The 144,179-nt window shown below is 46.9% G+C and overlaps 1 protein-coding gene across 3 annotated transcripts; it reads right to left on the reverse strand.

Annotated features, from left to right (window-relative positions):
- Positions 1 to 1,817: 1,817 nt before the first annotated feature.
- Positions 1,818 to 117,110, reverse strand: LOC147604002 (Mitochondrial inner membrane translocase complex, subunit Tim44-related protein). 3 transcript variants are annotated; one of them, XM_086795202.1, is made up of 12 exons: positions 117,040 to 117,110; positions 116,850 to 116,967; positions 105,451 to 105,515; positions 103,184 to 103,264; positions 102,997 to 103,079; positions 32,037 to 32,088; positions 9,043 to 9,135; positions 5,407 to 5,475; positions 5,117 to 5,215; positions 4,639 to 4,707; positions 4,361 to 4,417; positions 1,818 to 2,948 (listed from the first exon to the last, which is right to left on the reverse strand). In XM_086795202.1, exons 2-12 carry the CDS (start codon positions 116,965 to 116,967, stop codon positions 2,862 to 2,864), a joined length of 873 nt encoding a protein of 290 aa, XP_086651328.1. In that variant the 5' UTR covers positions 117,040 to 117,110; the 3' UTR covers positions 1,818 to 2,861. The 3 variants fall into 3 exon arrangements, with proteins under 3 accessions (XP_086651328.1, XP_086651329.1, XP_086651327.1); XM_086795203.1 differs by having other exon boundaries at positions 103,184 to 103,342; positions 116,850 to 117,097; XM_086795201.1 differs by having other exon boundaries at positions 116,850 to 117,096.
- Between the last annotated feature and the right edge of the window lie 27,069 nt (positions 117,111 to 144,179).

Here is a 144,179-nt window from a genome sequence, read left to right on the forward strand (position 1 = left end):
GAGACCTTTAAACTACATCTCATCAAAACACATCAGTGTGCTTTGTTAAAATGCTTACGACTAACAAATGTTGTCATAGCTGCATTCCATGGGACAACGTCTCAAAATGGAAGTTGTCAAAGACTAGCTATGCTTTTGCAAGAAAGCCACATTTTGCATACATATCCATGAAAGTGATGCCAGCAAAGAAAGGTTACTTTCTAGAAAGGCTTGCTTTTCAATCTCAGCATGTAATTCTTGGCCCTTGTCCCAAGCTCCAATGTTGCCACAAGCTTTCAAGAGATACTTGGGGAGACACCTTCATGCTGCATTAATTCAAAGCATTTGATTGCCTTTTTACCATGCCACTTGTTCAGCATATCCAACAATCAATGCATTCCAAGAGACTACATTTTAAACTGGAAGGTTGTCAAAAGCCTCTTGTGATATCTCAAATGACCTAGCTCTAGCATACATCTCAACAAAGGTGATGCCATCTATTTCAAGCAATCCCATTCGTTCAATTTCAACATGCATTTCTTGCCCTTTTTCTGTGACTCCTCTCCCTCAAGCTTTCAGGCAACAAACACAGATCAGAACATCTACAGAGACACTCTTGATTTGCAACTATCCAAAACAATAAAGTGCTTGCCCACCCTGCCCTTGCCCTTGTCCAAATATATCCTACAATCAAGGTAGCCCATGAGACAATGTTCCGACTTGGTAGCCTATCAAACGCTTGATGTGCACTACTGCAAATTCTTGGCCCTTGTCCCAAGCTCCAATGCTACCACAAGCTTTCAAGAGATACTTGGGGAGACACCTTCATGCTGCATTAATTCAAAGCATTTGACTGTCTTGTCGCCATGCCCTTGTTCAACATATCCAACAATCAATGCATTCCAAGAGACTACATTTCAAACTGGAAGCTTGTCAAAAACTTCCTGTGATCTCTGAAATGTCCCACCTCTATCATGTGTATCAACCAAGGTGCTGCCAATAACTAGATCTGTTTCGAGCAGCCCTATTCGTTCAATTACCACATGCATTTCTTGCCCTTTTTCTACGACCCCTCCCACAAGCTTTCAGGCAACAAAGATATATCATGGCATCTACAGAGACGAGACAATGATCCAACTTGGTAGCCTATCAAGTGCTTGTTGTGCACTACCGCAAAGCTTGTGTTCTGCCTCAAAGGCTTTGTAGTATGTGCGAAGTTTAAAGATGGGGATAACCTTGGCTATGGAGAGGCCCTTTTTTGCAAACTTCTACTTAGTTTCTTTCTATTTGGGAGCCTTGCAATCGTCTATGAAGAGGCAAATATATTGTGAGGCACTAGGATTCATTATGTTTTGCTTGGGGACAACTTTGAATTGCTTTATTCTTACCTTGAGTAGTTGAGGGCTTTTTGATTTGCTTTATTTTAATTGTGTGTACTTGAGGGCTCTATATTGCTACCATGTGGGTAGCTCTACTTGCATGCTTTTGTGAAAGGGTCCTAGGCTACCCAAGGTAAAAATGTCCAGAACCACTTAAGACAATGTGTGCATTTAGCCATGCCTTTAAGGAGATAAACTCAAGACAATAACTTCTCAATGTGGAATGGCTCGTAATAGAGCTACCTTGCCATATCCACCTCCCGATATGGATGGTCTCTTCTCCACTTTCTCTACCTCTTTTGGAAAGCCATCATTACCAATTTGTTGTACTTGAACTTTGCGCTACCCCTAATTTACCTCAATTTCAATATTGTACTATCGACTCAATGATTATGTTTTATAATCCTAAACTATTGGTTACCACCAAAGACATTGTGGTTTACCGGATTAATCAACTCATTTGAAACAACCTTATTAGGCACATTAGAGTATGAGGTGAAACATAAACACCCATCATGACAACATTAGCAATCGCTTGAGGCGTACTGATGGTAGGTGTACTTCATTCTTGTCTCCACTTGCAATTTGTGCATGGCATATAATTATCACACATTTCAATACAAGCAAGCTCAATGGAAATGTGCTGCTCTCCAAAGTGAGCACCTCCCACATAGGCAATTTTGGCTTGACTTAATCAGCCAATTATGGAAAGCCCAAGAAACATGGTGCTACGCATGGTCCACATGGAACAGTTTAATAGGGCTGTGAAAAAAAAAAAAAAACACACTCAGAAAGTACTCAGTAATGTCCAGAGTGTATAGTAGTGTGCTTTAAAGAAAGCAAACATTGACAAAAAATGAAGCAGGAACTGGGCTTGCTGCCACTAAAATGACCTGTAAAACAAATGGTGGACACATTGACCGTAGTCTCCAGAGAATAAGAAAAGAAGTTAAGTGTTTGACAAGTAATAAAACCCTCATAAAGACAAAATCTTTGCCCAAAGTTCTCTTTGCGAAAGGTGCAAATTGCCTGATATCAACATCCTGAGAAAAAGACAGCACTTGGACCACTTATTTGTCTTCCTGAAATTCGCATGCCTCTAATGCTTTAAAGCATGTGTTTTTCTGACTCAATGGTGGGATATTAAAGCTGTGGGAGGTCCTCCCTACTCATATTGGAAAAACCACACATGCATTGGAACACAGCAGTAATTCATAAAGGTCTCCCACATTCAAAATGCTCTGTTATCAAGTTTGTTGTTGGCTATGACTAAGCACACTACACTAGAAGCACGAGCATCTTCCGCATGCATTCCTGCTATTCTGTTGACAGAGACTAATGAACCCAGACCCATAAAAAACTGCGCTTGTAATCCAAGTCTCATGTTGACATGAAAGAAAAAATATTTCCTTCAAAAGGGTCTAGAAGCCCTCTTTTCTGCAAGCAGACCAAAGATCTGTAAGGGATCCCAATATGTAAAGAAGCCTTGATCCTTTGTGCATCTTAGAGTGTAATACGTGCACACAGCCGCCATTTCTTATCAGGAAGACCGAGCATGGTTTCAAACACCCAGATGTCCTCAACCAAAATCTGAAAAGCAGAAAAGAAGAAAAGAAATTTCAATCACAATTTGTGTTGTTGACAACAAATCTTCACACACCCCCCATCCTGAAAAAGAAAACTTTTTTTATAGCTGAAAGAGAGAGGAGCCATTAGCCCCTAAATGGACTCTATTCGACCTCTACTCAGCTAGACCTTAATCCCCTTCTAAACAGAGGTGAGTGTGGGCAGTAATTAACCAGATGGAAGACATAGTATGTACATGATAGGTTTGAGTGCCTTCAATAGCCTTGCATGGTTTGCACAAGATAGTGCCCTCTTGTGATTGTTTGACAAGATTTGATCAATTTGGGCCAGTTTAACCAATTCTGAGCAGTTTTGTGACTAGACTTGACCGGTATGTGACTTGCATTGACCAGAGTTGACCAACCTTTGCCTTTCGTCGATGGACTATGGAAGAAGGATATATTAATGTTTAACAATCAAAAGCCTGCTTTTGATTACTTTTGGCCACAAACAAGACAAAAAAATGTGTTGGGGTGTGCACAAGTGAGCGTGGGTGACCACATTCTTTGTCACAGGAAACAATGTTAGGGTTGCTCTGATACCAACTGTGAAAAATCTTCCCTAAACACAGCTGAAAACCAAGGTTAGTGTTAAACCAAATCATGAGGTAGCAGACTAGCTCACCTCCCAACTGCAACCAACATCCACTGATCTCCCTCGAGCCAAGGCTAGGGCTTCCTACACAATCCCATAGGTCCGTGTCTAACTCCAGCGTCCCATACCACCGAAGCCAGCTTGAAAGCCTTGGACACACCAACATACGTACTCGCCATCTGCAAGGCATGAGCATGCTTGCTCTCCTGGTCCAAGCCAGACCATCAATGGTGCATCTACACAACTGTGTCTCATAATAACCCAAGCTCTCACTTATATAGTGATAACTACGCCATAAATAGCTAACTTGCCATAATAGGCCATTACGCTTGTTTTATCAATCCAAGAACCCTAGCCAAGTATCTGTTTGCTAATCCCTAATACCGGGGCCCTGACCCCGCCGGATTAGGTCCCTAATCCATAGATTAGTGTCCAGGTACATAACAGGATAGTGTCCAGGTACATAACAGGAAGCCCCCTCCATATCCATTGAGCCAACACTTCTATCCCCCCTCCTTTACTCCATCTTCATGGAAGGCCTCTTGCTATTGAAGTCCCACCGTCCATGTTCTCTCATTCACTGATCCTGAGGTAAAGAAAATTCTAACCCAAGACGTATACATAGGATGAAAGATGTGTGAAAAGTTTCAGAAAGGCACTCAGCAAATGTGTAAGATGGCCCACAGTTGCATTATTAATTGACTTCCTATACTGTCTAATTACAATTAGAGGACGCCTCAAACGGGTCAGTGAACACCAGAAGCAACATAAAACAAAGATACCTGTTTGTCAGGATCACCAGCTACCAGATTCCCATCTTTATCAAAAGCTCCGAATTTCTGTGCCAGTGAAGAACATCAGAAGACAAAAAAGCCAAAGATGAGTGGTCAAATGTTATACAACATGACGCAGGCAATGAAAAAAGCACACCTCCTTCAAGTGCACATTATAAGATGGCTATCCATGGAAGGCATGACTACCCATGGAAAAGATCACCTCACACTAAACCTTCTTTAAAAGCAAGTTACAGACCCCGCTAATCTTTCAACACCATACGTACTTGATTGCATCGTATCATCAATGTAAGCTGTATAAAAGCATTGTCAAGATTTTTTTTATCTGTTGCAGCCTGCAGAAAATGTAGAATTCAACACAAACCCATGCAAATTCTTTACATGAAAGCACACCCTGGAGCACACAATCTTCTACAAGATTTTGCATGAAATTTTCTAGCATACCAGTAAAAGTACAAACAGTGTGATGACTAGTCATATTAAGCAGATCAAATTTTATTATGAACCCCAAAATTTTGAGGTTTGTTTGTTTATATATACTTTGATGATAAAATATTAATAATTTGACTTGTAGTATTGATGGGGCCTATTTCATCATCAAGGAAGCATTGTGCACACATGCACAAATGTTAGGCTACCTGAAATAATAAAGGCATTTTATATGTATGTGTGTACATGCATGTGTTTTCAAAAATTTCGTTAAGTAAAACTATGAACATTTTGATGAATAAAGGTGGATCCAACCATTCGTCCTTGCAGGGTTTGTATCTTGAGTGGACCTATTGTCTCCCAATGGACACGTGCCCACACACCCTCCCTTTGCTTCAGTTCCTTTTTCAATATCTGAGAAAAAGCAAGAAATTTTACAAACCCACAGATGAAATTATGACTATTCTTGTGACTTGCTTTCACCAACAAAAAATAATAAGAATAAATTTATAGAGCAGATGGCCCTCCCATTCGGAGACTTGAACTAAAGCAAAACATGTTTCTTCATCTCAAAACAAAGCACTTGGTAATCAAGAAAGGCTCACGGAAAACATATTTTCTGTGACCAGCTGCCTCAGGATATTCCGATCTCCTTCAGCAATAGCATAATTTATCTGTCAACAATTGGAGTGTAAGAAAACAACAATTGAAGTGTTCAAACACATTAAGAGTATGTCTTCATGCAGAAGGCTATGCTCACACTGCACAACAACCGAGTCAAAATTGATTACTCTGCTTCTAAAATACTTTCTTTCAACAAATAGCTGCAACCCCTCATTGTGGCTCCAGGCTGAAGCCTAGATGGCCATGTGGAAAAAGTAAACGAGGTCAGTTTAGAGTTGAGAGAGGATGCACAGTTCATGTGAGGGTAACTTCTTACCAGTCACTCAGCCTGGTCCATCTATATGGGTTGTACCAGATTAGAAGGGCGGACCATCTATATGGGTTGTACCAGATTAGACTCCCAGACCCAAGGTGGCCTTGTCCACCCACCAAGCGCCCATGCTAGCAGCAAAGCTATCCAGCAAGGCTCCTCCCTGTGTCTCCCTAATGTCCATACTGCCTAGCCAAGTGCCCGACCACTCCATATTCACACCAGTTCCACATGTTCAATTTTTTCCCAAGAGATCATCCTTTCATTAGTTAAAGAAAAAGCCAGCAAGAATGGAAGAGTACAAGCACTACGAAAACGCAGTCAATATATACAAAAAAACATGAAACGGGTCCCTCCATGGCTGGCTGCTCTGGGAGGGAGGTTGCATCAGAGGGAGAGGGGGGAAAGCCACACTCGGGGCCTATAATGCCAGGAAACTCCTCCATCCTTCCTGGAAAAGGAAGGGTCCTGGGGTCCAAGCATGTGAAGGAACACCTCTTGTCTCTACTGCATGCCCTCTGACTCTGTGGTCAAGTGCTCGAAGCGCCCTCTTAAGTGTGGATGAGATCCACCCATATGGTTCGGGCGGTCTCCACACGTGTAGTCAAGTCCATCGATGGTCTCGCTGCAGCAAGCACGCCAGATGTGCCAAGCTGCCAATGAGCTCCCATCACTGGTTGGTGCCCATCCTCGGCTCCCATGGTCGAACTGAGGCAGTGGCCACTATAACCACGGAGATGTGGAGATGGCTGAGAACCAGTGCTAAGCCGCTCCCATCATCCTCATAAAGTAGGGTGTAGCCTGACCCTGCTATCTAGGTGACTGCACCCCACATGACTGCCTGTGTGGGCGACACTTGGATCAGATGTGGAGTCGAAGGATGCGCTGCGATACCTTCTCGGCCATGGGGCAACGCCATTGGCTCTCCTCGGGGGGGTGCCACCCTCTGGATATTGCTGCAAGGCTCCGCCAGATCAACCCATCGCCACTTTCCTGGGTCCCACTACACATGAACAAGAGGGCGGTCCTCCCTAAGCCATAGAGGCCAGCATGAGACGCCTCTGACCTCAAGCGGAGGAGGGTCTACAGACCACCTCCCTCCCTGGCGCCCAACAACTCCCATTCTCTGCCTGGGGGGAGACATCTCCAGGCTGCCATTCGGAGGGTAGTTGGCCCCCAGGCCAGCCGTGAAGGGGTGCTAATGATGCTACAATGGGAGAAACCAGGAGGAGGGGGGCGATCTGCTGCTCTGCAGAAATATCAAGGCCCACCTGGCAGCCCAAATAGCGTATTGCTGCACCAAATGGAATCCATCAGAACTCATCAACCAGATGCCAAGTCGAGCTAGGTGTACTCCTGCCAAGCAAAACTATTCTACTGCTGCCACAAATCAACGGAGGTTACCCTCCAAACCTGTCAAGTATGCAGCAGTGTCATTGACAAATTCTGCATCTAGAAATTCCTGCATGGTGCGAATAGGAAGGCGCAGCCCTTGAAGGCCAGTATCCTATGCCTGGAGGAGGAGCTCATGGCCTCGGCCATGAAAAGAAACAAGAAGGGGTCCAGCGGGCATCCCTGGCGCACTGAGCAGGAGATTGCACAGCACAATTGCCAAATCGGCAACATGCAAATTGAACATCTGGAGTCCGATCACCCTCTCGTCAGTCTCCGCCTCCAGCCTCACCTCACCACTCTGATGCACTCCACTCAGACAGGTTTTGTCCGGGATCGGAGTATCTTGGATAACATCTTTTCAGGCACAAATCACCCCCACTAAGAACATTAATGAAGATAGGAACCATACTCTTTATTATGAAGCAGATCAGATCTCATTGGCTACTTCTAGCTCATCCAAGAGACCAAGCCTTAACACCTCGAGAAGGGGTTCCGGCCAGGAGTCGTAGGTAAGTGCTGGTCTAATCTCAAGCTTGGGGAAGCTGCTGAGAGGAGCTATGGCTGGGAGGTTAGCAAGTCAATCCCCTCCTTAAATGGTACTGGATTCTTAACAGTGTTTGATAAATAGTTTGAAGGCTAAATCTTGTTGGTTTTTATCCTCACGATACACAGATGGTATTGATCATGTAACCTAATCCTCTAGTGCATGTTTCAGGACCTACTCTTGCTGATTTCTCAGTTGTGCTTTTCCCAAAGTTTGAAAGAGAGGCAGGACTCCTTACAAGCTTTCATACACTATCTGGCCTACCAACTTTTATCAACACATTCAGATCAAATTTTTTTTAAGTGTGCCAAACAAGCATGAGCCCAAGGTGTGTCCCATCCAATTCCCTTTTTTGAGCTGCTTGGAGCTCCTACTCTCTAAATCTCCTCTTGAACACCTGAAATGGTGAGGTCTTTCACATACAGATCAAGAACCAATCACACTAACTTACCAACGGCATATATGTTAGTACTACAAGTTCAAATTCACAGATTTGAAGGAGAATCCCCTCAATCCGTTAGCCGAGTCTATTTTAGCCTGTAAAGTGGTCTTTAGCCTGCACATCTAAGCACCTTGCATTCTAAATTGGGGGGGGGGGGGGGGGGGGGGGGGGTGTGGCTCTAAGCTATTGAAACAATAATGATAACAACACATCAATTTATTTATGGCGGCACATTATCTAGAATCATAATACCATTTGGTCAACTCAAGACATGGGAAAGTCACCTTTTCAAGTGCATGGTTGGCATACTCAACATGATGGTGGAAGACATCAAGCAAAACAACACGTTGGAACTTATATAGAAGAATGCTTTATGAACTTAAACAAAAGTAGCCTTTTCAGATCTAATATACCTTGAGCATTGGACATGAAGATTCATTCAAAGCTTGATACAAGCAGTTTGCTTAGTGCATGCCTGTGTGCATAGGCATGCGGAATAAGTGATACATTGCTAGAAAATGCAAAATCTTGTATCATAAACCACTCACTCAAAGCTCAATGTGAGCAGTTCTACTAAAGCATACACAATTAGCTCCAAATACAAATCTAATCTCAAAGTGTCTCAGTTTCCCTAATTGCTTTAAACTTTTGCAAAACATTCACAAATTCTATCAATAAGCCGTGCGATAAACATGCACCACCATAGGCACATAGGCACAGCACCAAATGCATGTTCTAAACCCATGTAAATATTTCTTATGGAAAAGTGGGAGAGTAAAAGGATCTTTGGTCTAGAAGAGTACAAGCCACCATAGGCACATAGGCACAGCATGTGCACACCATATGCATGCTCTAAACCCAGGTAAATATTTCTAATGTAAAAAAATGAAGGAAGAGTAAAAGGATCTTTGGCCCAGAAGAGCTACCTCTTTATAAAGAGTACAAGCCTCAGAATAAAACTTTTGCTTTGTATATCCCGCCTTTTGACGAAGCTTAGCTACTGCATATGCAGTCTTCAACTGCTCAAAAAAGACGGGTAGTTAAGTACCTATTAACACGAAGGCATCTTAGAAAATAAATGTGAAATCAAGTCTGAAAAAGCAAAGAAATGTTGCAGGAAAGGTTAAAAAAAAGTAGTTTTGAAATAAACCATTCTGATAGTATTAATTGTGAGAATGCCCCTTGGCCAATCATATGTTTCTATTTGTAGTTCCTCTTTTACTCGTCTCCTTAGCTCCACTTTCCAACTTTCTCAGCATTGTACCACAATAAGCTAGTCTTTAACTAATGATCTTTTGATATGAACACCTACCTTTTAAGAGAGCATTCTATCTTGTGCCAGAAAAAGTTGAGCCTCATAGACAAGTCTCCAAGACATGACTTACAAGGTTAAGCTGAACATACTCGAGACTGGTCTTAGGAAACACATGCCATTTCTTTTTCCCCGTAAAATGATCCTTATATTATTTATATGAAAAACCAGCCAGCAGGCTGAAGTACATGCTCAGAACCCTCAAGAGAGTAAAAAAACACTAGTGAGGGTAGTCCCCTCCATGGCTGGCCGCTCTTGGAGGGAACTACCTCATACAAGGGGAAAGAGGGGGGCGGGGGGGGGGGGGGGCGTGCAAGCCAAATTGGTGTTGGCCTGTAATGCCAAGTGAGGTCACCGGCACTGTCCAAGAGGAAGGAGCCCTACTGCCAGATGTGTAGAAAGGCCCCTCGATGTCTCTACATGTGGTAGGAATCTCCCTGTAGCTTCCCCTGCTGGCTGGGGAGCGTATTGAATGATATATTTGTCTATATGACACAGATGGCCTCCGCTATGTGTGCGCGCGCGCGCGAGAGGGGGGGGGTGTTAGGGGCAGGTTACCTCGATGGTCTCGCCAAACGTACTAAAGAGTCGGGGGTGGGGATAGCCTCTATCCTGCAATGGGTTAGCCTGAGGGCCTGACCATCTGATGTCTCCTCATAGTGGAGGGCGGGTCCTTACTCTAACACCCCCCAAGTGATGATGTGGGAAGTATAGGGTTCAGTGCTGAGCTTAGCTATGGAGGCTTAAAGAAGTGCGCAGACATGGCTGAGGAGCGGACAATGAGAGAAAGAAAGAAAGTTGTATTAACATCTTCAAAAGGCCAAAATGAACTATGAGACCAAAAGGTTACATCATATCCATGAGGTACATCCTCCTGGGTACAAAATAGTAATAAAGAAAGATAACAAAAATCTAGAACTATAAAATCTGATCTAGGTACATGAGCAGAGAGCTCTCATATCACCCTAATACATCTCTCATGGTTTGCTGTGAAATGGTGCTCAAGGTGGTAAAACTGAGCCGGCACGAGAAGGTCCTGCGATGATGGGAGATGATGACCCGGATCCTCTTGTGGTGACGTGGCCGTGGCGAGGGCCATGGGGTCTGGGGCGTCGAGCTTTGCATAACTCAGTGGCTCTCTCGAGGGTGGGTGGATCGGCCCTCAGAGCGCTGGTCTAGAAGAAGTCGATGAGAGCTCTCTATGCTGGTCCTCGAGCAAGTACAACTGATTTGGATCTCGCTAAGGACTCCCTGTGTCTACGGAGCTCTAGAAGAAAAAGTCCCAGGCATCTCTGATCTAAGAAGTCCATGATCCTAGCAAGTGGTCCGAACCCAGCTTGGAAGAGAGAGTGGAACCTCCCCCGAATCTCATAGTATACAAGGCATCGGCATATGTAATGATCCTCTGTTTCAGGCTCTGTGTGACAGAGCTAGCATATCCTATCCTCTGGTGCAGCAGCCCTAGGCCCATACCTGGCAGTCTCCACTCTTAGCTGGTGGGACGAGGTGCGGATCTGGCCGATCGCACATCTCACCCCAAAAGATAGGTGTGTGTCCATGTAGCGTGGGCAGATGATGAAGCCATCCTCTGTCAGGCATAGGAGGTGATCTCTGTAGAAGGCCATCTTCGTCCCCAGTGGACGACTATGTGAACTCCCATGTCCTCTGAATATCTAGTCTGACAATATCCTTCTTGATAACCCTATTTCGCTGTGTGCGGCTGAGAGCAAAAGATAGGGCCTCTATGCTGTACTAGAATGGGGGGACTGCCTCCATCTGCATGCCATGCATCCAAACCAAGTGCCTAGCTATGCATACCAACACGTTGTATCACCCCGGGTGTCAACTGTCTCGAGGACTCCAGGGCTAGCCGGGGGTATCTATCTAGCGGAAGCTCCCATAGCCTGTGCTAGTATGTCATTGTTTGGAATAGAGCCTCTGTCTGTTACGACCTTGTGTTTTTCCCTCTGGACAACAAGCAGGTGGGCACGGGCACGGACACAAGATGGACAATGTGAACAGACATCAGTTTGGATATAAAAAGGAAACCCATATATGGTGGCCAGCCCAAGTGTGAAAGGGGACAAAAGGGATTTTTAAAGTTTATAAGGTTTAATAACCTTTCATGACTTAAAAATATTATTATTGGAGGCATGCGTTTTTTTTCTTTGCTTTTGGCTTTTTGAGAAAAACGATTTGAATCGCATGTTTATAAAAAGGCGAGGGTTGGCCATGTGACGGGAGGTGGTCGCCGTGTGGTCAGCGGCATAGCAGCCAGGTACGGGACGGGACGTATAATACGGCAAAGTATAATACGCGTATTATACGTCTTTTTTACGGGGCCAAAATAAAAAACGCCGTTTTTTTTTTTAAATAAAAAACACTAGTTTAATTACATTTGGTCGAGAGAGAGAGAGAGAGAGAGAGAGAGAGAGAGAGAGAGAGAGAGAGAGAGAGAGAGAATGTAAGAGTCAAGACTTAAGACAGAGAGAATCTTCAATCGAGAGAGAGAGAGAGTTATCTTGTTGCCTTGGGGGCCTGAGCAAGGGTGGGAGAGAGGGGGAGCGGCGAGCAGGGGCGAACGAGCAGAGATGAGAGAGAGAGAGAGAGAGAGAGAGAGAGAGAGAGAGAGAGAGAGAGTACAAGGGGGGCGACCAGCACAACGAGGAAGCGAACGAAGGGGGAGAGGGGGAGCGGCGAGCAGGGGCGCAGAGATGAGAGAGAGAGTACCGTACCGTGTGAGGTTGGAACTTGGGCGTCAGGTTCGGGAAGCAGCAGAGCGCACGCGGATCCCAAAAAAGCCCAGGCATAACGTTAAACGTTAGCCTGGCAAATTTTTTAATAAAAAAAAAACCTCACGGTTTTTTTCAAAAGGATGTTTTTTATCCAAAAAAAACGTCCCGTCGAGTATTTTTTATAAAAAACGCGTTTTATAGCTGCTATGGTCAGCGGCGAGTGCCGGTTGGTGGTCATCGTTGGGCAGGTCGCCGTATGGAGTCGGCGCTGCTACGCACACGTGTGGAAGACCAGGGTGCTGCTGCGCACATGGGCTACAGCCAGGCGGGCTACAGTCAGCTACGGGCGCTAGGTGGGCTGCAGCCAGTCAGGGCAACCAGGCGGGTGTCAGGTGGGAAGCTCTCTACGCCAGGTGGTTGCACGAATGGGCACGTATGGGCTTCAGCTAGCAACAGGCGCAAGGCGGGAGACTCTCTACAACCAGGAGGACTGCAGGCGGCCACAGAGGCACAAGGGCTGAACAGCACGACTCTATCTCTCTCTTGGAAGGAGGCAAGCCGAAGGAGGCGCCGAGGGGCTAATAGCCAAGGGGTTTTCTCTCTCTCTCTCTTTGCGAGCAGGTGGGGTTGCAGGAAATACACAGCTGAGTGACCTTTCTGCCCGCTGTGCTCGCACTGTGCACCCTGCCCGCTGTGGACCATACTAGCACGGCATGGGAGACGTCCAGTCAGAGTACTCACCATTGAGGACATTGAGGATATCCGCCATCGACCGATGAGAGACATCTTTGGATAGTGATGTGTATGATGCTTACCTTTGTTGCTGGAGTTTTCCTCCCAGATGTTATCCATTAGGAGCTAGTACCGTACTTTTCCTCATAGTTGTTTCTGTTTCAGTTTCAGTTAGTTGTTTAGTTGTTTTTAGCTTTTCTTACACAGACATTGTATCAGATCCACCAATTGTTGTAACCTTTTTGGTCTCATAGGTCATTTTGGCCTTCTGAAGACGTTAATATATCATTTCATTTCTCTCTCTCTCTCTCTCTCTCTCTCTCTCTCTCTCTCTCTCTCTCTCTCTCTCTCTCTCTGGGTTTTTTTCATTTTCTGGGTTTTTTTATCCAGACATTGTATCAGATCCACCATGATGTAACTTTTGGTCTCATAGGTCATTATGGCCTTTTGAAGACGTTAATATAACATTTCATTTCATTTCATTTCTCTCTCAAAAGGACTCGGTCATCTCTCTCTCTCCTCGTAGCCCCCTCCCACCACTCTCTCTGCCCGCTCTCTCTGTTCGTATCCACCTGCCTACCCGCTAGTCCCTTCACCTCACTAATCCCACCCACCCACCCCTGGCAGCGCTGCTCTGCTCTGCTCTGCTGCACTCACGCTGTGCACCCTGCCCGCTAGTCCCTTCGCCTCACCCACCCCACCCACCCCACCCCACCCTTCGTCCCACCCATCCACCCACCAACCCACCAACCCTTCCTTCGTCAGGCCCCCAAGGCAGCAACATAACTCTCTCTCTCTCTCTCTCTCTCTCTCTCTCTCTCTCTCTCTCTCTCTCTCTCAGATGCGCACATCCTCACACCAACTAGAGATTGAGACTGGCAGATTCAGAGGAGTACCAGCTGAGGCCAGGATTTGTCAGCTATGCCAGATGGAGCCAGAGACAGAGTTACATTACATATGTCACTGTCCAGTATATTATGAGATACGAGGCCGTTTTCACTGCCTGTTTAGAGAGGGTTTCGGACCACTTTCTAGAGTCATGAGATACCAGGATCAGAGATGCCTCGGATTATACTTGCTGGAGCTTCGTAGACATAGAGAGGGTCTCTTGAGAGGGAGGGGATCAGAGAGGGAGAGACACCTAGCAGATTACAGACTTCTTTCGACCAGAGATTGCGCAGTCAGGCCAGCAGGCATTGCAAATAGCCCCAGAGTATAGCCGCACCAGAGGTACACTGATTGATCGGGCTATAGAGCTAGGGCGGTCCAGGCGCCCCAAGATGAGAGGCCCATCTCGACATCGGCAGAGACTACAACAAAGGATCAGGACCATACTAGCACGGCATGGGAGACGTCCAGTCAGAGTACTCACCATGGAGGACATTGAGGATATCCGCCATCGACCGATGAGAGACATCTTTGGATAGTGATGTGTATGATGCTTACCTTTGTTGCTGGAGTTTTCCTCCTAGATGTTATCCATTAGGAGCTCCTAGTACCGTACTTTTCCTCATAGTTGTTTCAGTTTCAGTTAGTTGTTTAGTTGTTTTTAGCTTTTCTTACACAGACATTGTATCAGATCCACCAATTGTTGTAACCTTTTTGGTCTCATAGGTCATTTTGGCCTTCTGAAGACGTTAATATATCATTTCATTCTCTCTCTCTCTCTCTCTCTCTCTCTCTCTCTCTCTCTCTCTCTCTCCTCCCTGCCTGTGGGAAGCGCTGCAGAGTAATCTCGAGGAATGGCTCCGAGTCTCCAAGAGAAGCTCGAGGCTCTCGAGACGGCAATGAAGGCACTAATCAAGGAGAACAAGAAGACATCCGATTCCAACCTCAATGAGGTGGAGAACAAATTACACCGGCACATCATGGCCCTCGAAGCACGGGTCACGGACCTTGAACAAGAGAACACGGCACTCAAGGAGGAGGTGAGTGCATTGAAAGTGGAACTGGTAGCCGTCAAGAACACCGAGAAGGAAGAAGGGGAGATCAATGACAACACTCACGGCCATCAAAGAAGAGATCTCCAAGGAGATCACAAAGGGCATGGAGGGAAAACTCGAAGCCAAGCAATCAGGATGGGTTGAAGTGGTGAAGAAGAACATCCGTAAAGAAGTGAGAAAGAACACCAAATCATTCACACTACCATTGAGGAGGAGAAGATGAGGCATGCCCACCGCCTCAACATTCGAGTCACAGGTATAGCCGAGACACCCGACTCCACTCCCGAGAAAGATGGACAGCTTCTATGCATGAAGCTCGGCTACAGGGAAGAGGACCCTCTCCCCTTCACCAAAGCATGGAGAGCCGGGAAAGACTCAACACGCAAGCGAGCCCTCATCCTACAGTTTGTAGGAGAGACGGAGAGGGTCACCTTCATGAGGAAGAGGATGATTCTACGAGGATTACAAGGAGATCCCATCTATTTGGATGACGACCTTACAAGGATGCAGATAGAACACAGGAAAACATGCATGCCGAGAGTCCTACAGGCCCGGAAAGAGGGCAAGAGAGCATTCTATCGCGATGGCCGTGTCATCATCGATGGCAAGGCCACCGATTAGCACCAGGCGGCCTATGGGACATCACCTATGGAGGATCCAAATTCACAGATACACATAGCAATTTGGAACTGCAATGGAGCACTTTGGACACATCCTGGGAGGATGGAGGAGGCCATGGAGAGACGGGACATCATACTACTTACAAAGACGCACAAGAGCCTAGAGAGGGGGCTACCCAAAGTAGAGGGCTATCAGTGGGAGTTTACATACAGGGGGACCACACGGCATAGCACATCGAGAGGATCTGGAGATACAGCGGTACTCTTCAAGCGAGAGCTACAGGAGCGCCTACAGGTGGTAGCACGTGACCAGGAGGCTAGATACATGTGGATTAGACTGCAGCTCTCAACAGATAGGGTGTTATACATTACTCTATGCTACTTCTCTCCTAGAGGATTGAGATATGCCATGATAGCAGAGGAGGAGAGTAGAGGGGAGGAGAAGGACACAGGGCCATTGGGAGAGTCACCATATGTAGCCCTTTCAGATGAGATCATACACTACAACATGGGGGAAGTCCTCCTTATGGGGGACTTCAATGCACGGACACAGAGCCGACAGTGTGACATTTATGATTTCGAGCACCCCGAGGTGATGCACACACTAGAGGTGGAGGACACAGGAGCTTGCAGGGTGTCAGAGGACATGGGGCCGGATAACACCAGATATGGTCATCACTTACTTGAGCTAGGAGCGCGACACCATCTCGTTATTTATAACGGGATGAGACAGTGGCAAGATTCAGGAGCACTGACATGCTTTCCACGATCAGGGGGGGGTAGCACAGTGGACTACATCATGGGGTCCATGGAGACCACACAGGCAGTGACATCTTTCACCATCCCCCCCTGTCCTATTGGTGCAAATCACACGTACCTCTTACTGTCACTCACGAGCTCCACACCAGCACCCACACAGCCCACACAGGCATCGCATACAACTTTCTACTTCACCCATGACTTGGCAGACATATATGAGCATCATGTATATGACGGGCTATTCCAGATGGATCCCCTATCACCTCTAGACACACTCACCACCCGGCCGTCATCTCTACTACATACGGCCGCCACCCGCAGCTTCCCCCATCATACACACATTGCACACACAGATAGATATGGGAGCATGCCCTAGAATCGGTGGTATGATGATGAGTGCAGAGAGCTATATAGACACCTTCGTGCCCAGAGAGCACTGGGGACCATTACACAGAGACAAGCGAGCCGACAGATGAGGACCCTCACACGCCGTAAGAGGCGTGCATATGAGGAGGCACAGTATTGGGATATATACCACCGAAGCAGCACATTATCAAGATGGGAGACGACTTGTAGACAGGAGGCCCGTTCGACGCATGGTGGTCGCGGATCTGGAGGAGTTGCCGTTCTTTTTAGAGAGGAGCTTCAGCCACGCATCCATGTTATGCGCCGTGATGAGAGCGCGAGGTACATGTGGGTCAGTGTGAGGGCAGATGAGGGTAGACCCCTATACATTGCTATATGTTACTTTCCACCCAGCACATCTCATTATGCAGCACCCAAGGGGCAATCTCCATATATGATTCTAGATGAGGACATATGGGAGTTCTCCAGGGAGGGAGACGTTATCATACGTGGGGACTTTAATGCTCAAACGGCTCAGTACCAGACCTCCTTCTTTGACACTTCGGAGGAGATGTTGAGAGAGATAGCTGTGGAGGAGATGTGTTTGACCCAGAGATCACAGGATGAGGTGGAGTGTACTGAGTATGGGAGATAACTCTTGGAGATGGGGACTGCACATGGGGTGGCCATTTTAAATGGCCTAGAGACTTGCCAGTGGCTTTACTTGCTTTCCACACAGACATGGGGCCAACACAGTGGATTATGTTTTAGCCTTGCCAGCCTTCATCCCGAGTATCCAGGATTTTGCGATTGGCCCCAGGCCCATCGGAGTTACGGTGGATCATGCACTTCTCTCCTTTACGGTGGATTTCCACTACAGTACCTGCCAGGTTGGGCAGTCCTATCACCCAAGATATACCTTCTGTAGAGAGACTGATGGAGTATACACTGCAGAGATCTACAGCTTGTTGAGTGCAGAGGATCCACAGAGGCCATTAGCAGAGCTCACACAGATCCTGACAGAGGCTTTACATACAGCTGCAGCGACGGCCTTCCCACACACGCAGCCCACAGTACGACCACGTCCTGGGAGCATGCCCCAGAATAGTTGGTATGATGATGACTGTAGGGAGCTCAGAGCCCGGCTACAGAGAGAGGTGACCACAGGTGTTACTACATATAGACAGTCACGCATCATCTTCCGATGCCTCATTCGACGAAAGAAGAGAGCATTCTTAGCTCAGTTGGAGAGAGACATGTATCAGCTGTTTTTGAGTCAAGATTTTGGGGAGGCTTAGAGAGCACCCCCCGCCTCCAGCCATTACCTCTCCAGATACATGGGGCGAGTATGCAGCCTCCCTCTACACAGTACCAGAGCAGCCACCACTACCGAACCCTCCAGAGCCCTGTCCACCCACTTCTACCTTCTTCACAGCAGAGATGGTGAGGAGGGCCATCAACAGATTGCATACAGGGAGGGCACAGAATCATGAGGGCATTGTAGCCGAGCATTTCATACATGCTAGAGATATGATTGCAAACTTGCTAGCTCTCATGTTTAATAGAGCCATGTGTGAGGGGTTTCCTAGGACTTGGAGTACTTCCACGATTGTGCCGGTACTCAAGTCTGGAGATCCGAGCCTACCGACTAACTACCGCACCATTATGATTGGTCACTCGCTGGCCAAGCTATATGCCTCTATTCTTGAGCAGGAGTTGAGCAGATGGGCAGAGAGAAGGGGTCCGAGCTCAGGGACAGGTTGGTTTTAGAAGGAGATTCTCTACGTTGGATCATATCTTTACCCTCAGGGCTATCATTGAGGAGGGCAGAGCACATGGGAGGAGGATCTACTATGGCTTTGTGGATTTCCGCAAGGCCTTTGACATAGTGCCCAGAGCTAGACTGATGCGCAGGCTGCAAGACTTGGGGGTTCCATGTGAGCTCATTTGGGGTATTATGGCACTTTATGAGACAGAAGTTGGGCAGGTGCGGACTTCAGAGGGTCTCTCCCAGCCAGTACACTCCACTATAGGGGTGAAACAGGGCTGCCCGCTCTCTCCGACTCTGTTTTTTTTTTTTTCACAAAGAGACTTCTATTAAGTATGAGAAAAACATACAACAATCACAACTATAAGCCGGAAGAGAATAGAATCACCCCAATATGTAAGGTGATTTCAACCACTGAGGAGCATCATGATGCCATGTAAGACCTGTGGTACTAGAGGAAAAGAAGATGCCATGGTCCCATTCCCGCATAAATATCACACGCTTTGCCTGCGCAGAACAAGAGGGCCCCTGAATGCGAGCCCAAGTAGCCATAAGAGTGTAATTGATATCACCCCATATAGTACTAATGCATTGAGACCCAAAAATCTGGACACCCTCAATAGCCTCAGTGCATCTAGCTCTCCAGATTTGCCACGCTGTAATACTGGCAATAATCTCCCAACTGGTGTCAATCCTCTGTCTAGGGGGTGTATAATCAGAGTGAGGAACATCCTGCAATAAACCATGCTGGGCAATACCTCTACGAATGAAAAAAACAGAATCTGTACCACTCCCCTCATAAAAAAGTTGCGGACCGGACTAGGAGAGCCAAGCAACTGCCCCCCAAGTCACATACATGGCTCGGCCACTCAATTTGCCCATAAGTTGGGCTACAGGACCCCAAATCTGCTGTGCAATGCTGCATCCCCATAGACAATGTTGTACGGACTCAGAATTCATCTATGACAAGAAGGTGCTACACCGAAAACTGATCTCCATTTGATTGGTGGGGAGACCACCATGTAAGAATAACCAAAAGAAATGAGAGATCTGGCTCCTTCTGTATGAGTGCCAAAGTCTGCCAATATCTGCGTTGTATCACTGGAGAAATATCATAGCTCTCCCAATGAGGCCTGAGAGTAGGGATCCTCCTCCAATGAGTGTTTGGACTATACATTGATGAGATCTCTGATTATATTGGGACACGAGGGGACAGAGGAGCCCAGTTGGCTGGCAGTTGGATACCTCTGCTCTTATATGCTGATGATATTGTGCTTAAAGCAGACTCACCAGAGGGTATGCAGAGGCACTTGGATACTTTACATGCTTATGCACACGATAGTGGGCTCTCAGTTAACCTTGGTAAGACCAAGGTTATGGTGTTTAATACTACAGCTCCGTGGATCTGCAGCGCCTATTTTCACATATGGGCAGGAGACAGCAGAGTATGTTGACTCATACACATATCTTTGGGTGTTCACTGGGCCCACATTTTCCATGAGGGGGGCAGCAGAGGCCAGACTGACTAGAGGATATGCAGCACTAGGAGGTCTAGAGAGGATGTGCTCACAAGTACAGTTTCAAGAGCCATGCACTAAGCTATGGCTTTTTGACACGTTGGTCACATCGGGGATGCTATATGGAGTACAGATCTGGGGGCCTAGCCTAGATCGTCACAGTCGATCAGGACGCACATACGATGGATGGAGATCGATGGAGAGACCACTTGTGTCCATGATCTCCAGGATGATTCGGGCTAAGGCCTCGGTACCCCATGAGATTATTAGAGCCGAGATGGGAGCACCACCGATCGTAGTCGAGGCTCTTGCCAGGTCAGTGTCCTTCATTCATAGCACCTAGGAGCTTCCCCGGCACCGGTATGCACGACTTGCTTTAGAGTCCTCTCATCAGCTAGCCATTAGGGAAACACTTCATGTTGGTATGCGCAAATAGCATCTTGGTTTGAGCTCCATGGGTTCACTTTAGACAGACTTCCACCCTTCCGGTACTCTCTGGAGGCACCCTCTCTCACCATGACACATTCTGAGATTAGTAGAGTCATCAGACAGGACCTCATTCAGTTGGACACTAGGAGGACATGGCTAGAGCCCTCACAGGAGTTGGGGACGAAGATGGCTTTCTATAGAGACCGTCTTCTCCGCACCACTGAGGATGGCTTTATACTTAGACCGAGCTACATGGATACCCATCTGTCTCATGGATTGAGGTGCGCCATTGGGCAGATCCGCACCTCTTCACATCAGTTAGAGACGCACAGATTTAGAGGCATACCTCTCCAGAGGGGACAGGATTTGTCAGATTTGTTGGATAGAGCCAAAGACGGAGGAGCACTACATCTGTCGCTGCACAGCATATTATGAGATTCAAGAGCGCTACCATTGCCTTTTCAGAGAGGGATTCGGACCACTGGCTAGAGTCATTAGCTCCTAGGATGATTACCACTCCAGCCATATACTGTTGTACTCACTATCACTTTTGTACTCCCCCATATTCATGTATTCATGTATCCATGTACTCATCTACCCCATTTTGACTAATAGCATTAGCTTCCCACTCTCCCTAGTTGCTGCTTCCGGATGCTACCTACTGATGTATTGTAGGGCTAGATACTTACCTTCAGTTCTTTCTTTTCTTTTCCAAACAGTGTATCAGATGTCACATGGTTGTAACTTTGGTCTCATAGGTCACTTTGGCCTTTTGAAGACGTCAATATAACATTTCATTTCATTTCATTTCTCATCGTGGATTGCAAGCCTTGTTTTACGAGATTGGGATACAGAGGATCAAGCTAAGATGCACAGGATGATGTTCTTGGAAGAGATGTATTGTTTCTCTTCGTCTTGGACTTATGTGTATTCAGGGATTGCTTGACACGTCCACTATTTTTCTCTCTCTGGATTTTGGCAACCGTGCTTGGATGGTATATCTATCATGGAAACAGGACATTGGTTTTCGAGAGGAAACAAGACGTTGGTTTCGAGGAAACAGGCCTATGGTTTATGGATACAGGTCTATGGTTTATCAGATACAGGTCTTTGGTTTCATGTGGGAAACATGTCTTTGGGGGGAACCAGGGTGGAGTATGCATCTCAGTCAGCGAGCAGCTTCTATCCAAGGTTGTGGATTCTGGCACTCTGGTTCAGGGTCGAGCGCAGTGGATCATCCTTCGGGTTGGGGAAGACCGCATTGGCTTCCTCAACTTCTACGCCCCTAATGGGGCGACCGGGAGAGCTGAGTTCTGGAGCACCATTAGGCAGTCCCTCCCCATGGCAGACCATTGGTGCCTAGGGGGGGATTGCAACATGCTGGAGGATGCAGAGGACAGGATGGGGGGCAGCCAGCAGACCATTCATGGGCCGGAGCTCGCTGCCTGGGAGGAGCTAGTGCTGCAGGTGAGGCCAGGATCCGTGGACTCTCTTGGAGTTTGGCAGGATGCAGGGGAGTTTATCTTTCTCGCGCTCGGATGGACGGGCCACAGGAGTTAACCTTTCCTGCATCGACAGGTTTTACATTGATGAGTGGGCTTGCGATAGAGGTGGCACTGTGGGTATACTTGCAGGCTCTTCTTTTTCAGACCACTTTCCAATGCTTCTCCAGATCGAGGACCCTACGAGAGGAGAGCGAGGCCAGAGCGTCCGGATTCCAGATTATCTCATAGAGGATCCCGAGATTGCGACCAGAGTTGAGCAGGTCTGGCAGGAGCTTCAGTTCAGGAGAGGATCGGCAGCCAGCGATCTTGACAGGGGTTTGCAGGAGATCAGTAGGATGCTCAGACAGGCTGCCCTGGACCGTCTGGAGGCTTTCAGAGAGCAGGAGAGGAGCCTGCGGAGGAGTCTAGCTTCCTTTCAGAGACTTCAGGAGAGGGATCCTACGAGCCCTTGGATTTCAGAGCAGATGGAGTCAGCTCGCACAGAGATCAGATCCATCGAGGAGAGGAGGGTGGAGTTCCGATTCCATGCTCGGGCATCTTTTTGGACACAGGCTGGAGACAGAGTGACTCGGGATTTCTTTGAGGTGATAGGGCCTCGCTTCAGACGAGAGGGTCTCAGGCGTCTTCGGCAGGCTGATGGCCAGGTAGTGGTGGATCCCCCCAGGGTTCGGGCGATCGCCACAGATTTTTACAAGGATCTGCTCTCTGCTGAGCCAGCAGATGACAGGGTGAGAAAGGCTCGGGAGGCAGTCTGGAGCTTCACGAGACCGATTGTGCTGGCCCATTTGCAACACTCTCTTCTCTCCCCCTTCTCGGATGCGGAACTAGAGGCGGCTCTTCAGGCACTTCCTCGGGGCAAATGCCCAGGAGAGGACGGTCTCTCAGTGGCTTTCTTCTAGAGGTATTGGGATCTCTTGCATAGGGGTTTCAGATTGGCATTCCAGGAGATCATGGAGTCGGGAGACATGCCGGACAGCATGGCAGAGGGGTTGATTCACTTGATCCCCAAAGAGGGAGGAGACAGACTGGAGATTAGACAGTGGAGACCGATCACCTTGCTAGGCACGGCCTACAAGGTCCTAGCTAAGGCGATCAGCAGGCGGCTTTAGCCTCACCTTCCGGACATCATCCACTCCACGCAGACAGGCTTCATCCAGGATAGGAGCATCCTGGATAACATCTTCTCTTTCTGGGAGGCTACGGCTTTGGCTAGATTTCGGCAGGAGGATCTGGCAGTGCTCCTTCTCGACTTCAAGAAGGCATATGATCGGGTGGACTGGGCCTTCTTGGAAGGCTTCCCTCCTCAGTGGATCCGTGGGGTCTCTGCACTCTACACATCGGCTCATAGCCAGCTGCTGATACAGGGCGTGCACGGAGAGAGGTTCCAGCTCTCGCGCTCGGTGCGGCAGGGGTGCCCCTTGGCGCCCTTTCTTTTTCTTTTTGTGGCGGAGGCCATGAGCACTTTCTTGACGGCACAGGATACAGGTTTGCGGGCCTCCAGCTCCCCATTCGCACCTCGGAGGAGCTCCTAGACTCGGAGTTTGCGGATGACACTGCTGTCTATCTTCAGGGAGGGGAGAACCTCCGCCGCTTCGCCTTAGCCATGGACAGGTTTTGCAGAGCTTCGGGCGCTTTGATCAACTGGCACAAGTCGTGTGGGTTGTGGGTCAGTTCTGTGCCCCCCCCCGACTTGGAGGCCAATTGATGGGTTTCAGTGGCTCGCCCCCGGCACTACAGTGCGCTATTTGGGATGCTATGTGGGCATTGACGTATCTCCGGAGCAGCAGATAGCCCCCTTCTTCTGAGCATTCGGAAGAAGCTTCTGTATTGGAGTACCGCTCGTTTATCTTTGGCTGGCCGAGTGGTTGTGGCCAACCAGGTTCTGCTTGCTACCACGTGGTACATCACTTCTTGCTGGGCCTTCTCTCGGGCGTGCATTGGCCAGGTGCAGAGGCTCATCAGGAACTTTCTTTGGTCCGGTGGCGACGGGCGGCCCGCCAGGGCCAAGGTGGCATGGGCTGTGATCACTCAGCCGAGGGAGAGAGGCGGCCTGGGCATAGTTGATCCTATTTGTCAGAGCCGAGCTTTGCTTGGCAAGTTGGTGGTTCGTGGCCTCCTACCAGGCGCTGAGCCGTGGAAGGAGTTTCTGGTTTCCAGGATTCTCAGCCGCACTCCTTCTCTTAGCGGCCCCTGGACCCCCAGCATCAGGTGGATCTTTACAGAGCAGCGATCCAGAGGAGTGGGCCTTGGTTTCGAGGAGCGTTTTGCAGCTAGCCTTCTGAGGGCCTGGGAGCATCTAGTCTCCCCCAGGCACCGATGAGGAGCGCCTGAGGCAGCCATTGATCTGGAACCCCTTGATCCGACTTCCCAGTGGTCATATGGTTGGATCGCGATCTCATGTGTCATGGGGCCCGTTGAGCTCCGGCCCAGCCCAGTCCTTAGACGACTGGATATGTTTTCAGCAGCTGCCTCTAGAGGTTCAGGAGAGGAGACTCAGCGGGATGAGGGGCAGAGAGTTGATGAGGCAGGACATTGAGGCGGCCATCCCCCGGGAGTGGCGGACTCCAGTACAGGACCCTCCACCTCCACAGTGGATGGGCGTCTTTACTCGGCATGAGATCCTTCTAGCGGTCTGCGGCTCAGCAGAGAGAGTCGCCCCACTCACCTTCGAGGTGGGAGAGGGAGGCCAGCTTCAGAGGACCCGACTAGATTTGGATGAGTTCCAGGGTTGTATCTTTCAGAGGGTGCGGGTGGTCGGCTTTCATCAGAGACAGTGGCATGTAGACCCCTCACCGGCCTCGATAGGGGAGGACTATTCTTGGAGATTATGGGCTTGGGACAGCAGGCCTCTTATTCGCCTTCAGTGGGATCCAGGCGTGTGGCTTTGGCGAGATCCCTATTCGGCCCCTACCAGCCCAGGCACCCCCTTTTTTCAGTACACAGCGAGGCTGGGGCGGCGGATCCAGATGCACAAGATAGCGGGCACCCCGAGCATTGGCGGCGACAGGGGCTCTCCCCTGCCTTCCTTAGGGGCTTCTGGCAGCGCCTTTGGGACAGCTTCCGGCCCCGGAAGGTGACGCTTTTTCTCTGGCTTACAGCACATAGAGGACTGGCTGTGGGGGCTTGGCTAGCTTTTGGCAGACACCCAACGTCCTGCCCTCGGTGCGGCCATGCACAGGAGTCGCAGCGGCACTGCTTATGGGATTGCCCACAGGCACAGCAGGTCTGGCAGCGCGCTCTCAGGATGGTTTTTGCAGGCTCGCCAGGTGAGATGATGGTGACGTGGGGTGCGGTGGCTTGGGCCACGGACAGCGGCCCGGCCCTTGGATACGAGGACGTCCCTGGCAGTGTGACCATCCAGGTCTCTGACAGGGCGATGGCGGTGGTTCCGACGCCAGACTTCTCTTCGGCAGTCTCCCAGGAGGGGGACGGGCACAAATGGGAGATGATCAGCAGCATGACGGCTTGGCACATATGGAGAGCCGGATGCAGGGAGGCCATAGACCGCCAGGCGACTCCACCGGCGGAGGTCATACAGGCTCTCTGGGTGGACATCATTCACACCTTGAGAGGACACTGGGGGAAACTTCAGGGCGACTCGGATCGCATGAGAGATCGCCGCAAGGCGTTCCTCCGCACTTGGCAGCCTGGCCCTTTCCTCACCGCGAGGGGCGAGGATGTCACTTGGCACTACAGGCCTCCAGTTTGGCTCTTCTCACCTCCCGCATGTACTACTAGGTAGCCCCCCCTAGAGAGCGGCCAGCCACCCCACAGGGGTGGAGCTCCGATGTTCACTGTATTTATTATCCCTCCTTGTGAAGTGAGCTTTGTAGCCTTATGGCGTCTTCTCATTAACTAATAGAAGGATCGTTTTTCCAAAAAAAAAAAAAGGGCTTCAGATTGACCAGCTCCCTCCTTACCAGTATGACCCAGATTCACCATACCTCAGGCTTTCCCATGTGGACAGTAACGAGGTGCTCCGATATGATTTGCTTCAGGCACACATTAGGAACACTTGGATTACCCCGGCGCGGCCCTTGCCCATCAAGATGCAGTATTATCGGGATCACTTCCTTAGGCTCACTGAGGATGGGTTCATGCAGAGACCTAGCCTACATGGATATCTTTATGTCTCATGCCATGAGGATTGCCATTGGTCAACTCCAGGTTTCATCCCATACCCTAGAGATTGAGGCTAGCAGAGCAACGAGGATACCCAAGGAGGACAGGATTTGCAGAATATGCAGAAGAGAGGTGGAGTCCGAGGAGCATTATGTATGCCAATGCTCAATCTACTATGAGATCAGAGATACCATTGCCTTTTCAGAGAGGGGTTTGGTCCTATTAGCTGTATCATAGATTATCCAGATCAGAGATGCCTGGGCTTGTTCTTGCTGGAGTTACGATAACACAGAGAGAGCCTCCTCAAAGCACAGACCTCACGAGCCAGTTCAGCACAGCTCAGGATCACCAACTTCTTCCAACCCCAGCATGTTGTACCTACTCCACTAGCAGATCCGGCACTTCATCAGACCAGGATAGTATCTAGGAGCATAGGGGTCACTCTACCGCCAGCCACAGTGCTCCGAGCTGCGAGACGACCTCGGCCCCCTGGACCACGACCACCACCAATCCATCAGGCCCAGATCAATGTGATCCTTATACATCACCGACGCACAATGGAGACCTCTTGTTCTCAGCCTCTCTTCACTATTTCAGGTCTTGCGGCCACCCTCTCTTGCCCGATGATGGATCTCCTCCATAGACCCCTCCCCTCCATAGATTCGGGATAGAGTGCATTATGATCATTCTTGTATACTTTATAGCATGCTCCCCTAGCACTTACCTAGCACTTAGCTTCAGTTATTAGGTTTCCAGTTTCAGTTTCAGTTTTCCATGACGATGATATTTCATGGATACGTGTAATCATCTTTTGTCTCATAGGCCCATCGGGCTTTTTGTAAGAGGTAAATATAACTTTCTTTCTTTCTCTCTCTCTCTCTCTCTTCCCGGACCAGCATTGCCTAGGCCTCGTCTTGCTTGCACTCCGCAGACACGGGGACACTTTCTTGAGAGAGCTTCGATCCCAGCCACCCCAACCCCCCCCCCCCCCCTCGCCAACCAACCATCACCAGTTTCTTCTGGACCCAGGAGGTGGAGGACACCCATACAGTGGATCTTGAGGACCCACCTCTGGCTACTCCGGACCCACCTTGCCTGAGAGGTGTTACCTTGGACCGGGCCTCCGCATTCTAGCATGTCTGACGCCCCCATCCCCCCGAACGTCAACCACGATCCCCTCGTCCACTCTAGATCAAGACATGCTCCACTGCCATCGAGCTACCTTTCCACGTAACGTACCTGAGGGAGACCTCTCGGCCATACTCATTAGCCCCATGCTTCATATTTTGGCGAGTGGTATACCATCCATTGGGGGCTAATGCTCCTCTCATGTTCCATGTTTCTGGTATTCCATGATGAGTTTCCATGGACAATTTTGTATCACCCCAGTGAGATAGCTATGTTCTTTTTCTGTTTTATTTTCCATTCCATGATGAGAAATGCCATGGACATTATTGTATCACTTTGGTCTCATAGGCCCTTTGGATCTTTAGTAGACGCTTAATATATCTTTCTTTCTTTCTCTCTCCCCTATGTCTACCTTGGTGTCACTATCAGAGGCCCACGCTTCACCATGCTTCCCGTAGCACATGCCAGAGTGATATGGGGATATGCAGCCTTGAGCTTACTTGAGCGGCAGTGCTTCCAGGCACATTTCCAGGAGCCCATGACGAAGGGTTGTCTTTTTGACACCCTCATCACACCAGCCTTGATGTATGGAGCAACCTTCTAGGGGCCAGATTTATCCGATGAGGAATGGCAATGAGTTGAGAGGCCCCAGGTCATGATGTTCTCCCGTATGATCCGCAGCAAACCATCAGTCCCACACCAGATTATCCAGGTAGAGTTTGTTGTAGCCGTGATGGTAGTGGATGCACTCTTCCAAACAGTCACATACCTCCATCGCATAAATCACATGGATCCCCACGAGTTCCCAAGGCTTGCCCTGGAGTCCTTGAGACAGCTATAGCACTCGAGGGCCACTCTGGAGTATGGTATGAGTTAGTTTCCACTTGGTTCTCTGAAACTGGCCTGACGGGCGGTGAAACAAACACTTGCACATAAAACACTTCAACGCCACTGAAGACCTAGAAAAGGAAAACAAACAAGGGGAGCTAGAGTGCTCCTGCAAAGAGTACACGGACACCGATTGGCCCCAAAACGCAGTGGCGCCCCTTGCGGTATTTCTTTAATTGATTATAAGAGCTTTGATTACAATAAGGCTGGGAATTCAGCCGTCACAGTAGAACTCCTGAAGCCTGCAAAGAACCTGCATCATGGCTTCTTGTCTACACGGCATCCACCAAACAAATCCAGCCATTGTTCACATCAAAACACTCCCACACATTGAGTCTGCATACAAAAGCTTTCTCCCAAGATCAGGGCTGCCACAACCATCCATAGCCTCTCACACTATGAACAACATCACACCCTGACACATCCAGTGCTTCTGCATCACAACACAGACTCCCAAACTGTCTCTCAAAAGAGAACTCGTATCACAGCACAGCATACCATACAGTCGACACACCTGTACCAACCCTCTCTACCTTCCAAGGGTACTATCCATCTCTGTCATGGATTCCCTGTCCCCTGCCCAATCAGTAGCAAGACTGTACCAAACAGGTACCTTCTGCCTGCATGTGACCTATCTCTTGGAGAAACCCAAAAACATGTTTCCTCGAGAAACCTACGACCTGTTTCCACATGAAACCCTTAGGCCTGTTTCCCTTTGAAACTTCTGTCCTGTTTCCATACAGAACCATCCATGGCACCATTCAACAACAGTGCCAACAACGGCATACATCTAGTTACCTGTTCCCTCATGAAACATCTGGCAACATAGGGATGCCCATAACTGTAGGTCTCTTTGTTCCTTTCTAGCAGGAAGAAAACAATCTGCTCCATGAGCACGCAGCCATGCGAGCTTGCCTCACTCCCATGCCAAGAAACATAACCAAGTGACCTGTACTTGCAGCCAGAAACCCAAGTACATAGCTGAATTTGCAGCCAAACAAAAACAGCCCATAAACAGTCCTCAAACTGATCTCAAAACAGTTCCGAACCCAAAGCAAAGAGAAGCTGAAAGTTCCATCAGTTGAACGCCATCGATATGATGTCTATGTTCATGAAAAACCAACCCCTCCTTTCTGCAAAAACATGGCGTCATCCAAAAAGCACACACCTGGCTGCCTGTGTGTCTAGAGAAACCAACCTATAAACTGCAGCCTGACTCTTGTGCAAAAGAGCATGAGTTTCAGCCCTCTGTGCCTACAGTCCAGCCCACCTTCTGTTCTGCAACCCAACAGTCGCTAGATAAATAGGGCACGTGTGCTACCAATCCAGCCCACCTCCTGTCCTGCAGTCGTACACCTGTACCTGCAGTCAGACAGCTGCCTGCGCCGCCTGAATCTGCAACTACAGCCGCCTGACCTGCGCCGCCTGTACCTGCAGCAGCCTGACCTGCGCAGCCTGTACATGCAGCAGTCGTACAGATCTGCACTGGCTCTTCTCTGCGCAGCCAAAAATCAGCAGCCCCATATGCAATCGACTTCTCCTCTCTTCCACGCATGAGAGCTTGCACGCCTCTCCAAAAAGCACGAGAGAGAAAGAATAGAGAGACGTGGGCCTCCAAAAGTGGAGTAGTCTCTATAAATTGCCTTGGGGTCTCTCAAGGCTTTAAAACCTTTATAACTTTAATTTTGCCCCACCAAAGGTTATAAAACCTTTTTAAATTAAAGTCTCTTTGCCCCCTTCACACTTGGGGTTGTCCACACATGGGCTTCCTTTTTAACTCCAATCTGATGCCATTCACACTGTCCACCATGTCCCCGTGCACACCCGCATACTGTCCAGAGAAAAACACAGGGTCGTGACATTCTCAGTGTATGGGCTCCGCAGGGACCGCCCACCACCTCTTCAGTACAATTTGGACTCCCCTTTTCTCCAGGCTCTCTCATGAGGACACCAACTAGGTTATCCGGTTAGATCTTCTCAGCCTCTACACCCATTGCACATGGATCACACCTTCGGCGCTCCCAACGAAGATGCACTTCTACAAAGATCACTTCTTGCTCACACTCACTAAGGATGGATTCCTCCTGCAGCTGCGCTACCTAAGTGTTCACATGTCCCATGCCATGTGGATTGCGATTGGCTAGATACAAGTTTCATCCCACCACCTCAGAGTGGAGACAAGTAGAGTTGAGCACGTCTCAGAGCCGGTGAGCTTATATGGAGACCCAGAGAGGAGAGGATCTGTCGATTATGCCACACAGAGGTTGAGATAGAGCAGCATTACATATGCTGCTGCCCAGTTACTATGAGATTCACAGGAAGTTTTAGTGTCTGTTTCATGAGGGATTTGGTCCACTGTCCTGGATCATTGACTTCCCAGACCAACGTTGCCTAGGGTTCTTCCTGCTTGAGCTCCACAGACACAAGGACACTTTCTTGAGAGAGCTTCGGCCCCAACCACCCCAACCCCTCCCTCGCCAGCCAACCATCACCAGTTTCTCCTGAACCCAAGAATCGAGCGACCTTTCCACGTGACGTAGCAGCTGAGGGAGACCTCTTGGCCATACTCATCAGCCCCATGCTTCCTATTTTGGAGAGTGGTATCCGATCTATTGGGGGCTGATGCTCCTCTCATATTCCATGTTCTTGGTATTCCATGATGAGTTTCACCCCGGTGAAATAGCTATGTTTTGTTTCTATTTTATTTTCCATTCCATGATGAGATATGCCATGGACATTATTGTATCACTTTGGTCTCATAAGCCCATTGGGTCTTTAGTAGACACTTTATATATCATTCTTTCTTTCTCACTTAGAGAGTCGAGACCTCGTGGGAGACATCCACCCCGGCCCCAGGCAACCATCAGTCAATTCTTCCGAACCCACGAGAGGACGCCAAACCAGCCATGGATGACATACCCAAAGCCCCAATGAGCCACATTCTCGAGTGCCTGACCACCCACCAAACCCCACTCTAGTGTTACTCTAGATCGGGCCACAGCACTACAACGACCCCGACATTCCAGACTCCCTGGACCTCACCAACAACACAGAAATCAGCCCCAGCTTGAGGAGATCTTGGAGAGGCGCAAAGCCACCTTCCCATGCCCAATGGATCTGTAGAGATTTCTACACGCTACCCCCATGCTTGATATCCTTGATGGCCCCCTCCTCCTACCGGGGGCTTAGCTCCATAGGCTGTATGATGATGATGATCCCATTTCGTATCATATGGCTCGGATTTGACATTCCCAGCTCATAGCTCTAGTCTTTATTTTCTTTTGTACATGCCCCTTATGGGGGGCAAAACAGGGTTTTCCCACAGTTTAGAGCCTTTCCGGTTGGCTGACATCTTTGCACGAGGCAGAATTTACACGAGAATTCGTGTACAGGATAGATGCCATTTATGCTCTCAGATGGCCTTCTCACTCCAAGATGGCCTTTCTAAAGGGTGGATGAAAGGGTTCTTTTTCCTTCTACCATAGCTCAAAGTTGATTGCTTAATAGGGAAGCAAAAGCAAGAGCTTTCAGATCTCTAGATCACTCAGACAGGGCTTCGCCAAGGCAGTTGTAGCCCAGCGGTTAGGTGCACTTACTCAAGCCCGAGAGGCCCTGCTTTCAAGTCCCAGCTAGTGCTGCCCCTGATGGCACCCCACAAGGCTTGAGCACCCACAGAAAAATTGCCTTCGGGTGGGACTCGCCTTCTGTTGGGTGGGCACACATGAAGAACCTACAGGCAGAGAAAAAATTTACTACTGGAAGGATCTACCACCCGGAAAAAAAAAAGACGGGGCTTCTCCCTTTCACCTTTCTAATATCTATTAGTGATGGAGGATATGGACACAGAGTTTTCAGATGACAGTACAGCTTTTTTTAATGCAAAGGGATTGAAACAAAAAAATTGCAAACTGAAAATATTCTCATTGGCTCCAAGGCTGCAGTTGATTTGAATTCACCCAACCAAGTAAATCTATCTTGATCAGAAGTGTCTTAAGAACAAAAGCGTATCTGTAAACTTATATGAACAAGCCAGAGAAGGAAAAAGTAGATTTTCATTTACATAGAAACAAATATAGATTGTAATTGAATGGACAGAACAGGCTTCTGATTGTTTTACCTCACGAAGAAGAGACTCTTTTATTTGCCTCCAGCCTTCCCTTGTGAACCATCTGTTATATGCAATAAAAAAATTCCAACACATTAGCATGTTTCTTCTGAATTGTAGCCTATGAAGTCCAGTTTGAATTCAACATATCAGAGCTGTAATAAGTTGCACCCAATTAATAGGCCAGATGATTCTTTTACACATTTTACAGCCAAGACATACCTTCACACTCCACGCATACGCACACAAAACCCCTGCCTTGCCCTCCTGCTAACCATCGCATGGAAAGCACCTGGTTGCCCTAAAAATGACCAGCATGATAATAGGAGATACAGGCTGCTTTTGGGGACTTCTGAGATTGATGCAAATGCGAGAGCAGGGCCGAGAGCTGGTCAATCTCTTCCACAAGCACTCCAGGGGTTGGGCGATTGCATCTAGGCACCAGGATTGGTCGAATTCTTTGGAGTGTCAAGTAGGCATACACAACTGTGTTTGAGGGCTCTTCAGGGCTGATCGCATGCACACAAGCTGGTACATCCCTGTCCGTACAATGCTGTACAGCATCCAGCAGGCTGTGCGCATGTGCAGAGAGCCGTACAGGCCCGTACAAGTCCTGTAACAGTAGAGCACGCCGTTCAGTTCCATACAGGTAGCACACGGGGATGGTTAGGGCTGCTCATTGAGGATTATCTTGAAACCGGCCTCTGGTAGGAACCAAAGTGCGGTAGACTAGCAGTCACCCTTCCACTTGTAGTCCAGATATAAAAACAAATTTAATTGGAGCTAGAGTGCCCCAAATCTGAAATGAGAACGACACGCCCCTTTCGGTATTGCTTTATTCAAATTCAAAAAGATGTAAAGCTGAGTACAACAAAACCAGCCAGGGGATTACACCTGTATGTCCAATTTGGCAGCCCACAATACCTCTTAGCACAGAGGATTCACACACACAGATCTGTGTCCCACCAAAGCAACACTCTGTGTTTCCCTCTGATCAGCCAAGATCATTCAGAGCAGGGCAACCTTGAGCACACATCTGGCATATCCCATGTACATGGTTCCACAACCCAGCACAAACATACATCCACTGTCCAATCTCTTTTTCCACCCTTTCAATCTGCCATACCCCTCCTCTCACAAGGGGCCAGATAGCACAACTCTGCAGAGCAGACATAAGCCAATGGAAAGAAAGATAGATGGACAAGTTCAGAGCTTACCAAATCAGCACGTGGATCTACACTCGGGAAGCAGTTCGTACCAGTCTGTACTTGACAACGACTGTCTGTACTCTTCCCCCTGCAACCACCTAACTGTTTGCACCAAATAAACTCTGATGAAGTCTTACATGCAGTTGGAGATTCAACGCCTAACTGTTCAGGACTGAACAGTGCTGTTTCCGCCTGTACCTATCCGTACAGGTCAGTCGTACTTGATTGTACCTGTCCGTACCTGACTGTACGGACTGTACTTGCAGTAACCAGAATATGCCCGCCTGCTGTCTGGATGTTGGACGCCTGCGCCGAGCCACACAAAAGCTGAAGTGACAAGTGTGAGGCCACTTGTCTCACTTTGATCCATTTTCTAACAAGTGTCAGGCCACTTGTCTCTTTTTGGTCCACTTTCTTGCCACATGTCCCAATCTAAGAGATGGGTCCTTCCATAAACTTTATCTCTAAAACTATCCCAACTAGTAGACATTCTGTCATAGGCACTTTGCCAACTCTTGTTATCTGCTCAATTCCAGATGTAATGACGCGAACATAATTTCCATCGGAGTCGGGCCAAAAATAGCAACTCTCCTAAATTTTAGAAGTGTGGTCCTTTGTATTCTAGGATAATCCCCCATTTCCAAAGCTTGTACTTTCCAAATATTTAGACGCCTCGAGTCCACTAGATCCCTTTCATACTGGGAAATGTTTTGGTTGGTGACAATATTCCTTCCTAAGACTTGGAAAGCAGATTGTCATGGGAAAGCGTGAGACACCAGCCAAAGGGTCGGATGTCGGGTTGAAGCTGTGCTGCCACCTCAAAGGCCTAGGCCGTATGCAGTGCAACTGGGCTCAGCTGCATGACTATTTGAAGTTGTAGGCGAATCAAACTCAACCTGATAGTAGCCACAACCCCAAGGGATGAATATGAGTGATCTTTCTAGGCGCGCCAAGAAGGTTTGCCTGCAACAGATCCTTGAACTCTCCTTGCACCAAGCAGCCACCCACAATCTTGACCAAGGTGGAGGCCTCCAAAAAAGCGATTGTCGAAAAGCAAGGAGCTGGAGGTCAGCTTCTAAAAAAGATCAGCAAGGGACGGCGGCCTTGGTCGGGGATGAGAGAACAGCTGCCATGGAGTCCTCGTGGGGGTTAGAGACCAAAAGTTGCCGAATCTTGCCACAAAAAAAATTGCCCGAAAGTTGAATGCACCTGATGGGGAAGAGGGTAAGGAGGGGGGGGGAGTGAGCAGGAGCGCGGAAAGGAATGGGGGGATAAGGCGGCGAGGAGATGGCTCAAAGCCTGGTGGGTTGTGCAGGGAGGTGAGGATAACCGGTAGTGAGGAAAGAAAGCAAGGCAAGGTGGGGGCTGAGGCAGATAAATGCAGCAAAGTCGGGGATTGAGCTGCCCGCCGGGGGGGGGGGGGGGGGGGGGGGGGGGGGGGGGGGGGGGCGGGGGGGGGTGGGGGGTGTGGGTGTGCGGGGATGTGCTGGGGTGAGGGAGGGACATTAGAGAAAACGATGAGGGAGGGGGCGCCGGAGAGTCAAAGGTGAGGGGGCAATAGGAGGAGCCAACACGACGAGGGAGGGGGAGGCGGAAGGGGGGCGAAGGCAAGGGAGGGAAAAGGGGGGGGGGTGCGCACAGGCACAAGGGGGAGCATTGGAGCGAGGCAAAGGAAAGAGGGGCTGCACACAAGAGCTGGGAGGCACAAAGGCGATGGCAGATCAAGTGCAGGCACGCAGGGGGGAGCTCCAACGTCAATCTGCATTCATAAACTCTTTTGTTTACCCTAACCCCTTATGCCAGTGCTTGAGTTGACAAAGCTCTTCATACAATGTGCTTTGTCATCTAACATGGTACGTACCTCTCGTTAGAAGAAAGCAATTAAACCAATCAGTTGCATAGGGCATGAGTGGGAGGTACCCAGTTATGAGTCCTTGCATACCAAAGAGCTGATAAGGGAGACATTGCATGTGAAGCAAGAGATGGAGCCTTTGAAGGCCACATGGGTGAAGTATGGTTGCACTCTTTTGTGTGACAGGTGGATAGAGGCCTGGGCAGCACAGGCTCTCAAGAACATGGTGCCCTTGCATGAAGACACAAGAATGTCATAAACATTCCTTTGCTGCACAACTGCGCGCTGCCCGTGGTGCTGCACTCGGTTCCCTGCGTGTGCTATGTTGTTGCGCACCTTCGGCCTCGTGCGCAACATGCTCTGCCTTCTGCTGTGGGGCCTGTGCCCTGGGGCTTGGACAGCCCCTTGCCTGGGCTGGGTTGGCCGCTTTGGGTAGACTCCCTAATGGCCGCCCTTGCCTTGGTTATTCAGGCCACACATGGCTGGTCCCAGGGTTGGCTATGTGCTGGCCTCACACCACCGTAACCCTAGTGCTAACCTGCTTCCCTCGGCGATGCACCATGGCTGTCCCACTGCCCACCTTCTTGTGTGCATATCAGCCCTGCTTCTCCCTCTGCTACACCATGGCTAAGGAGTCTGGGGTGAGTCCGGAAGACTACGGTTGGGTGGTGAGTCGCTATCCACAAACCATTGGGTCATGCAATGCATACAGTGTCATGTCTATGAAAGCTTGTTAGGGTTTCGTTTCTAAGTCAGTTGACCCTTGAGCGTGGTCTGTGGAGACTCGTAGGCACCATCCTCACAAGATCTTGGGCTTGTTTCATTCTTGCAACCCCGCTTCTCCAAAACGGAGTTGGGATACTCTTTGAGTTTCTTGGGAAGGTTCTCGTATGTTCGAGGAGATGTGGCTTCCATTCGCATGTGTGTGATGTTACATCACTCTAGACCGTCCACCCCAGAGAGTGGCGTGATGATCTTCTCCTTCCCACAGAGTGCAGCAATGGGAACGGATTGGAGCACGGAGTCAATGTCCGCTACTATTCAGGGGCACACAATAGAGCTATCGCACCATTTGCATGACCTACGTATCACTGATGCGCTTACCCACCTCTCGCCTCTGGCTCGGATGGAGTTGGGTGGCTCGGGTCACAAAGATCAGGAAGGGGAAATGGTGTCCTCCAACCTGGAGGTGCTGCTTTTTGCGTTTCTTCATGTTTCAGTGGGGGCAGTTCCCTTCCCCCCTCCTAGAGATACTTGCATTGTGACAGGTGGAGTCTAGAGTATGCATACTCTAGGACTCGAACAGAGTGGCTCCACATGGAGGGCAAGATTCGTGCCCATTTGGCGTGGCTTCGGCCCAAGACCAATAGTGACTACTCTCCATCAAAACCCACGCCCAAGACTCTTCGAGTGGAGGGCAGTTCCGAGAGTTCCGCCTCCCACAGATCTTAGTTATGCGGATTGTCTCATGGAGCATCCAAGGTTTGGGGGTCCACAATGCTTTTAGAGGCATGATGTCCTTAGAGAGGAGTTGCACAGAGCAACATTTGGTGAATCCATTGACATTCTCTTCATTCGAGAGCACCATCTTCCAAAGGCACATACCCGCCGCTTGTGGAAAGATCCTACAGGGCAAGAGTCACACTTTCTGGTCCCATTCTTTTGGCCCCTCTCGAACAAAGAGTGGAGTATGCATTTCCATCAGTAAGAATCTATTGCTGGTAGTGGTTGACTCAGGCATCATTGTCACTGGACGAGCTCAGTGGGTGACCATCAGGATTGGAGAGGACTGTGTGGGCTTCCTGAATGTATGTGCGTCGAACGCCACAGCAAGTAGGGCCACCTTCTAGAGTACAGTTCTTCAGTCCCGGCCACATGCGGATTTATGGTGTATGGGTGGGGATTTCATCATGCTAGAGTCGGCCGAGGACAAACTTAGAGGTGGCACGGCCACAATTTTCTGGTACAAAGTACTCGGCTTGGGAGGAGCTGATTTTGGCTCTTAGGGGACACGACACTCGGCATCTTCCAGGGTTTGGGCAGCCCTGGGAGTCTCTCTTTCTCCAGGAAGTCCCATAAGCAAATGTATTGTCAGCCTCAGTACCTTCGGGTGAATACAAAGATGTCACCAAGCGACTCCTGAATGACAACTGAGCCTGTCTGTAACAAGGGAGCGGGGGTGCTACCCCCCTCTTGAGCATCAGGCAATGCTCCAGACCTATGCTCTGCTGAACCTGAATGAGCCGTAACAAGAGTCGACTCTAACTCAAAGGCATCAAGATAAAGCTGCAAATCCTGAGGTGAATCTGCTAAGTCACCCTCCTCCATCCATTTCGCATCCATCAGTGAACCTCCTCCATCCACTTCGCATCCATCAGTGAGAACAGCTCTTGAACTTCACAGGATAGCGACGGGAAACTTTACCTTGTACCTCTCTTTCCTTATGCGCCAGTATCTACTCGGGAATAAGAACCTCGTCAAGTTCCTCGCTTCCGTCTGAGCCTCATCTGATACATCCTCAGGCACCCCAAAACCTGCTTGCACTCCACCCAAGTGGTAAGCACAAGTCCTCGATGAAGCATAGTAGATCACCACTGCTAAACATAGAAGGAAACTGTCTTCCGAACCCATGAAGCCTCTATGAAGATACAACCGGTGACAAACTGTCGAATGTTTTGCACCATAAGACTTCAACTGCTTCTTGTTCCTGGCCGACTACTTCTTGTCCTTGGTGTCTTTTCTCCTGAGCTTCATCTTCAGCTCTTGCTCTTCACCTCATATAGGCAAAGACACACAATCCTGCACTGCTTCCTGCACTTCCTTTTCACTTTCCACATGTTGAAGCTTTTGATGTGACAACCACGGGCTCGCCTCTTTGAGAAAGTCAACGATGTGTCCCGGCAACGGAACCTTGAAACGGGCCTGACGCGCGGTGAAACAAATACTCGCACATAAAACACTTCAACACCATTGAGGACCTAGAAAAAGGAAAACAAAGAGGGGGAGCTAGAGTGCTCCTGCAAAGAGTACACGGACACCGATTGGCCCCAAAACGCAGTGGCGTCCCTTCCGGTATTTCTTTAATTGATTATAAGAGCTTTGATTACAATAAGGCTGGGAACTCAGCCGTCACAGTAGAACCCCTCAAGCCTGCAAGGGACCTGCATCATGGCTTCTTGTCCACTCGGCATCCACAAACAAGTCCAGCCATTGTTCACATCGAAAGACTCTCTCACATTGAGTCTGCATACAGAAGCTTTCTCCCATCATCAGGGCTGCCACAACCATCCATAGCCTCTCACACTATGAACAGCATCACACCCTGATACATGCAGTGCTCCTACATCACAACACAGACTCCCAGACTGTCTCTCAAAAGAGAACTCGCATCACAGCACAACATACCATACAATCGACACACCTTTACCAACCTTCTCTACCTTCCAAGCGTACTATCCATCTCTGTCATGGATTTCATGTTCCCTGTCCAATCAGTAGCAAGGCTGTACCAAACATGTGTCCATTCCTGTACCTTCTGCCTGCATGTGACCTATCTCCTGGAGAAACCCAAAAACATGTTTCCTCGAGAAACCTACGACCTGTTTCCACATGAAACCCTTAGGCCTGATTCCTTTTGAAACTTATGTCCTGTTTCCATACAGAACCATTCATAGCACCATTCAACAACAGTGCCAACAACAGCATACATCTAGTTACCTGTTCCCTCATGAAACATCTGGCAACATAGAGATGCCCATAACTGTAGGCCCCTCTGTTCCTTTCTAGCAGGAAGAAAACAATCTGATCCATGAGCACGCAGCCATGCGAGCTTGCATCACTCCCATGCCAAGAAACACTACCTGGTGACCTTGTACTTGCAGCCAAAAACCCAAGCCCATAGCTGAATTTGCAGCCAAACAAAAACAGCCCATAAACAGTCCTCGAACTGATCTCAAAACAATCCCGAACCCAGAGCAAAGAAAAGCTGAAAGTTCCATCAGTTGAACGCCATGGACATGATGTCTATGTCCATGATAAACCAACCCCTGTCCGCCTTTATGTCCAGAGAAACCAGCCCCCTGTCTTCTCCAGAAACACGCCGTCCTCCAAAAAGCACACACATGGCCTAGCTTTTTATGCGCCGCCTAAACCCTGGTGATGCGCCGCCTACAACAGTACAAAACTGAACTAAACTGGCCTGCCTGTACCTGCTGGACAGAACTGTCCTGGTCCGCCTACCTGTACCCGACTGTACCAGCTAACAACACAGCAGCAGCCACCTGAACCAACGCCGCCTGTACCTGCAGCCACAGTACACTGTACCTGCTGTTCGTACAGTGCTGTACGGCCTGGCTGTACGGCCTGATCTTCAACAACTCACAGCAGCCACACCTTCTCGAGCAGTCGACTTGTACCTGCAGCAGCCATACACTGTACCTGCAACAGTCGTACACTGTACCTGCAGCAGTCGTACAGATCTGCACTGGCTCTTCTGCGCGCAGCCAAAAACTAGCAGCCCCATATGCAGTCGACTTCTCCTCTCTTCCACGCATGAGAACTAGCACGCTTCCCAAAAAGCTAGAGACAGGGAGAACAGAGTCGTGGGCCTCCAAAAGTGGAGTAGCCTCTAAAAATTGCTTAGGGACCTCCCAAGGTTTTAAAACCTTTAAAACTTTAATTTATTTTTTTTGGCCCACCAAAGGTTATAAAACCTTTTTAAATTAAAGTATCTTTGCCCCCTTAACACTTGGGGTTGTCCACACATGGGTTTACTTTTTGACTCCAACCTGATGCCATTCACACTGTCCACCATGTCCCCGTGCACACCTGCATACTGTCCAGAGAAAAACACAGGGTCGTTACATACCCCCCTCTTGAAAAATGGCAAGCGTCCTCGATTGCACTCAATGGCACAGTAAGGCATCTTATGAGCAAAGACGCCCCATATGGCAAAAACAATGGCCCTCCAATGCATCTGGGTGATGAAATAATCATCCTGGCACAATAAGCCACACTGTCACACCAAAGTGACAAACACCTCTTGCTTGTTCCTGCAGAACCTACAGCAAAAGTCTAAAACCAAATGGAAACACGTTAACTCTGTTAGCCAAAAACAAAACCATGCATCATTCTACATATGGCAAACATATGCATGACACACATATGCATTCGCAAACAATATGCTCCTCAAAATGCTCTACCTACTCCAAAGTAACAGTCTAAGGGCTGCTCGCAAGCCTTACGCCAATGGGCATCCCGCAGGACTCACGACTGATGGTACAACATGAGCATATGAAAGCACTCAATGCATCCAAACACTGCATCCACTAAGTACTTTCCCACATATGTCTCATGGCCATCCCACAGGAGTCACACCCAGTGGTTCATCCATGAACATAATAAAGCACTTGATGTATCATACGAATATACATGCAGCACACGACACAATGCAGAGTATTTCCCAATGTATTCTCAATGGTACCAAGATCCAATGGCACCAGAATACAAAAATACCTCTACCTCAACAAGTGTATGCATACATGCACAAATAGGGTTCAATCCATATATGAACCAAACCAAACCAACTCTAGGACTGCTCGCAAGACTTATGCCCTCCACAGAGTTATCCATAGTTGCAGTTATAGTTCAAGGTGCAGCCGACTGTGAACCATACTCAACCATCATCTCATGTGTCTAGAACACAAGATCATAGAAGTCCCATAAGCAGATGTACTGTCAGCCTCAGTACCTTCGGGTGAATACAAAGATGTCACCAAGCGACTCCTAGATGACAACTGAGCCAATCTGTAACAAGGGAGCGGAGGTGCTACTCCGCTCTTGAGCATCAGGCAATGCTCCAGACCTATGCTCTGCTGAACCTGAATGAGCCGTAACAAGAGTCGACTCTAACTCAAAGGCATCAAGATAAAGCTGCAAATCCTGAGGTGAATCTGCTAAGTCACCCTCCTCCATCCATTTCGCATCCATCAGTGAACCTCCTCCATCCACTTCGCATCCATCAATGAGAACAACTCCTGAACTTCACAGGATAGCGACGGGAAACTTTACCTTGTACCTTTCCTTCCTTATGTGCCAGTATCTGCTCGAGAATAAGAACCTCGTCAAGTTCCTCGCTTCCGTATGAGCCTCATCTGATACATCCTCACGCACCCCAAAACCTGCTTGCACTCCACCCAAGTGGTAAGCACAAGTCCTCGATAAAGCATAGTAGATCACCACTGCTAAACATAGAAAGAAACTGTCTTCCGAACCCATGAAGCCTCTATGAAGATACAACCGGTGACAAACTGTCGAATGTTTTGCACCATAAGACTTCAACTGCTTCTTGTTCCTGGCCGACTACTTCTTGTCCTTGGTGTCTTTTCTCCTGAGCTTCATCTTCAGCTCTTGCTCTTCACCTCATATAGGCAAAGTCACAATCCTGCACTTCCTTTTCACTTTCCACATGTTGAAGCTTTTGATGTGACAACCACGGGCTCGCCTCCTTGAGAAAGTCGACGATGTGTCCCGGCAACGGAACCTTCAAACCGGCCTGACGGACGATGAAACAAACACTCCCACATAAAACACTTCAACACCATTGAGGACCTAGAAAAAGGAAAACAAACAGGGAGAGCTAGAGTGCTCCTGCAAAGAGTACACGGACACCCATTGGCCACAAAACGCAGTGGCATCCCTTTCGGTATTTCTTTAAGTGATTATAAGAGCTTTGATTACAATAAGGCTGGGAACTCAGCCGTCACAGTAGAACCCCTGAAGCCTGCAAGGGACCTGCATCATGGCTTCTTGTCCACTCGGCATCCACAAACAAGTCCAGCCATTGGTCACATCGAAAGACTCTCTCACATTGAGTCTGCATACAGAAGCTTTCTCCCATGATCAGGGCTGCCACAACCATCCATAGCCTCTCACACTATGAACAGCATCACACCCTGATACATCCAGTGCTCCTGCATCACAACACAGACTCCCAAACTGTCTCTCAAAAGAGAACTCGCATCACAGCACAGCATACCATACAGTCGACACACCTATACCAACCTTCTCTACCTTCCAAGGGTACTATCCATCTCTGTCATGGATTTCATGTTCCCTGTCCAATCAGTAGCAAGGCTGTACCAAACATGTGTCCATTCCTGTACCTTCTGCCTGCATGTGACCTATCTCCTGGAGAAACCCAAAAACATGTTTCCTCGAGAAACCTACGACCTGTTTCCACATGAAAACCTTAGGCCTGTTTCCTTTTGAAACTTCTGTCCTGTTTCCATACAGAACCATTCATAGCACCATTGAACAACAGTGCCAACAACAGCATACATCTAGTTACCTGTTCCCTCATGAAACATCTCGCAACATAGAGATGCCCATAACTGTAGGCCCCTCTGTTCCTTTCTAGCAGGAAGAAAACAATCTGCTCCATGAGCACGCAGCCATGCGAGCTTGCATCACTCCCATGCCAAGAAACACTACCTTGTGACCTTGTACTTGCAGCCAAAAACCCAAGCACATAGCTGAATTTGCAGCCAAACAAAAACAGCCCATAAACAGTCCTCGAACAGATCTCAAAACAATCCCGAACCCAAAGCAAAGAAAAGCTGAAAGTTCCATCAGTTGAACGCCATCGACATGATGTCTATGTTCATGATAAACCAGCCCCTGTCCGCCTTTATGTCCAGAGAAACCAGCCCCCTGTCTTCTGCAAAAACCCAAGCACATAGCTGAATTTCCAGCCAAACAAAAACAGCCCATAAACAGTCCTCGAACTGATCTCAAAACAATCCCGAACCCAAAGCAAAGAAAAGCTGAAAGTTCCTTTAGTTGAACGCCATCGACATGATGTCTATGTTCATGATAAACCAGCCATTGTCCGCCTTTATGTCCAGAGAAACCAGCCCCCTGTCTTCTGCAAAAACACGCCGTCCTCCAAAAAGCACACACATGGCCTAGCTTTTTATGCGCTGCCTAAACCCTGGTGATGCGCTACCTGTAATAACAGTACAAAACTGAACTGAACTGGCCCGCTTGTCCCTGCTGGACAGAACTGTCCTCGTCCGCCTGCATGTACCCGACTGTACCAGCTAACAACAGAGCAGCAGCCACCTGAACCAGCGCCGCCTGTACCTGCAGCCACCGTAAACTGTACCTACTGTCCGTACAGTGTTGTACGGCCTGGCTCTACAGACTGATCTTCAACAACTCACAGCAGCCACACCTTCTCCAGCAGTCGACTTGTACCTGCAGCAGCCATACACTGTACCTGCAGCAGTCGTACACTGTACCTGCAGCAGTCGTGCAGATCCGCACTGGCTCTTCTGTGCGCAGCCAAAAACCAGCAGCCCCATATGCAGTCGACTTCTCCTCTCTTCCACGCATGAGAACTAGCACGCTTCCCAAAAAGCTAGAGAGAGGGAGAAGAGAATCGTGGGCCTCCAAAAGTGGAGTACCCTCTAAAAAATGCTTAGGGGCCTCCCAAGGTTTTAAAACCTTTAAAACTTTAATTTATTTTTTTGGCCCACCAAAGGTTATAAAACCTTTTTAAATTAAAGTATCTTTGCCCCCTTCACACTTGGGGTTGTCCACACATGGGTTTACTTTTTGACTCCAATCTGATGCCATTCACACTGTCCACCATGTCCCCGTGCACACCTGCATACTGTCCAGAGAAAAACACAGGGTCGTGACATACCCCCTTCTTGAAAAATGGCAAGCGTCGTCGATTGCACTCAATGGCACAGTAAGGCATCTTATGAGCAAAGACGCCCCATATGGCAAAAACAATGGCCCTCCAATGCATCTACGTGATAAAATAATCATCCTGCACAATAAGCCACACTATCACACCAAAGTGACAAACACCTCTTGCTTGTTCCTGCAGAACCTACAGCAAAAGTCTAAAACCAAATGGAAACATGTTAACTGTGTTAGCCAAAAACAAAACCATGCATCATTCTACATATGACAAACATATGCATGACACACATATGCATTCGCAAACAATATGCTCCTCAAAATGCTCTACCTACTCCAAAGTAACAGTCTAAGGGCTGCTCGCAAGCCTTACGTCCATGGGCATCCCGCAGGACTCACGACTGATGGTACAACATGAGCATATGAAAGCACTCAATGCATCCAAACACTACATCCCCTAAGTACTTTCCCACATATGTCTCATGGCCATCCCACAGGAGTCACACCCAGTGGTTCATCCATGAACATAATAAAGCACTTGATGTATCATACCAATATACATGCAGCACACGACACAATGCAGAGTTTTTCCCAATGTTTTCTCAATGGTACCAGGATCCAATGGCACCAGAATACAAAAATACCTCTACCTCAAAAAGTGTATGCATACATGCACAAATAGGGTTCAATCCATATATGAACCAAACCAAACCAACTCTAGGACTGCTCGCAAGACTTATGCCCTCCACAGAGTTATCCATAGTTGCAGTTATAGTTCAAGGTGCGGTCGACTGTGAACCATACTCAACCATCATCTCATGTGTCTAGAACACAAGATCATAGAAGTCCCATAAGCAAATGTACTGTCAGCCTCAGTACCTTCGGGTGAATACAAAGATGTCACCAAGCGACTCCTAGATGACAACTGAGCCTGTCTGTAACAAGGGAGCGGAGGTGCTACCCCCCTCTTGAGCATCAGGCAATGCTCCAGACCTATGCTCTGCTGAACCTGAATGAGCCGTAACAAGAGTCGACTCTAACTCAAAGGCATCAAGATAAAGCTGCAAATCCTGAGGTGAATCTGCTAAGTCACCCTCCTCCATCCATTTCGCATCCATCAGTGAACCTCCTCCATCCACTTCGCATCCATCAGTGAGAATAGCTCTTTGACTTCACAGGATAGCGAGGGGAAACTTTACCTTGTACCTTTCTTTCCTTATGTGGCAGTATCTTCTCGGGATAAGAACCTCGTCTGATACATCCTTAGGCACCCCAAAACCTTCTTGCACTCCACCCAAGTGGTAAGCACAAGTCCTCGATGAAGCATAGTAGATCACCACTGCTAAACATAGAAAGAAACTGACTTCCGAACCCATGAAGCCTCTATGAAGATACAACCGGTGACAAACTGTCGAATGTTTTGCACCATAAGACTTCAACTCCTTCTTGTTCGTGGCCGACTACTTCTTGTCCTTGGTGTCTTCCTCATATAGGCAAAGACACACAATCCTGCACTGCGTCCTTGTACCTTTCTTTCCTTATGTGCCAGTATCTTCTCGGGATAAGAACCTCGTCAAGTTCCTCCGCTTCCGTCTAAGCCTCATCTGATACATCCTCAGGCACCCCAAAACCTTCTTGCACTCCACCCAAGTGGTAAGCACAAGTCCTCGATGAAGCATAGTAGATCACCACTGCTAAACATAGAAGGAAACTGACTTCCGAGCCCATGAGGCCTCTATGAAGATACAACCGGTGACAAACTGTCGAATGTTTTGCACCATAAGACTTCAACTGCTTCTTGTTCGTGGCCGACTACTTCTTGTCCTTAGTGTCTTCCTCATATAGGCAAAGACACACAATCCTGCTGAAACCGGCCTCTGATAGAAAACCAGAGTGCGGTAGGAGCAATCACCCGTCCACTTGTAGTCTAGATGAAAAACAAAACACAGATTGGGGCTAGAGTGCCCAAATCTGAAAACACAACGACACCTGTTGGCCCCAAAGCTTGGCGCCCCTTGCGGTATTTCTTTATTCAATTAAAATAATATGTATGGCTGAGTACAACACAAAAACCAGCCAAGAGTTTACACCTGTAAGTCCAATCTGACTGCCCACAAATCCTTCTCAGCATAGAGGATCTATGCACACAGATCTGTGTCTTCAAACAACACACTGTGCCTCCCTCTGATCAGCCAAGATCACTAAGCAGGCCAGCCATGGGCATACATCTGGCATAACTCAAGAGCATGATACATCTTCTCAGCTCAAACATACATATGCTGTTCAATCTCTGTCTTAATCCCTTGTCAATCTGCCATACCCCTCCTCTCACAAGGAGCCAGATAACACATACCTGCAGCAGACATCAAGCAATAGAAAGAGAGATGGATGAACAGAAACAGAGCTTACCAAGTTCAGCTCGTGAAACAACACTGGAGGAAGCAACAGCACCAATCTGTGCCTACAGGCACTTGAATCCACAATCCTGCTTCACACGTGTGCTTGCACTTGCCTGTATCCTCCTCCTCATGCTCACTCTTATGCTGTCCTTGAAAAGTATAGATCTGAAAATCAGCACAGTACCCGTCTGTACCGCCTCGAGATACGTGCCAGGCGTTGTACTTGCATAAACAGCCTGCTGTCCGCTTCTGTACCTGCCTGAATCAGCATACACAGTTCTGTCCAGCACCCTGAAAAGCGCCGCCTGCACCAGAACTTGCTGTATCTGACTGCCCGTACACTGTACGGCAGTCGTACAGTAGGGTATGGGCTGTTGTACCTGCTGGTACAGTCTGTCCAGTCCCTGTGCGCAGAGAATCCAGCAGAGAGAAGGCCCCACAGCTCTGCGCTCCTCAGTCCACAGCAAACCCAGCAGTCGTACAGCACTGTACGGCTGCTGTACGGCCTGTTTACAGCGCACAGCTTGCAGAAAACAGCAGCTACAGCACAGATACAGCAGCCGCCTGCAGCTCCTCTTGCTTTTCCACGATTGTTCTCAAGCGCATGAGGGAAACTCCCCTTTTACTACACGATTCCCCAAAAAGGGAAGAGAGAGAAAACTCCTCCCCAATTTAATCCCTAGGGCCCCAACTTAAATAAGTTCCTAGGGCCACTAAGGCCTAGGGGCAAACTTCAATAAACATTAAAACTTAATGTTTTTAGTTTCCCCCTTCACACCTAGGGATGTCCACACATCTTAAACACTGTCCGGGCACCCCCCATGTGAATCATAAAAGCAGGGAGGCGCCTATCTTTTGTGTGGGTGTGCTTTTCCAGGAGGAGGGCTGCTCATCTGGATATTCAGGCGCCTATCTGAAGAGGAAGCGTGTGCTTTTCTGGGGAGAGGTAGTCTGTATGCTGGCTGCGCACAGAAGGGCCTGTGCAGGACGGTTGGCGGCTGGTCCAGGTGATAGATGCAGGCCTGTATGGACAGCAGGAGGGTACTGCTGGCGGGCTGCGCTACAGGCAATATAGGCGCATCTGGGTGTCTATTTTTGCATGCTTTTTGGAGAAGAAAGGGCTGGCTGCTGTGCTGTGCTACAGAATAGAGACACAGGCCTCCTTTCTCTCTCTCTCTCTCTCTCCCTCTGCTGAAGAGTAGACAAGGGCTGGTTTCTTTGGACACAAAGGTGGACAGGGACTGGATTTCCATGAACATAGACATTTTGATGGCGTTCATCTGATGGAACTTTCAGTTTCTCTTTGCTTTGGGTTTGGGACTGTTTTGGGACAGTTTATGGGCTGTTTTTGTTGGGTTGCAAATTCAGCACTGTACTTGGGTTTCTGGCTACAAGTACAGGTCATGTTGTTATGTTTCTTGGCATGGGAGTGAAGCAAGCTCGCATGGCTGCGTGCTCATGGAGCAGATTGTTTTCTTCCTGCTAGAAAGGAACAGTGGGAACTACAGCTATGGGCATCTCTATGTTGCCAGATGTTTCATGAGGGAACAGGCAACTTGATGTATGGAAACAGGACATAAGCTTCAAAGGGAAACAGGCCTAAGGGTTTCATGTGGAAACAGGTCGTAGGTTTCTCGATGAGGAAACATGTTTTTGGGTTTCTCCAGGAGACAGGTCACATGCAGGCAGAAGGTACAGGAGTGGACACATGTATGGTACAGCCTTGCTACTGATAGGACAGGGGACAGGAAATCCATGACGGAGATGGATAGTACCCTTGGAAGGTAGAGAGGGTTTGTACATGTGTGTCGACTGTATGGTATGCTGTGCTGTGATACTCTTTTGAGAGACAGTTTGGGAGTCTGTGTTGTGATACAGGAGCACTGGTTGGTCAGGGTGTGATGCTGTTCATAGTGTGAGAGGCTATGGATGGTTGTGGCAGCCTTGATCATGGGAGAAAGCTTCTGTATGCAGACTCAATGTGAGAGAGTCTTTCGATGTGAACAATGGCTGGATTTATTTGTGGATGCCGTGTGGACAAGAAGCCAGATGCAGGTTCTTTGCAGGCTTCAGGAGTTCTACTGCGACGGCTGAATTACCAGCCTTATATTGTAATCAAAGCTCTTATATTCAATTAAAGAAATACCGCAAGGGGCGCCACTGCGATTTGGGGCCAATCGGTGTCCGTGTACTTTTTGCAGGAGCACTCTAGCTGCCCCTGTTTGTTTTCCTTTTCTAGGTCCTCAATGGTGTTGAAGTGTTTTATGTGCAAATGTTTACACTGTCCGGGCACCCCCCATGTGAATCATAAAATATTCTGACTCTGCAACCACCATGCCCACACTTGTCCTGCTCCATTTTCACAGGGCCATGACATACCCCCCTCTTGAAAGATGGCAAGCGTCCTCGATTGCATTCTGGTGATGCATCAAAATATCCAAAGTGAAATATACAATATGGCAAGATCAGCGTCCCAATCTCTCTGAGTCATACACATGTATCAACATTCACTGCAAACCAATGGCATAGTAATAGTCCAAGTTGTATACCACTGTGAACCATACATATCCACAAAAATCTCCATGTGACTAGTACACATATATCATAGAAGTCCCATAAACAGATGTACTATCAGCCTCAGTACCTTCGGATGAGATAAAATCTGCACCAAGCGACCTCTAGATGTCATCTGAGCCTGTCTGTATCAAGGGAGTGGAGGTGCTACCCCCCTCTTGAGCATCAGGTAATGCTCCAGACCCATGCTCTGCTGAACCTGAATGAGCCACAATAAGAGTCGGCTCTAACTCAAAGGCATCGAGATAAAGCTGCAAAACCTGAGGTGAATCTGTTAAGTTACCTTCCTCCATCCACTTCGCATCCATCGGTGAATAGTTCTTGAACTTCACAAGATAGCGACGGGAAACTTTACCTCGTACCTTCCTTTCTTTATGTGCCAGTATCTGCTCTGGAATCAGAACCTCATCAAGTTCCTCAACTTCCGGCTGAGCCTCATCTGATACATCCTCAGGCACATCCCCACGGAAAGGTCTAAGAAGACTCACGTGAAAAACATTGTGAATCCTCCAGTGATCTGGTAACTTCAAACGATAGGTTACCTCACCAATCTTTTCCAAAACCTGAAAAGGCCCATAATATCGCATACTCAACTTAGGGAATAAGCGCTCTTTACCCTTCATCTTCTTGAGTCTAGCCTTTTCAAAGCGCAAAAGAACCCAATCACCCAATGCAAACTGTAAATCACGTCTGTGACGGTCTGCGGCTTTCTTTTGCTTCTGCTGAGTTTTCTGGAGGGCCAACTTAACTCTCCGATAAGCTTCATCCAAGCTCTCCACATACTGATCAGCCTCAAAAATCTTATCCTTTGTATGCAAAATGGGCGGTACCTTCTTCCCTCCTTCTACAATCTCAAAAGGCGCCTTGCCTGTCGAGCTATGTACAGTGTTGTTATATGCAAACTCCACCAAAGGAAGATACTTTTCCCATTGTTGCTTGTGCTCTGACACATAACACTTGAGAAGATCCAACACTGTAGAGTTAGCCTCTTCTGACTGACCATCTGTCTGTGGATGAAAAGACGATGAAAACTTGAGAGTTGTTCCCATGTTGTCAAACAACCCTCTCCAAAACAAACTCGTCATCCGTGGATCACGGTCACTTATGATAGATGTAGGCAAGCCATGATACTTGAAGATGTTCGCCATGAACAACTTCACCATATGATCCACTTTAATTGTCTTCCTCACGGAAATGAAATGAGCCTGCTTACTGAACCTGCATATGATAGTCCAGATGCCATCATTTCCCGTTTGTGTCCGTGGAAGATCAAATACAAAATCCATGGCAATGCTCTCCCAAGGTCTATCCGGAATAGGTAAAGGCTGTAATAACCCTGGTGTCTTCTGACGGTCAAACTTTACCTTCTGACATACGATGCATTGCCTCACAAAGGCATCAACATCTCTTCTCAAGGTTGGCCAATAAAAGAAAGTCTCCACTGCTTTGACCGTGGCGTCAATACCTCTATGACCTGCATACGGTGGAGCATGACTTTCAATCATAACCTTGAGTCGCAATGGCCTGGTAACACACAGTCTGCCATGCATCAATAAAAATCCATCTCTGAGAGTGTAATGCTCATGCCGCTGACCCTCAGACATCTGATCATACAACTTTTCAAAATCCTCATCATGGGCATACTGCTCTTTCATTTCATCAAGCTCATGATGATAAGCAAGTGAAACTGCAGAGACCTGTGGCTTGCATGACAAAGCATCTGCCACTACATTCTTTTTGCCTTCCACATGCACAATCTGGAAGTGAAACATTGACAAAAAGTTTGCCCAACGCATATGCTTCTCTGAAAGCTTAGTCTGCGTGAGGAAATATCGCAAGGTCTGATGATCTGTCTGTACAGTAAAATCAGCCCCAAGCAAGTAGTGTTTCCATGTAGAAAGAGCGTGAATTACAGCCAACATCTCTTTCTCATACACCTGTAAATGCTTCTCGGCATCTTGCAAAACTCTACTCCCATAGGCTATCACATGTCCCTCTTGCATGAGAACTGCACCAATGCTACTTCCACATGCATCACACTGGACAACAAAAGCCTTTCGGAGGTCCGGTAACACCAATTCTGGGTCCGAAGTAAGCTTTTCTTTGAGCTTTTTGAATGCTGTAATTTCCCGATCAGCCCATCTAAACGGAGTTGCTTTCTTCGTCAAAGCATGAAGAGGCGAAGCAATTTCAGCAAAGTGCCGTATGTAACGCCTGTAATAGGAACACAATCCTAGAAAGCTGCGTACATCATGCACGGTCCTCAAAGCTGGCCAATTAAGTATTGCTTCCACCTTTGCTGGATCCATACGGACTCCATGACCAGACACAATATGCCCCAAGAAATGTATCTCCTGCAAAAAGAACTCACTCTTCTTGCCATTAACCACCAATCTATGGTTTCTGAGTTCTGCAAACACAATGGCCAAATGCCTTCTATGCTCTTCCTCATTTTGTGAATGCACAATCATATCATCAAAGAATGTGCCCACAAACTCTCTATGAGGTCTGAAAATCCTGTCCATCATTCTGTTAAATGTGGCAGGCGCATTCGTCAAACCAAAGGGCATAACCAAGAACTCATACAACCCAAACGTGGTTCGGAATGCTGTCTTATGCACATCCTCGGGTCTAATGCGTATCTGATGATACCCGCTTTTCAAGTCAATACGACTAAAAACTGTGGAGCCCTGTAAGCGGTCCAAGATATCATCGATCCTCGGTATGGGGAATCGATTCTTGATGGTATTCTTATTCAGCGCCCTGTAATCTATACACATGCGCCAAGAACCATCCTTCTTCTGCACTAAGAGCACAGGTGAGCAAAAGGGTGATGAGCTAGGCTGAATCAACCCCTTATTCAATAGCTCTTGCACCTGACTCATAATCTCTTCCTGTTGGGCTGCACTAACACGATACGGCGGTCTATTCGGTGGAGTACTACCAGGAATCAGATCTATGGCATGATCTTCTGGCCTCTCAGGAGGTAATTCTCCTGGCAATGACTCGGAAAAACAGTCTTGAAACCCACTTAAGAAATCAGCCCTGTCCTTATCTAACATTGACAAATTAGACTTAGACTCATCATCCTGTGCATCCTTTACATAAATCAAGTACGCGGAAAGATGCTTTTTCATTACTGATGAAATCGCCGAAGCGGATACAATAGGAACAGATTCCCCTTTGAGTTTTACATCCAATACATGCTCTTTCTCTCTATGAGTCAGAGTAATTTTCCTATTGTAAGTATCCACCACCGCATGTACCCTGTGGCACCATGGCATCCCCAACAAAACATCACAGCCATCCAAAGGCATGATGAAGAACTCTTCGCTGTCCACATAACCCTGCAAATGAAGCCGAAGCTTCCCAATAATAGGAGTAACGGGTTCTGCATACCCTGGACAAGCCATATTTGCCTCATGTAACGGCCCCATCTCCTCTGCGCGAATCCCCAATCGGCCAGCCAAATCTGGTGAAATGAAGTTGGCTCTAGCACCTGTGTCAAAGAAGATCAAAGCATTCTGATCTCTCACTTTGCCCCATGCCCTGCACAACTCTGTAGCTTCACCACTTAGCTGCTCCCCCACAAGATCAGGAACTAAGCCTGCAGAAGGCTTTTGTTTCTTTGGCTTGGACTCTCCTTTATTGTCAGGGTCCTTCTTGGACGTTCTCTTGGGACAATTGAATGACATATGCCCCTCTTCAGTACAGTAAAAACACTTTTGAGCATCTCTCAAAGCCTGTCTTTCCTCTGAAGTCCTCTTGGGCATTGGCAACTTCTTATACTTTGTCTCTGAAGACCCTTTAGTATCACGAGAAGCATGCCCAAATTTTTCAGCTTTCTTGCTCAATTTCTTACTGCCTTTAAATCCAGATGAACCACCTGTGAGTAACGCATTAGCTGTCATAGCATTTTCAATCATCTGTGACATGTTCGTTACTCTTGTCTTTATACAGTAATCTCGTACCTCCTTGGGCAGCCCACAACAATACTTCTCTACCTGCTCAGATAATGGCACGGCACGATAAGAAGTCACTGGGAGTAGAGCTTCCCAAAACTTCTTGTTATAATCCTCCAAACTATCACACTTTGAAGCATCCAGCTTGTGCCATGCGGTCATAACATCCACCTCAAATGTAGATGTGAGCCATACGGAAGAGAAAACCTGTTTGAATTGGACCCATGTGGTGGGTGCTATGCCCTGCAAAAGAAGAGTAGATCACCACTGCAAAGCATTGCCCTTGAGAAAAGTGGCAGCTTTCCTCACCTTCGAGGACTCTGTGTAATTCCCACCAGAAAAAGCAGCATCAAACTGCTGTAAAAAGGTAAGTGCCTTCAATTTATCCTTGGCCCCACTGAAAGTGTCAAACTTCATTGCAGCTCCCCCTTCCTTGTAATCCTTCGCCTTGCCCATAGGCGTTAGATTATCATATGGAAGTGGTTTCGTAAGATTGCTGCCCCCAACATTCATACCCATCATTGGGTCAACATTTCCCATTCCCATGCCAGGCATACCATACATCCCAGCCATGTTTCCATACATTCCATGCTGCATACCTGGCTGCATGCCACCAAACATATTGCCTTGCATCCCAGGTTGCATGCCTGCAAACACATTTCCTTGCATACCGGACTGCATACCACCATACATATTCCCTTGCATGCCAGGCTGAAAATTGGCTCCAAAAGGCCCATACATACCCATGCCTCCCTGAGGATAACCCCCAGTCATGGATTGAAACACCGAGCCACCACCAAAGTACCCTGGATGCAAGTTCTGCTGAGGAATAGGTGGCTGTCCATAGAAGGAACTCTGTGGGTTTGCACCAAAAGCATGCTGCATGTTCGGAAACTGTGCAGGAGATGGATCCTGTGGAGTGGTACCACTATAACCTTGAGAAAGATTCTTTGAACGAACCTTCTTCTTCTTTTTCTGGGGCTCTGTGCGGGGCTCTGAGCGAGATCTTAAAAATTCAGCAAATCTCTCACTCTGAGTGAGCTGCATAAAAGTATCCATAACACTAGCCAAGCGATCTTTGAACCGAGCATCATCATCCTCTTTACCATGCACATCTTCTGGCTGTGTTACATCCTCATAAGGCTCAACATCTGCAGCCTGTTCTCCTGCAAAAATATCCTCAGATACATCTCTTTCAGGAGAAGACTCTTGCTCTTCTTCTTCTTGATAGAAGTACTCTTCCTCTGTATCAGACATGATTGCTGAATTTTCAGCAATGGCTTTCTCCAAAACAACCACGAGCTCACCCCCTTCAGAAAGTTGATGATTGGTCCCGGGGACGGAACCTTGAAACCGGCCTCTGATAGAAAACCAGAGTGCGGTAGGAGCAATCACCCGTCCACTTGTAGTCTAGATGAAAAACAAAACACAGATTGGGGCTAGAGTGCCCAAATCTGAAAACACAACGACACCTGTTGGCCCCAAAGCTTGGCGCCCCTTGCGGTATTTCTTTATTCAATTAAAATAATATGTATGGCTGAGTACAACACAAAAACCAGCCAAGAGTTTACACCTGTAAGTCCAATCTGACTGCCCACAAATCCTTCTCAGCACAGAGGATCTATGCACACAGATCTGTGTCTTCAAACAACACACTGTGCCTCCCTCTGATCAGCCAAGATCACTAAGCAGGCCAGCCATGGGCATACATCTGGCATAACTCAAGAGCATGATACATCTTCTCAGCTCAAACATACATATGCTGTTCAATCTCTGTCTTAATCCCTTGTCAATCTGCCATACCCCTCCTCTCACAAGGAGCCAGATAACACATACCTGCAGCAGACATCAAGCAATAGAAAGAGAGATGGATGAACAGAAACAGAGCTTACCAAGTTCAGCTCGTGAAACAACACTGGAGGAAGCAACAGCACCAATCTGTGCCTGCAGGCACTTGAATCCACAATCCTGCTTCACACGTGTGCTTGCACTTGCCTGTATCCTCCTCCTGATGCTCACTCTTATGCTGTCCTTGAAAAGTACAGATCTGAAAATCAGCACAGTACCCGTCTGTACCGCCTCGGGATACGTGCCAGGCGTTGTACTTGCATAAACAGCCTGCTGTCCGCTTCTGTACCTGCCTGAATCAGCATACACAGTTCTGTCCAGCACCCTGAAAAGCGCCGCCTGCACCAGAACTTGCTGTATCTGACTGCCCGTACACTGTACGACAGTCGTACAGTAGGGTATGGGCTGTTGTACCTGCTGGTACAGTCTGTCCAGTCCCTGTGCGCAGAGAATCCAGCAGAGAGAAGGCCCCACAGCTCTGCGCTCCTCAGTCCACAGCAAACCCAGCAGTCGTACAGCACTGTACGGCTGCTGTACGGCCTGTTTACAGCACACAGCTTGCAGAAAACAGCAGCTACAACACAGATACAGCAGCCGCCTGCAGCTCCTCTTGCTTTTCCACGATTGTTCTCAAGCGCATGAGGGAAACTCCCCTTTTACTACACGATTCCCCAAAAAGGGAAGAGAGAGAGAGAAGAGAGAGAAAACTCCTCCCCAATTTAATCCCTAGGGCCCCAACTTAAATAAGTTCCTAGGGCCACTAAGGCCTAGGGGCAAACTTCAATAAACATTAAAACTTAATGTTTTTAGTTTCCCCCTTCACACCTAGGGATGTCCACACATCTTAAACACTGTCCGGGCACCCCCCATGTGAATCATAAAATATTCTGACTCTGCAACCACCATGCCCACACTTGTCCTGCTCCATTTTCACAGGGCCATGACACCTACACTGCTTCCTGCACTTCCTTTTCACTTTCCACATGTTGAAGCTTTTGATGTGAGAACCACGGACTCGCCTCCTTGAGAAAGTCGACGATGTGTCCCGGCAACGAAACCTTGAAACCGGCCTAACGGGCGGTGAAACAAACACTCGCACATAAAACACTTCAACACCATTGAGGACCTAGAAAAAGGAAAACAAACAGGGGGAGCTAGAGTGCTCCTGCAAAGAGTACACGGACACCCATTGGCCCCAAAACGCAGTGGCGTCCCTTCCGATATTTCTTTAATTGATTATAAGAGCTTTGATTACAATAAGGCTGGGAACTCAGCCGCCGTCACAGTAGAACCCCTCAAGCCTGCAAGGGACCTGCATCATGGCTTCTTGTCCACTCGGCATCCACAAACAAGTCCAGCCATTGTTCACATCGAAAGACTCTCTCACATTGAGTCTGCATACAGAAGCTTTCTCCCATGATCAGGGCTGCCACAACCATCCATAGCCTCTCACACTATGAACAGCATCACACCCTGATACATCCAGTGCTCCTACATCACAACACAGACTCCCAGACTGTCTCTCAAAAGAGAACTCGCATCACAGCACAACATACCATACAATCGACACACCTTTACCAACCTTCTCTACCTTCCAAGCGTACTATCCATCTCTGTCATGGATTTCATGTTCCCTGTCCAATCAGTAGCAAGGCTGTACCAAACATGTGTCCATTCCTGTACCTTCTGCCTGCATGTGACCTATCTCCTGGAGAAACCCAAAAACATGTTTCCTCGAGAAACCTACGACCTGTTTCCACATGAAACCCTTAGGCCTGTTTCCTTTTGAAACTTATGTCCTGTTTTTATACAGAACCATTCATAGCACCATTCAACAACAGTGCCAACAACAGCATACATCTAGTTACGTGTTCCCTCATGAAACATCTCGCAACATAGAGATGCCCATAACTGTAGGCCCCTCTGTTCCTTTCTAGCAGGAAGAAAACAATCTGCTCCATGAGCACGCAGCCATGCGAGCTTGCATCACTCCCATGCCAAGAAACACTACCTGGTGACCTTGTACTTGCAGCCAAAAACCCAAGCACATAGCTGAATTTGCAGCCAAACAAAAACAGCCCATAAACAGTCCTCGAACTGATCTCAAAACAATCCCGAACCCAAAGCAAAGAAAAGCTGAAAGTTCCATCAGTTGAACGCCATCGACATGATGTCTATGTTCATGATAAACCAGCCCCTGTCCGCCTTTATGTCCAGAGAAACCAGCCCCCTGTCTTCTCCAAAAACACGCCGTCCTCCAAAAAGCAAACACATGGCCTAGCTTTTTCTGCGCCGCCTACACCCTGGTGATGCGCCGCCTACAACAGTACAAAACTGAACTGAACTGGCCCACCTGTACCTGCTGGACAGAACTGTCATGGTCCGCCTGCATGTACCCGACTGTACCAGCTAACAACAGAGCAACAGCCACTTGAACCATCGCCGCCTGTACCTGCAGCCACCGTACACTGTACCTACTGGCCGTACAGTGCTGTACGGCCTGGCTGTACGGCCTGATCTTCAACAACTCACAGCAGCCACACCTTCTCCAGCAGTCGACTTGTACCTGCAGCAGCCATACACTGTACCTGCAGCAGTCGTACACTGTACCTGCAGCAGTCGTACAGATCTGCACTGGCTCTTCTGTGCGCAGCCAAAAAACAGCAGCCCCATACGCAGTCGACTTCTCCTCTCTTCCACGATGAGAACTAGCAGCTTTCCAAAAAGCTAGAGAGAGGGAGAAGAGAGTCGTGGGCCTCCAAAAGTGGAGTAGCCTCTAAAAATTGCTTAGGGGCCTCCCAAGGTTTTAAAACCTTTTTTAAAAAAATTCTGGGCCCACCAAAGGTTATAAAACCTTTAAAAATTGCTTAGGGGCCTCCCAAGGTTTAAAACCTTTAAAACTTTTAATTTTTTTTTTGGGCCCACCAAAGGTTATAAAACCTTTGTCCCCGTGCACACCTCCATACTGTCCAGAGAAAAACACAAGGTTCTGACATAACCCCTTCTTGAAAAATGGCAAGCGTCCTCGATTGCACTCAATGGCACAGTAAGGCATCTTATGAGCAAAGACGCCCCATATGGCAAAAACAATGGCCCTCCAATGCATCTGGGTGATAAAATAATCATCCTGCACAATAAGCCACACTGTCACACCAAAGTGACAAACACCTCTTGCTTGTTCCTGCAGAACCTACAGCAAAAGTCTAAAACCAAATGGAAACACGTTAACTGTGTTAGCCAAAAACAAAACCATGCATCATTCTACATATGGCAAACATATGCATGACACACACATGCATTCGCAAACAATATGCTCCTCAAAATGCTCTACCTACTCCAAAGTAACAGTCTAAGGGCTGCTCGCAAGCCTTACGCCCATGGGCATCCCGCAGGACTCACGACTGATGGTACAACATGAGCATATGAAAGCACTCAATGCATCCAAACACTACATCCACTAAGTACTTTCCCACATATGTCTCATGGCCATCCCACAGGAGTCACACCCAGTGGTTCATCCATGAACATAATAAAGCACTTGATGTATCATACCAATATACATGCAGCACACGACACAATGCAGAGTATTTCCCAATGTATTCTCAATGGTACCAGGATCCAATGGCACCAGAATACAAAAATACCTCTACCTCAACAAGTGTATGCATATATGCACAAATAGGGTTCAATCCATATATGAACCAAACCAAACCAACTCTAGGACTGCTCGCAAGACTTATGCCCTCCACAGAGTTATCCATAGTTGCAGTTATAGTTCAAGGTGGGGCCGACTGTGAACCATACTCAACCATCATCTCATGTGTCTAGAACACAAGATCATAGAAGTCCCATAAGCAGATAGGGTTCAATCCATATATGAACCAAACCAAACCAACTCTAGGACTGCTCGAGACTTATGCCCTCCACAGAGTTATCCATAGTTGCAGTTATAGTTCAAGGTGCGGCCGACTGTGAACCATACTCAACCATCATCTCATGTGTCTAGAACACAAGATCATAGAAGTCCCATAAGCAGATGTACTGTCAGCCTCAGTACCTTCGGGTGAATACGAAGATGTCACCAAGCGACTCCTAAATGACAACTGAGCCTGTCTGTAACAAGGGAGCGGAGGTGCTACCCCCCTCTTGAGCATCAGGTAATGCTCCAGACCTATGCTCTGCTGAACCTGAATGAGCCGTAACAAGAGTCGACTCTAACTCTAAGGCATCAAGATAAAGCTGCAAATCCTGAGGTGAATCTGCTAAGTCACCCTCCTCCATCCATTTCGCATCCATCAGTGAACCTCCTCCATCCACTTCGCATCCATCAGTGAGAACAGCTCTTGAACTTCACAGGATAGCGACGGGAAACTTTACCTTGTACCTTTCTTTCCTTATGCGCCAGTATCTACTCGGGAATAAGAACAACGTCAAGTTCCTCGCTTCCGTCTGAGCCTCATCTGATACATCCTCAGGCACCCCAAAACCTGCTTGCACTCCACCCAAGTGGTAAGCACAAGTCCTCGATGAAGCATAGTAGATCACCACTGCTAAACATAGAAAGAAACTGTCTTCCGAACCCATGAAGCCTCTATGAAGATACAACCGGTGACAAACTGTCGAATGTTTTGCACCATAAGACTTCAACTGCTTCTTGTTCCTGGCCGACTACTTCTTGTCCTTGGTGTCTTTTCTCCTGAGCTTCATCTTCAGCTCTTGCTCTTCACCTCATATAGGCAAAGACACACAATCCTGCACTGCTTCCTGCACTTCCTTTTCACTTTCCACATGTTGAAGCTTTTGATGTGACAACCACGGGCTCGCCTCTTTGAGAAAGTCAACGATGTGTCCCGGCAACGGAACCTTGAAACGGGCCTGACGCGCGGTGAAACAAATAGTCGCACATAAAACACTTCAACACCACTGAGGACCTAGAAAAAGGAAAACAAAGAGGGGGAGCTAGAGTGCTCCTGCAAAGAGTACACGGACACCGATTGGCCCCAAAACGCAGTGGCGTCCCTTCCGGTATTTCTTTAATTGATTATAAGAGCTTTGATTACAATAAGGCTGGGAACTCAGCCGTCACAGTAGAACCCCTCAAGCCTGCAAGGGACCTGCATCATGGCTTCTTGTCCACTCGGCATCCACAAACAAGTCCAGCCATTGTTCACATCGAAAGACTCTCTCACATTGAGTCTGCATACAGAAGCTTTCTCCCATGATCAGGGCTGCCACAACCATCCATAGCCTCTCACACTATGAACAGCATCACACCCTGATACATCCAGTGCTCCTACATCACAACACAGACTCCCAGACTGTCTCTCAAAAGAGAACTCGCATCACAGCACAGCATACCATACAATCGACACACCTTTACCAACCTTCTCTACCTTCCAAGCGTACTATCCATCTCTGTCATGGATTTCATGTTCCCTGTCCAATCAGTACCAAGGGACACCAAACATGTGTCCATTCCTGTACCTTCTGCCTGCATGTGACCTATCTCCTGGAGAAACCCAAAAACATGTTTCCTCGAGAAACCTACGACCTGTTTCCACATCAAACCCTTAGGCCTGTTTCCTTTTGAAACTTATGTCCTGTTTCCATACAGAACCATTCATAGCACCATTCAACAACAGTGCCAACAACAGCATACATCTAGTTACCTGTTCCCTCATGAAACATCTGGCAACATAGAGATGCCCATAACTGTAGGCCCCTCTGTTCCTTTCTAGCAGGAAGAAAACAATCTGCTCCATGAGCACGCAGCCATGCGAGCTTGCATCACTCCCATGCCAAGAAACACTACCTGGTGACCTTGTACTTGCAGCCAAAAACCCAAGCACATAGCTGAATTTGCAGCCAAACAAAAACAGCCCATAAACAGTCCTCGAACTGATCTCAAAACAATCCCGAACCCAGAGCAAAGAAAAGCTGAAAGTTCCATCAGTTGAACGCCATGGACATGATGTCTATGTCCATGATAAACCAACCCCTGTCCGCCTTTATGTCCAGAGAAACCAGCCCCCTGTCTTCTCCAGAAACACGCCGTCCTCCAAAAAGCACACACATGGCCTAGCTTTTTATGCGCCGCCTAAACCCTGGTGATGCGCCGCCTACAACAGTACAAAACTGAACTGAACTGGCCTGCCTGTACCTGCTGGACAGAACTGTCCTGGTCCGCCTACCTGTACCCGACTGTACCAGCTAACAACACAGCAGCAGCCACCTGAACCAGCGCCGCCTGTACCTGCAGCCACAGTACACTGTACCTGCTGTCCGTACAGTGCTGTACGGCCTGATCTTCAACAACTCACAGCAGCCACACCTTCTCGAGCAGTCGACTTGTACCAGCAGCCATACACTGTACCTGCAGCAGTCGTACACTGTACCTGCAGCAGTCGTACAGATCTGCACTGGCTCTTCTGTGCGCAGCCAAAAACTAGCAGCCCCATATGCAGTCGACTTCTCCTCTCTTCCACGCATGAGAACTAGCACACTTCCCAAAAAGCTAGAGACAGGGAGAACAGAGTCGTGGGCCTCCAAAAGTGGAGTAGCCTCTAAAAATTGCTTAGGGACCTCCCAAGGTTTTAAAACCTTTAAAACTTTAATTTATTTTTTTTGGCCCACCAAAGGTTATAAAACCTTTTTAAATTAAAGTATCTTTGCCCCCTTAACACTTGGGGTTGTCCACACATGGGTTTACTTTTTGACTCCAACCTGATGCCATTTACACTGTCCACCATGTCCCCGTGCACACCTGCATACTGTCCAGAGAAAAACACAGGGTCGTGACATACCCCCCTCTTGAAAAATGGCAAGCGTCCTCGATTGCACTCAATGGCACAGTAAGGCATCTTATGAGCAAAGACGCCCCATATGGCAAAAACAATGGCCCTCCAATGCATCTGGGTGATAAAATAATCATCCTGGCACAATAAGCCACACTGTCACACCAAAGTGACAAACACCTCTTGCTTGTTCCTGCAGAACCTGCAGCAAAAGTCTAAAACCAAATGGAAACACGTTAACTCTGTTAGCCAAAAACAAGACCATGCATCATTCTACATATGGCAAACATATGCATGACACACATATGCATTCGCAAACAATATGCTCCTCAAAATGCTCTACCTACTCCAAAGTAACAGTCTAAGGGCTGCTCGCAAGCCTTACGCCCATGGGCATCCTGCAGGACTCACGACTGATGGTACAACATGAGCATATGAAAGCACTCAATGCATCCAAACACTGCATCCACTAAGTACTTTCCCACATATGTCTCATGGCCATCCCACAGGAGTCACACCCAGTGGTTCATCCATGAACATAATAAAGCACTTGATGTATCATACGAATATACATGCAGCACACGACACAATGCAGAGAATTTCCCAATGTATTCTCAATGGTACCAAGATCCAATGGCACCAGAATACAAAAATACCTCTACCTCAACAAGTGTATGCATACATGCACAAATAGGGTTCAATCCATATATGAACCAAACCAAACCAACTCTAGGACTGCTCGCAAGACTTATGCCCTCCACAGAGTTATCCATAGTTGCAGTTATAGTTCAAGGTGCAGCCGACTGTGAACCATACTCAACCATCATCTCATGTGTCTAGAACACAAGATCATAGAAGTCCCATAAGCAGATGTACTGTCAGCCTCAGTACCTTCGGGTGAATACAAAGATGTCACCAAGCGACTCCTAGATGACAACTGAGCCCGTCTGTAACAAGGGAGCGGAGGTGCTACTCCCCTCTTGAGCATCAGGCAATGCTCCAGGCCTATGCGCTGCTGAACCTGAATGAGCCGTAACAAGAGTCGACTCTAACTCAAAGGCATCAAGATAAAGCTGCAAATCCTGAGGTGAATCTGCTAAGTCACCCTCCTCCATCCATTTCGCATCCATCAGTGAACCTCCTCCATCCACTTCGCATCCATCAGTGAGAACAGCTCTTGAACTTCACAGGATAGCGACGGGAAACTTTACCTTGTACCTTTCCTTCCTTATGTGCAAGTATCTCCTCGAGAATAAGAACCTCGTCAAGTTCCTCGCTTCCGTCTGAGCCTCATCCGATACATCCTCACGCACCCCAAAACCTGCTTGCACTCCACCCAAGTGGTAAGCACAAGTCCTCGATAAAGCATAGTAGATCACCACTGCTAAACATAGAAAGAAACTGTCTTCCGAACCCATGAAGCGTCTATGAAGATACAACCGGTGACAAACTGTCGAATGTTTTGCACCATAAGACTTCAACTGCTTCTTGTTCCTGGCCGACTACTTCTTGTCCTTGGTGTCTTTTCTCCTGAGCTTCATCTTCAGCTCTTGCTCTTCACCTCATATAGGCAAAGACACACAATCCTGCACTGCTTCCTGCACTTCCTTTTCACTTTCCACATGTTGAAGCTTTTGATGTGACAACCACGGGCTCGCCTCCTTGAGAAAGTCGACGATGTGTCCCGGCAACGGAACCTTCAAACCGGCCTGACGGACGATGAAACAAACACTCCCACATAAAACACTTCAACACCATTGAGGACCTAGAAAAAGGAAAACAAACAGGGAGAGCTAGAGTGCTCCTGCAAAGAGTACACGGACACCCATTGGCCCCAAAACGCAGTGGCGTCCCTTCCGATATTTCTTTAATTGATTATAAGAGCTTTGATTACAATAAGGCTGGGAACTCAGCCGCCGTCACAGTAGAACCCCTGAAGCCTGCAAGGGACCTGCATCATGGCTTCTTGTCCACTCGGCATCCACAAACAAGTCCAGCCATTGGTCACATCGAAAGACTCTCTCACATTGAGTCTGCATACAGAAGCTTTCTCCCATGATCAGGGCTGCCACAACCATCCATAGCCTCTCACACTATGAACAGCATCACACCCTGATACATCCAGTGCTCCTGCATCACAACACAGACTCCCAAACTGTCTCTCAAAAGAGAACTCGCATCACAGCACAGCATACCATACAGTCGACACACCTATACCAACCTTCTCTACCTTCCAAGGGTACTATCCATCTCTGTCATGGATTTCATGTTCCCTGTCCAATCAGTAGCAAGGCTGTACCAAACATGTGTCCATTCCTGTACCTTCTGCCTGCATGTGACCTATCTCCTGGAGAAACCCAAAAACATGTTTCCTCGAGAAACCTACGACCTGTTTCCACATGAAAACCTTAGGCCTGTTTCCTTTTGAAACTTCTGTCCTGTTTCCATACAGAACCATTCATAGCACCATTGAACAACAGTGCCAACAACAGCATACATCTAGTTACCTGTTCCCTCATGAAACATCTCACAACATAGAGATGCCCATAACTGTAGGCCCCTCTGTTCCTTTCTAGCAGGAAGAAAACAATCTGCTCCATGAGCACGCAGCCATGCGAGCTTGCATCACTCCCATGCCAAGAAACACTACCTTGTGACCTTGTACTTGCAGCAAAAAACCCAAGCACATAGCTGAATTTGCAGCCAAACAAAAACAGCCCATAAACAGTCCTCGAACTGATCTCAAAACAATCCCGAACCCAAAGCAAAGAAAAGCTGAAAGTTCCATCAGTTGAACGCCATCGACATGATGTCTATGTTCATGATAAACCAGCCCCTGTCCGCCTTTATGTCCAGAGAAACCAGCCCCCTGTCTTCTACAAAAACCCAAGCACATAGCTGAATTTCCAGCCAAACAAAAACAGCCCATAAACAGTCCTCGAACTGAACTCAAAACAATCCCGAACCCAAAGCAAAGAAAAGCTGAAAGTTCCATCAGTTGAACGCCATCGACATGATGTCTATGTTCATGATAAACCAGCCATTGTCCGCCTTTATGTCCAGAGAAACCAGCCCCCTGTCTTCTGCAAAAACACGCCGTCCTCCAAAAAGCACACACATGGCCTAGCTTTTTATGCGCTGCCTAAACCCTGGTGATGCGCTGCCTGTAACAGCCTGAACCAGCGCCGCCTGTACCTGCAGCCACCGTACATTGTACCTACTGTCCGTACAGTGTTGTACGGCCTGGCTGTACGGCCTGATCTTCAACAACTCACAGCAGCCACACCTTCTCGAGCAGTCGACTTGTACCTGCAGCAGCCATACACTGTACCTGCAGCAGTCGTACACTGTACCTGCAGCAGTCGTGCAGATCCGCACTGGCTCTTCTGTGCGCAGCCAAAAACCAGCAACCCCATATGCAGTCGACTTCTCCTCTCTTCCACGCATGAGAACTAGCACGCTTCCCAAAAAGCTAGAGAGAGGGAGAAGAGAATCGTGGGCCTCCAAAAGTGGAGTACCCTCTAAAAAATGCTTAGGGGGCTCCCAAGGTTTTAAAACCTTTAAAATTTTAATTTATTTTTTTGGCCCACCAAAGGTTATAAAACCTTTTTAAATTAAAGTATCTTTGCCCCCTTCACACTTGGGGTTGTCCACACATGGGTTTACTTTTTGACTCCAATCTGATGCCATTCACACTGTCCACCATGTCCTCGTGCACACCTGCATACTGTCCAGAGAAAAACACAGGGTCGTGACATACCCCCTTCTTGAAAAATGGCAAGCGTCGTCGATTGCACTCAATGGCACAGTAAGGCATCTTATGAGCAAAGACGCCCCATATGGCAAAAACAATGGCCCTCCAATGCATCTACGTGATAAAATAAGCCACACTATCACACCAAAGTGACAAACACCTCTTGCTTGTTCCTGCAGAACCTACAGCAAAAGTCTAAAACCAAATGGAAACATGTTAACTGTGTTAGCCAAAAACAAAACCATGCATCATTCTACATATGACAAACATATGCATGACACACATATGCATTCGCAAACAATATGCTCCTCAAAATGCTCTACCTACTCCAAAGTAACAGTCTAAGGGCTGCTCGCAAGCCTTACGTCCATGGGCATCCCGCAGGACTCACGACTGATGGTACAACATGAGCATATGAAAGCACTCAATGCATCCAAACACTACATCCCCTAAGTACTTTCCCACATATGTCTCATGGCCATCCCACAGGAGTCACACCCAATGGTTCATCCATGAACATAATAAAGCACTTGATGTATAATACCAATATACATGCAGCACACGACACAATGCAGAGTTTTTCCCAATGTTTTCTCAATGGTACCAGGATCCAATGGCACCAGAATACAAAAATACCTCTACCTCAAAAAGTGTATGCATACATGCACAAATAGGGTTCAATCCATATATGAACCAAACCAAACCAACTCTAGGACTGCTCGCAAGACTTATGCCCTCCACAGAGTTATCCATAGTTGCAGTTATAGTTCAAGGTGCGGCCGACTGTGAACCATACTCAACCATCATCTCATGTGTCTAGAACACAAGATCATAGAAGTCCCATAAGCAAATGTACTGTCAGTCTCAGTACCTTCAGGTGAATACAAAGATGTCATCCTAGATGACAACTGAGCCTGTCTGTAACAAGGGAGCGGAGGTGCTACCCCCCTCTTGAGCATCAGGCAATGCTCCAGACCTATGCTCTGCTGAACCTGAATGAGCCGTAACAAGAGTCGACTCTAACTCAAAGGCATCAAGATAAAGCTGCAAATCCTAAGGTGAATCTGCTAAGTCACCCTCCTCCATCCATTTCCATCCATCAGTGAACTTCCTCCATCCACTTCGCATCCATCAGTGAGAATAGCTCTTTAACTTCACAGGATAGCGACGGGAAACTTTACCTTGTACGTTTCTTTCCTTATGTGCCAGTATCTTCTCGGGATAAGAACCTCGTCAAGTTCCTCCGCTTCCGTCTAAGCCTCATCTGATACATCCTCAGGCACCCCAAAACCTTCTTGCACTCCACCCAAGTGGTAAGCACAAGTCCTCGATGAAGCATAGTAGATCACCACTGCTAAACATAGAAAGAAACTGACTTCCGAACCCATGAAGCTTCTATGAAGATACAACCGGTGACAAACTGTCGAATGTTTTGCACCATAAGACTTCAACTGCTTCTTGTTCGTGGCCGACTACTTCTTGTCCTTCGTGTCTTCCTCATATAGGCAAAGACACACAATCCTGCACTGCTTCCTGCACTTCCTTTTCACTTTCCACATGTTGAAGCTTTTGATGTGAGAACCACGGACTCGCCTCCTTGAGAAAGTCGACGATGTGTCCCGGCAACGAAACCTTGAAACCGGCCTGACGGGCGGTGAAACAAACACTCGCACATAAAACACTTCAACACCATTGAGGACCTAGAAAAAGGAAGACAAACAGGGGGAGCTAGAGTGCTCCTGCAAAGAGTACACGGACACCGATTGGCCCCAAAACGCAGTGGCGTCCCTTCCGGTATTTCTTTAATTGATTATAAGAGCTTTGATTACAATAAGGCTGGGAACGCAGCCATGCGAGCTTGCATCACTCCCATGCCAAGAAACACTACCTGGTGACCTTGTACTTGCAGCCAAAAACCCAAGCACATAGCTGAATTTGCAGCCAAACAGAAACAGCCCATAAACAGTCCTCGAACTGATCTCAAAACAATCCCGAACCCAAAGCAAAGAAAAGCTGAAAGTTCCATCAGTTGAACGCCATCGACATGATGTCTATGTTCATGATAAACCAGCCCCTGTCCGCCTTTATGTCCAGAGAAACCAGCCCCCTGTCTTCTCCAAAAACACGCCGTCCTCCAAAAAGCAAACACATGGCCTAGCTTTTTCTGCGCCGCCTACACCCTGGTGATGCGCCGCCTACAACAGTACAAAACTGAACTGAACTGGCCCGCGTGTACCTGCTGGACAGAACTGTCCTGGTCCGCCTGCATGTACCCGACTGTACCAGCTAACAACAGAGCAGCAGCCACCTGAACCAGCGCCGCCTGTACCTGCAGCCACCGTACACTGTACCTACTGTCCGTACAGTGCTGTACGGCCTGGCTGTACGGTCTGATCTTCAACAACTCACAGCAGCCACACCTTCTCCAGCAGTCGACTTGTACCTGCAACAGCCATACACTGTACCTGCAGCAGTCGTACATTGTACCTGCAGCAGTCGTACAGATCTGCACTGGCTCTTCTGTGCGCAGCCAAAAACCAGCAGCCCCATACGCAGTCGACTTCTCCTCTCTTCCACGATGAGAACTAGCACGCTTCCCAAAAAGCTAGAGAGAGGGAGAAGAGAGTCGTGGGCCTCCAAAAGTGGAGTAGCCTCTAAAAATTGCTTAGGGGCCTCCCAAGGTTTTAAAACCTCTTTTTAAAAAAATTCTGGGCCCACCAAAGGTTATAAAACCTTTTAAAATTGCTTAGGGGCCTCCCAAGGTTTAAAACCTTTAAAACTTCTATTTTTTTTTTTGCGGCCACCAAAGGTTATAAAACCTTTGTCCCCGTGCACACCTCCATACTGTCCAGAGAAAAACACAAGGTTGTGACATAACCCCTTCTTGAAAAATGGCAAGCGTCCTCGATTGCACTCAATGGCACAGTAAGGCATCTTATGAGCAAAGACGCCCCATATGGCAAAAACAATGGCCCTCCAATGCATCCGGGTGATAAAATAATCATCCTGGCACAATAAGCCACACTGTCACACCAAAGTGACAAACACCTCTTGCTTGTTCCTGCAGAACCTACAGCAAAAGTCTAAAACCAGATGGAAACACGTTAACTGTGTTAGCCAAAAACAAAACCATGCATCATTCTACATATGGCAAACATATGCATGACACACACATGCATTCGCAAACAATATGCTCCTCAAAATGCTCTACCTACTCCAAAGTAACAGTCTAAGGGCTGCTCGCAAGCCTTACGCCCATGGGCATCCCGCAGGACTCACGACTGATGGTACAACATGAGCATATGAAAGCACTCAATGCATCCAAACACTACATCCACTAAGTACTTTCCCACATATGTCTCATGGCCATCCCACAGGAGTCACACCCAGTGGTTCATCCATGAACATAATAAAGCACTTGATGTATCATACCAATATACATGCAGCACACGACACAATGCAGAGTATTTCCCAATGTATTCTCAATGGTACCAGGATCCAATGGCACCAGAATACAAAAATACCTCTACCTCAACAAGTGTATGCATATATGCACAAATAGGGTTCAATCCATATATGAACCAAACCAAACCAACTCTAGGACTGCTCGCAAGACTTATGCCCTCCACAGAGTTATCCATAGTTGCAGTTATAGTTCAAGGTGCGGCCGACTGTGAACCATACTCAACCATCATCTCATGTGTCTAGAGCACAAGATCATAGAAGTCCCATAAGCAGATAGGGTTCAATCCATATATGAACCAAACCAAACCAACTCTAGGACTGCTCGAGACTTATGCCCTCCACAGAGTTATCCATAGTTGCAGTTATAGTTCAAGGTGCGGCCGACTGTGAACCATACTCAACCATCATCTCATGTGTCTAGAACACAAGATCATAGAAGTCCCATAAGCAGATGTACTGTCAGCCTCAGTACCTTCGGTTGAATACAAAGATGTCACCAAGCGACTCCTAAATGACAACTGAGCCTGTCTGTAACAAGGGAGCGGAGGTGCTACCCCCCTCTTGAGCATCAGGCAATGCTCCAGACCTATGCTCTGCTGAACCTGAATGAGCCGTAACAAGAGTCGACTCTAACTCTAAGGCATCAAGATAAAGCTGCAAATCCTGAGGTGAATCTGCTAAGTCACCCTCCTCCATCCATTTCGCATCCATCAGTGAACCTCCTCCATCCACTTCGCATCCATCAGTGAGAACAGCTCTTGAACTTCACAGGATAGCGACGGGAAACTTTACCTTGTACCTTTCTTTCCTTATGCGCCAGTATCTACTCGGGAATAAGAACCTCGTCAAGTTCCTCGCTTCCGTCTGAGCCTCATCTGATACATCCTCAGGCACCCCAAAACCTGCTTGCACTCCACCCAAGTGGTAAGCACAAGTCCTCGATGAAGCATAGTAGATCACCACTGCTAAACATAGAAAGAAACTATCTTCCGAACCCATGAAGCCTCTATGAAGATACAACCGGTGAAAAACTGTCGAATGTTTTGCACCATAAGACTTCAACTGCTTCTTGTTCCTGGCCGACTACTTCTTGTCCTTGGTGTCTTTTCTCCTGAGCTTCATCTTCAGCTCTTGCTCTTCACCTCATATAGGCAAAGCCACACAATCCTGCACTGCTTCCTGCACTTCCTTTTCACTTTCCACATGTTGAAGCTTTTGATGTGACAACCACGGGCTCGCCTCTTTGAGAAAGTCAACGATGTGTCCCGGCAACGGAACCTTGAAACGGGCCTGACGCGCGGTGAAACAAATACTCGCACATAAAACACTTCAACACCACTGAGGACCTAGAAAAAGGAAAACAAAGAGGGGGAGCTAGAGTGCTCCTGCAAAGCGTACACGGACACCGATTGGCCCCAAAACGCAGTGGCGTCCCTTCCGGTATTTCTTTAATTGATTATAAGAGCTTTGATTACGATAAGGCTGGGAACTCAGCCGTCACAGTAGAACCCCTCAAGCCTGCAAGGGACCTGCATCATGGCTTCTTGTCCACTCGGCATCCACAAACAAGTCCAGCCATTGTTCACATCGAAAGACTCTCTCACATTGAGTCTGCATACAGAAGCTTTCTCCCATGATCAGGGCTGCCACAACCATCCATAGCCTCTCACACTATGAACAGCATCACACCCTGATACATCCAGTGCTCCTACATCACAACACAGACTCCCAGACTGTCTCTCAAAAGAGAACTCGCATCACAGCACAGCATACCATACAATCGACACACCTTTACCAACCTTCTCTACCTTCCAAGCGTACTATCCATCTCTGTCATGGATTTCATGTTCCCTGTCCAATCAGTACCAAGGGACACCAAACATGTGTCCATTCCTGTACCTTCTGCCTGCATGTGACCTATCTCCTGGAGAAACCCAAAAACATGTTTCCTCGAGAAACCTACGACCTGTTTCCACATCAAACCCTTAGGCCTGTTTCCTTTTGAAACTTATGTCCTGTTTCCATACAGAACCATTCATAGCACCATTCAACAACAGTGCCAACAACAGCATACATCTAGTTACCTGTTCCCTCATGAAACATCTGGCAACATAGAGATGCCCATAACTGTAGGCCCCTCTGTTCCTTTCTAGCAGGAAGAAAACAATCTGCTCCATGAGCACGCAGCCATGCGAGCTTGCATCACTCCCATGCCAAGAAACACTACCTGGTGACCTTGTACTTGCAGCCAAAAACCCAAGCACATAGCTGAATTTGCAGCCAAACAAAAACAGCCCATAAACAGTCCTCGAACTGATCTCAAAACAATCCCGAACCCAGAGCAAAGAAAAGCTGAAAGTTCCATCAGTTGAACGCCATCGACATGATGTCTATGTCCATGATAAACCAACCCCTGTCCGCCTTTATGTCCAGAGAAACCAGCCCCCTGTCTTCTCCAGAAACACGCCGTCCTCCAAAAAGCACACACATGGCCTAGCTTTTTATGCGCCGCCTAAACCCTGGTGATGCGCCGCCTACAACAGTACAAAACTGAACTGAACTGGCCTGCCTGTACCTGCTGGACAGAACTGTCCTGGTCCGCCTACCTGTACCCGACTGTACCAGCTAACAACACAGCAGCAGCCACCTGAACCAGCGCCGCCTGTACCTGTAGCCACAGTACACTGTACCTGCTGTCCGTACAGTGCTGTACGGCCTGATCTTCAACAACTCACAGCAGCCACACCTTCTCGAGCAGTCGACTTGTACCTGCAGCAGCCATACACTGTACCTGCAGCAGTCGTACACTGTACCTGCAGCAGTCGTACAGATCTGCACTGGCTCTTCTGTGCGCAGCCAAAAACTAGCAGCCCCATATGCACTCGACTTCTCCTCTCTTCCACGCATGAGAACTAGCACGCTTCCCAAAAAGCCAGAGACAGGGAGAACAGAGTCGTGGGCCTCCAAAAGTGGAGTAGCCTCTAAAAATTGCTTAGGGACCTCCCAAGGTTTTAAAACCTTTAAAACTTTAATTTATTTTTTTTGGCCCACCAAAGGTTATAAAACCTTTTTAAATTAAAGTATCTTTGCCCCCTTAACACTTGGGGTTGTCCACACATGGGTTTACTTTTTGACTCCAACCTGATGCCATTCACACTGTCCACCATGTCCCCGTGCACACCTGCATACTGTCCAGAGAAAAACACAGGGTCGTGACATACCCCCCTCTTGAAAAATGGCAAGCGTCCTCGATTGCACTCAATGGCACAGTAAGGCATCTTATGAGCAAAGACGCCCCATATGGCAAAAACAATGGCCCTCCAATGCATCTGGGTGATAAAATAATCATCCTGGCACAATAAGCCACACTGTCACACCAAAGTGACAAACACCTCTTGCTTGTTCCTGCAGAACCTACAGCAAAAGTCTAAAACCAAATGGAAACACGTTAACTCTGTTAGCCAAAAACAAAACCATGCATCATTCTACATATGGCAAACATATGCATGACACACATATGCATTCGCAAACAATATGCTCCTCAAAATGCTCTACCTACTCCAAAGTAACAGTCTAAGGGCTGCTCGCAAGCCTTACGCCCATGGGCATCCTGCAGGACTCACGACTGATGGTACAACATGAGCATATGAAAGCACTCAATGCATCCAAACACTGCATCCACTAAGTACTTTCCCACATATGTCTCATGGCCATCCCACAGGCGTCACACCCAGTGGTTCATCCATGAACATAATAAAGCACTTGATGTATCATACGAATATACATGCAGCACACGACACAATGCAGAGTATTTCCCAATGTATTCTCAATGGTACCAAGATCCAATGGCACCAGAATACAAAAATACCTCTACCTCAACAAGTGTATGCATACATGCACAAATAGGGTTCAATCCATATATGAACCAAACCAAACCAACTCTAGGACTGCTCGCAAGACTTATGCCCTCCACAGAGTTATCCATAGTTGCAGTTATAGTTCAAGGTGCAGCCGACTGTGAACCATACTCAACCATCATCTCATGTGTCTAGAACACAAGATCATAGAAGTCCCATAAGCAGATGTACTGTCAGCCTCAGTACCTTCGGGTGAATACAAAGATGTCACCAAGCGACTCCTAGATGACAACTGAGCCGGTCTGTAACAAGGGAGCGGAGGTGCTACTCCCCTCTTGAGCATCAGGCAATGCTCCAGACCTATGCTCTGCTGAACCTGAATGAGCCGTAACAAGAGTCGACTCTAACTCAAAGGCATCGAGATAAAGCTGCAAATTCTGAGGTGAATTTGCTAAGTCACCCTCCTCCATCCATTTCGCATCCATCAGTGAACCTCCTCCATCCACTTCGCATCCATCAGTGAGAACAGCTCTTGAACTTCACAGGATAGCGACGGGAAACTTTACCTTGTACCTTTCCTTCCTTATGTGCCAGTATCTGCTCGAGAATAAGAAGCTCGTCAAGTTCCTCGCTTCCGTCTGAGCCTCATCTGATACATCCTCACGCACCCCAAAACCTGCTTGCACTCCACCCAAGTGGTAAGCACAAGTCCTCGATAAAGCATAGTAGATCACCACTGCTAAACATAGAAAGAAACTGTCTTCCGAACCCATGAAGCCTCTATGAAGATACAACCGGTGACAAACTGTCGAATGTTTTGCACCATAAGACTTCAACTGCTTCTTGTTCCTGGCCGACTACTTCTTGTCCTTGGTGTCTTTTCTCCTGAGCTTCATCTTCAGCTCTTGCTCTTCACCTCATATAGGCAAAGACACACAATCCTGCACTGCTTCCTGCACTTCCTTTTCACTTTCCACATGTTGAAGCTTTTGATGTGACAACCACGGGCTCGCCTCCTTGAGAAAGTCGACGATGTGTCCCGGCAACGGAACCTTGAAACCGGCCTGACGGACGATGAAACAAACACTCCCACATAAAACACTTCAACACCATTGAGGACCTAGAAAAAGGAAAACAAACAGGGAGAGCTAGAGTGCTCCTGCAAAGAGTACACGGACACCCATTGGCCCCAAAACGCAGTGGCGTCCCTTCCGGTATTTCTTTAATTGATTATAAGAGCTTTGATTACAATAAGGCTGGGAACTCAGCCGTCACAGTAGAACCCCTCAAGCCTGCAAGGGACCTGCATCATGGCTTCTTGTCCACTCGGCATCCACAAACAAGTCCAGCCATTGGTCACATCGAAAGACTCTCTCACATTGAGTCTGCATACAGAAGCTTTCTCCCATGATCAGGGCTGCCACAACCATCCATAGCCTCTCACACTATGAACAGCATCACACCCTGATACATCCAGTGCTCCTGCATCACAACACAGACTCCCAAACTGTCTCTCAAAAGAGAACTCGCATCACAGCACAACATACCATACAGTCGACACACCTATACCAACCTTCTCTACCTTCCAAGGGTACTATCCATCTCTGTCATGGATTTCATGTTCCCTGTCCAATCAGTAGCAAGGCTGTACCAAACATGTGTCCATTCCTGTACCTTCTGCCTGCATGTGACCTATCTCCTGGAGAAACCCAAAAACATGTTTCCTCGAGAAACCTACGACCTGTTTCCACATGAAAACCTTAGGCCTGTTTCCTTTTGAAACTTATGTCCTGTTTCCATACAGAACCATTCATAGCACCATTCAACAACAGTGCCAACAACAGCATACATCTAGTTACCTGTTCCCTCATGAAACATCTGGCAACATAGAGATGCCCATAACTGTAGGCCCCTCTGTTCCTTTCTAGCAGGAAGAAAACAATCTGCTCCATGAGCACGCAGCCATGCGAGCTTGCATCACTCCCATGCCAAGAAACACTACCTGGTGACCTTGTACTTGCAGCAAAAAACCCAAGCACATAGCTGAATTTGCAGCCAAACAAAAACAGCCCATAAACAGTCCTCGAACTGATCTCAAAACAATCCCGAACCCAAAGCAAAGAGAAGCTGAAAGTTCCATCAATTGAACGCCATCGACATGATGTCTATGTTCATGATAAACCAGCCTCTGTCCGCCTTTATGTCCAGAGAAACCAGCCCCCTGTCTTCTGCAAAAACCCAAGCACATAGCTGAATTTCCAGCCAAACAAAAACAGCCCATAAACAGTCCTCGAACTGATCTCAAAACAATCCCGAACCCAAAGCAAAGAAAAGCTGAAAGTTCCATCAGTTGAACGCCATCGACATGATGTCTATGTTCATGATAAACCAGCCATTGTCCGCCTTTATGTCCAGAGAAACCAGCCCCCTGTCTTCTGCAAAAACACGCCGTCCTCCAAAAAGCACACACATGGCCTAGCTTTTTATGCGCTGCCTAAACCCTGGTGATGCGCTGCCTGTAACAGTACAAAAGTGAACTGAACTGGCCCGCCTGTCCCTGCTGGACAGAACTGTCCTCGTCCGCCTGCATGTACCCGACTGTACCAGCTAACAACAGAGCAGCAGCCACCTGATCCAGCGCCGCCTGTACCTGCAGCCACCGTACACTGTACCTACTGTCCGTACAGTGTTGTACGGCCTGGCTGTACGGCCTGATCTTCAACAACTCACAGCAGCCACACCTTCTCCAGCAGTCGACTTGTACCTGCAGCAGCCATACACTGTACCTGCAGCAGTCGTACACTGTACCTGCAGCAGTCGTGCAGATCCGCACTGGCTCTTCTGTGCGCAGCCAAAAACCAGCAGCCCCATATGCAGTCGACTTCTCCTCTCTTCCACGCATGAGAACTAGCACGCTTCCCAAAAAGCTAGAGAGAGGGAGAAGAGAATCGTGGGCCTCCAAAAGTGGAGTACCCTCTAAAAAATGCTTAGGGGCCTCCCAAGGTTTTAAAACCTTTAAAACTTTAATTTATTTTTTTGGCCCACCAAAGGTTATAAAACCTTTTTAAATTAAAGTATCTTTGCCCCCTTCACACTTGGGGTTGTCCACACATGGGTTTACTTTTTGACTCCAATCTGATGCCATTCACACTGTCCACCATGTCCCCGTGCACACCTGCATACTGTCCAGAGAAAAACACAGGGTCGTGACATACCCCCTTCTTGAAAAATGGCAAGCGTCGTCGATTGCACTCAATGGCACAGTAAGGCATCTTATGAGCAAGGACGCCCCATATGGCAAAAACAATGGCGGTTCTATTGCATCTAGTTTGAAATTGAGGTTCAAAATAAAAATAGCTATATTTCATCCATGGATGGATTTGCTCTTGAGAGGGGTGGGGTACGGAATTCTTTAATGATTGCTTGTCCTCCTCTGTATATTGCCCATTTGCCATTCTTTCTTGCTTCATTAACTTTATTCAGCTCTGTTGATCTGTTCTTGAGTTGTAGCGGGGTGAGTTCATCAGCTATCCATACCTTGGTCCCTTGGAGAGACCTTGTTTGCTTCATCACTGCTATTTTCTCATTGTTGTCCATATAGGAGACTTAAGAGAGAGGGAGAAGAGTCGTGGGCCTCCAAAAGTGGAGTAGCCTCTAAAAATTGCTTAGGGGCCTCCCAAGGTTTTAAAACCTTTAAAACTTTAAAAAAAAAAATTTGGCCCACCAAAGGTTATAAAACCTTTTTAAATTAAAGTATCTTTGCCCCCTTCACACTTGGGGTTGTCCACACATGGGTTTACTTTTTGACTCCAACCTGATGCCATTCACACTGTCCACCATGTCCCCGTGCACACCTGCATACTGTCCAGAGAAAAACACACGGTCGTGACACCATACCAGAGCCACCTTTTGGACATAGGTAGGAGACAAGGTCACTGGGGATTCCTTTGAGATTGCAGGCCCACGTAGGCAAAGAGACGGTATCTGTAGGTTAGGAGGTCAGGATGGATGCATTGCTACACCCCCCCCCCACTCCCCGGTGAGAGCCATTGCAATAGATTTCTTCAGCTCTCTTCTCACGGGTGCCCACATATCCTCACAAGTGCTGGATGTGCATGAGCCGGTTTGGCGACATGCAAGAGAGGTGGTCACTCATGCTCTCCGAAGCTTCCTGCTGAACCCCTTCATATCTGAAACTTGATTCCCAAGGAGGGTGGTGACAAATTGGAGATTCGGCAGTGGAGACCTATCACCCTCCTAGGGACTGCCTACAAAATTCTGGCCAAGGCCATCAGCCGGTGACTGCAGCCCTTCCTCCCTGTCACACACGGGCACGTGTATACGGAACCAATTCAGTACCAAAACAGCATACATACATCAACCATTCCTGGCATATACATGATTACCATCATTGTGAAACATTACATGAGCATATACATCCTGCAAACATTACATGAGCATATACATCCTGCAAACATTAACCAGCTTGCACATGACACAGCACTAGGGGCTGAAGTTGGGCCAGCCCCCTTCTGAGGTATCTTTATTACCAACAGAAGTATTTATATGTACAAGATGAGGGTGCCCGGAGAGTACACACTCATCCAGCCGACACCAGATTTATCCAACTGTGGAAACATAGGTAAACACATTACCTGCAACTCCTCGGTCACCAACCAAGGATGAGCGGTCACCAACCAAGGTTGAGCGATCACCAACTGCTCCTGTAGAATACCCTCAGTCACCAACCAGGGTAGAGTGATCACCAATCACTCCTGTACTTTGATAGAGCGGTCACCAACCCTCTATCAAAGTGCTGTCCCAAACCTGCAAAACAGTAACCAGCCATGGTTTTGGCTCACTGGCCACCCACCACAGGTTCCACCTGATCACATCCCCAGGCTTGGTACTTGTCTAGGGACATGTTTGCTCAAGTTTCATCGCGAGAAACCTCCTACAAACCTGTAAAAACAGCCAATAATGGCCCTTATAACAGTCGGCCAGCTCCTGTAGAGGCTCTGCTCACTCCGTCCAAGCCCTATTCTCAGCAGAGAAGCCCAAAAACAGTCCCAACAGCCATGCACAAGCTCCTGGAGCCAAATAAATCAGCCTGCAGCTCCTATAGATGAAGTCGACCTGCCTTGTAGAGAGAGAAATAGCAGCCAGCCAGCCCTGGGACCCTTGTTCTTCGCATGTATTCCACCTGTAGCTCATGCATATGAGTAAACTTGCTGTTTTTCCTGTCCACACAGCTCCTAACAACCCACGATTTCCAATTGAGTGCTCTACAAGTCAAGGCTTGCCCACTTTGGCCCTCCCACACCCAGAATAGCAACTCGTAGAACTTTTTGGGAGTGCCCGGGTGCCCATCTCTCATATTTGGCCTTGGTTCATTAAAAATAGTCCACCCTGATGTGAACTCACTTATAAAATTATAAGTGTGTCCGCCCACACTTTAAGTGAATGTGAACCCGTTACCCTGCACCCAATAAACCTTAGTAACATGAAATAATGAATAAAATGGGTTAAGTGTGCACACTTACCACCTGCAAAACACATAAGGAAACCATATGAGTCCCAAACAGGTGTGCACACGTGTATCCACGGGTTGTCCAGGCGTCCCCGGTGCCCGTGGACATTCACAGGCAAAATACCAAGCAATGTCCAGGCATCAAAAACAAGTCATCCATGCATGTGCAACTCACATACATATGCTAGTGCACAAACATAGTGGATGAAATCTCCCAACTTACATCTTGTACATCCAACTAGCCCGTTCACAGGCGCCGTCCACACAGGACCAAAAAGTACTCACCAAGGTAACCACCCTTCCATGAGTCCAGAGTCACTCACCAGGGTTACCACCCTTCCATGAGTTCATAAATCATGCCAGGAACTCACACCAGGATACCAATCCTTCCATGGAGCCCTTCCACATGTATTCAATCATGACATCATTCTAGACGTCTCCCAGAGGAGAAGTGGTGACACTCCCCGTCTTTGATACATGGTACACACACGGATTTCATTCAAGATTGGAGCATTCTAGACATCTTCACTTTCTTTTGGGAGGCGACCGCTTTGGCCGGGATGCTTCAGTAGGATCTTAATGTTCTCCTTCTTGATTTCGAGAAAACTATGACAGAGTAGATTGGGGCTTTCTGGAGGAAACGATGTGTAGGGTGGGATTTCCAGAGGAGTGGGTCCGAGGTGTTTCAGAACTCTACTCGTCTTAGGTTCTTATTTAGGGAGCTAGGAGCAACAGATTTCTGTTTTCTAGCTCGGTCTGACAAGGCTGCCCTCTAGCACCTTATCTCTTCTTGTTTGTCACTGAGGCCATGAGTAGTTTTCTCCGCCCAGGAGACTGGGCTCTAGGGGCTGCGTCTTTCCATCCGCATGCAGGAGGAGCTGCTTGATTCCGAGTTCGCCGATGACACAATAGCATACCTGTCGTGGGACGAGGGGAACCTCCACAGATTCGACGAGGCAATAGAGATCTTCTGTCGTGCATCCGGAGCGTAAATCGACTAGCACAAGTCGTGTGGATTTTGGTTGGTTCATCGCTTGTTGATATCTTGGCGTCCAATTGAGGCTTTTCAATGGGTCTTGAGAGACACTGCATTTCATTATCTTGGATGCTAGGTTAGCACTAATATCTCCCCTAAGCAGCAGCTAGCCCCTCTTCTTCTGAGCATTGGAAGAAGCTGCTATACTTGTTGGCCCAAGAGGGGAGCTGCACCATTAGTGTTAGGGTTTGACACAATAGCACACATACACACACGGCAAAGCAAGGAACACTAAAGATGATGGTGAGAGATGCAAAGAATCGGATTGCATTGGAATGCGTGGAGCTAGTAGGTCAACTCCATAATATCATAATACAACTAAAGTAGATGGTGTATTTTCACACTAGATCTCCAAGGGAGAAAACCCAAAGGGAAAAAGTGCCCTTGGTTAGCCCATGTTCACATGTGGCACTACTCATATCTTATATGCCAATAAATCCCCTGTATAGTGGTAATGTGAACCTGTACAAGGTGGGTAGCAGATCACTCTTTGTAGGAGAGTAAGCCCAAAGCTTTGCAGAAAGCTTCAAACGTCTCTTGAGGGAACGCCTTCGTGAACATATCTACAACATTGTCTTGTGTAGAGCAATAAGATAATGTGATCTCCCCTACATATTCTCTCTCTAACATAATGATAATGAATCTTGATGTGCTTAGTGCGGGCATGAAACACTGGGTTTCGTGCCACGGCTATAGCACTCTGACTATCAGTGAGTATGGTAGTGGATGTCTGTTGACACTCACGAAAACATGTACGTTTCAAAACGTCCCAGTTTTTGGGACGCGTTTCTTTTAGGCATTTTTTAAAAAAAATTTGGGACGTGTTTTTTTTACATAAATGGTTAATCCTGAATGGTCATTGGTAAATCAATATTAAAGTTAATGTTGAATGGCATTGCCGCCACCAGAACGATGGGGGCTTGGAGCCATGTGACTGTATTATCATTATGATTTAATGAATTATGATAGCCCTAGGCTTCAAATGGTTCACTCTTGAGTTTTTATGCACAAGTTCAACTTTTATACATGAAATCTGTGGTTTCTAGGCTTAAAAACTATATATATAGGCCATAATTATAGCTAAATAATAATAATGAATAAAAAACTTATTTTAAAAACTTTCCCAAAAATAAAAAACGTTTTTAAAAGTACAAAACTCGTATAATACTTTCCGTTTTAAAAACGTCTTGCAACTATGACTGCCACTACTTTAACCCACAAATATGTACTTAGTGGCTTTGTCATCAAGCTTACCTTGCAGTTGTGAAGATATATGTGCATAAGCAATACATCCGTTCCTCTCCTGCCAGGCCTCATATGGCGTTATGGTTTCCAATGCTTTGGTAGGGCATCTATTCAACACATGTGCAGCACACATGATTGCCTCTATCCAAAATTTGTGAGGCAAGCCTTTGCCTTTAAACAAGCATCTAGCCATTTCCATCAATGACCTATTCTTTCTCTAAGCAACACCATTTTGCTGAGGAAAATATGGCATCGTGCATTGATGCTTTATGTCCTTTTCTGCCATAAAAGCTTTGAAAGCAATGGACATGTACCCCCCCTCCCCCCTCCTCGAACTGTACGGAGGGTCTGCACTTTGCAACCTGTTTGATTTTCAACCTGTGCCACAAAATGATGAAAACATGCAAATACATCAGATTTTGCTTTCAAGGGATACACCCAAGCAAATCTGGAGAAGTCATCGATAAAGGTTATCATACTCTCTCCTATCAAACCTGTCAAGCTGATATAATCCATGGTACAATGTGCCGGATATGACTAATGCATAGCCACCTTCACAGTCTTTGATTGTGCACCTGTTGTTCTCAAAGTTCACTGCATATCCTCTTTTAGCAAAAGAGGAGACGGATAACAAGTTCTTAATCCCAAGCACATACAATACAATTGGAAGACATAAGTCTGCACCATCTATTGTTGTGAGGATCACCTCACCAACACCCTGAACTGGATAAGAAGAATTGTTTGCACATGTTACCCGTTTGCCTTCAGGGCAGCCATAAGCTTCTTAAACCAATTCCACTGTGAGGTAATGTGTTTAGAAGCACCACTGTCAAAGTACCATGTGTCGTGTCTTTCATTGACACTGAGAGACATATGCTCTAATGATGCGTCATAACTGCAAGTAAGAAAAGTCCACTCATCCTGCACAAGATTTACTAACGCATCATCTTTCACTATAGGTGATGAAGAAGAATGTACACCCATGTCGCTTTCCTTTTTCTTCTCCTTTGCAAGCCGCTTTCGTGCTCATTTAAATAGTGACCTGGCTTTTTGCAGTAGTGACACTTGCCCTTTTTCTTGGGCTTGCCAGCATCATTTTTAGCCTTTTGTGGAGGCTATCCCAAATCAGCCTTTGGCTGAAAATTGCTTTTGACTTTTCCTTTGGCCTTGCCTTGGGCAACAAAAGCCCCATCACTGCCACGCATGATGGAAGATTTCTTCTTCTAATTCTGCTCCTCCTGTAACAACCAACCAACCAGCTCTTCAAACAAGATTGGTTCCAGGTTCCCCCGCATAGATAGAGTGAACGATGTGTGGAAGTTCAAGTAAGTTTCTAGCAGTGATAAAGTGTCTTGGAGACCAACTCCTTTTTCACGAATGACCTCATCAATATTGAACAACTACTCCCGAAGATCCTGGATCTTCATAAGATAGTCAGCCATATTGTCACCGTCATTCATGTCCAAGTTCTCAAGTTCCTTCTTGAGATATGCAACCCTAGCCTCATTCTTTGCCTGATACATGGTTTCATGAAACCGAATAGGAACCCAGATCAATGGACAAACACTTCAGATGCCAAACAAGGATGTGAAAGCGTGGCGGAAATAACCATAAACAATGCTAAAAGGAACACAACACTGAGCCGGAACGGCCAGCCCCCCTAGGGACTTCTTTATTCACATAGAAGCTTTTACAAGATACCAAGGTGCGGGTGTGAACAACACCAGATCTTTCCACAAAGTATCAACACAAATCTTGTTCAAATAATCTATCCGATGCCAAGCTGCAAACACCTCTAGAAGCTGTCCAAAACTGTCACAAAACGGTCCCCAAATCAGCTCATAAACCATCCATAAATCAGCCCGGTTCGGAGCCAAGAGTTGTCCCAAATTCCGTGCCAAAACAGTTCCAAAATTGAGCCTCGAAAAACTGTCCTAGATTCCTCCAAAACAGTCTCAAATCTCGCCTCCAAGATCAACCGGATGTAAAAGAGAGAAGAGATCTTCTGACACCTATACTGTTGCTATATCCTGTACAACCAGCATAGGCAAGAGATGGGGTACTTCACGGCTGATGTACCTACTACACAGCTTGCGCAAGGAAAAGAGGGGAAGAGGCTTCAGTACACCTGTACGGCCTGCACACAAGAGAGGGGGCAGAATTGTACGGTTGTCGTTCACTGTACGGTCAGCACAAAAGAAAGAAGAGGTTGCCCGATTGCTTGTATTAGTACGGCCGCCGGAGGGGAAACAGAGAAATATGCCGCCTGTGTGCTCCCTGAATCCGTTGCCGAGTGAGAGAGAGAGAGAGAGAGAGTATATATCAGCCCGACTGTTGAACCCCAAGAGGCACATCCCTTCTCCCTCTTTTCATAGAGTTGATCCCCTCTATTTTTAGCATGTGCTTGCTTTTCCCTTAGCTAAAAGTGGCCTTCCCTCATAAAAATATCCAAATCTATGCTTTATATAGCCAATCACTCTATAAATGACCCAACTTAGGTATGAAGTCTAGCATTCGAAAAATCGCTCGCTGAAGCTCCCGCTGCTCGCCCATCGCCGCCGCCTTCGCTTCTTGCTCCCCCCCTTCTACTCGCCGCTGCGCCCCCCCCCCCCCCCTCTCGCGGTCCTGCCTGCTTGCGCCCCCCCTCCTCGCTGCTGCTGCGCCTCCCCCCTTCTCGCCATCTCATCCCCCCCCCTCCTAGCCTCTTCGCGCCGACTCACCCCCCCCCCTCCCTCTTCGCCTATTCGCCCTCCCTCCCCCTTTTTCGCCTGATTCGTCCCCCCCCTCTCCGCCTGCTTGCGCCCGCCTCCTCTCAGCAGTGCCCCGCCCCCCCCCCCCCTTCTTGTTGCTGCCGCCCCCCCCAGGGCTTCTCCTTGGGGTTTGTTCGCCCCCTCCCTGCTCTTTCGTGCCTTTCTTCACCCCCAGGGGGGTTTCTGTTTTTTTTCCTCTTCTTCCGGTCTTCCGCCTCTTCGTGTGCAGCCCATTTCTTGCAGGTTCCCCGTTTTCGCCTCGCCTTCGCCTGAGCTTCAGACTCTGATGGAGACTCCTCCCGCCTCGCCTCAGAGGGACTCATCCGCAGCCCCCTCGCCCGCCCCCGAGGACATCCCCATCAGGCTTTCTCTTTCGCCGGAAGAGGAAGCGAGCCTCACCGCAGAGGTGGAACGCCTCCAGGCTCATTCCACCATCTGCCGTATAGTCGGCACTCGCCCCAGCAGAGGGGAGATCAGGGATCTTCTTCAGGCCCGCCTTCTAGCAGATGTGGGCAAGATCCTGGATGTACAGCTCTTGGGCCGGGGACATTATCAGATCGAGTTTGAGGCCGCCCAGAGCGTGGCCAAGGTCCTTGCCATGAGTCCTCTGGACATCAGGGGTGCTCGGGCTTTCTTCAGGCCTTGGCAGCATGGATTTGACCCAGCTGCGGCGGAGCAGGGAGAGCGCCTCTTCCATATTACAGTTTGTTTCCCTGGTCTCCGCCGGGAGTATCTTCCGCTCCTCTCCAGGCTCGGAGCATTGGTGGGCTCGGTTCTTGAGACGGGCCCCTCAGCAGCTTCAGTGGTGGCCAGAGCAGCTGGGCTACCTTCGGTCAGAGTGTTGGTATCTGACATCTCCTCCCTTCCTAAGGTCATTCAGCTACCTAGGATAGGGGGAGGGTGGATAGATCAGAGAGTGGAGTTCTCGGGGCTCCCGAACCAGTGCTTCATTTGCAGGCAGGTCGGTCATCTGGCCAAGGCCTGCCCTCGCAGGAGACCCCGACCCTCACCACCACAGCAGCAGGCTACTGATGGCCCGCCCACAGATTCGGCTCGGCAGGCTGCCTCCGGGACACCTGCTCAGGCCACAGAGACCTCGGAGTGGCAGCCTGGACAGGGGCGCCGCCGAGGGAGACAGCCACAGCAGCACGCCCAGAGACCGCTGCAGCAGCAGCCACAGTCTCAGCCTCACTGGGTTCCCGTGAGGAACAGCTTTGCTCCCCTTCAGGAGGAGACCCCTGCAGCGACTGAGGACCAGGAGATGCCAGCTCCCCCTTCTTCACCCCCCCCACCCCCGTCCCCTCCCACCGCCTCTTCTCCACCTTCGCCTCCTCCCGCCTCCGCTCCGGTTTCGGCAGCGGCTCCCTCTCCACCTCCCTCGCCTCCCCCTCCTCCCCCTCCGCCCGCCTCACCTTCCCAGGAGACCCTGGCAGTTCCCTGGCGCTCACCTGCAGTCCGGAGAGCGCTGAGCACTGACCTCGCTCGAGCATCACAGAGGAGACCTATGCCGATTAGGGCCTCACGGATTTCATCTATCCGCAGTCGGCTGAGTCGCCTTGGCATTAGACAGCGCTCAGAGGCCTTTGATTATACCTTTACACGGCTTTTTGGAGCAGAGGGCCCCCATGAGCCAGCACCCATTCGAGTACATGTAGTGATACCTCCGGCCCGCGGGGAGGAGGCACTAGATTCAGCGGTGGCCTTCTCGTTCCCTCTATGTGGACCTTGTGATCGGGAGTGGACTCTAGAGCTCGCTCTCAGCACTTTGAAGACTCAAGCAGTTGAGTTTTCTCACCACATGAGCGATCTGGAGGTGACTGATGTGATAGGCCGACTTTGGGAGTTGGCTCATTTTTTCTTGGATCCCGGGAGTGTGGATACCTCAGGGATTCGGCATTTGGTCGTGCGTATAGTGGCAGACTTGGCGCGCGACCCTGGCTATGTGAGTATACACGAGGTTTCTCTGTCAGAGCAGGAGGCAGTCGCCATTGGCCACAGCCACTGGCGCCTGATCCGGGATTCTTGCAGTACACCGGGTGGGCAGATTCGCAACCGTTCGGATGGGGACTACTCTCCATCCAAGCCGCTTGCGAAGGCCCGCCGTACGGCTGAGACAGCATCCACCTCAGCAGGGCATCCATGAGGATCATCTCATGGAATGTACAGGGCCTTGGCGGAGCACACTTTATACGCTATCGAGGTTGCTTGAGGCAGGAGCTTCAGAGATGCCTGGTTGGTGGCAGCATTGACATTTTGATGATGCAGGAGCACCATTTGGGTGAGAGCAGGATCCGGAGATATGGTTCGGTGATGCCTGGTAGATGGGACACTTTTTGGTCTGCAGGGTTTGGTCCTTTGGGTGGACAGGGAGGAGTATGCATGGTTATTGCAGATGTATGGCGGCAGGCCATTGTGGATCGAGGGATCATTGTGCCTGGTAGAGCACAGTATGTCATTCTGAGGATGCATGATGAGCTATTGGGTGTGCTCAACATCTATGCGCCCAATCATGCTAGTGCCAGAGCAGAGTTTTGGACTCAGGTTACAGATGCATTGCCACAGGCCGCACATTGGTGTGTTGGGGGAGACTTCAACATGCTCGAGGACCCGGCAGATAGGGTGGGAGGCAGTCATGTTACAGTGCATGGCACGGAGCTTGCAGCTTGGGACCGGTTTTGCATGTCACTGAGGATCACAGATGCATGGCAGCATGGGGCTTTCTCCCGGTCTCAGGACAGTCTTAGTTTCTCTCGGTCGGATCGCCGGCAGGGAGGGACTAATCTATCTCGGATTGATCGCTTTTATGTGGGCGATTGGTTAGGGGAGCGAGGGGGCTCCGTCGGCATTCTTGCTGGCACCTCATTTTCAGATCATGCGCCAGTTATATTGACATTGGAGGAGGGGACACGGGAGCCCAGCTTGCAGTTGAGGATCCCAGAGAGGGTACTTGCAGATCCCAGTCTCGCTGAGGACATTGAGAGGATCTGGCATGATAGTCAGGGCTCTGACCAGGATGCAGCGGGCCAGTGTGCCCAGGGACTCATTGATCTTAGCTCTTTTCTACATGCTGCAGCTTTGACACGACTGGGAGAGATTCGCGAGCGGGAGCAACGGCTGAGACGCAGCCTTGCTTCGCTACAGCGCCTTCAGGAGCAGCAGCCTGCATGTGAGTGGGTGGCGTCCCAGCTGAGCCAGGCACGCCAGGAGGTTAGAGAGGTAGAGGAGCAGAGACATGAGTTTTACTATCGTCGTCAGGCCTCTCAGTGGACGCAGCTTGGTGATAGAGTGACTGGGGAGTTTTTTGAGATCACTGGACCCCGTCATGCGCGAGCAGGAGTTCGCCAGCTTGGTAGACCGGATGGATCGATAGCTACTGAGCTCGGGGAGATCAGAGCCATTGCCACTGCTTTTTATAGTGACCTGCTTTCAGCGGAGCCTGCCACTGAGGATCGAGATGTGTGCAGACAGACTGTGTGGGCCCATGTGCAGAGGAGGGTCACAGACCATATGCGCACAGTTCTAGGTGCGCCTCTGTCAGAGATTGAGCTTGCCGAGGCCTTGAGGGTCCTGCCGCGACATAGTTGCCCAGGGGAGGACGGACTGACGCCGGCCTTTTTTATGCGCTATTGGGACCTTTTGGGGTCAGGCCTCCGCAGGGGCTTTCAGCATGTTTTGGACACTGGGGTGATGCCGCAGAGCTTTTCAGAGGGCTTGATCTATCTTATCCCCAAGGGGGAGGGAGTATCGGATGACATTCGGCATTGGAGGCCTATTACGATCCTCAATACTGTATACAAGGTCTTAGCAAAGGCCTTGAGTTTGAGGATCCAGCCCTTCCTGGGGGAGTTGATTCATGCTACTCAGACAGGATTTGTCAAGGAGCGCAGTATCCTTGACAACATCTTTACTTTCTGGGAGGCGACGGCCCGAGCTAGGTTTCTTGGCGAGGACTTGGTCGTGATGCTTCTCGATTTTGAGAAGGCATACGATAGAGTTGATTGGGGATTCTTAGAGGGAACTATGCTACGCCTGGGCTTTGAGCCAGGATGGATCAGAGGGGTGGCAGCTTTGTATTCCACAGCTCGCAGCCAGGTGCTGATTGCAGGAGGTCGAGGGCCGAGTTTTGAGCTGACCAGATCAGTCCGTCAGGGGTGTCCTCTCGCCCCTTTCCTTTTTCTCTTCTTTGCGGAGGCTATGAGTATGTATTTGACGGCAGAGGAGGTTGGTTTGAGAGGACTCCAGCTCCCAGTCCGGGGGGAGGATTTGCTTGATGCTGAGTTTGCAGACGACACGGGCTTATTTTTGCATGGCCAAGAGGCCAATCTTATTCGGGCAGAGCAGTCGCTCCAGGTTTTTAGTGCAGCTTCGGGAGCATTGATCAATTGGCGCAAGACAGTGGCCTTTTGGATCAGTAGTGCTCCCACTCCGGCATGGAGCCCGGACCCCGGTTTTAGATGGATTCCTCCAGGCACAGCAGTGCGGTATTTGGGATGCCAGATTGGCCTCGATTTGTCACCTGAGCAGCAGATTGCCCCGCTTCTTCTGAGCATTCGGAAGAAGCTATTGTATTGGAGTACAGCTCGACTATCCTTGGCTGGGAGGGTGGTGGTGGCAAATCAGGTGCTGTTAGCGACTATGTGGTACATTACGTCTTGCTGGATTTTCTCGAGCTCTTGCATCAGCCAGGTACAGAGGCTGATCAGGAACTTTCTGTGGTCTGGGCGGGGCGGTCAGCCAGCTCGGGCAAAGGTTGCATGGGCAGTTATTACACTTCCGCTGGCTCAGGGCGGTTTGGGCATTATAGATCCAGTCGATCAGAGTAGAGCCCTATTGGGGAAGCTTATTGTTCGGGGGTTGCTTCCAGGCGCTGAGCCTTGGAAAGAGCTCCTCTTGCAGCGACTGCAGGCCCGGGCGCCTCCTGCAGGGGGTACTTGGGCACCAGAGATTCGCTGGATCTTCATAGAGATGAGGAGGACAGGCCTCAGTAGAGGATGGGAGGACAGATTTGCTTTGAGTATCCTGAGAGCTTGGGAGCTGCTGAGACCGGGGCTCTCTCAGCGGCCTCCTTCTTGTGTTGAGGAGCGGGCCAGGCAGCCACTCATCTGGAGCCCAGCGGTTCGTACACAGCAGGGTCATATGCTGGGTTCTCGGCCTCGTCTAGCCTGGGGACCTTTAGCGGCAGGCCCAGCTCGTAGTTTTGGAGACTGGCAGGCTTTCTGCAGTCTACCAGAGGAGACCCAGGTGGAGAGGCTGAGTCACTTCAGAGGGGGGTTGATTATGAGGGATGATATTCAGGAGGCACTTACAGAGGAGTGGTTCACACCTCTCGAGCCAGTGGCCCCACGGTGGATGGGAGCCTTTACACAGTTGGAGATCCTGATTGCTGTCAGAGCTAGCACTGAGGATGGCAGATGCCTCTATTATGAGATTCAGGATGAGGGCAGACTCCAGAGAGTGGAGGTGGAGTCGCCTTTGGTTGCAGAGTGCACCTTTCAGAGGATTCGGGTAGTGGCTGCCGCTTCTCGGAAGTGGCATATTGACCCCGACCCTGCTGACGTGCTCCCGGATTGGCGCATATGGGCATATGCAGCGCGCCCCTTGGCCCGGCTACAGTGGGACCCCGGGGAGTACGAGTGGCATGATCCTTATGCATCCCTTGAGGCCACAGAGATCACCTTTTTCCAGTATACTGTTCGGCTGGGACGACATATTTTGACAGCGAGGAGGACGGTTTCTCCAGCGGCAGCGGGGCATTGGCGATTGCAGGGACTATCACAGGAGTTCCTGGAGGATTTCTGGGCTCAGCTCTGGGCTAGTCGACAGGCCCGCAGGATCTCGGCTTTTCAGTGGCTGGTCGCCCACAGGGGCTCAGCAGTTGGCACTTGGCTTGTTTACAGCGGTCTTCCGGCGGCCTGCGTCCGATGCGGCCACCCTATGGAGACACAGAGACATTGCCTTTGGGACTGCCCTCAGGCACAGCAGATTTGGCTGCGGATGCTGCGTATTCTGGCCCCCCTCTCTCCAGAGGGTATGTTTACGTGGGGTGCCGCAGCTTTGTCGACTTCGTCAGGGCCTGCTATGGGCTATGAGATGGAGCAGGGCAGTCAGGCCATCAGATTTATTAGGGGCCAGCCTCGCCTAGTTCCGGCACCGGATTTCTCGTCCGCCAGCTGGACACAGGAGAGGGATTTACGATGGGAGCTCCTCAGCAGCCTTACCATCTGGTTCACCTGGAGGGCCCGGTGCTTTACGGCCTTTGAGGGGAGATTAGAGCCACCAGCAGAGACTGTTCGGGGGATTTGGCAGGAGTTGATCCACACCCTGCGAGGACAGTACGACCGCATCCGGGGAGACTCGGATGAGGCGATCTTACGGCGCCAGGCCTTTCACACCACTTGGCGCTGCGGCCCATTCTACACCCTACACACGGGATCCCCCCGTTGGCACTACAGGCCACCTGTTTGGCTCTTCCCCCCCCCTATTGTATGATTTAGCCGCTCAGTTCTTTAGACTGATGCTTGTATTTTGCAGCACCTAGGGAGAGTCTCCCGGGCTGCCATGATGTATTCACTGCTCTTCTCTCTGTTAGGAGCAGGAGAGATCTCTTTTGTAGCCCTACGGGCGTTTTTTTTACATAACTAATGAAAGGATCTTTTCTCGGAAAAAAAAAATGACCCAACTTGCCATCTTTAGAGTCCAGATTATAAAAAATACCTCATAAAAGGTAGGCGCCTGGCTTTTATTGACTTTTTGAGCCATGCCCAAATACTAATATGTCCACCTCTTGTTAATAGTGTATGAGAACACTAACTCATCACTTTAATGATGAAAATCCCATGCCATCTTTGTCCGGATGCCATCTTCCAGGCCAAAACCTTGCCAGTTAATGCTCTCGCTTTCTTTTGTGGAAAGATCTCCGTTCACAACTTGGTTCCACCTAGTGTATAAAACACTGGTCGAGATAGGTGAGGGACCAAATGGTGACATCCCCTCTGTCTTATAAAGCAGTTGTCCGCAACTGTATAAACCTGATACCACTGAGATATCCGTCAAGAATAGCAGATCTACTGCCAATCCATAATCCATACATTATAAATGTAGATTTCACAATCCGAAGCCAGATACGGGCACAAGAGCCAACCGTATCACGAAAGAAACTTTATCCATATCTTGGGCCAGTAACTCTGATAATAATAAGTAGACACGGGCACAATAGCCAACTGTGTTGCAAATATCCATAAATCCATAAACCGCTTTTTTGAATGTTCAGGGATACTGAATTCTTCCCAAAACATAAGTACGAAGTGAGCACCAGGGTTGCTATTCCTAAGAAAGATCACAACATGTCAGGCTGCATCTGCCATACATGTATTGTAAGAAAAGCACACCATGTCAGGCTGTATCTGCCATACATGTATTGTAAGAAGAGCACATCATGTCAGGTTGTATCGGCCATACATGTACTGTCATGTTAGGTTCCATAAGCCGCACATGTTCTATCATGTCAAGCTTCATAAGCCATACATGTTTCCGTCATGTCAAGCCTCAAAAGCCACATATGTCCTTTCATGTCAAGCTTCACAAGCCACACATGTTGTGTCATGTCAAGCTCCATAAGCCACACATGTTCCGTTATGTCAAGCCTCAGAAGCCACACATGTTCTGTCATGTCAAGCCTCACAAGCCACACATGTGTCATGTCAAGCTTCACAAGCCATACATGTTCTACCATGTCAAGCCTCAGAAGTCATACATGTTCTGTCATGACAAGCCTCACAAGCCATACATGTTACCATCTCAAACCTCAGAAGCCACATGTTCTGTCATGTCAAGCCTCACAAGCCATACATGTTACCATGTCAAGCCTCAAAAGCCACACATGTTCTGTTGCCATGTCAGTAGGCTCACGCCAGAGCCCTTCCTGGGGATCCATCCACATACATACAAAAGGAATGTGCCATGGCATGATCGATGTGAGAAATCCGTCTTTACAAAGTTGCCAAAACAAGCACATGTTCACACAAGCCAAGGAAGCTCAACTGGCACTCTGTTGTCCAAGACAGCCCTGCATATCTTCGACCAACCATACGAGCGTAGAATACCTACCATGTTGGTTTCAAAACAACTCATAGACTAGAATCAGCCAATCCATGATACTGATAAATAATTCATAGTTTTGTAATTGCATATGCGGCATATTCTAGCATCCCATACCACTAGAATATTCCCCATATGAGATCCTTGTGCAAGCGACAGTTCTAGCATCCCATACTGCTAGGAGCCTCCAATATACAAGACCAAAACCATAAACTATTTATCAAAACCATAGAAAAAACTTTTCTAGAATCAAAATGTTTTCCAAAAAAAATGCCTTTCAAAAAAAGAAATTTTCCTCAAACACATCTCAAAATAGATATGAGAAACACTCTCCACTTGCGTCAGCAAGGGAATTTAACATGTATAAAATCCAAAATATTAGCGAAAGAAAAGCATTAAACATAAATACTTATCTCGATAAAAAGCATGTCGCCAATATATTTATGTACAATCAAAATTTCTGGGACAACATCCCATAAATATCGAGGAGAAAACCAAAATTCACAACACCCAAAATAGTGTCTAAGTCTCCTCCGAAACTTCGTTCCTTTCGTGGCAGGAACACTCGCTCCCAAAACAATCGGTCTTGGAACAACCCACCGGTCCATTTTTCGCCAGAGGAACTTGCACCTTCTGTTCGTTGTGCTCCTTCTGAGATATCTTCCGAGCCATTTCCTCCCTAAAAGAATGCCTGTCTCCACCTCGAACAATAGGTAGTTCCGGAACAGGAGCCATCTTTCTCTTTCTGGAAGAATACCTGGAAGCTTCCTCAAAAACCAAAGACTGATGAGGTTCAACCAACGCCAAATGCTTTACCTGATACTTGCCCCATGTATCAAGGACAAGATCCCCTTCCTAAAGAAGATAGTGAAAAGCCAACTTCCTCGGATTCATTTCCAGCATTGATGCCAGGTCTAGGAAAACATCTGTAGCACTGGTCTCCATAACCCTATTGCTTTCCATAATTGTCCTCACATGAGAATCTTCCCAGTACATCTTCAAATTTGCATCCTTTTCCTGAAGTTCTTAACGAAGCTGCCTCGTCAAAGAGTTATGATGGTCAAGCTGTAAATCCATGATCCGGATGTATTGTTCCACCATGTGCTCGAGAGTTCTCATCCTCTCCTTGTGTTCCTTGCAACTCTGGGTCCTGTCCATAGCCGTATGATCATCTACCTAAATAGAATAGGCAAGAGGCTGCGCTCTGATACCAATGAAACCGAACGGGAACCCGGATCAATCACCTTGCAAAGGATGAGGATGATTGGTTTCCATGCACATGAGTGGCACATCGACCCTCCACCGGCCAAGGTGGCCAAAGAGAGACTCTAGCATTTGTGGATTTGGGAGCGTTGACCTCTCACGCATCTCCAATGGGACCCGAGAGACTAGACATGGCATGATACAGAGGACAGTGAGGAGACGCCTGGCACCCCCTTTTTGCATTCACTACACGGCTAGGTCATATGATTCAGATACCAAAGGTTGAGGACACTCCAACAACAATAGGACACGAGCAGTTACAAGCCCTCTCGCCGCACTTTCTCTCAGATTTCTCGAAGAGGCAGTGGAATAGTTTTCGGCCACAAAAGATCACTCTCTTCATATGGTATCTCGAACATAGAAGCTTGGGGGTAGGCCAACATTATATCCAAGGTGTGGCCATCCCCGGGAGTCCAAGTGTGATTGGCTTTGGGATTGCCCGAAGGCTCAACAGGTTTGGCAACGGATCCTATGCATATTCACTATGGACATTGTTACGTGGGGCACAGTTGCTTAAGCCACGAAGGCCGTGGTCTTCATATCATATGAGGATGAGGGGGGGAACTAGCCCTGCAGGTCTCTCACCTTCGTATTTCTGCCATGCCAGTTCTAGCTCCACCTACAAGTCACTGGACTCCAAGTTCTACCCAGAGATGGGCGATTTGCAGGAGTATTGTTGCGTGGCGCATCTAGAGAGCTCGATGCAATGAAGCCATCGAAGGCACTCTCACCCCACAAACGGAGTCCATCCGAAGCACCTGGCTCAATATCATTCATACCCTCCGTGGTCAATGGAGAAAGCTTCAAGGTGGCTCAAACCGCATGCGAAAGCGCCGGGAGGTCTTCCTGACGATTTGGCGTCACAATCCCTTTCTTGCTGACAGTTGTGGCAAGCCCACTTGGCACTATAGACCACATGTGTGGTTGTTTCCCCTCCCCCATCGTATAAGATAGCTTTCTTCTCCTCGAGCAACCAGCCGGAGGAGAAGAGCATCCTCCCCTTTAATGCTTCTGACTCTCACCTCCCATTTGGAGACGAGTTTGTACTTCGCCATTATGGCTGTTTTTCTTGGTAACTATTATAAATTTTAATTAAAGAGCTTTGTCAACTCCCTAGTAGCTTCATTTATAGCCTGCTTCTTGCAAACCTCCTCCTATGTTTGCTCTTTGTAGGGAGCCTCTGGCAGGCAAGGCAGTCCTATGGGCTCGTGGAGCTGAACTACATCCAATGTTACAGATACACTTGGACTAGGAAAATCAGATTGGCTGCCCATGTCATCTTGACTAGTCCTGGCTCTCTTGGATACATCGTCAATACCCTCCTCATCCTGTGGGTGTTCGGGGTGAAATCCTCTCTTTGCTTCCTCCTGTCTTGAAACCGGCCTGACGGGCGGTGAAACAAACACTCGCACATAAAACACTTCAACGCCATTGAGGACCTAGAAAAGGAAAACAAACAAGGGGAGCTAGACTGCTCCTGCAAACAAGACATGGACACCGATTGGCCCCAAAACGCAGTGGCGCCCCTTGCGGTATTGCTTTAATTGCTTATAAGAGCTTTGATTACAATAAGGCCGGAAACTCAGCCGTCACAGTAGAACCCCTGAAGCCTACAAGGGACCTACATCATGGCTTCTTGTCCACTCGGCATCCACAAACAAGTCCAACCATTGTTCACATCGAAAGACTCTCTCACATTGAGTCTGCATACAGAAGCTTTCTCCCATGATCAGGGCTGCCACAACCATCCATAGCCTCTCACACTATGAACAACATCACACCCTGACACATCCAGTGCTTCTGCATCACAACATAGACTCCCAAACTGTCTCTCATAAGAGAACTCGTATCACAGCACAGCATACCATACAGTCGACACACCTGTACCAACCCTCTCTACCTTCCAAGGGTACTATCCATCTCTGTCATGGATTCCCTGTCCCCTGCCCAATCAGTAGCAAGGCTGTACCACACATGTGTCCATTCCTGTACCTTCTGCCTGCATGTGACCTATCTCTTGGAGAAACCCAAAAACATGTTTCCTCGAGAAACCTACGACCTGTTTCCACATGAAACCCTTAGGCCTGTTTCTCTTTGAAACTTCTCTCCTGCTTCTATACAGAACCATTCATAGCACCATTCAACAACAGTGCCAACAACGGCATACATCTAGTTACCTATTCCCTCCTGAAACATCTGGAAACATAGAGATGCCCATAACTGTAGGTCCCTCTGTTCCTTTCTAGCAAAAAGAAAACAATCTGCTCCATGAGCACGCAGCCATGCGAGCTTGCATCATTCCCATGCCAAGAAACATAACCAAGTGACCTGTACTTGCAGCCAGAAACCCAAGTACATCGCTGAATTTGTAGCCAAACAAAAACAGCCCATAAACTGTCCATAAACAGTCTCAAAGCATTCCTGTTGCAAGGAGGATCAACACCTTGTGCACCTCTGATCCAATAGCCACCTATGGGTGAGAGGAGCTGTACACTACAATCCAAGTTTGCCTTCAAAGTGCTGTGTGTACCTCTGCAGTCCTGGCCACCTCAGAGTCCAGGGAAAACCAGCCCCTCCTTTCTGCAAAAACACGCCGTCCTTCAAAAAAAAACGCACACCTGGCCGCCTAGGAGATGTACTGCCGCCTGTACGATGCGCTGCCCGCACGGTACTCAACCTGCAGCCACCTGTACGATGCACCTGCACCACCTAACCATACAAATCAACACCTGCAGCCACCCGTACCAAATAGTGTGCAGCTGCCACTTGTATCAGCTGTCGTACAGCAGCCGCCACCTGTACCAGCTGTACGGGACTGCACCGTACTTGACTGTACCTGCTGTCCGTACATGCCTGCAGTTACTGCCTGTACCAGCCGCCAGCCAACCTGCACAGTAGGCGTCTAAACCTGCAGCACCCGTACCCTGGTCGCCAGCTCCACCTGTACTTCCAGCCACCAATAAACATGCAGCCGCTTGTTCCGTACAGTACTCAACCGTCTGTTCTATACGACCAACAGTTCTATATGGGTACTCTCTACGCAGGTGTGTTTCCCTTCTCATCCACGCAGCCAGCTTGCACACCTCTCCCCCAAAAGCAAGAGAGAGAGAGAGAAGAGAGAGACGTGGACCTCCAAAAGTGGAGTAGCCTCTATAAATTACTTAGGGACCTCCCAAGGTTTTAAAACCTTTATAACTTTAATTTTTGACCACCAAAGGTTATAAAACCTTTTTAAATCAAAATCTCTTTGCCCCCTTCACACTTGGGGTTGTCCACACATGGGCTTCCTTTTTAACTCCAATCTGATGCCATTCACACTGTCCACCATGTCCCCGTGCACACCTCCATTCTGTCCAGAGAAAAACACAGGGTCGTGACATGTCTCCTCCATGCCTGTAAGGAATCATAAACCTACTTGGGAACATTCTTGCATGAGAAAACCCCTTCCCCTTTCAAACCCGATAAGCGATCCTTCACACGGGTTACACTACCAGCTGCTATCAAAGCACAAAACGTGCATTTCCATTTCTCTGATCCTGATTTCTCATAGCTTGACAACTTTGTGACATGCTCCCATGCAGCATCCCTAGGCACGAAGCATGTTCCTCGATGCTAATGTATTCTGATTTTTGGGAGAGATCGGGGTAGCCTGGCACAAAAAGCCCTAGTTTCAAATTCTGATTTCTTTCCCAGAAAATCAACAAAAGCAGTATGTATAGATTGTGCCTACCTCAAATAAGAGTGCAGGAAGTCCCGCAGGCGTGGAGATGCGTGCCAGGGGCCAGAAATCTGAAAAACAAGCTTCCCAGGTTGATGTGTTTCATGCACAAAAGCTTGCAGCCATCAGTTTTTTGTTCGTAGTATGATACCTGGGTCGCTATCAGAGCCTTATCTTTTAACATGGAAAAAAATGTTTGCTGCCAAGAAAAAAGGGGTATGAAACGAGTGAAACGTTTATGAAACGTTTCATACCTCGCCAGAGGTATGAAACGCGTTTCATAGCTACTACGATTCACTAGACGGATTTAGGCCATGTTGAAGGGTGTATCACGGCTGTTATGGAAGTTGACTTGGAATGTGAGATCCTGCACATTGGACGGGTATGTGAGTTTTTGTTCATGGATAGCCAAGAAAGGACACCCCTAGGTCCTTCTCATCGTCTTTATTGGCTTCTTCTTGAGTAGTTGGCAGTGTTGCCGCATTGTGGTGTTGCCTCATTTTAAATCTATCACTAGTCCCCCCCCCCCCCCCCCCCCCGAGAAAAGATCCTTTCATTAGTTATAAAAAAACACGCCCACTGGGCTACAAAACCCCCCTCTCCTGCTCATAAGAAGGCAGAGCAGAGAGCCAATCAAGGCAGCTAGGGAGACTTGCAAAAAAGTACAAATAACAGTACAAACCATCGTAGATCCCTCTCCTGTGTCCAGCCGGCGGATGAGAAATCCGGTGAAGGAACAAGGCGAGGCTGGCCCCTAATGAATCTGATGGCCTGGCTGTCCTGCTCCGTCTCGTATCCCAGAGCAGGCCCTGACGAAGTCGACCAAGCAGCGGCTCCCCACGTATACATGCCCTCTGGAGAGAGGGGGGCCAAAATGCGCAGCATCCTCAGCCAAATCTACTGCGCCTGTGGACAGTCCCATAGTCAATGTCTCTGTGTCTCCAATGGGCGGCCGCATCGGACGCAGGCCGACGAAAGGCCACTGTAGATAAGCCAGGTGCCAACTGCAGAGCCCCTGTGGGCAACCAGCCACTGGAAAGTCGAGATCCTGCGTGCCTGTCGGCTAGCCCAGAGCCTGGTCCAAAAATCCTCCAGGAACTCGTGTGAGAGTCCCTGTAGCCGCCAATGCTCCGATGCAGCTGGAGAGACCATCCTCCTCCCAGTCAAAATATGCCTCCCCAACCGAACAGTGTATTGGAAAAAGGTGATCTCTATGGCCTCGGGGGACGCATAAGGATCATGCCACTCGTACTCGCCAGGGTCCCACTGGAGCCGGGCCAAGGGGCGCACAGCATATGCCCATATGCGCCAATCAGAGTCCACATCTGCAAGGTCTGGATCAATATGCCACTTCCGAGAAGCGGCGGCCACTACCCGTATCCTCTAAAAGATGCACTCTGCAACCAAAGGCGACTCCGCCTCCACTCTCTGAAGTCTATCTCATAGTAGAGGCATCTACCATCCTCAATGCAAGCTCTGACAGCAATAAGGATCTCCAACTGTGTAAAGGCTCCCATCCACCGTGGGGCCACTGGCTCGAAAGGCGTGAACCACTCCTCAATGAGTGCCTCCTGAATGTCATTCCTCATAATCAGCCCCCCTCTGAAATGACTCAGCCTCTCCGCCTGGATCTCCTCCGGGAGACTGCAAAAGGCCTGCCAATCTCCAAAACTGTGTGCTGGGCCTGCCGCCAATGGTCCCCAGGCTAGACGAGGTCGAGAACCCAACATATGACCCTGCTCTGTGCGTACCACGGGGCTCCAGATGAGCGGCTGTCTGGCCCGCTCCTCATCACAAGTGGGAGGTCTCTGAGAAAAACCCGATCTCAGCAGCTCCCAAGCTCGCAGGATGCTCAAGGCAAATCTGTCCTCCCATCCTCTACTGAGGCCTGTCCTCCTCATCTCTATGAAGATCCACCGTATCTTTGGTACCCAAGTGCCCCCTGCTGGGGGAGCTCTAACCTGCAACCGCTGAAAAAGAAGCTCCTTCCAAGGCTCAGCGCCTGGAAGCAGCCCCCGAACAATAAGCTTCCCCAACAAGGCTCTACTTTGATCAGCTGGATCTATAATGCCCAAGCCCCCCTGGGCCAGCAGAAGAGTAATAACTGCCCAAGCAACCTTAGCCCGGGCCGGCTGACCATCCCGCCCAGACCAAAGAAAGTTCCTGATCAGCCTCTGTACCTGGCTGATGCAAGAGCTCGAGAAGATCCAGCAAGACATGATGTACCACATAGTCGCTAAAAGCACCTGATTTGCCACCACCACCCTCCCAGCCAAGGATAGCCGAGCTGTACTCCAATATAAAAGCTTCTTCCGAATACTCAGAAGAAGCGGGGTGATCTGCTGCTCAGGTGACAAATCAAGTCCAATCTGGCATCCCAGATACCGCACTGTTGTGCCAGGAGGAATCCATCTAAAACCCGGGTCTAGGCTCCATGCCGGAGCGGGACGCTAGTGATCCAAAAAGCCACTATCTTGCGCCAATTGATCAATGCTCTCGAAGCCACACCAAAAACTTGTAGCGACTGCTCTGCCCTCTGTAGATTGGCCTCCTGGCCATGCAGAAACAATCTCGTGTCATCAGCAAACTCAGAATTGAGCAGGTCCTCACCCCGGATTGGGAGCTGGAGTCCTCTCAAACCAACCTCCTCTGCTATATCAGATACATGCTCATAGCCTCTGCAAAGAAGAGAAAGAGGAACGGGGCAAGAGGGCATCCCTGACAGATTGATCTGGTCAACTCAAAACTCGGCCCCCGTCCTCCTGCCATCAACACCTGGCTACGAGCTGTGGAATATAGAGCCGCCACTCCTCGAATCCAGTAAACCCAAGCGAAGCATAGCGCCCTCTAGGAAACCCCAATTGACTCTATCGTATGCCTTCTCAAAATCGAGAAGCATCACGACCAAGTCCTCACCGAGAAAATCTAGCTCGGACCGTCGCCTCCTAGAAGGTGAAAATGTTGTCAAGGATACTGCGCTCCTTAACGAATCCTGTCTGGGTAGCATGAATCAACTCCCCAAGGAAGGGCTGGATTCCTCAAACTCAAGGCCTTTGCTAGGACCTTGTAGACAGTATTGAGGATCGTAATAGGCCTCCAATGCCGAATATCATCTGACACTCCCTCCCCCTTGGGGATAAGAAAGATCAAGCCCTCTGAAAAGCTCTGTAGCATCACCCCAGTGTCCAAAACATACTGAAAGTCCCTGGCCCCAAAAGGTCCCAATAGCGCATAAAAAAGGCAGGCGTCAATCCGTCCTCCCCAGGGCAACTATGACGCGAAAGGACCCTCAAAGCCTCAACAAGCTCATCCTCTAAAAGGGGCTCACCCAAAACTGTGCGCATACGATCTGTGACCCTCCTCTGCACATGGGCCCACACAGTCTGTCTGCAAGCATCACGTGCCTCCGTGGCTGGCTCCGCTGAAAGCAGGTCTCTATAGAACTCAGTGGCAACGGCTCTAATCTCCCCGGGCTCAGTGGCTAACGATCTGTCCTGCCTCCTGAGTTGGCGTACTCCTGCTCGAGCATGGCGAGGTCCGGTGATCTCAAAAAACTCCCCAGTCACTCTATCACCAAGCTACGTCCACTCAGAGGCCTGGCAATGATAGTAGAACTCATGTCTCTGCTCCTCTGCCTCTCTAACCTCCTGGCGTGCCTGGCTCAGCTGGGACGCCACCCACTCGCATGTAGGCAACTGCTCCTGAAGACGCTAGAGCGAAGCGAGGCTACGTCTCAAGCGACGCTCCCGCTCTCGTGTCTCTCCCAGCCGTGTCAAGGCTGTAGCATGCACAAAAGAGCTGAGCTCGATGAGTCCCAGGGCACACTCGCCTGCTGCATCCATGTCAGAGCTCTGGCTATCATGCCATATCCTCTCAATGTCCTCAGAAAGACTGGGATCTGTAAGTATCCTCTCTGGGATCCTCAACTGCAAGCTGGTCTCCCGTGTCCTCTCCTCAAGTGTCAAAATAACTGGCGCATGGTCTGAAAAAGAGGTGCCAGCGAGGATGCCAACGGAGCCACCACGCTCCCCGAACCTGTCGCCCACATAGAAACGATCAATCCGTGATAGATTAGTCCCTCCCTACCGGCCATCCCGAGAAAAACTAAGACTGTCCTGAGAACGGGAGAAAGCCTCATGCTGCCATGCATCAGTGATCCATAGTGTCATACAAAATTGCTCCCAAGCTGCAAGCTCCGTGCCGTGCACTGTAACATGACTGCCTCCCACCCTATCAGCCGGGTCCTCAAGCATGTTGAAGTCTTCCCCGACACACCAATGTGCGGCCTCGGGCAATGCATCTGTAACAAGGGTCCAGAACTCTGCTCTGGCACTAGCATGGTTGGGCGCATAGACATTGAGCACACCAAAGTGCTCATCGTGCATCCTCAGAATAACATACTGTGCTCTACCAGGCACAATGACTCCGCGATCCACAGTGGCCTGCCGCCATACATCCGCAATGCGCATACATACTCCTCCCTGCCCACCCAAGGGGCCAAAACCTGCAGACCAAATGTGTCCCATCTACCAGGCATCACCGAACCATATCTCCGAATCCTGCTCTCACTCAAATGGTGCTCCTGCATCATCAGAATATCAACACTACCCCCAACCAAGCATCTCTGAAGCTCCTGCCTCAAGCAACCACGATAACGTACATAGTGTGCACCACCAAGGCCCTGTACATTCCATGAGATGATCCTCATGGATGACCTGCTGAGGTGGAGGCTGTCTCAGCCCATACGGCGGGCCTTCGCAAGCAGCTTGGATGGAGAGTAATCCCCATCCGAGCGGCTACGAATCTGCCCACCCGGTGTGCTGCAAGAGTCTCGGACCAGGCGCTAGTGGCTATGTCCCATAGCGACTGCCTCCCGCTCAGAGAGAGAGAAACCTCATGTATGCATACATAGCCACGGTCTCGTGCTAGGTCTGCCACTATGCGAACCACCAAATGTCGAATCTCGGAGGCATCCGCACCCCCAGTATCAAAGAAATGTGCCAACTTCCAGAGTCGGCCTATCACGTCTGTCATCTCCACATCGCTCACACGGTGAGAAAACTCAACTGCTTGAGTCTTCAAAATACTAAGAGCGAGATCCAGAGTCCACTCCCAGTCGCTAGTGCCACAGAGAGGGAAGGAGAAGGCCACCACTGAATCAAGTGCCTCCTCCCCTCGGGCCGGAGGTATCACCACATGAACTCTGATGGGTGCTGGCTCATGGAGGCCCTCCGCTCCAAAAAGGCGTGTGAAGGAGTAGTCAAAAGCCTCCGAGCGCTATCTAGTGTCGAGACTACTCAGCTGACTGCAGATAGAGGATATCCGTGAAGCACGAATCGGCATGGTAGGTCTCCTCTCCGGTGCTCGAGCAAAGCTGTTCCTCACTGGAACCCAGTGATGCTGAGGCTGTGACTGCTGCTGCGTCGCTCTCTGGGCATGCTGCTGTGGCTGTCTCCCTCTACGGCGCCCCTATCCAGGCTGCCAATCCGAGGTCTCTGTGGGCTGAGCAGGTGTCCCAGAGGCTGCCTGTCGAGCCGCATCTGTGGGCGGGCCATCGGGGTCTGCTGCTGTGGTGAAGGTCGGGATCTCCTGCGAGGGCAGGCCTTGGCCAGGTGGCCGACCTGCCTGCATATAAAACACTGGTTCGGGAGCCCCGAAAACTCCACTCTCTGATCGATCCATCCCCCCCCCATCCTAGGTAACTGAATGACCTTCGAAAGGGAGGAGATGTCAGGAGCCAAAACTCTGACCGAAGGCAGGCCAGCTGCTCTAGCCACCACTGAAGCTGCTGTGGGGCCAATGTCAAGCACCGAGCCCACCAATGATCCTATCCTAGAAAGGAGCGGAAGGTACTCGCGGCGGAGTCCAGGAAAGCAAACTGTGACATGGAATAGGCGCTCTCCCTGCTCGGCCGCTGCTGGGTCGAAACCATGCTGCCAAGGTCTGAAGAAGGCCCGAGCGCCCCTGATGTCAAGGGGACTCATGGCTTGGACCTGGGCCACGCTCTGGGCTGTCTCGAACTCAATCTGGTAGTGGCCGCGGCCCAGTAACTGAACGTCCAGGATCTTGCCCACATCTGCAAGAAGGCGGGCCTGGAGAAGATCCCGGATCTCCCCTCTGCTGGGTCGAGTGCCAACTATACGGCAGATGGTGGAATGTGCCTGGAGGCGTTCCACCTCTGCGGCGAGGCTCGCTTCCTCTTCTGGCGAGAGAGAAAGCTTGATGGGGGTATCCTCAAGGGCGGGCGAGGGGGCTGCGGAAGAGTCCCTCTAAGGTGGGGCGGGAGGAACCTCCATCAGAGTCTAAAGCTGAGTCGAGGGCGAAGCGAAAAACGGAGGGTCCTGCAAGAACCAAGCTGCACAAAAAAGGCGGAGCGGGGAGGGGAAGAGGGGGAAGGGCGGAGGACAAAGGGGGAGGGGTGGAAGACAGAGGGGAAGGGGCGGAAGACAGAGGGGAAGGGGTGGAAATAACAAAGGGGGAGGGGCCGAAGGCAGGAAAAAAAAAAGGGGGGGGGGGGTGGGGAAAACGCGAAATGGGGGGGGGGGAAGGGCGGGGGCGGGGGCGGGGGCAGGGGCAGGCAGGGGGGGCGGGACGCGGAGGAAGGGGGGAGCGGGGGGCGCGAAGGAGATGGGGCAGGCGGGCAGGGGGCGATGGGTGCGAAAGGGAGGGCGAGGGGCGCGAGAAGCACAGGGGCGCGGAGGGGGGGGGTGCGAGCAGGCGGGGAGAGGCAGTCACGAGGGCGGGGAGAAGGGGTGCGAGCAAGCGGCAGCTCGAGCAGGGGGGGAGGGGGGGGCGAAAGCTTCAGCAAATCTATCACTAGTTTAACAGCATGCAAGAGGTTTAACGTCCTTCCAAAAAAAAATATGAAATGTTTTAATTCAGCTGATTTTCCACAAAAAGCAAAAGCATACCGTTGAAAAAAGGGCAGACGAGACCGCACCCGATAAGGATCAATAACCACCCCCACGCTTTCACGATAGATTTTCATGCCAATCTGATCAAATCACAACACTTATATTGAGCCTCTGCTACCCCAAACAAAACTACCTAGTTCTTCAGAATACAAAAAAGCATCCTGTCAAAAAGGCGCAGGCTTACTTGGCGTTGAAGATGTGGTGGTGTTGCTGCCACCCTAGCAAATCCCCGGTCTTTTATTAGGAAAGGTGTTGTCCTGAATAGCTGCAAAGACATAACCACCATCACTATGCCTAATCAAGACATCGCTCTTGAAGTGCAAGTAACCCAATGGGGAAATGGCTGAAAACGGCACCAACAAAAGAAACCAGTCATGTAAGCATCAAACCATTGGAAAAGCACCTAGACTAACCAAAACAATAGTACAACCACCAGAATAGTACAAAGATCTACAACATTCAACAGCATTTAAAAGCCATGCCTTCAAGGACCACACATCTTCAATGAAGCAGTGTCACAGTAATAGCAGCACTGAGTAGAAGAATCTTGACCCACAAAAAGGACATCAATGAACTTATGGAGGGGCAAAAGATGTCAATGAAGTTATGGAGTGACAGTCAGCCTATCAAAAGTGTAGACTGACATATTAAACACAAGTAAACTCCAAACAACCAACCTCAAAGACCCTTAATACATATAGCCAAAGCAGGGAAATAAAAGACCTGATGGACCTAGCAGCAAGCCCTGTAGCACAGGCATCGGAAAAAGTCAAAATCTAAGACAGCAGAATTTGCGACACAGGTTCCTACATCTGTAAGGCTCACTTGAGTCCATAGAAAGCCCTAAAACACCATCTTGCAGAAACATAAACGTGATCAATTGAAGGGGTTGTTGGTGAGCTCACTGATATCATTAAGGGTTAGCATATTTTGCGCGCACGGAACTCATCCGATGGATCGAGGATATTGAGCCACATGATGGGTACAAGGATTAGCTACCCCTAGCACATGTAAATTCTAAGTACATGGAATTGGAATAGATAATTTATCATCTGGAACATGCATTCAGTCATGGTTGCCTGAATTTATTTGATGTTTTAATGCCAGCATGCGCATGGTTTTATGGTATGTATGTGTCCGAGGGTCGTGGATACTTGGGAAAGCGTAAGGACACATTAATCTAACATTAATCGGAGACTTTTACGAGTTTTGTAGGCTTAGATGTGACCACATGGCTTAAAGCCATACGTATTTGCATTTATAAGTGGGGCCACACTTTATTTAAAAAGGGTCGGGACCAACCATTACTTAAAAGGGCCAGACAAGGGAAAGACGGATATTAAAAAACATATAAGAGTTTTTATCAAAAAGCACATTATGTATGGCCGCATGCATCACCATCGTCTATGACTGCCAGACTGCTACACTAAATTAAAGCTCCCTGATCTATTGTGACCAGAGTACCGGGCCTTACTTCATCATGCAAGGATGTTCCCTTCGCCTCATATGAACACACGAGTGGGATTTGGTGGTCTGCTTTTGCCGGGAGGTGCTCACAAGATCTTGTTGCAAAGAAGACCTCTGTGGATGCAGAGTTGCTGACGAACGGTTGACTGGCCGGGATCCCGACAACGACCCTTCGGGTGAGTTAGAGCACGCAACAGACCCTTGTGTTGAGCCTGGGCATTTGGATCCTATAGGCCATGAGACCGTCGGCATCGACGACCTTTGGAAAGCTCTGGGGGGAATCAAAATCTTGTACTCACAAGGAATCACTCCTCCTAGATTGTAGTTGGTATTAATACATACTTGAAGGGGAGAAGGGGGGAAAGGGGTGGAGTGGGAGGTCAGCCCATAGCATTATTCCGGCCCCTGGTGTTGTGTCTTGTCTCTTTGTGTTGCTATTTGTTTGTTAATTCATGTGTTGTTAAGTGAATGCCGTCGCATACACGCCTCCCACTGTTACACGAACCTTGCCTGTTGTCTGCGTTGTATTTGCAAGTCGGTCACAGCCCTATATGGCCTTGCTGAATCGAGCACACCAGATGTGCCAAGTCGCAATGCTGCTCATGATCTCCCATCTCTAGTCAATGGAGATCAAAGAGTCCATGGTGCCACACAGACCTGAGCTGCAGTGGTGGCCTTCATGCATCTTTTAACTGCGCAGGACTTGGCAGCCAATAGCTTCAACGTTCTTTAGCGGGGGGTTGAGATACATTAATTAGGAACAAGGGTCACAAGTTAGAAACGTGGGAAAAGGTTGGAAAGTTATAAAACGATGACCATCATAATCACTGAGCACAATTGAAAAGAAAAGTACATAAGAGAAATGCAACCAATTGTGTTGGAATCTAAATATACAGATAAAGTTCCAACAGCAGTAGTAGCAAGAATGAAGACATAAGGAGTAAGTAGCAAGCATTGTAGCATGCAAGAAAAAATGGGTTGTACCACAGAGACTTGATAAAGCTTTGAGACGTTATTTGGGACTGTCCATGTTGTTGATTCAGGGAAATCTGCATAGAAACATCACACCATGACAAGTAATAAGCAGACCAGAAATATAACATCTACTCTGGTTCCAAAAACATTGACAAGGAGGCATTTAATAGTAATACTACAACTGCATTGTTTCCATCATTATATTTCATGTTCATGCAAGTATCAAGAAAAACATCTATTTTGGTTAAATGATCCTACTTATTCTTTAAAAAACGCAGCTAATACATCATTCATGGCACGCAGATAGGTTTTGTTTGCAATAAGAGCATCCATGAAAATATCTCCTTTTCTACTCAAGGTACAGATTTCAGTAAACTAAGCCAGCATTGGCCAGAACGACAGTCCAAAGACCAACAGGTCACCCCCATTTTGTATCCTAGAAGAGCTTTGGTATGGTGTGCATTGTGCCACCAAAACCATATGAGCATGGAATGTCCTTGTTTGAGGCCACCCACAAATCTCTTCTACAATGCTCATTGTTGCCGATGAGATACTACCCAATGCTACAACCAGCACAATCTTCGAGCATAAAACCTTGGACAGTGCTCATTACTCCCTTCCCTACAAAGACAACGTTTAGCGTTGCCTACACCCCCAGTTGCACAACCTCAAGTAGCAAATGAAACACCAAGAGCATAGAATCCTTTGCCTAGAGGCATGTTTAGAGACTAAATTTTCCTTTACCACCTCTAATTTTGTCAACCCAACTACCAGCTCGAAGGATAACTCCTAAGAATCCAATGATGATGGAAGAAGTGCGCGATGTAGAGCCTACAAAAGCCAAACCATTTAAACATGTGGAGCAAGCTAGATAAAGTCATTATGTTAAACAACGATAATCTGAGCCACTTCATGTGGCATAACCAAAAGACCGACACTAACAACTTTGTGCAAGGAAGAGCCTTACACTGACGGTGCTCTTGCTAGACTTCCAAGACCTGTGACTTCTTGGAAGGCACTACACTTCAGATGGGTTTCTCACAGTCCTAGTTAAGAGAGGTCTCAGCCGTTTACTCAGTCCCAGTTATCTAGCCCGTGCAAGGCAGACATTCTTCGTCAGTCACTCGATTTACTGGGGCTGCCCCCTTGCCCCTTGTCTTCGCCAGTTTGAGGTGGAGGCCATGTGCAACTCCCTATCCGCTCAAGGCATCCATCCACAACTTGGAGGAGCTCCTTTACTCCAAGCTTTTAAACGAAACTTCTGCGTACTTAAATTGCACAAAGTGCAACTCCTGCAGATATGCAAGCCACTGAGGTTTTATGCTTGGTCTTTAGAGCAAGATTTAACTGGAACAAGTCTTGCGGCTATTGGGTGAGCAGGACTGGAACAAGTCTTGCGGCTATTGCGGCTATTGGGTGAGCAGGACTCCCATCCACCTATGGGGAGCACAAATGAGGTGGTAGTGGATTCCCGGGAGCACACCAATCAGGCATCATAGCTGCCTCGTGGGCAGCCAAGGTGGGCAGAGAGCAAAAGATGGCTAGCAAGCATCCACAAAAAGCTTTTGTACACCATCACGGCTCACCATCCTTTGGCTCGGCAGGCAGTTGTGATTACCGAGTTCCCCCTCGCCACAAAGTGGTACATCACATCCTGCTAGTCTTTCCCTTGTTCTCTGTTGCACCCATTGAATTACACCGTATGGGAGTTCTAACATGATTCCATGGGCCAAATTTATTTTTTCCTTGAGTGGATCCTACTGTAGTAGCAACTTGAGTGCCCGCCCTAAGGCAACTTGAACTCCCGCCCGAAGGTAGCTCAAGTTTGGCCGCAACTGGCTCAGACGCCGTCGGAGAGCCTGCAGGAATTTGTACTCAGGACCTCCTCCTTCCCAGTCACAACCCCACACCGCTAGGTTAGACACCCATTAGCTGCATGGGACAAATTTAATGGCTGATATGAAGCTTCTTGAAGTCAGGCGATGTGACACACACCTCACCTGTGGTACACAAAGGAAAGCATGTACAGGCCCGTGCGTAGTCGCAAGTGCCACGTGGCACTGCCTCATGGCAGTGAGACACATGGCGACAATGACACATGGCAGGTCATGAACCTAGCCAACAACAACAAAACAAACAAAACAAACAAAACAAACAAAACAATAGCATTGGTACATATATATATACGTGGGTAGCCAAATAGTCATCATCGTTTACATTTTCCTCAGCATTGGACTTCACAACGCGTTTCTCTGTAGGCAAAATGCTAGCCAAGAGTGTACCAATCACAGGGCTGCAGTTTACGTTTTCACTCAGCCATATCCATTGTATTAGAGATTCACTTGTATTACTTCTTTCTCATACATAATGCAGCTAGTAGTTTAGACTCGCGTGTGCTGTGTAATTCTTCCGCGCTCTCCTTTCTCTCTCTGAAAACCCTAGCACATAGACACAAGTGTTCTACAGTTGGTATCACAGCCTAGTGAACCTGCAAAAAAAAAAAAATTCTCAAAAAAAATTTCTTTTCGGGCACCCGTGTGCGTTGAATGCTTGGATAAAGTATAGTACCTAAGTTCCAGGAGTGGTACAAGTCCGGGTTTTGGAAAAGTCATTATTTGCGTTCTTTCTGGTATTTGTGGTGTAGGGTCACCCTTGCCCCTTCCTTACCCACCCACCCTATAGCAGTTAAAACAAACCGACCAATAGCATTGGTGCATGTGTATACGTGGGTAGCCAAATCGTCATAATCATCTACTTTCCCCAACATTGGACTTCACATAGTGTTTGTTTGTAGGCGAAGCGCTAGCCGGGAATGTACTCATCACAGGGCTGCACTTGACATTTTCACTCAGACCTATCCATTACTAGAGATTCAATTGTATCACTTCTTTCTTGTACATAATATAGATGGTAGTTTAGGACTTGTGTGTGATGCGTGTGATTTTGCCGTACTCTTCTTTCTATCTCTAAAAACCCTAGCATACAGGGACAAGCATTCTACAATTGTATCATAGCCTAGTGAACCTGCCAAAAAAAAAAAACCCCACCCACCCACCCTACAATAGTAAAACAAACCGACTACTAGCATTAGTGCATATATATACGTGGGTAGCCAAATCATCATAATCATTTGCTTTCCTTAGCATTATACTTCACCAAGCGTTTCTCTCTATAGGCAAAGTGCTAGCCACAAGTGTACCAGTCCACAGGGTTGCAATTGACATTTTCACTCAGCCATATCAATTGTACTAGAGAGATAGTTGTTGCTCTCTCAATGAAGAGGAGTATCATACCACACATCTGTTCATGTGTCACTGCTAAGTTAACGTAGGATGCACTTGCAACACTATGTCAGGTGTTCAATGAGGCTTGTGTGGCCTACCTGGAAAATCAACTAGATCTTTTGCATATGGATGAGGGTGACTCTATGGATGAGTATCTCACAAAGGTGAAAGACCTTCGAGAATAGCTTCCAAACATTGATGAGCTTATTCTAGACAGTTCTCTTATCACTACCATCCTCAATGCATTGCCTTTGACACCTATCAAGACTTTGCTACTACACTTCGGTTACTCATGAAAGGCAATGCAAATGCCTTTTCTTTTAATGAGCTAGTGTCTTTTCTTCTACAAGAGAAGCAATCCGGATGAACAGGTCAAGAATGAGGGTTGGTGATCAGGCTTTTGCCACTCAAGGCAAAGGTAAAGGCAAGGCATCCAATGCCAGTGGCTACAGGGCCAAAGGTGGGAAAATTGCCTCTTTTGGCAAGAATGTAGACAAGGGTGACAATGAGAAGTCCAAGAAGAAGGGAAAATGCAATTACTGTCGGAAGCCATGGCACTACATAAATGAATGCAAGAAGAGGCGTGCAAAAGAGAAGGAGAAGAAAGAGTCTAGCATGTTTGTGGCCAATGCATCTGTCACCAATTGGCCGACCATCTCCAGATTTGTGTCTCGTTCACTTGAGGCCAAGCCTAGGCCGGTGTCTCATGTGAAGGGGCCAATATTTTTGCATAACATAGACGGGAGCCAGACTGGTGCCACCCATGTGTTAGCAGGATGGTGTCGTATGGACGGGAGCCAGACTGGTGCCACCCGTGTATGACCTGGACTGTGTTCTATCCATGGGATTGTCACGCCATGGAAGAGCCAGTATTTGTGCCGTGTCTTGCCTATGGGATTGTCACTCCATAGGGAGGCTCGTGCCTGGATCTGTGTCTTACCTATGGGACTGTCACTCCATAGGAAGACCGGGATTTATGTTTTCTATCGTGCCATCATTGTGCCCGACAGAAATGTTTAGTACTTGTTCCATGAACGGGAGATATGTCCATGATACTGTTTGCACATGCATTCATGTTTTGCATGTTTGGAACTGTTTTCGCATGACTTGTATTCTTGTGTTTGCTTGTTTGACGTGCCACTTACTGAGCGGGGACGCCTGCCAGTGAGTCGTGAAATCTGCTCTGTCTTCTGACGAGTTTTATTGCGTGTGAACAGGTGGTTAGTGTACTGCATTTGTTTATTTCTTGGCGTTCTTTTAACCTTTGTTTTTTGTAAGGTTGCAGTTTCACACTCATTAATGAGTGGGCACCCTTCCCAATATTTCATGGTACTTTTAGAAGGGTGGGCACCCACTTTTGAGTCATGGTGGGAAAGGGAACCCCTCGTGTGTGGGGGTGGGTGCATGGCCACCTACCCACCCCCCACCTTGGAACCTTTGGAACTGGCCGCCTCCATGCAAGCAAGGTGGGCCGGCCAGCTGCTGGACGTGTGCCCTCTCCAACGCTACCATATAGGCCACCGCTTCATCCAACTATGGGCATTCGACTGTGCAAGCGACCGTTTCATCCGGCTATCCACCTTGCAGTCGGCTGTCTTCTTGCCCTGCAGGTGACCGTGTGCAGAACCTCGCTCCTCTCTGGCCAGTAGGCGGCTGCGCCCAGACACCTCTCCACTTTGCTGGCGGCTGCGCACAGACTTCGCCCCTCTCTGGCCAACAGGCGGCTGCGCCCAGACACCACCCTCTCCACTTTGCTGGCGGTTGCGCACAGACTTCGCTCCTCTCTGGCCAGCAGGCGACTGCGCCCAGACGCCACCCTCTCCACCTAGCACGCGGCTGCGCACAGGACTCCTCTCTCTTGCCAGCAGGCGGCTGCGCCCAAGTGTCCTTCTCTAGCCCTATGCTGCTGCACTTAGGCGCCTCTGATATTTGTTCTCCCACTAGCGAGCTACAGGCGAGACTCTCACCTGCGGGCTCGCAGCAACAGCAATAATAGAGACTTCTCCTTTCATACGTGGGTGCCTACTACTTCTGAAGGCCATATCCATTATTTTGCAAGGTAAGTGGATTGAGATTTAAGCAAAGGTCTTTGATGTAAATCTTATAAGGGATACTCTCTGCTGCTAACACCCGTTCGGTGCCGGGTAGTCCAAGCTTCTGGAGAACCACGGTCCATGGGTGCCAAGATCGGGAGAAATAGGCGTTAGTACGGGAGCGCCTGTTTGTGCGTGGTCCTGGAACACCAGTGGGGTACTCTCTACGGATTCCAGTAAAGGCATAGGACCGTAGAGATTAGACTTCTTCAAGTGGATCGCTCTCCTTCGAACGTCTACTTCAAGTCTCTTGTTTGGTAACTGTATTCATCTCAGTTGTACATGGACATCATCTGGTTCATTGAACCCATGGAGCATTGTATCTCTTAAATACTCCCAATAATATATCATATATTGAAGGGGGGGGGGGGGTCGGCCCGTTCCGGCCCCAGTGTTGGTGTCCACTGTCCATTGATCAACATTTCATTTCATTTCAGTTTTCAGTTGTTATTGAGTTGTTCATTTATATTGTGAACAGTCTCCACTCTTAGCTAGTGGGACGAGGTGCGGATCTGGCCAATCGCACATCTCACCCCAAAGGATAGGTGTATGTCCATGTAGCGTGGACGGATAATGAACCCATCCTTTGTCAGGCATAGGAGGTGATCTCTGTAGAAGGCCATCTTTGTCCCCAGTGGACAACTAGGTGAACTCCATGTCCTCTGAGTATCCAGTCTGACAATGTCCTTCCTGATAACCCTGCTCCGCTCTGTGCGGCTGAGAGCAAATGACGGGGCCTCTATGCTGTACTCGAAGGGGGGGAGTGCCTCCATCTGCATACCGTGCATGCCAAACCAAGTGCCTACCTGTGCATACAAAAAGGTACAAGTGTTCTTGCAACCCTTGGCTACCTTCCATGAAAAGGTATAACACCTAGTCTAAGCCTATGTCTAGACCTAGCCCCAAGCTAGGGCTGAATGAGTCAAGACGTTGAGCATCAATGCTATTTATAGGCTAGAAAAAGAGACAATAAACTAGCCGATTGCTTGTCGGCTAGCTAACTGGACGAATATCACACTATTTTGCTGCAGCCAACTAGAGTGGTCGACCAACTAACTGAACAAATATCACACTATTTGTTGCAACCGAAAGGATTTTCCCCCTGGGTATACTAGCCGACAACCCTCTATGTCCAACAACAGTCCATCACCTGCCAAAACTACCAACACATGCCCCTAATCTTTGGTTCTGATCTGTCTTTATCTAGTTGCTCTCCTCAGTAATAGCTCTAGGCTCAGCCAATGCATGTCTTGCACATGACATCCCCCTCTGCTAAACTTGATGACGGGATTCCAATCTGTATTCTTGGATGACTGTCATCATCCAATTCTCTATTCCCAGAGTCCCTCTGTCATCCTTCCTACTCTGGCAACCTTTTTCACGGAACACCCGGCCCGGTCTCCAAATCCACTCTAACTCTGATGAAGATCTATCGGTCTCCAAATCCACTCTAAGTCTGATGAAGATCTATGCATCTCTTCCATCCAATCCCCATTCCGTTCCTGTCCTGTCCCTGAACATTGCCTCTGGCCTTCTTTCCTGAGAAATGAGTCTCGCACTCACTCCACCCCTTGGAGGATCCTCCTCCCCTGGAACCACTGCCTGAAAGCCTTTCCTCATATGCCCCAAGTGGCACCCGACTCACAGGACTGCCATCCCCTTTGTGGAACACCACCAACCAACCTCCTAGGAATTCTTCCATGTCTTCTGTTCCTTGCTTTGGGCCTCGTACATGTGCACTTTCCTATACCTTGGACCTGCGCACCTTCATCTGGCCCCTGGGACTGAATCAGTGTTTAGCCTTGCTGAGACAAAGTTGCTTGATTCCCACACCACCACAAGATCAAGACAGGCAATGGTTTCATCCATGCACGATGCAATAAGAGTGGGTGGGACATGGGTAGCAACAATATCTCAGAACCAGCATGAAGCTCTAATACCAATGTTACACAGAAGCTCTTAGAGTCTTCTTTCAGCCCTAAACACCATCTAGGAACATGCTGATGCAAAACACATGGAAAAGAGAGAGAGAGAGAGAGAGAGAGAGAGAGAGAGATAGCTGAGTATACTGTATATTTCATATGGTACAAAAAGGTACAAGTGTTCTTGCAGCCCTTGGCTGCCTTCCATGAAAAGGTACAACACCTAGTCTAAGCCTATGTCTAGACCCAGCCCCAAGCTAGGGCTGAATGAGTCAAAACGTTGAGCATCAGTGCTATTTATAGGCTGGAAAAAGACACATTAAACTGGCCAACTGCTGGTCGGCCAGCTCACTGGACAAATATCACACTATTTGCTGCAGCTGACTGGATTTTCCCCCTGGGTATACTGGCCGACAGCCCTCTATGTCCAGCAACAGTCCATCACCTGCCAAAACTAGCAACACATGCTCCTAATCTTTAATTCTGATCTCTATTTATCTGGTTGCTCTCCTTAGTAATAGCTCTAGGCTTAGCTAGCGCATGTCTTGCACATGACAAGCACATTTGGATCCAGGAACACACAATGCATGATGATTGTTGACCGGTTTAGTAAGTTTTGCATGCTCATTCCGTGCAAGCAGACGGTTTTCTTCGTTTTTGGTACCCCATATGTGGTTTGCCAAGAATAATAACATCTGACAAGAATCCCAAGTTTACTTCGCATTTCTAGAGAGCATTGTTCGACAACTTTTGGACCAAGTTACAGTTCTCCAACACATTCCATCCATAGATAGACAGCCAAACAAAAGTATACAATCAACTAGCATTTGATGTTCTCAAGTCGTATTGCGAGCATTATCTTCCTTTGGTATAGGCAATAGCATGGGGAATCGGAATTCAAGAAGCCATCATGATCAACCGTTCATGAGAAACCAAGAAAGAGAATCAAATCAATAGTCCAGCGAAGAGCAAGATGTTGATATGGTGTCAAGAAGCCCACGAATCCTCCCCTTGCCATATAGATAAAAGGAAAGCTACAATTAGAAGACCATGATGAAGTCTTCATAGAGAGCAGCAAATTTTAGGAAGAAGCTTTGGCTTTCATTTCCAGTTTGAGATTACCATTTCCAATAAGGATTTCCTCAGAAATCCAAAATCCGTCATGATGGCATTCATATGAAAGGGACTGCAAGTAACTAGTGTCTTGCCCAAAAAGTTGCCACCAACAACTGGACAAACTTCAAGGATGCATTGTCAAATGGTTGCAAAGCACAATTGATTCAAGCATGTATAGAAGCAAGGGGAAGGCTGCTTACAATCGTGACTCGTCCCAAGGGTGGACAACCACCCCAAAGAGATGAACACGATCGAAAAATGCATCCTACTTATGGGTTGTCTTACCAACAAAGAATAGATATATGCATGAAGGCAGATGCTTTGAATTTAGAAGCAAGCAGCATATGTTTGCCAAATGCCCAAAAGTGCAAAGGACACAAGAAGAAAGGCCTACAGTGAATGTAGTACCGAATGTACAAAGTAACACAAGCCAACCCATGGAAGACGTGTGATCCTGAAGTAATAAGAGGAAATAGGAGAGGCCATGATGATCCATGTATAATAAGGAGCCTCTATACATCATGTTGTGATGTGTGGACCATGTGTCTCCAAAGATCACACAAGCAAAATCCTCCCATACTACCCTCAAGAAAGGAACTAAATCCTAGATAGCTTTATAGTAACAAATGATTTGCATAAACTGATGATGCGAGTGTGGTCATGGGGGATGGGTATGTGATTAAGAAGTTGTATTAAGGAATGCATGCTAGATCACAAAGCAAAAATTTAGATGTAGGACCTTGGGATCAATTGAAAGACCAACCAACTCTCTCTTTATGTTTGATGATTACCACTCAGATGGTTGTCCCCATTGGCCTAGATGTGCCTAAATATGGGATGTCCATGGAAGCATGTTCTACATTTGAGAGCAAATATGCCTCTGATAGGATGAACTCACACCTGCTCTCGTTTAAAGTCTCCCCAACACCGACAAGGAACGTCTTCGATAACCCCTGATGTGCCTTAATATGGGATGCCCATGGAAGCATGTTCCACATTTGAGAGCAAAGATGCCTCTGATCGGAAAAACTCACACCCGCTCTCATTTAAAGCCTCCCCAACACCGACAAGGTGCATCTTCAACAGCCCTTGATTTGGAACAACTTGGTTCACTTGCTCTCTAATCATCAGCCACTTCTCATAGAGCTAAGACGTCGATCTTAGGCTCTTTTTGCTTGCAATCTCCTCACTTCCAATTAAATGCCTCTTTTAATGTGTATGCCCACGCGCATGTGTATTGAAAAAGAGTTTAACATGTGACTTGTTGTGCTTTAGTATGGTGTGGACAGTAGAGATAGGGCAACATAGTGAACAAAATGTGGCATGGTTTTTTTTCCCTTTTGAAGCATCTTTCTTTCCTTTTTGTTCTTTAATATAGTGGAGATAGGGCAACGTAGTGAACAAAATGTGACATGGTTTTTTACCCCTTTTGAAGCATCTTTCTTTCTTTTTGTTCTTTGTTATAGTGGCTCTCACTTTTGGAATAAAAATTTGGGCTAAATTGTATAAAGGCAGATGTAAAATCAAAATCCAATTAACCAAATTTAAATTGATTTGAGCAAACTAACCGCCAACAAAGAAATGGACTAGGCAGAAGTATTAAAACAAATGACTAGGGTCATGGAGAAGTGGAGCACAAGACTTGTGGTAAAGCATTGCATGCCTAGGGAAGGCAGCAATGGAATGGCAAGAGCATCACAGTACCATCAGAGTAGCGGGAAGGGAAAAAAGGGTAAGGGGGGAGGATAGATAGCTTATATTATCATCTTCAAAGCCTATGAGACCCAAGCATGCAGGTAAATCTCCATATAAATCAATGAATGAAAAAAAAACGTCGGTGTGTAGATATGGTTACTTCTCAATAATACGGCACTTCCCCTTGATAAAGACAGAAATGGCAAGGCTTTCCCTTTTGAGAAAGAAATGTATGAACGTCAAGACCTCCCTCAAGAATGTCAGAGAAACATGTGCAAATAGTATTCAATAGGCATTCTTAAAAAGTATGGTGCTCATCCTTCCATAACTCTTTGGAGCATATTTTGTGTGTGCTCTCTAATTTGGATCTGCCATATCATCACCCCATCTCACATCTCAAATGATGAGAGCCTAGTTGGATGGCAACGGATGTGTCATTTGCATATTTGGCACTTGCTCGATTAAATAAGGGACATCCTACAAACTCGCAAGAGAGTTTGTGTGAGGGGCTTATGTGTGGAGTGTAGTGCCAATACGTGGATCCATTTCGCCTTTCCCGTTCAGTCAAATACCACCAAGTAAGGGGCATCCCATCTAGCAAACTCTTCTAGACCTTGCAACTAGCCCTAATACAGGCCTTGCTAAGGTTGCATGTTGGAGCTTGATTATGTATTTAAACAAACTTTGCATTCCGAGAACCATGGCATGTTTAATTACACATACAATAATATAAACACCTATTTGTCTAGGCCTTTCTATAAATTGAGCAAGAATGCTAAAGGTCAACAGCTTCTTCTCTCCAAATGATTGGAAACAATGCTATTATTGTGATAATATATAACAATGCTTTGAGAAGTGTTCAACCTTCTTTGAATGGATGCATTACTATAACACACACATGCAAGCGTGTGCCATGTAGCCCAACAGTGAGGACTTGTGACTCAGGGAGGGGAGGTCCAGAGTTCAAAATCCCCCAAGGAACCGTTCACAAGTTGTAACGCCTTGAGGGGAGAAGCCCAAGCTGCCTCTGGACGGGTATGAAACCTTGCGAGTATAGAAGGATCTACTCATGGAATAAAAAAACACACATACAACCCCCCACCACCACCATCCTCAAAATAAACTCCGAATGGTCTGATAATGCTAAAAGGTATGTAGTGGTATTGAACACTAACGTGATTGAAAATACCCTAGGTAGTGCTACTGTCCATGATCTAACTTCGTATCAAATGCTGGACTTAGGTCTCTTTTCTGGGAACAAAAAAATGCTGGACTTAGTTTGAGCAGGAAGAGCTTACTTGACACGAGACTCTTGAAACGTGCACTGTGCGCCGTTGTCGAATAGACATACGTGGAGGAAACCCCGCGCAAGAGGGTTGTAGCTGATGATCGAGCCGACCGCATCAGCGCCATCATCTGCATGTATGGCGCCTTTCGTTCACTGTTTCCAAGGTTTCTTAAGGGAACCACATTCACTTAACAACACACCTGCGAGAGCAAGCTTGCACATGGTCACACACTCCAATAGGTCGCACTTAATACCGACATGCATAATCACTTATAGACCTTGGCAAATTTCACATATATATATATATATTAACTTTGGTGAGCTTAGGGCTGGGGCGTGCTAGTGGCCAACACTCTAGCAAAAGATGGTCCGAGTTCGAATCCCTCGAGGGGTGGTGTGAGTAATGTCTCTTCACCAAAAAAAACTTTCGTGAGCCTCCAACTTTTTGGCAATGGCTTGTCCTTGTGTGACATACAAATCTCATAGCCTTTCTAAATGCACGTGAGTCCTCACAATGTGAAATCTAAAATGGCTGAGGAATGTTGGGCCTACATCAGCTCTACAGAGTGTTTAGTCACCCATTAGTTCTCATGTCATAAAGGCAATTAGACACTAAGCTGAGACCACATTTTGAATTCCACAAAGGAAAGAATGTGTTTCTCTTAACCTCGTCTTTCGATTGTGCCAACAATGCCTTTCCAAGGCCGAGGGGTGTTTATGAAGCTGCAACAAGCTCTTAGCTAGGGTTTGTGTGTGAGCAAGTTATGAATGTGAGGAATGACTTGGCAGCCCACACAAGCACAACACATAGAGAGGGTGGTATCTAGGGAAAGTTGTTTTGGAGAAGGAATAGGAATTTCACACTCGCGTGTAAGAAAATAGTAGAATCAAATATTCACCATAGGGAAGGTTCTAAGGACAAGAAAATAGTAGAATCAAATATTCACCGTAGGGAAGGTTCTAAGGACAAGAAATTAGCGATCGTAAGGGACAAACCATGTGCCAAACCAAGGGAAAGTTCACGAGCCAAACCACCAAAAAAGTTGTGTGCCAAGTCACGATTGACAACTCATAGCTTTAGGTGTTTGTGATTGTTGTGTCACACGACATATCATAGCTTTAGGTGTTCATAATTATGTAAAAGAGTGAAGGGAAGGAGCATAGGAGTAGTAATAGAACCAACAACTCCAAACAAACTAGAAAAGACACCAAAACTAGTAAGTGGTAATAAATTGTTCGTGTGACAAATAGAGGGGCATAGGTCGTCATATGGCTTACCACCATGAAATGCTGTAACATATTGTGTGAAGAAAAGGGGATAACTGTGAAACCCTTGGGCTTATTTTGCTGAAAATGAGTATCAATCTACTCATCACTGATAGCACACATAGATTCCAAACTCCATTCTTTCAACATAGAGCTCAATGTAGAGATGAGCAAGAAGAAGAAGAAAATTTAATTGGGGGATCATGGCCATGGAAGTATCCATCAAAAGACTCTATACACCTCTTTTGGCTTTAAGTCCCAATATCCTTTGTTTTTTTAGTTAAGGAATGTTTGGTGCCAAAGTTAGTTTTTGCAACATGTAACTTATCTCCAATATGTGGCTAACAAAATGAAAAGGGAATTACCATTATCATAGGGGTTGATTTTGTTCAAGTAATCAAGCTTAGCATACAACACCCGTTCATATCCTACCTTTTCTTAAAATTATTACTGTTTGTCAAGTTATTGTATCAAAAGTATTACTCTGACAACTAGGTAAGAGTAAGCTAGATTATTCCCTCAAGTGTGCAGCAATCAGAGTGATAATAAGAGCAAAGCTCAACCCATACATTAAGGGTAATCATACCAAAGTTGAGGATATTCAATTTAGCCATTAATGGATTGCTTAAAGTTACGTACTCAAACTTTCTTATCAAACTTTCTTATCTAATGGCATTCAACTCACAAAATCAGGATACACCACCAAAGATTAAAAAATCACCAATAATTTATTTATATAGTTGTTGAGTATAACTAAATTTCTAGAAATAGTATACTAATAAAAAAAGCTTATATTAATAGCAATATGATTATATGAATACAAAGCTAGAGTATAATGGAATATAATCATAATAGCATTGAATGGCATGATCCAAAACATGGACTCCTTTTGTTTTTTCCTTTTTGTCCCATGCCTCAACTCCCAAGCAATTATAACTAATTCTTATGATTCTTTGTTGCAACTTGATCATCATTCAAATGTATGGGTGTTGGAATCTAATGGGTGTGGATTCTTCTTACATTTATTCCTCTTATTTTGTCCTTATGTTCTTTAGTTAATAGCATGGGTCCTCTAGATTCCTTCTTCCTTTACTCCTCCTATTTTGTCCTTATGATCTTTAGTTAATAGTATGGGTCCCTTGGATCCCCATTCTCACCTTTTGTTTTAGTTGTGAAAAACCTAAATCTAGTGGAGCCACTTTTCACTGATATTTTTAGTAAATTTGTTTGTGAAAAAGTGGAGCTACCTTTTGTGTATTTAGTAAATTTGATCATGGTATTCCAATTTTGTTGTTAACCCCATCAATACATCAAGTCCCATTTTGGGATCAAAGAATTGACTACCTAAAAATAGTACGTGTTGTGTCAAGCCGAATAGTGCACAAATGAGTTACCAAAGTTTTAATTATTCAACCACCAAATTTGGTTGAGATAATACCAAAAATAGTAGTTTCATAAATGGTGAGTTGGTCATACAGAAGTCACGCAAGTGTGGGAGATTCTAAGGGAAACGTATGATCAAAGTTTAGGCAAATTCCAAGACTCGGACAAGGTGATTTAAGCTTATTGATGCCATCACACTAAGGAGTGGACATATGAGAAGGGTTCACACGCGTAACTAAGGTGGATCGTGCATCTACATCAACCAAACATGGGTTCTCAATGACAAATGAGTAGAACCAAGCTGCATAATGAGTAGAACCAAGCTGCATAATGAGAAGCCATTTTAGGCTTATTCATTAATTTTGTGGTCAAAGAATTTATTGCCTTAAAATAGCAAGTGTTGTTTGAAGCAGTGCACAAAGTGTCAACAAAGTTCAACCACCAAATTTGATTGAGATTGGACTACTTACCAAAAATATCATTTTTTTTATAAATAGTAAGTTGGTGGTCCGGCAAGTCACACGTGTCAAAGATGGCGAGGGTAATCGTGTGGTTAAATTCTAAGGAAAATTCGAAGCCCGAACAAGGTGATTTAAGCTTATGGGCACTGTCACACCAAGGATTGGACATTGGAGAAGAAGTCACACTACAAATTCAACATAACTAAGTTGGATCATGCCTATACACATCAACCAAAGACATGTTCATAATGTTAAATGAGATAGATTAGAATCTTGATGAGAAGTTGATTTGGCCTTGCTCATCAATTAATGAGTAATGTGTAGCACTAAAAGCTCGTCATGATACTAGGGTATGCCCGCCGATACTTAGTTTGTAGAAAATAAAGAAGTAGAGAGCTAAACTAAGGTATAAGTGAGTTTTGGGCTTAAAGCAAGTGTGAAATTCCCATCACTTATCCATTTACATATAAGTCATATTACCTACTTTCTAAAAAGAAACATGTGTGCTTCTACTGTGTGCTTCTAAAAAGAATCACACATAGCATTATCTTGTGAACTAATTTCTTATGTTCTCTCGTGTTAATCCTTCATGTTGTTCTTTAATGGTGAATGCTCTCTCTTATTCATGGATCCCATTACAACGGGTATGTTTTAACTTTCTTGTAAGCTCTTATTTGCTAAATTTAAGTGAGGTTATGTGAGATTAGCACAAGACTTAGCACACACACAAAATAGATTAGCACAAGATTTAGCTATCTATGTAATGGCTATGGGTGAGATAACAATTACATTAATAGCTATGGGTGAGATATCCTAGAGATTTCTTAAGTGAATGAGCATACTCGCTTAATTTACATTGTGGAGTGGAGTGGGTACATGCCAATGAGTAGATCTTATATGCTATGAGAGAAGAACTTTGAGTGAGTTGGAGTGAGTGGGAAAGAGGAAAAAGGAATGGGTGGGAGTTTGAGAGAATCCTATGTAAGATCCAATGGGAGACAAAACCCTTTCATTATGCATACCTTAAGTGATATAAGGAGAGATCTAAGCCTTAGAAAACTCTTACATTACAAGGAGGAATAAACTCAAGATCGATATACCTTAAGTGATAAGGAGAGAGAAAAGCTTTAGAAAATTGCAAGGAGGATAAAGGAGGAAGAATCTCATAATCGTTGAAAGAGTGAAAAATGACATGGCATTCATAAAAGTGATTCACAAAATTAAATGATGACATGGCATTCACAAAAGTGAATGATGACATGCAGCTCACAAAAGTGAACGATGACATGCAATTCACAAAGGTGGCTTACAAAAGTGATTAATGGCATGGCATCCACAAAAGCAAAGACACATGGCTTCTAGCCTTGACTATGAATAATGAGTTTACCCTTATTAATGCCTTGTAGTGAATCCTAGATAATAATTCATATAATGCCTAAAAATTGGATATGAAGAGGGTGTGAACTAGTAGGAATAAGAGTAGAAGTGGGTTTTGTCATGGAGTTGTCACCACTTTTGCAAGAACTTGGCACTAGTTCTTCTAGGTAACAGCTAGAAAAGGAAGGAATGGGTCATCCCAACACCAATGGGACACCTTAGGCCTTGTCCAGCTGCACCACAACATTGTAGCCACCCATGGCTAGTGATCGCAAACCATGGGAAAGCTATCATCCCAACACCAATGGGACACCTTAGGCCTTGTCCAGCTGCACCACAACATTGTAGCCACCCATGGCTAGTGATCGCAAACCATGGGAAAGCTATTTATGCACCCATAATGATCGGGTTATTAAAAATTTGGCATCATTACCAAGGAGCACACATATTAATTGTTGGCTAGTACAATGTTACAACACAAAAAATAGAAAAGCAGCCTAAATAGAGACAAATATCCTTGCAAGTAAAAAAATAGGAGAAAAATAGCATGCATGAAGTTGAGATCATGTGCTAAAATTAGCTCTCTACAATCAATCCCGAAGTCACCAATCACAACATCATAGAAGAAGAAGGAAGGTGGACGACTAAGGCCAAATTCAAAGCATTTAGAAGATTAATCAAGTGGTATGTTTCTTATAGACATCCCAATCTATTTCTTCAAAACATAATTTGAAAATAGATTTTGGTTGAGAGGAGATCTAAATGGCAAGAAACACACTAAAACTCTTGACCATTTGTTGCAAAGGTACACTAGTCAAGGCACTTGCAAAGGTACACACTGGTCAAGGCAATGCAAAGGTACATAATTCTTAATGCATTAGAAAGGAAATAATTCATGCAAATGATTTTTCCCATGTGCTTAGCAGCATGTACAATAGGTGACTAGTATGTGGATTTGCTAGAATCTACAAAGACATGTGACAACAACATTCCAATCTACAAGATTCTAGAATCGAACCTCTAGTAGATGTTATAGAAAAGGTATGTGACTACATTTTCCAAGGTGCGTAGTCTTATAGAAAAGTGTCCTAAAGAAGAGAAGCATGGCCTCTAGGGCTAGTGTCATAGCAAAGTTTCCTAAATAAAAGAAGGCTAGCCTGTAGGGGCTCTAATGGGCTGAAAAGTTACTTCATTATTACAGGCCGCCATTGTTATATTTGGAGTGAAGTACACAAAATGGAAGAAGTAGAAGTGTTGGCTATACCCACAAGGTAGAGTGAAGCTTATGCTCCCAATCTAATGTTCTTGCCTCCACAATATCGGTGATAATTCTACACAAGGTTTTTTTGGTTGCTTGTGCTTGCATATATTACCTTGAGGGTAATAGGGTGTTAGCTTTCTATGTGTACCACTAGCATGTACTTGGTAAACCAATTGCTTGATTACCTTATTGACAAAAGGTGTGCCTTTATCATTGATACCAATTCATTTGGATATCTCAGCCACACAATTGCATTCTCATAAGGAAACTTTGTCACTACCCTTGCATCATCATACAACCTTGGCCTCATCACAAGATCACAGCATGAGTGACCTAAAATTAGTGTTTTAGTAGGTTAAAGAGATGCAATGAGTCTGCATCTATTAAACACTTTTTAAGGACAAGATAAGTGCTTTTTCCACTTAGAAAAAGCACTTAATAGCTTCTCATGAAACATATGATCTATTTTGGTCTTTCAAATATAGTTGCGAATGTCCCACTCATGTGCAAATAGCACTAATGGTGGCAAGAGCTCCCAAACCATCTAAAGTAAAAACAATTCAAATTTCAAAACTCATAACCAAATTTGGTGGGAATGGTGAAATACTTAGAAATATTTCATGAAGTTTGCAAGGCATGTGAACGTGTTGTTATCAAATCAAGATCATGAACTTTGGCTTATGTCTTGAAGGAAGATCATCAATTTTAGCTTATGTCGCAAGGAAGGCCATTAGATAGCTCAATCTTGTAAAAAAGCTAGAATTTTTTATGCAAAAATCCAACTTCACAATTTGATTGCTCCAAGTTGTTGATCCATGATGCCTTCACTAAACCTTCTAGAAGTGCCACTAAACCTTGTGAAGGTGATTGGACCGTTACCTAGTTTGTAACAAACTTTGGCAGAGTCACTCCAGCCATATGGACGAGATCATAACACCATCATTAGCGGTTGTCCATGTACCCACTTCTTCATACAATACCGTGTAATCATTATTAATAAACTATTAGGATCTTGAATGCAACTGACAGGCGTAGACCTAGGATAAATCAACAAAAGATTGCGAAACACTCGAGCAAGCATACACACCGGGCCTTGCAGTGTGGTAGCAACCTTTTATTCTAAGATTGTCGATGTCTTGTTCAATGGTTGGCATTGTTTAAGGTGTACAATTGTACAATTCCCCGACAAACCAATGATTTCACTCAAATTAATAAATTGTCCCTAACTACATAGCTTGGACTATATTGGGAGTACACACTGCTACTCACTTTAAGGCTTAATAGACTACATTGTATAAGCGACCTATGTAGACTGAGAGACAAAGAGTGGTATCGAGAGAGAGTTGAGAATAGTGAACATATAACTAGCTAAGTGGTATCGAGAGAGAGTTGAGAATAGTGAACATATAACTAGCTAAGTGAACCATTCAATCAGCAGAGTTTGAAGTATGAGGCTGGAAGAACTAAAAAGAGACTAGTTCACATCCACCTTGGTGACCCCTTTGGTGAGGTGACATGCCAATGGAGTGGTTCGCACAGTTTAATGGTAACTTCTTTGACACGTATGAGGAGTTGAGGAACACATTTCTAAAGACTTTCAGGAGGTCAACCTTCAGTACACATGTGATAGGCATCATGAGGGAGCTAAAGTAAGAAGATACGAATGTTGAGACTCTATTGAGACTTATGCAGTGAAACTCAAATCCCTAAGGAAGGGGCTGCCTCGTGACCCCTGAAGGACTAATGGGTGAATGATTTATAAAGGGGGCTAGATCCAAAGTTAGATATTCTATTGCCATCGTAGATGTGGAAGACCTGGGATTTGACATGCTTGCAAAATCAACCAAGAGAACCAAAAGAACTTGCATAAGAAAACAAAGTCCAAAAAGAAGAAGAAAGCAATAGTTGAGGATCAATCTGGTAGTGAGATAGAAGAATCAAATGTAGATGACTCAAAAGAGGAGTTGGACTTAGAAGAGCTGGTGACGAAGAAGGGTAAGAAGGGTGTGGTGAATGCGAAAAGAAAGGCGCTACTCTAAGAGATGAGAGACCTTGTAGCATGTCTAACTAAATCTACCATGAAGAATGCCAAAAGTCTGAATGGGTCAAGATTCTATGAGAAGGAGCATTTTGCAAATAGTGTCAGCAAGAAGGGCACCTTAAGGAGGATTAGAAGAGGATCAAAACCGACATGCCAAGTTTATCCAGCTTGGAATCACACAACACAAAACTATAGATACAATGAATGAATCCGAGTCTCTACAATGAATGAAGTGACAATTTGCAAGGATAATCCACCCCAAAGGTAATACTCTGGCATAGGCCCAGGAAGAGGAAGGTTTAGTCCCTTGAACATGGATGTCTACTATTATTGTAGGGTATCAAAAAAACAACTACTAGATTTTTTCAATGGATCAGTGTAGGAACTACAGGGCGAGCTCAGAGAATACGAAGAGACCATCCAACTGGGCTAAATATGATATAGCTAGTAAAGTTTGGAGGAGATAAGCTAGAGAGGTAATGACAGTGAGACAAGGTCATAAAAGGCACAACGGGTAGTTCAAAAAAAATCAAGAGACAAAAATAGTAAAGCGGTCTCATAAGAAGACTAGGCAAGAGTAAGGGATGAGGCCATGAGGATGGTGCAAGAAGCCCAAGGAATGAAAAGAAAAGCCAATAAGAGAAGGGAAGAGCAGGCTCCTAGTAGAGATAAAGGAAAGGCAAAAGTAGTGTACCACATAGCCGACTAGGTCAGCAAAAAACAGCATGTAAACAGCTAGATGAACATGGAGGATGTGGATGACATCTTAAAATTTCTACTAAGATCATCATTGTGGGATAAAGAAGAAACCCCAAAAAGCTTGGAGGTTGCTGCATGAAGATGCAGCAAGGGTGTAAAAAAACTAAAACAACATAGTGCCACTATAGACAAGGGTAGTGAAGACACATGCAAAGCCAAAGCAGAGCATGACCTCTCGAATGAATTGAAAAACTTAAAACTAAGCAAAGCACTGAGCTAGCTCTGCTATTACTAAACCTACCTAGATGGTTTCAGGTTACTATAATCGAGTCTGCATGGCACCAAAAGATTGGGAGCAAATTGTATTCATCACAAAATGGAGGGTATTTCCTCTAACATAATGACATTTGGTCTAAAGAATGCACTTGCAAGAGTCCAAAGAATGGTCCAAGAGATCTTTTATGACTAGTTTACATATTTCATGAAGGTATTTGTGAACAATATCAATGTGTTTGGTAGAAGAATGATACACATTCACAGTTTGAGACTATGCAAGAGATATGCCTATAGAGATGTAGAGAGACCAAACTTAAACTAGATCCAACAAAGTGTACCTTTGCAGTGTCCTCTTAAGAACACTATTGGGCTATATTGTGTCAAAAGAAGGACTAGCCATAGATCCACAAAAGGTGAAGGTAATCTACACTATGTAGCCACCAAAAATCTAAAGGAACTGGAAAGGTAAAATGGCACACGAGATTTCTAAGGTATCTGCTCATGTGGCATATCTGATGTACTAATTGAATGGCACAATGATTTCTAAGATATTTGCTCATGTGGTATATCCGCCGATGTACCGACTAAATGCAGTATATGAATGGTCAAAGGAATGTGATATAGCATTTGGCTGGCTGAAGAAAATGCTAACGGTAGCACCCGTGAAGATCACTCAGATTGGCATTAACCATTTCATGTATTCATGGATGCATAGATCTGATGTGCATTAGGCAGTGTCTTAATGTAGAAATCCAAAGGAAGGTTGGTATCACCCAATTTATTATACAAGCATAATGCTCTCTAAGGTTGGTATCATCCAATTTATTATGCAAGCATAATGCTCTCTAAGCTAGAACACAACTATGATGTTGGGTTCTGATATACAAAAGTTTTAAAACTAGGAAATTTTTCCATATAGTGGAGTTAGCGGATTGAAAAAGTGGGAAAAATCATTTAAAAATGTGTGTTAAATGGGGGATCTTGGAACCATCATAGCAAGAGGGTGGACTACCTTCCCTTAAGCTCCCTTATCACTTTCACATAATACCTTCTAAGGTACCCAAAGAAGAAAAGAAAGATAAGTACAAGAGAGACTTGTGCCTTCTAATTTTGCCTAAAGGAGCTAAGGGAGCCCACACGTTGCCATGTAGCACCTCCTTTTCTTCTCTTTATCCCACATAAGCATAATAAACCTCCCCTAAAGTATACACTAGAGGGAGGATCCATTAGTCTTTACTCTAAATTGGGGGGAATAAGGTGCATGTGCTCTCATCGTGGGGTGGTGGTACCGTGTATGTGCTCTCATCAAGGGGTGGCAACTCCAACCCTATTGCTAGTGTGGTGCATATATTGGGTTGCTAAACCTTATCATGGTAGAGCGTAATGAATATGCCAATTTTTCTCAATAACCAATGTCAACCCCCATTTCATTTGATCCCATGGAGGATCATGTTCATAAAGATGAAGTGGGCTCGACCTCTAAGACACCTTACTCAGTCTCAAGTCATTTAAAGGCTAGTGGGTTGGCCCATAACATGGGAGACACATAGCACCTCCTTAACAGTGCTATCGACATGGTGTATCTAAGATATGGCCTCTGACCTTATTACCAAAATTGATTGCATCGATTGGCCAATGATGGTAACATGTAGCCTCTGAGATGGTAGACATGCAGCACCTCCTTGACCCTATTATTGATGTGGCACATCTACTAACTCATGACAGGGATGACACATGAATCTAAAGTGGTGGCACCTCCTCGCCTTGCTACTCATATGGTGTATATACTCACTACTTAGGCATCTAACTTGGTAACATGTCGTCACTGACATGGAAAATATGTGGCAATGCATCCTCGACCTTGCTTCTAAGGTAGAAGCTATTGTCTATTTATGTGGCTAACATATGGTATCTAATGTGGCTGACACATGACATCTAAGGTGGCATATATGTGGCACCTTAACCTTGCTAGTGACATGGCATTATTGCTAGCCACATATTAATGTGGTTGATATGTGACATGGTATTAAAAAAAAAGAAAGGGGTTGGGGGCCAGAGGATTCAGTGATTAAACCGGATAGAAGGAAAACTATCACTGACTTAATTTGAAGAAAACAATGCTTTTTTCCTAATCAAAATCAGGTAAATTATTAAAACTCTACTGATTCCAGCCTAACCCCATCCGGCCCATGGCCCCACCACCCAACCATTGAAATCGGTAGAACTAGACAATTACATAATTGAATGCCTTTCTTAACTTTTTCTTTCGAATACAGATACGCACACACTCCTCTTTAAAACTTTAACATATAAAATAATCCATTGACAAACAATTATTCCATCCAGTCCCTTGTTTCTCAAAAAACAGTATCACTCTGGACTCTCCGTTGAGACCAACTGGTCAACGAGATCCAGTAAACAGATTACAATAATCATTTCGTCCGTCATACATATCTTCCACGACATACGCATGGGTGTCATAGGCACCTTGAGCCCGTGCATCTTCCTGGTCAGAACCCTCCAAGATCCTCCTTAGGTGTCCTGGCACTTCACTCAGGGATCGCTTCGTCGATCCTCGCCCATCGTACTGGAAGCGCACCATTTTTCAACCATACCGAGGCTGGTCAAGACTTGGGTAGGCTTTGCTGCGTGAGCCGTTCTTTGAACACTCCCCGCCAGTAACCGAACTTCCCTTAGAAAAACATATACCAAATGCTCCCTCCAGCATTTTTGCGTAAGACAGACCTTTAAGAAAATAGGGTTTCTATGCAAGTTTTTAGTTTGATTTTCTTTTGAATACAAGAGTATTTCTTGAATCAGTATCCCCAAAACTTCTTGATCGGAATTTTGAATTTTATACGAGAATTCCTCGAATTCTATAACCTTGATCCATAGATCAATTCGAAGGGTCTCAAACTTAGTTTTAGATTTGGCGGGAGTTTTGAGTGTATTTTTCTAAACTGGTCACACCTTCTTTCCTCGAAACTGTGACGAAAGAGATTGGTCTTGGTCATAGTCTGATTCAAGGTTCGAGTCGGATAAGATTTTTCCTGAACTATCTTTCTCGAAAAGGTTTAGTAATTCAGTTACTATTTTACTGAATTTCTTTCTTTGAATATTCACTTAACTGATTTCTAAATTAGTTATTACGAATTCCAATGAGGAATAAATTAATCATTTATCTGAATATTTCGATCTCGATAGATTTTTTGAATTTTCTTTTTATAATTCGTGTGAATATAAAATGATATAAAATCATTTATCTGAATATTTCCATCTTGATAGATTTTTTGAATTTTCTTTTTACAATTCTTTTTACAATTCGTGTGAATATAAAATGATAGAAATGTCTCTCTTAGAGTATTTAATTATTCATTTATCAAATACTCATAGAATTTAAACATAGAATTTAAGAGAATTCTAATTTTGATATAAAAATTCTTTATGCATCTATTTATGCATAAAAATCAACTTCAATGGGAATAACACTTTTATATTAAAAAAAATCCTTTTATGAATCTATTTATGCATAAAATCAAATTTAATAAGAATAACACTTTTAAAATAAAAAGAATTTCTTTATGCATCTATTTATGCATAAAAATTAATTTTTATAAAAATAACGCTTTTATAATAAAAAATTTCCTTTATGCATCTTTCTATGCATAAAAATCAAATTTAATAAGAATAACACGTTTGTAATAAAATAACAATTTTCTTTATGTATCTTTCTATGCAAAAAAATCAAATTTAATAAGAATAACACTTGTAATAAAAAAATTCCTTTATGCATCTTTCTATGCATAGAAATCAAATTTAATAATTAATATCAGTGATATCCATGCATATTTATAGGTGAATATGTACATGGAATAATTAGAATATTTCTTTTAGATGCAAAAATGGTGGGAATTACTCTCTTGGAATAACATAAAAAATAAACTTTCTTTTTACAAAATTCTAGGAACTTTTGCCATAACCTCCTTTGTATGGCTGACCATTTCTCATTTTTATCTTTCTCTAACCCAATTTAGAATTATAGAACTCTAATCTACACAATTTTCTAAATTCAAGAGAGTAAATAATAATAAAAGTTTAATTAATCACTTAGTTAATCTTTCTAGGATTAAGAAAGGTTGGAATGTAAAGAAGAGAAGGGGGTGGCCTTTTCATCAAAGCCATAACATTTGAATTTAATTTAATTATTTGCAAAACATAAAAATCAAGAAAACCATAGATTTTTCATTAAAATTCGTAAACAAAGTAAGAAAATTAGCTTACATGGAGCTTGTAAGCTCTCCTTTGGCTTGAGGGATCGAGGGTTCTACTCTTGTTTGAAGCAATAGTGGCCACCAATTCACTTTGGAGAGGATTAGGCCAAAAACAATTGAATTATTAAAAAAATTCAATGTAGATGGCTCAGGACAGGAGTAGAGTAATAGTGCATAAACACCATTAAGCTTTTACAAAGGGGGAGGCTTCTATTTATAGGAAAAAGTGAGCCTCTAACCAAGCAAACTGATTCTAGAATTTCCAAGAACAGTTTGGTGAATTTTTGACCATTTTTGGGTCAGTTCAGCTTACTTTTTGGATCTAGACTTGAAACAGGAGAGAGGAGAGATGAAAATATCTCATTTTATTGATTAAAAATTAGGGGTAATGATGACAAAAAGGTGCCTACTTCATGAGGGGTGTAACATACCCATTGTAAATCGTGTAAGACCCCCGACCCGTAGGGTGGGGGAATCCTTTTGATAGGCGGTCAAGTCTCGTGTTATTTTCCGATTGACGACACCTCGATCTCGTAGAAATACGAGGTTACGAGCAAACGGACGGACCTAACTCTATCTCGTAGGGGAAACGTAGTCATCCTAAAGGAAATTCTAATCCCCAGCACGAAATGTGCGTGGAGATGGAACAAGACCCACACTTGGTTCAAGGAAGCCAACGCCTTTTTCCCCCATATTCATGAGGCACGGCCGCTGGCTCGGTCCCCTAAAACAAGTCTTGTTCGTGACTCTACTATTCCCTAAATATCGTAGGTTACGACTAGTAGAAAGCTACCCGACTGATCGGGGCCACCCATCCTTAGAATGGTACCGTCAGGGCATCCATTCTCCCACTTTCCACACACTCACCCGTTCAATTATTTTCTAATTAAGTCCTACCACACTGTGAAACACTTAAAAATAAATTCCTTTGTTAATTAATTACACTTGATTCCTTAAAGAAAATCTTCCTTAGCACAACATTGAAATCAACGAACATACTTACAGTGAAAAATATTTACAAAGGCCCTGAAACCGGGCCGATATTCCAATCCAAACTCATGTCCAAACCATAACCATAACCACAACTACATCGATAATCTAGAATTCGATCTTCCAGCCTCAACCAGCTGGGTAAACCTCACGGACCGTCTCCCCTCGTCGTCAGCCAGCCGATGAGGGCCAAGCCGTCCTGTCACCCCCTCAGGTACTGACGCTTGTACCAAACCCTCTCGCTCTTCGGAGGGGACGTCTCCTCATGAGGTGGGGGTTAAGTCACCGCACTAGCCTGGACCCACAGAACTAGGCAGCATATATACATCACCCTGGTGGTGAAAACCAATTCCCAGTGGCATAGGAGGGGATTGCCCTGGGCCGACTCCCGGCCTCGCTATATCCTCCGCCCGGCTACACAGGCAAGCACGGAGTTAGCTAAGGGGGGGAGAAGCTGTACCTGCATGTTAGCAATAAACCAACAGTATATCCAATAAAAAGAGACATAGCCTTAATTCAATGAATTCACGCATTAACAAAAATCATCGTTTTGGAAAGACAATGATTCAAAAGCAAGATTACTTTCCTATAACTTTACTTAAGAGTAACCATAAGGTACTTTAGGCCGTCTATACTAGGGGTTTAACCTTGGTTCCTTTCCTATTATTTCGAATCTTTGCATTAAGCTTCATAAGAGAGAATTTTACTTAAAACTGTTTAAATGACCAACCTGGTTATCGTTTTCATGCCTATTCACTTCAAGAGGGGCGAAGTCGATTGTAGGGACGCGATTTGCTTCATTCCCTCCTTGGGCAGCGCGTGGTTCTTCAATTCGGCGGCGTTTCGGCGCCATAGGAGCACTAGAGTTTTAAGAGGATAGAGAGAAAACGAGGTGAATATAAGAGGTTGGGAGCGTGGAGAGAAAAGAGAGAATTCTAATGGTTCAAACAGATTCGAAAACGGAGTCCGTTTGGGGTAGGAAAAAGCTTGTTGGGCTTATGGGCAGGAACGACCTCTTAGCCTAAGTTTAAGTCGCCGCATATGGGGGGGGGGGAATTGAGAGGGTGTCCTTAACTTAGAGAGCTCTTGAGAAGAGTGTACGTCTAGGGAGGCCTAGGGAAGAGTAAGGCAAGGGTTGGAGGAGAGGCACACTTTAAGTCTATTCACACGGGGGGGGAGAAGAGTGTAGGACATGTCCTAGAGCTTGAGGGAGAGCTTGCGCGTAGGGGCTTGCTGGGGGCTTGTCTGGAGAAGGGGGCTGGGAGGGTCCTTTTATGTGTACGTCTAGGGAGGCCTAGGGAAGAGTAAGGCAAGGGTTGGAGGAGAGGCACACTTTAAGTCTATTCACACGGGGGGGAGAAGAGTGTAGGACATGTCCTAGAGCTTGAGGGAGAGCTTGCGCGTAGGGGCTTGCTGGGGGCTTGTCTGGAGAAGGGGGCTGGGAGGGTCCTTTTATAGGTGCTGGAGGGTGGACGTCCGGGTACGGGAAGGTGACACCTGGGTGGTGTAGGTGTCCGGGAGAGGGTGTGGGCATGAGACACCTGGGGGTGGAGGTGTCTCGAGGAGAGAGAAAGTGTGACACATGGGGGTGGAGGTGTCCCCAAGAGAGAGAGAGCGCGACACCTGTGGATAGAGGGTTCTGGGAGGAGGGGGTATGTGTAGGGGTGTGCTGGAGGGTGCGTCTAGGTCGTGTACACGCTTGGGTGTCCCGGGCGGATTGTCGGTTTTTTTCACGGGCGGCGCCCGTGGTGGTGGGGCCCACGCCGGCCGCCCGCCGTCGTCCCGGGGGTCAAAAATTCTTTTTTGACGGAAATGTCCGGCCTTGCCCCGTGACCATGGGGGCGTGTTCCGTTCGTTGATTAGACGCCTGGATAGTTACTATTTTTGGTCGGAAGTTCGCAGATTAAAGGCTTAAAAGCTTAATTAAACCCATTCCGGGTGCCCGTTTTTAGTTCAGAAAAAACTATTTTAAGCGTAAAATTACGCGTAGATTTCAAATTTGGATTCAAAATTACAAATTTCTGAGTAAAAATGGCTCATTTTCCAAAAATAGAAGTTTTTTGATCGGAAAAATGACAAACTAAGTTATATTTTTCAACTCTGAAGCAAGTACATTGTTATTTACAATGGGTATGCCTCATGTTGAGATTGGGCTGGGTGAATATCCACTTTAAGCTCTGGTGGTCAGTTACAAGCAGAAACTTACGGCCTAAGAGATAGTGTCTCCATAACTTGAAACAATGAACAACGGCAAGGAGTTCCAAATCATGGGTGGCATAATTGACTTCATAGGATTTAAGCTTACGAGAAGTGTAAGCCACAGGCCTTCCTTCTTGAATTAAGACACCACCGGCCACTAGCATCAGTGACAACCTCAAACTCTTTGGTGAAGTCAGGGAGCTTCAGAACTGGTGCTGAGGTGAGGATAGCTTTAAGTTGGCTAAAACTGATTTGGTGGATTGGTAACCATACTATCTTACATTCCTTCTTGAGGAGATCAGTTAAGGGTGCGGCTATCTTGGCATAATCCTTGATGAAGATCCTATACCATCCTGTGATGCCTAGAAACCCACGGATTTCTTTGACTGTCCTAGGGGGTGGCCATTCCAATATATCCTTGACTTTGGCAGGGTCTACTGAGATGCCCCTTGAGGAGACAATGAACCCTAGATATTCAATTTGGGAAGTGAAGAAGGTACATTTGCTTTTCTTGGCATAGAGCTTATGTTCACGCAGTATTTGCAATACTTTGCGTACATGCTCCTCATGTTCCTCTTTTGACTGAGAATAGACCAAGATGTCATCGAAGAAGACAAGGACAAATTCATCCAAGTAGGGTCGGAAGATATCTTGCATCAGGCGGTTGAAGGTGGCGGGAGCATTGGTTAATCCGAATGGCATGACTGTAAATTCATAGTGGCCATAGCGGGTATTGAAAGCGGTTTTAGAGATATCTGATTCGTTGATCCTAATTTGATAGTAGCCAGACCTTAAATCCATCTTGGAGAAAATTTTGGATCCATAAAGTCTGTCAAGAAGTTCGTCGATGCGAGGAATGGGGTATTTGTTTTTGACAGTGACCTTGTTTAGGCCTCGGTAGTCAATACAAAGCCGAAGCAAGCCATCCTTCTTTCTCTGGAAAAGAACAGGCGCTCCCCATGGGGAATTACTCTAGGGCGAATGAATCCTTGCTCAATGAGCTGCCTAAGTTGTTCCTTGAGCTCTATGGCTTCGGGAAGAGACATTTTGTAAGGTCTCCTTGAAACTGATTCAGCACCAGGGATTAACTCAATCCCATGATCTACTTCTCGAGATGGGGGTAGTTTTGTAAGTTCCTCTGGAAAGATATCTGAAAACTCCTAGAGCCAAGAGGGTTCTAAATCTGGGTTGCTTTCTTCTACCTTGTTGAGTTTGACAAGGAAGATCTGTTGGCCCTTGCGCACTCCCTTAAGAAGACGATTAGCTTTGACCAAATGAAATTTGGGTTTACCTGTTTTTCCCTGGGCTGATACTACATGTCCTTGACTATTCTTAAAGGTGATGCTTCCTTCAGCACAGTGAATGTCAGCATTGTTTGCAATTAACCAATCCATACCAAGGATTCCATCATAAATCCCTAATGGTAAGCTTCTAAAATACCCATGGGTTGATTCACCATCCAATTCAAATTCAAGATCTCCCACACAATGTCGGGATACTTCTTCTTTTCCACTAGCTAACTCAACAATCATTGCTTGGGCTGGTTTTTGATCTAACTGTAACTTACGCAAGCATTTTGGAGAAAGAAATGAATGCGTACTACCACAATCAACCAAAAGCTGGAAAGATCTACCTTGATAAGTAGCCGGAGCTTGGATAACAGAAAACTGCTGATTAGGTCCTTGATGTTCTATAGCTGCATGAATGGTGGCTTGCTCTTCTTCTTCCATCTCTAAAGTCGGTTCACCAATCATAGAGCAGACACGGGCAGTCACTCCACGGCCTCTACCACGTCCACCACCACCTCGTCTAGCTTGGCGGTTATTAGGAATCCCACGACCTTGAACTACCCGGCCGCCTTGTGGAGCAGCAGTGACACTAGGATTGAGAGAGGGTCTTGCAAGTTTGGGGCATTCATTCCGGAAGTGGCCAACTTCATTGCAATAAAAGCACCTTTGGTCCCCATAGGATTCTGAAGTGGAATTAGCATAACTGCGGGGGACAAAATTATTGGGGTACTGACCAATAGTATTGTGGCGAAAAATTCAATTGGTAATTCCTCTGAAGGCGCCCCCTTGGGTTAGACTCAGGATAGACTCTCTTCTTTGCTTGACCACTCTTTACTTCTTTAGCCAGAGGTTTGGCTCGGGTAAGAGCATCTTGCAAGGTAGTTGGCCTCATTGCTTCAAGGCGAGAATCCAAAGGTTCATTCAGCCCTTGGCAAAATCGGGCCACTTGTTGAGTGATCGACATAGGTGGAGCATATTTGCCAAGTGTGACAAATTTTGAGTAGTATTCCTCCAAGGTTAAGCTAAGCTGCTTGAGGCTGAAGAACTCGTTCATCTTAATAGATTCATGAGATGGGGGAAGATAACGGCCCTTCACAGCTTGCTTAATGTCACTCCAGGTTTGGGTATCTTTAGTGACGCCCTTATCTCGGCACCATTGCTTCCACCAAAGTTTGGCGTCCCCGGTAAGACGGAATCTGGCAAGCATGGATTGATTTCCAATTCCTGTACCAGCAGCCGAAAAGTAATCGTCCATGGCTTCTATCCAAACTTCTGCATCCCTTTCAATCTTTGAACCTGTCCCATTAAATGAGGGGGGTTGCATTTGTTTGAGGAGAAGCTTCTTCTCCTGTGTATCTGTATATAATGCATTGGGAGCAAGAAGTTGACGATCCTGGTTATCAATAAGAAGCTAAATTTAGAATCATGTCACTTAGGCGGTTTAATACACATAAGACAATGAGTGTGAAAATCAAAACCTTTTATTCCAAGCTTTAATATTTACAAGTAAACCAAGCCATTTACAAGTAAACCAAGCCATTTACAAGGATTGGTCTAAATCCAATCTTATTTATTTACATGGTAGTCCTCTAGGGAACCTAATAAAGATATGCGGTGGTAGCATTGAAAAAGTAGGGGGGTTCTCCCATGGTTTCAAGAACTCGATAAGTCTCTGGTAGGGGAGGTAAACCTCGTCTAGAAAGACGGGTAACGGCTACTCTATCAGGGGATACAACTTGAGTCACCTTATCATAAACCCAACGATTCTGCAGCATGCGATTCCCATCGATAGTGACATAGGTGTTACGAGGAGTGCCAATAAACCAGAACAGGCGAACCATCCGCAACATCTCGGCATATCGGATCCGCCTCAAGTCGTTGGTGAGATTACCGACGTGCTCAGCTCGAATGATGAAGTAGGTAGATCGACGATGCCAATACTCAGTTCTGTTCCATCCCCTTTCGATGCGAGTGTAAAGAGGAAGGGTTAGCTTGTCTACAATGTGCATCATAGTGTCACGGAACTCGAATTCGGAAGAGCGACAAGGAGTCATGAACATGCATTGGAATACCAGGAAGCGAGAATAGGGATCCATCTCGTCCTCCTGCATCCAGCCGTAACTAGATTAGTTTAACAAGAATTCCTAGAGCAACAAGAGAATACAATATAAAATCTCCCAAGTCTAAACGCGCTCTGATACCACGTGTATGTAAGACCCCCGCCGACCCGTAGGGCGGGGGAATCCTTTTGATAGGCGGTCAAATCTCGTGTTATTTTCCGATTGACGACACCTCGATCTCGTAGAAATACGAGGTTACGAGCAAACGGACGGACCTAACTCTATCTCGCAGGGGAAACGTAGTCATCCTAAAGGAAATTCTAATCCCCAGCACAAAATGTGCGTGGAGATGGAACAAGACCGTCGTGTACACGCTTGGGTGTCCCGGGCGGATTGTCAAGAAAAGCAAATGTACCTTCTTCACTTCCCAAATTGAATATCTAGGGTTCATTGTCTCCTCAAGGGGCATCTCAGTAGACCCTGCCAAAGTCAAGGATATATTGGAATGGCCACCCCCTAGGACAGTCAAAGAAATCCGTGGGTTTCTAGGCATCACAGGATGGTATAGGATCTTCATCAAGGATTATGCCAAGATATCCGCACCCTTAACTAATCTCCTCAAGAAGGAATGTAAGATAGTATGGTTACCAATCCACCAAATCAGTTTTAGCCAACTTAAAGCTATCCTCACCTCAGCACCAGTTCTGAAGCTCCCTGACTTCACCAAAGAGTTTGAGGTTGTCACTGATGCTAGTGGCCTTGCACTTGGTGGTGTCTTAATTCAAGAAGGAAGGCCTGTGGCTTACACTTCTCGTAAGCTTAAATCCTATGAAGTCAATTATGCCACCCATGATTTGGAACTCCTTGCAGTTGTTCATTGTTTCAAGTTATGGAGACACTATCTCTTAGGCCGTAAGTTTCTGCTTGTAACTGACCACCAGAGCTTAAAGTGGATATTCACCCAGCCCAATCTCAACATGAGGCATACCCATTGTAAATAACAATGTACTTGCTTCAGAGTTGAAAAATATAACTTAGTTTGTCATTTTTTCGATCAAAAAACTTCTATTTTTGGAAAATGAGCCATTTTTACTCAGAAATTTGTAATTTTGAATCCAAATTTGAAATCTACGCGTAATTTTACGCTTAAAATAGTTTTTTCTGAACTAAAAACGGGCACCCGGAATGGGTTTAATTAAGCTTTTAAGCCTTTAATCTGCGAACTTCCGACCAAAAATAGTAACTATCCAGGCGTCTAATCAACGAACGGAACACGCCCCCATGGTCATGGGGCAAGGCCGGACATTTCCGTCAAAAAAGAATTTTTGACCCCCGGGACGACGGCGGGCGGCCGGCGTGGGCCCCACCACCACGGGCGCCGCCCGTGAAAAAAACCGACAATCCGCCCAGGACACCCAAGCGTGTACACGACCTAGACGCACCCTCCAGCACACCCCTACACGTACCCCCTCCTCCCAGAACCCTCTATCCACAGGTGTCGCGCTCTCTCTCTCTTGGGGATACCTCCACCCCCATGTGTCACACTTTCTCTCTCCTCGAGACACCTCCACCCCCAGGTGTCTCACGCCCACACCCTCTCCCGGACACCTACACCACCCAGGTGTCACCTTCCCGTACCCGGACGTCCACCCTCCAGCACCTATAAAAGGACCCTCCCAGCCTCCTTCTCCAGACAAGCCCCCAGCAAGCCCCTACGCGCAAGCTCTCCCTCAAGCTCTAGGACATGTCCTACACTCTTCTCCCCCCCCGTGTGAATAGACTTAAAGTGTGCCTCTCCTCCAACCCTTGCCTTACTCTTCCCTAGGCCTCCCTAGACGTACACTCTTCTCAAGAGCTCTCCAAGTTAAGGACACCCTCTCAATTCCCCCCCCCATATGCGGCGACTTAAACTTAGGCTAAGAGGTCGTTCCTGCCCATAAGCCCAACAAGCTTTTTCCTACCCCAAACGGACTCCGTTTTCGAATCCGTTTGAACCATTAGAATTCTCTCTTTTCTCTCCACGCTCCCAACCTCTTATATTCACCTCGTTTTCTCTCTATCCTCTTAAAACTCTAGTGTTCCTATGGCGCCGAAACGCCGCCGAATTGAAGAACCACGCGCTGCCCAAGGAGGGAATGAAGCAAATCGCGTCCCTGCAATCGACTTCGCCCCTCTTGAAGTGAATAGGCATGAAAACGATAACCAGGTTGGTCATTTAAACAGTTTTAAGTAAAATTCTCTCTTATGAAGCTTAATGCAAAGATTTGAAATAATAGGAAAGGAACCAAGGTTAAACCCCTAGTATAGACGGCCTAAAGTACCTTATGGTTACTCTTAAGTAAAGTTATAGGAAAGTAATCTTGCTTTTGAATCATTGTCTTTTCGAAACGATGATTTTTGTTAATGCGTGAATTCATTGAATTAAGGCTATGTCTCTTTTTATTGGATATACTGTTGGTTTATTGCTAACATGCAGGTACAGCTTCTCCCCCCCTTAGCTAACTCCGTGCTTGCCTGTGTAGCCGGGCGGAGGATATAGCGAGGCCGGGAGTCAGCCCAGGGCAATCCCCTCCTATGCCACTGGGAATTGGTTTTCACCACCAGGGTGATGTATATATGCTGCCTAGTTCTGTGGGTCCAGGCTAGTGCGGTGACTTAACCCCCACCTCATGAGGAGACGTCCCCTCCGAAGAGCGAGAGGGTTTGGTACAAGCGTCAGTACCTGAGGGGGTGACAGGACGGCTTGGCCCTCATCGGCTGGCTGACGACGAGGGGAGACGGTCCGTGAGGTTTACCCAGCTGGTTGAGGCTGGAAGATCGAATTCTAGATTATCGATGTAGTTGTGGTTATGGTTATGGTTTGGACATGAGTTTGGATTGGAATATCGGCCCAGTTTCAGGGCCTTTGTAAATATTTTTCACTGTAAGTATGTTCGTTGATTTCAATGTTGTGCTAAGGAAGATTTTCTTTAAGGAATCAAGTGTAATTAATTAACAAAGGAATTTATTTTTAAGTGTTTCACAGTGTGGTAGGACTTAATTAGAAAATAATTGAACGGGTGAGTGTGTGGAAAGTGGGAGAATGGATGCCCTGACGGTACCATTCTAAGGATGGGTGGCCCCGATCAGTCGGGTAGCTTTCTACTAGTCGTAACCTACGATATTTAGGGAATAGTAGAGTCACGAACAAGACTTGTTTTAGGGGACCGAGCCAACGGCCGTGCCTCATGAATATGGGGGAAAAAGGCGTTGGCTTCCTTGAACCAAGTGTGGGTCTTGTTCCATCTCCACGCACATTTCGTGCTGGGGATTAGAATTTCCTTTAGGATGACTACGTTTCCCCTGCGAGATAGAGTTAGGTCCGTCCGTTTGCTCGTAACCTCGTATTTCTACGAGATCGAGGTGTCGTCAATCGGAAAATAACACGAGACTTGACCGCCTATCAAAAGGATTCCCCCGCCCTACGGGTCGGGGGTCTTACAAGGGGAGATCCCCACACTGAGGTGTCAATATTCAATTTTTTAATTCTTTTCTTTGGTCCTTGCTCCACTCTTCATCTTATGTGAGCATTTATTGGGGGGTTTCTTTTATTCTTCAATTTATCTCTTCCCTGCATTTGGATTAATCTCATTGGCCTCTCAAACCTTTGTTTAGACCTTAATCCAAAATTTTCTGAAAACTGGGGCCCTTAGACTAAGGTCTTTTATGCACATTATAATTTATTTCTAATGCACCTTAGGAATTTTCTTTTAAATTTCTATTTTGGGAAAATTTATTTTAATAAGAAGGGATATTTTTCCATCCAAATATATCTAAAAACTGAATTACCTCTCTCTAGAATATTTTCTCTCTCTAGGCCAAAACAGGTAAAAACAAGATCTTTTAATTTTGAAAAGGGGATTGATTATAGGGGGAGAAACTGGACATCTTGAGGGGTTGTGGAGAAATCTTACATCCTCTCCCACTTGAAAAATGCGAGATGTACTCATCTTGCAAACTGGGGTTAATCTCGCATCAGTTCGGCTTCTTTCTCCCAGGTGGCGTCTTCAAAAGGATAGAACTTCCATTTTACTAATAATTCTCTTAGAATTCTGTTCCTGAGAACCTTCTCTCGAACATCAAGGATTTCTTCAGGTTGGAGTTCCATCTGCCCTTGGGTTGAAGAAGTTAAGAGTTCATCATTAAGCACATGATTCAGGCTCGGTACATACTTCTTAAGTAGGCTGACATGAAATACATTATGTACTTTGAGATGAGGAGGCAGAAGAAGTTCATAGGCTAAGTCACCTACTTTCTTTGTAATCAGATATGGCCCACAGTATCTGGGGAATAACTTCTTGTACTTTCCAAGAGATAGAGAACTTCTTTTGGGGCGTACTCGAATGAAGACCATATCCGCTTCTTTGAATTTTCTACCTGACCTCTTCTTATCTGCATACTGCTTCTGTCTAACCTGGGCAGCTTTTATATCCTTGCAGATTGACTGCACCTACTGCTCCATGACGTCAAGCATCTATCTGGATATCTCGACCCTAATCAATGGGTCGGACCATGTTAATGGTCTTAGGCAATCTTGTCCATACATAGCTTTGAAAGGGCTCATCTCCATACTTCGGTGATAAGAAGCATTGTAGGCGAATTCGACTAGGTGCAGATAGCTTAACCACTTCTTGGGTTCCCTGCACAGCATGTCCGAAGTATATCTTCGATTACTTGGTTCACCCTTTCTGTTTAACCATCGGTCTTAGGGTGATAAGCTGTGCTGAGATCCAAGAAAGTTCTTACTGCTTCGAAGAATGCGGTCCAGAATCTTGACGTGAATTTGGGATCTTGATCACTTACTATTCTCCTAGGTAGGCCATGCAGTCTGAAGATTTCCTTAAGGAACACTCTGGCCACATCCACTACAGTGTAGGTTTCTTTTACTGGAATCAGATGGGCAACTACCACGAAGATGGAGTTGTAACCTAATTGCACTGAAGGTAGTCCAGTAATAAAATCCATATTGATACATTCCCACTTCATCTGGGGGATGTCTAATGGATGTAACTTCCCACACATTTTTACTCTCTCAGCTTTGACTTTCTGACATAACAGGCATTGACGTACATGATTAAGTACATCCTTTTTCAGTCCAAGCCAAAAGAAGCTTTTCTTTACAGACATGTAGGTCTTGATGAAACCTGGATGTCCTGCTATTAGACTATCATGGGCTTCATTCAAAATTTGACTCTTAGTTCCCTCATCATTGTTGGGAATGCATAGCCTGTTATTATAATACATAATTCCTTCATCCAGGCTGTACCCTTGAACTTGGTTCAACTCTTGAGGAGTTTTGCTTTCTTGCATAAGTAGGTTAGCAATAGGGCCAAAGAATCTATCCTGCATGAGCTTCTCTCTTGCTTCATTAGTTAATGGATTTGACACCACTGTGATTGCAAGCAAGGAGGCTTTTCTGCTAAGGGCATCTGCTACCACATTTTCTTTGCCTAGGCGGTACTTGATTTCAAAATCAAATTCCTGTAGGGTCTACATCCACCTTCTTTGGCGCATGTTGAGATCCTTCTGCTGAGGGCATCTGCCTACCACATTTTCTTTGCCTGGGCGGTACTTGATTTCATAATCAAATTCCTGCAGGATCTGCATCCATCTTCTTTGGCGCATGTTGAGATCCTTCTGAGTGAAGATCCACTTAAATCTCTGATGATCTGTCATCAAAGTGAATCTTTGACCCAGTAGGTAATGTCTCCACAACTTCAGGGCATAGACTACAAAAAGTAGCTCGAGGTCGTGGACATCATAATTTCTCTCATGCGTTCTGAGTTTCTAAGATTCATAGGCCACTGCATGACCTTCTTGCATGAGCGCACCTTTCAGGGCAAAACCACTCGCATCAGTTTACTACCTCAAAGGGTAGAGAGAAATTTGTCAACTTCAGAGTGGGATTGGTTACCAAGGCAGTCTTCAGCTTATCAAAAGCACTCTGACACCTTGCAGACCATTGAAACGGGGTATTCTTCTTGAGAAGATTAGTTAGGGGGAAAGCTATGAGAGCATACTTAGGTATAAAAATTCCATACCAACGAGTTAATCCCAAGAATCCCCTGACTTCTTTCATTGTCTTTGGTTCAGGCCAATCTATGACTGCTTGGACTTTTATGAATTCTGGAGAAATTCCGTCTATGGATACCAGAAAGCCCAAGTATTCAACATGGTCGATAGAGAAAGTGCATTTTCTCTTTTTTGCAAAGAGTTGGTGCTTCCTTAGAATCTCAAGAACTTTACTACGGACGTGAGCCTCATGGTCAGCTACATTCTTTGAGTAAATCAGAATATCATCAAAGAAAACAAGAACAAAATCATCCAAGTATTCTATGAGAATGTCTTGCATTAGGCGATTGAATGTAGCTGGGGCATTTGTCAATCCAAACGGCATGACAGTAAATTCATAGTGCCCATAGCGAGTATTGATGGCTGTCTTCGGGATATCTTGATCATTAATCCTAATCTGGTAATACCCTGATTTGAGATCTATCTTTGTGAAGATCTCAGCTCCATTTAGCCTATCCAAAAGCTCATCAATTCTAGGGATAGGATACTTATTCTTAACTGTCAGGCTGATTGAGACCTCTGTAATCCACACAGTCTTAACGTTCCATCCTTCTTTTCTGAAAGAGAAGTGGTGCTCCCCAAGGTAAAACACTGGGTCTTACAAACCCTTGTTCTAATAGCTACCTAAGTCGTTCCTTGAGTTTAATGGCTTCAGGTACTGGCATTTTGTACGTGTGCTGGGCTACTGGGGCTGAGTTGCTCTGGGGGTCAATTCTATCTCATGATCTACTTCCCGAATCGGAGGCATCTCAGTTAGCTCTACTGGGAATAAATCATCATACTGACTTAACCATTCTGGTTCTTTAGCCTTTAACTTTGTGTCTACCAAATTTATTTGGACAACATAAATGAGCTGCTTCTTTCTAAGTCCTTTCACTAACCTAGAAGCTTTTACTAATTGCAGATCTTCTGGGGATCCGAAAATTCCAGTTCCTTGAACTTTGTTCCCATGAAGGTCATGGAAGGAAATGGTTCCATTGTGACAGTGAATGTCAGCTTGATTTTTGTGGAGCCAATCCATTCCAAGGATTTCGTCAAAAACTCCCAAAGGTAAGACTCTGAATTGGCAGTCAGTTAAATTCCCATCTAGATTAAACTGAATACGATCTGTCTCATGGTAAGTGAAAAGAGTCTTCCCACCACCACTGGCCAATTCAATGTGCATAGGTTTCCGTGATTTCTGTTCTAAGACTAGCTTACGCAAGCATCCTAGGGAAATAAATGAATGAGTACTGCTTGAATCAATCAAAAGCTTAAATGGCTTACCCTTATACTCAGCTGGAGCATGGATGATAGAGAATTGACGATTTGGCCCTTGGTTTTTAATTGCGGCATAAATATGACCTCTTTCCTCTTCTACTACTTCTGCTATCATAACTGCTCTGGCTGCCCCGCAGATTGGGGGGCAGAACTCTTTCTCTTTGGTTACCCTAGTTCTGGGAGGGAGTTTTGAGATTACTCTGAACAGAGACATATGGTTGAGCTGGAGTCCTCCTGGGATTGCCCTGATTTTGGCGAGACGATTTGACTGATATGAAGGGGCTGGTCTATGCACTCTAGGTCCTTGACTTTCCTGTCCTCTTGACATGGCAGGAGTCGTGCAATCTTTAAGCTGGTGACCGAAACCCTAACACCCAAAACACTTGTTCTCACTTC

Source organism: Cibotium barometz, chromosome 62 (genome assembly GCF_041138505.1).
Source record: "Cibotium barometz isolate CiBa-2024 chromosome 62, ASM4113850v1, whole genome shotgun sequence".
Classification (NCBI taxonomy): Eukaryota; Viridiplantae; Streptophyta; class Polypodiopsida; order Cyatheales; family Cibotiaceae; genus Cibotium; species Cibotium barometz.

What these genes read in the sequence shown, in the direction of transcription:
- LOC147604002 (XM_086795201.1), bottom strand. Translation starts at nt 116,973, where the DNA reads ATGCAGATGATGGCGCTGATGCGGTCGGCTCGATCATCAGCTACAACC. An exon ending in TCACAGAAAATATGTTTTCC is followed by an intron (nt 5,216 to 5,406) that starts GTGAGCCTTTCT and finishes GCTTTTTCTCAG; the next exon opens with ATATTGAAAAAGGAACTGAA. An exon ending in AAACCCTGCAAGGACGAATG is followed by an intron (nt 4,708 to 5,116) that starts GTTGGATCCACC and finishes CATTTTCTGCAG; the next exon opens with GCTGCAACAGATAAAAAAAA.